The 144,179-nt window shown below is 34.1% G+C and overlaps 2 pseudogenes; both read left to right on the forward strand.

Annotated features, from left to right (window-relative positions):
- Positions 1–49,697: 49,697 nt before the first annotated feature.
- Positions 49,698–82,395, forward strand: LOC149531725 (zinc finger CCCH domain-containing protein 14-like; annotated as a pseudogene).
- A 10,364-nt stretch (positions 82,396–92,759) lies between these two features.
- On the forward strand, positions 92,760–93,731 carry LOC149531726 (zinc finger CCCH domain-containing protein 14-like; annotated as a pseudogene).
- Positions 93,732–144,179: the final 50,448 nt, after the last annotated feature.

The raw sequence follows: 144,179 nt of genomic DNA on the forward strand, positions 1-144,179 counted from the left end.
CATGACCCTTCTTCTTCTTCAGGCTTTGCAAAACCTAGGCAGATATACCTATAGATACTTTATATGGTACCAGTTGTCAAAGCATACACTGAATCTAATATGAAGCAAATAAAATCCTTATTTCTCCTGATAACTCATGAAATAACATCAATCTACAGTAGCTAAATGCAGATCTAGGAATCTCATAAGATGAGTGAGGGCATTCTATTATAGCTCTTCAACATGAAAGGGAAAAGCATTGATTATTGATGTTGATATCAACAAGACCCAAATATGAGCAACAAAATCTAGTGATCCTATTTCTGATCAGTGCCTTATCTATTGGGCAATTAAATGAATTATAACCATACATCTTTTGGAAATCTAAGACACATTACTACATCGAGATCCCTGATCTATCCTTCACCTTGTGAACAGACATCTACTTCATATTTGAATCTCATACTCAAAATATCCTACCATGAAATCTGCAAACCCTGTGATAAATACCAAGCAATTACATGGCTCTTTGATCCATATGCAAGACATTTTAACCACATACATTCAAAAATGAGATGCAACCTAATCTATGATCCTTGATCACAAACTAGAAAGATTACAGATCCATAAATAGGAGACAAGACTCAAATTGAATTTGGAAACCTTTGTTGTATTTTATTCATTCTCCTTGAAAATGAATACACGAAAGATGTACAGAAAATAACTCATAGATCACCTAACAGAAAAGAACTATCTGCATAAAACATACATGTTGCTCAATACAATAGAGAAATGCTGAAGAATGGAGGTGGAATCATAGTTCTGGATCCAAAAAAGTGGTCTCACAGAATGACTATAAATTTCCTATCGACAAAGGTTTCACAGTCACAAAAAATTGGAACCCCTACAATGGAAGAAAGAAAGAATAATATAGGATGAAGATGAATTCCCAGATTTAACCTAAAATTGACATGTGTCCCTTTAGAATTCCATCTCTTGCAACTGAAAAGACTCTCTCTAACCTCTTTCTTCCATCTGATTTGAATTTCTGTTTCATCATTACATTGCAACTGCTTTGAAATATCTCTGCTTAATGATGAAATCCTTTTCAATCTAAAATATTTGAAACCTTATGCAATTCTAGTGAAATTATGAATTTTTACTTATTTTAATGTAACCAATTCAACCCCAACTACATTTTTACCATCTTTTATGCATATTCAAGTCATTTCCATGCTAGCAATCAATTTTGAACTTTGTCATCTGAATTCAGTTGCAAAATAAGTACCTGACACAAATCCCCATGTAACTTTAACCAGTTGCTTCCTGTGTAAAAACTGACTCTAGAATCAGAAAGTTCATCTTCTCTTGATTCCGACAGTATATAATATCACCTATTTGGCCTTCAAGAAACCCATTGAAACTCAATTTGAAAACGGTTCCTCTACTAGAAAAGTCTAACTTGCAACTTTGATTTTTTAAATTTTTCAAAAATTTAAATTTTTTCTAAAGTTTCAACTTCACATTTAAACCCTTTTAAATTTAAAATGAGTCTGACCTTATTTGATTTGAAAAAATTGAACGTGCATTCCTTTTGAGAAAATAATAAAAAATTATTATTTTTCATCACTTTCAATTTTCTCCATTGCTTTTTGAATCCAAGGTCAAACCTAGTTTGACTAGTTGCCACATGGCACTATTTGATTAGCCCACCTCTACATTAGATGCCACATCAGTACCACGGGACCCGCGCCATGTGTCGCAATCTCGCTTTCCCCCATTATTTATCCCCCTTGCAACTTGATAATGCGAGAATGCAGGCATCGTCCGATCGGCACACTTGTCAAAATCTCATGCGATCTACATTTTTGATGCCACATCATCAGAGGTGTAGGGTTGTTTAAAAGTTTGCATTAATTGGCTGACGTCATTCTTTTTGGTCGGCTATAGGAGGGTGGGCCCGTCACGCAGGCGGTGCCTTTCAAAAGGCGCCTTTACTTAACTTGCAATGCTTTGTGATTTGAAACGTATTTAAAAACTACAAAATACTCCCACATAATCAATATGGGATTAAATCCTTTGCCTTGCGGCTTTATCAATCTAACTGGCTACATGAAACGTTCCTCTATTAATGCATTCGTGGGTTTCTTTTCCAATTGCATGCCTTCCCTGCTATATTGTTGCGAGTGGCTTCTCGTGTGGAACGATGGTCTCTTGGTTTTGCAAGGATCCTTGGTTCTATTTTTATGTCACCATCTTCTTCAAATATCTTGAGCTCCTCTTTATTTGTTTTGGTGTTGAAACTTCCTTATGATGGCATTGAATTCTATTTTGTTTGGCTACAGGTTCTTCATCTTTTTTATTTATTTATTGAAACAAAGAAAATTTACAAAGAATAATAGCTACGCAACATATAAAACTACAAAACATTACATTGAAAAAGCAATGGAATGAAGCAATGGAATGTTATCTTTAAATGGAAGGAAGCTCTCCTTGGTTTTGGCCTTCACAAGGATGTTATTATTTGGAAAACTGGATGCAGTGTTGTTTTTAGGCAGGAAAGAGGCATCTTAATGTTATACTCTGATGTAGTTTTTCAGGTTGCTTTTTTGTTGTCTCAAATATCAGATCTAAAAGGAATCCGTCGGCCATGGCTCAGCTACAGCAACTTAAGACCAAGTGAATCAGCTTCAAGCCATACCTAAGTTCTTCATCTTTGCAGGGACAACGTGATTCACTTTATGTTCAACGTTTTAAAACTTCTTTTCTTTCAAATATTTGCTAGAGGTTTTAAAACTTGGCATTTTCAACTAAATCATGTTGTCTATTTCCTAGCAGCTTCCTTACAATAGCATGGGTTTCAAGCTTTACTACAGCTTCATCCTTTTAATTGATGAGCAAGTTGCTTTGTTTCATATCTAAGAAAACACTTTCTTTTAATTGCTTGAATGTCCCCTATCCTGCCGAATCCAAACAGCTTCTTCTAAGCACAATCTTCCACTCTTTTATGCCTAAGATCTCTGTCTTTTGCATCATGTGCTTTGACATGTTATATCTACTAGCATGGGGCCTTTTAATATGGCTTTTCATTTTAATGCCTGAACAAATTGTTTGAATGGCATGATCTTTCCTATCATAGCCTGCTTCTTTATTGCTGCATTGGGTCTCCATTGGATCTCTTTGCAATGCGTGTGTGCTCCTTGTGCTTTTAAAATTGCGACCTCTGCTAGACATTTTCAAACAAGTGGATGACTTTTTACATTGTTGTGGAAACCTTTCAAAAAATGGCTTTCTTTTGAATTTGCGTTGGAGACTCCTTTCATTGAATTGAAGTTTCTTTGGTATGCCTACATGGGTATTATTATGCTTTGAACATTCCTTACTTGATGCCATTGACTAATCTATTTTCCTTTAGATTTATTCTCAATAGCAGCATGTTCTGTACAACACTTGGGACATTTTCCATTTGTGATTTATAAATATGTCTGCCCACTTGTGATTCTTTTGACTTTCTTCCAGGTTAGCTTGCCTTCCATTCATTAGACTTTCTTCCTATTTATGATACATATGAAATTTTTTGCTTGATTGCTCCTTTGTAACTTTGCATTCCTTTGTTACATTGTCGGCTCATTCTTTATGATTATTAATGCCAAAATGAATTAGCCAACACTTGATGACCTTTTGCATACCTTAAATCAATTGATTTAATGGCTTTTCAAACATAGTAAATCCTTTTTCTATTGCATTATAGATGAAGTCCCCTTTTTAACTTTGAGCACTGATAATTAAAACTCATATCACTTCTTACCTACAAACTGTGAATTTGTGTCTGGAGGCCCGCCAGCTAGGCTTAAAAACTGACTCAATCAAATAGTCAGGCCACCAAAATTGGCATGAGTGTTCAATCCTACACACTATCATATTGAAAATTTTCAGCCCATGAGGAACTCTCAGTCAGGAGATTTTAATTTCTGAACATCCATACTTCAATTAACCTACAGGCAAACAATGTTAAAAAACATAAACTGGGCTCGAGTTTGGCATTATAAAATTGGGTTATTGAACACTTGGGATTCTGGAAACTAGGATATAGGTTCTTTGCCATGAAGAGAATATAATCCCATGTTTTGGGCTCATAAAAAATCACAGGGCACATTTGGTGAATTTTCGAAAACAGGCACTTAGAAATTTTGACTAAGAAATGTGTCAAAAAATATTTTTTTGGCAAATGTATGGACATATGAAAATATGCAAATAGATTCATCATGACTTGAGAATTGGCATACTTGAAGGATTTTCAGGACACAACACAATGGTACAATCAGTTTAGGCTTACCAGTCATAGGATCAAGGTTATAACATGCCGAACAGGGGTATGGATCAATCTGAATACCTTAGCCATAACAAAACAATGTAAACTGGGTTTTAAATCATGTTAGCAAACTGACCAAATGGATTCGTCATGATCTCAAAACTGGAACATATGAAGTGTCTGACCCCTAAAACATGATACAAAAGGAATTTTCTTACTCGGGTCAACTGGTCAAAACTTATAATCTGTCAAATAGGGCTTCCCAGAATTGTGAACAACTACACAAATGTACAAAATAGTAAATGATCAACTTTGAGGGGTTCGAAACCTAGTCATACAGATTCAAAATGACTTGAAAACTGAAACATAGGTTCTTTGTTATGGAAACTAAACACTCCCAAAGTGGTGGGTCATGAAACATTCTTGGGTAAAAGATATTCAAAGACAAACTGGGCCTCCCGTCGCTATTTGACACTTGGCCAGAATTGCAAATTTTGACACTAGCTCAAAATGGGACTTCGCAGAATGATTCGGGATGGTAAAATAACATTTTGGATCACATGCATATTTAAAATGAAAGGTGTTAAGCCACTCAAAAACCATCTAGGCCTCAAACCGACAACCAACTACATATGCATAAAAAGGCACTTTAGGGCATGATTCTTCGAAATTCACAATATGTGACTCAAAATTGACCATGCAATTTTTAGTCCCAACAGTGGCTCTGTCTGGGGATGCATGCCCCTTGCGGGTATGGCAAGGATTCAAATCTCTAGGGGAAGTAGACCACACACCTGAACTTCAAAAACTCTCTCGAACAACTTTATTGAAAACAGGGAAACTACTCTACTATGTACAAACATGCCCCGAAACTTAGCAAAACTTTTACCTCTGTCATATACTTGATTTTCATTTACATCTTCCTAAGGCAAACTGAAACTCTCATCCTTATTTGTTTCACCCATCATATCAACACTTTCAATTACTTCGTTAGGCAAAACAAAACTGCTATCATCATCTTCATAGTGCATATAAAATTCAAACAAACTTTCTACACCTTGCCCACTATGAAAGCATGGATCAGCATGATCATGATAACTGATATCAAACTGAAACTGATCACTACTGACTAAATCATGGATTCTTCCAACTAGAAACACAAAGTGCTCATATTCAACTTCATTCAACGAGTTACATGGAGTAGATTGTAACTCACCTTGTGCCTCCATAAATGAAGAGTATGTGAAATCTAACCACAAGAGCCTACTGATGATATTGTGATAAGCTAGCAAAGACGTGAAGCAATCCTCCTTGTTCATGAGATATTGATGACCTTTAGAGAAGAACAAGCTTGGCAAATCAAATACCCATATTATAACCTTTGTAGTATTCCAATTCCTGTGAATTATAGTCAAGATGCCTCCTAAGAAAGCATTTTTTGGGAAAGTTTTGTGAAATTTGATAGGTATTTTGCCTCCAAATTGAGATGCCTCATATTGAGTGACAATCCTAGGATCCCCAAGGTGCTAATAAATCTCATTAGGCCTATTGATAACCCTCATAATTTGAAAGTTTCAAATAATTGGGGAGATATTATTCCTTACTCTATTTCTACTATTTTCACAATTTATGGTTTTAGGGGGAGCCCTCATGTATTTCCCTACCAAGTACCTTTAAAGGTAGGAATGGCTGAAGTTTTATGGCAACTAGGAGGAGTGGAGGAGATGTTTCTATCGAAAAGGTCACTGGGGTTAATTTTTCCTACTTACGCTATGGCATATTAGTTTGTGATTACCAAAGGGGGTTGGCTCTTTTTGCATAAAATTTTGGATCAGTATAAAATGGCTATCTCTCATCCCCATTTTTGTAATACTGAGGGATTTTTTAATCAAACCTTGAGACATAGGATTAAATTGGGCTAGGTCAAACATGATTCATATTATCTAGAGAACATTATAAGGAATGAATTATTATTGTAGGAACAGGCTACTAAAAAGGAAAAATGGAGAGTTTATTTCTGTGTTTTAGAATTCATTCATTGTTTTTATCAGAATTATGGTCTTCTAGATAATGCTAATACAAAGGCTGATAAAGTAAATAAACTCATGAATACCTTCCCTAAAATAATGGAAGCTATGAATGAGAAGAAACAATTTTTTATTGATTCATACCTAGATCAGACCAGAGAGGTCATGAGGAGGTTAGCTTTCACTCCTAATATAGGGGCTAGACAAATAGTTGTTCAAAAGAGACCTGGTTATACTATAATTCAGAATAAAAGGGCTCCTGTAGATAAGGCCAAGAAAATAATGGGATCCACTACTGTAGTCCAAGAAGAGAGACCCAATGAACCTTCTCCCAAGAGGTAGAAGGTACTGAAGGAAAAGAGTCCTCAACTTGAGGAATATTCACCCACCCAATCCCCTTTGAGGATTGGAGAAGAATAGCTCACTAGTTAGTAAATTGAGCAGATTGGATCACAGGGAGGTATTTTTATTACTCAAGCAGAGTTAGATGAAGGTAACCCTTAAGAACCTCCTCCACCATGTTTGGATCTAACAATAGTAGACTATCGAGGTAGGGAGTTGGACCCTATATTAGAATAGGTAAGTCATCAATTTTTGGTTGATGATAGTTTTGTAAAGTCTAGGGCTTTCTAGCAATTTTCTTGGAGGGCAAACATGAATAATTTGGAAGAAAGATGTAAAAGGTTGAAAATAGAGCATCCAAAAATGGATGAGGCCTCTTTTGAGAACCAAACAAAAGAAGAAATGATAAGATAATTTCATAATATAAGCCTTGAAGAGGGAAGACAAATGGTGAAGGCATCTAGCATTTTGTTGTTACCAAATTGGGACATTGTTGATGCCTTAGTTTTAAATTCTATTTCAAACAAATTGAATTTGCAAGATCAAAAGAAAAAGGACTTCCAAGGTACTACTTTTATTGAGGATCAAGCTGCATTGGTTAGTTGGTCATTAAGAAGAGGGTCTAGAGCCACATTATCACAACCAAGTATGGATTGATGGGAAACATAATTGTAAGGAGAGTTGCTAATACCTCTCATGTATAGGTAGCACATTGGAATGTGGATTCATCCCAATTTATTTTGGCCACTGCTAAGAAGGAAGAATAGGCCATGTTTAAATTATAGATCAAATATGAAACAATTCTAGAGGCCTACAATAAAGAAGTTAAAAAGAGGATTGAGCTTGAAAACAAGCTAATTGGGAGATTGAAAATACCAAGAATAGCATACCCTCACCCCCCAATTGAACCTTTCAAATCCACCCCCCTCATAGAAATACCAGATACACCCCAAAGGCAAAAATACTACACAATAGAAAATTCTGAAGAAGAAAAAAGCAAGCTGTGGGCATTACATGTGGAGTTGGAGGCAAAACATGAAGATAAATTAAGAAAGACTCTCACATATTTGGGGGAAAAAATTCAATTGCCACTAGTCTATGATTAGTTGGCTAGGGTGACAAATGTTTGGGAGGAATTGAAAGAAAGTGATGAAGTTTTAAAGCCTATTGTGAATAAGTGGGTAAGGAGGAGAAAAGAAATGTCATTTTTATGTTATTCTATCATAAAAACCTCTTATGATCAAATTGAGAAAACTTTTGATATTGTTTCTAACCTTTCTAATTTTGAGAATAAAAGTTTTCATTTGCAAAGAATAATAGTTTGCTACTTGAACAAGTACAAGAGCCAAAAGCTTAGTTTGTTTCCTCATGCCCTAGATAGGAGAAATAATTTGAAGAACAAAGATGAATGGGCCAAGGAGCTAGATGATTTATTTTGTTTAAGGATGAATAGGATTATCAATGAAAAAGGGCATGCATGGTGGGCTACCACAACTGAAGAAATAGTGAAAGCCCAAATATTCTTTGATTCTTTAAAACAAGAATTTGTTGATATTGACAAGGATGCAGAATATGTTATAAATAAGAAATGAGATATCCTACAGTTTGATTGGCCAAATGATATAGTGTTTGACACATGGATGGTGGATATTACTTCCAGTGAAAATTTGAGGTAGTTGGAATAGATGATGATGAGATACACGATGACAAGGTGCAGATTATTAACACATTAGCACCAAATATGAAAAATGAAGAAAGTGAGGGTCACCAGTTAGCTCTAGTTGCAGGTATAGAAGCCCAAGATGTGGACATGAAAGAGAAAAAATCAAGGATAAAAGTAATGTTGTTCATCCAAGGTGAAAATAGTAAAAATCCAAGGGTAAAAGTTGATTTAGAAACACCACGGGACTCATCATTGGCTAGCCTAGTGGCAACATATTCAAAAGATTCAGACTAGTGGTGGCAAATCAAAATAGCCAGTTATTTGTTATGATGTAATAGAAATGGGCCTACCAAAGTATATATTGATGTGTTAACTTTCAGTTACATTAAGTTTTGTTTTTCTGGACACTTGTCAAGTTTTCCAAGACTGAAGCTTGTTGCATCTCACATATCTAAGTGAGATCCTAGGGTTGGAACAAGGGTTCAAATTCTAATGTATTTTTTGGGATTCTCAAGAAATAGTACAGTTGATATAGGCATGTGTAGTTGTGTTTGAGTTTATTCCCAATTATGTAATTTTTTGATATCAAATAGAAATGATAGTATTAGCATGAATTCATGGGTTCTTCATTGAGTCTTTATTGGTTCTTGTATTAATTAGCAAAAGGATAATACAAAAGGGTATTTACACTAGATCTATATCACTATTTTCTGTCTCCATTTCATGAGTTTATTAATTTTGAGATCATTTGAATAAGGTTCACTTGGTTGAATGTAGTCTGGGTGGGTTGTATATTGGTTTATTGTTGCTTTTAATTCAAGGGATTATGTAAATGCTTTAGTAGATTGGTAGAATTCATGAGTTTATGAAAAGGATATTTCATAAGAATGGAAGTAGGTGATTATAGTTGATAAATTCAATTACAAGTTAATTGAACGAGATCTCCTACTAATAGTTAACTCTTTGCCCCTATGGATAAAGCACTGGTCATATAAATTAGAGGTGTTAGAGAGGAAATTATGTTGCTATATATCCACATTTTTCAATTCTAAAATCATTCTTATTCCATTTTTTTTAGAGTTATAATGTTGGTTAGCACTCATTTATATTTTACTCCTGGATATTAGATAGCAACTATTCCTAGAAGTAATTGTAAACTTAAGGAGAATTAGGACCAAATCTACTTAAGAGGGATATACATGAACCAAAGAATATCAAAAAATGGATGAATTGCATATGTGATAGGGATAGAGGATGAAAATTAGAATGGAACTAAATTAAGTCCCATGCAGCAGTATCATGGTGAATTATCTCCTAGGTATTGCAAATCCTAAAGAGTAGGAAACCATCCATGGTTTTGTTGAAGTTGGGTCCAAATGGTTTACTTATGTAATTTTTAATGGGAACTAGCTAATCCTTAGGTTATGTGAGTGTTATCTTTTGGTATTGAACATTTTTTTGATTTAGTAGTTTTAAACACCAAGAGTTACAACATACAAGATCTTGCGGTAATGCTATTACTGGTCTAGCATGTTCAAGGATGCTTATAAGTGGGTATCCAAGTGTGATAAGCATAGGATGTTCTCTAATAAGCCTCAATTAGTTTCTCAACCTTTAAAGCTAGTTGTAATTAAAGGCCCCTTTTAGCAATGGGGAATTGATTTCATTGGACCGATCAATCTGCCCTAATCTACTGGTTATTTATATATCATCACTATTGTGGACTACTACATGAACTGGGTGGAGGCCAAGCCAACTAAGAAGACTACATTTGAGCTCATCTATGAGTTTATCAAGGAGAATTTTTTGATAAGGTTTGGAGAGCCCATGAAGGTTGTCATGGATAATGCTTCTTAATTTTCTTTTACAAAAATTATAGAATTTTGCTATGAAAATAGTATACACTTAAGTCATTCATCAAAGTACTTCCCTCAGGGAAATGGTCAATAAGAATCAAGTTATAAAAACTTGATCAATATCATGAAAAAATTGGTCTCTAAGAACCAAAAGAACTGGCACAAAAAATTGTATGATGCACTCTAGGTAGACAAAGTTGCACCTTAGAAGGCAATCAATATTTCCTCATTTGAGCTAGTTTATGGGGTTGAAGCTATTCTTTCACTTCCCCTAGAGCTATCCATTTGTATACTATAGGAAATGATCAAGGATCAAAAATTCCAAGATGGTTTAAAGAAACACATTATGTATCTGACTAAGCTAGAAGAAGAATGTGAAAGGATGGTTGATCATATTGTAGAACATCAGAAGCGCATGAAGCCATTCTATGATAAGAAGGCTAGACCAATGAAGTTCATGGAAGGAAACCTACTCCTATTATGGGATAGAAGGCATGAGCCCAAAGGTGTACATCACAAGATTGAATCCCTCTGGAAGGGCCCTTTCAAGGTTTTGCAAGCGAACCAAAACAATTCTTTCATTTTGGCATATCCTTCTAGAGAGATTCTTCCATTCTCTTATAATGTCTAGGATATAGAGTTCTATCAAGTTCACATTTGAAAGCAAGTAAACCCTATAGTTAATGTTAGTCTAGGTAGATTTTCTTTGTGTCTTTCCTTACTTTGTTTTCCTTCTTTCCTTGTTTAGTTTTCCTTTTTGTTGCATGCTTAGTTGAGCTGCCCATTGTAGTTTGTCATTCTAGCTATGTGAAACTAGAGATTTTGGGTCGCTTCTTAGATATTTATAATCTTTATGTCCCTAGTCAGAGCTAGTTGTTGCTAGGTTTTAGTCTTGCCCTTTAAAATTTTTAATTCATTGGTAGAAGTAAATGTGTGTCCAAGAAAAATGTGTCTAACTATTTTTTAGGTCACTTCTCATCTTTTCTGAGTGCTCCACTCTCTTTATTTTTTGGGTCTCCCTTGCATTACCTTTATGTAATCTTTCTAAGTGGGTTTCCTATTTTTTATGGTACACATGGGGTTTAGGTGATCTAGGCATGGTTGGGGTGTGTTATGGTGTTCTCCTAATGAGAAGCAAGTTTTTTGCATGTCATTATCTATTATCCTTCCCTAACATTCCATGTCCCATAGATTCTGACCTTTGAGATGTCTTTCCCCTTGAGCGAACTACATCAAGTGTGAATCCAAAGTATGAAGATATGACAGTGACTAATAGGCTATAAATATGATTTTTCCTTTTCCCAAAAGCCTATGAAGATGTGGATAGAAGCATGAGTGATTTTTATTCAAATTTGTGGAGATAAGATCAAGTACTATGAGGGAACATGGACCTATGGTTTTTCTGTTGCATATTCAATTAGATAAAGTTGTTCAATTTTTTTTCTGAAGTTGTATGAACTTCAGACAAATCTAAAGTCCAATGGTCAAATAGTGTGAGCATGATGTTGAATGAATAATTTAGGGCTCATAACAAGTGAGCCATGCTCAAAGATCTAGCTTTGAGGCCATCAGATTGAAGCAAAAGGTTGAACGTTGTTTGTTGTGCTTCAGTCTGGGAAATATAGTTGAGGGATTTTTCCATCCCATGAAAATGAAAAGAACTACATCTACAAGGGATTTGAGGATAAAAAGTCAAGTTACCCTAAAATATGAATATCCTCCAAAGATGCTCAAAGGATACTTCCATTGAAATTAGTGTTGGAGATGTGAACCTGTTATAAAGGAAATAAAATATTAAAGCCTTAGGCAGAAAGTGGAAGAATGGAGTGTGCACGCTAGCAAAAGAACTACTCCCCTCGTTGTGATTTTGAATGAAAGGAAAATGGGTTTGTAGAAAAGCTAAGTGTCTTTCTCTCCCACATGTGTTAATATCATTAAGTATATTTTCATTCCAAATTTTGAAACAAAGTGAGGCACTTCTCATAAAGCTAAGCATTTGTGTTGTTTAGTGACTCTTATTTATATCACTTTAAGTAAATTTAGAGATCTTTCAGGAACTTAGTATTTTATATGAGAATAAACATAAGGTTTAAATAGTCATTACCCATGGAATTAAATACATATCCTACCATTTTAATCATTGGTCGAACTTAATTTTTGTGTGTGGTGCCAATGCTCTAATTCCTAAAGCTATTTCATTAGAATTGCATGTAATTACTTTCCTTAGGTGTATTTAAATGAATATTTATTGAGAACTACATCATGTGCAATAATAAAAAATGGAAATCAAAGTGGCTAGTTATGATAAGTTAATTGGATTGGAATTTGAGTTAAAAGAGCTTCAAGATACATCCTTCAAATTGTATGATATGGGTGACTTTCATAGTAGAATTAACACTCAACCCATTCACCTAATTACTCAGAAACTTAAAGAGAGTGGGCTGATTGAAGGAACTAGATTTCCAATGGTACTTCATGCACCAGAGTTAGTGAAGAAATGCATCAAGAGATACAACGTAGAAAAAAGGAAAATTTTATTTCTGGACCAGTCTATTCCAATATCAATCGACAAGGTATTGATGCAAATGATATTTGGCATCCCTGTGAAGGAGAAGTATTTTGATGTCAATTTTGGGTCCTACATGTCCATGTTCAATGAGAAGAAGACCCTCAGAGAGGAAGACATGTAGAGGACCTAGTTCCAATCTGTCTTCTCAAAGAAGAACAAAATGCCGAAGACTCTATTTGGCGCAAAAATAAAGTGATTAATTTTGAATATCCTCTCACTCCTCCTCAGACTAAAAGAAAATGAGGAATTTTTTCCAAAGGATAAAATAAATTCTGCATTTCCTCTTATTTTATCTATGCTTTGGAAACACACCACTTGTGGCCTAGCAGCCCTTGCATCCCAAATTATGATGAGTGCACCAAAGTTAATTAATTTTACCTATATTTGCAACTACAAAGAAGCTTTGAGGAGTACATAATTTTCAATGATGCCTTCACAATGTGGCTATGGAAGGAATTGTGAGGATACCCTGAAAGGAGATTCTTACTGGAGGCAATTTCAACCATAAGAAAAATTGGATTCTTGTATAGCCAGTTTCTGAGTTTTTCCTATTTGTGAATATGATCTTATTATGGATTTACCAAGAGGTTTGCTAGATATCCAGAAGAAAGGGTAGTCCTAGTCAAACTATGTCAACAAATCCTAGAAGGGAACAACCTATGTTCAAATGTGAAGAAGATTGTTAGGATTCCATTCCCTATAGTGGTAGGCTTGTATTCATGTGCCTCTGGATCAAATGCTCAAAATCATGTAAAGAGCTTTGAGAGAAAGATTAGGTTTTTAGACTATGAGGTTCTAAGGCCCCAATATGATCTAGTTTACTTTGTAAGGGATCATCTAAAGTTAGGATATGCCTACGGGCATGTCCTAGATGTTGAAGACTTCTGGTCTGGGTGTCTCAATGAGTACCAAACTCAGGAGATATTTTGGTCACAACTAGCTATTGATGAAAAAAATTATATAATGATTATGTAAATGTTTCTAACCTTGTAGATTATGGAGCCTATATGCACCTCACTTCTTACAAGAAAATAAAAGGCACACCAATTTTGTCTACCCCACCTACAAATCCAATCATTGACATTATGGAGGTTCTCATGCAGGGGATAATCAAGAGAATAGATAAATGGGTGAGGTGGACCAGAGAAAGGAAGAAAAGGACTAGAAGCACTAGTTCCATGGGTGGAGTATCATCTAGAGCCATCTAGTCAGCCACAAAAACAAACACTACAACCACTACATCAATAGTTGTAGGGCCATTAGAGTTTATTGGCCAAGGTGGAGACCAGCCTTTGAAAAAGAATGTGATACTCATCCCTACCTACAAAGTTGGCCCTCTTCTAAACATTAGGAAGACTAGGGAGAAGGATGATGGAAAGAATAAGGGGAAGGAACCAGAGAAATCAATGGATTCTAAGAGAAAGCCAACTCGATTAATCCTGAGGAAGTTGTTTGACTATACAACATTACAATCCACTATCAATGTGCTCTCTATAAAGTCTTGGCTTGAAGAGACTATTGATAGGTAGAAGAGGAGATATGAGGATGCAACTCTACCATGAAATAATCACACAAGTCACTTCTTCTCATCCATCCAAGAAGACAAATAGGTAGAAGCCAATTATTGCATTGGCTATAGATTTTACAACTAGCCACATATTAGTTGAGATTGTTGAGCCATAAAAGAGGGGAAATTTTCATGATCTCTCAAAGGATGATTTCTAGATCAGGACAGTTGATCTTGGCATCCCAATTCATCATTGCATGGTAAACATGTGGAAGTCAACTAATAATATATAAGGTTTGCACTTGGAAGTGAATATTTGATTAAATTTGACTTGAATACAAAGGAGAACAAGAAATTACTCCTAAAAGTGCAACAAGAAAGACAATTTGGGCAGGTAGGCCAAGCATGGATAGATCAAATGAAGGCTCAAAGTCCCCCACTAGTTGAAAAATTAGGAAGCCTAGTATTGGATGCTCACAATCTTAGGGAAGTGGCTTCAAATCATCAGCCAACCACACAGAAGGCAATAGACAACTTGACAGAGCAATTGACCCTTCTACAAGAAGTAATAGATATGAAGACAAATGTGGCAATCGCTCACGAGATCCTAAAGACTAGGGAGGAGTCACTATTTCACTTGAAGAAATCCCTGGAGTTCATCATAGAAAGCTCCATGAGATTTGCAAATAAGCTCAAGGATGTGAACAATCTTATGCAAAAGATCATTGAAAAGTTTTATTAGTATTTAAAGATCTTGCACATAGAGTCCTTTGTGTCTACTAATGGCAAGCTAGTGGACATTGAAAGAATGAAATCAAAGTTCTTGGCATTTGTCAAAAAGGTCATTGACCCACTCTACTTCCAAGTATCCAAGATATAAGAACTGTAAAAAATGGATGCAATCATAAAGAGGGAAGTGGAGAAATTCTAGTCATGGGTGACTAGAATTGATGAACTAATGGAAATGCATGACTACTAGATGGTCCTAGCTGATAATATCATTATTCTAGATGTCGAAGAGCTAGATAAGGTAATCAAAGCTATGAAATCATATAGAGCTAAATTAGTTACTTCTAAGAAGACATGACGTTCTAAAACTTTTCTAGACACCTCTCTTTCTTCCCCTCCTCTTTCTTTTGTCACCATTCATGGAATTTTATCAATCTCTATAATGGAAAATGATTCGTGCTTGTCCTATTTTTAGATTATTCCATTTAGAGATTCTATAGAAAGAAATCATCCAATGCAACTTGCCATTTCAAGAAGGCCTATAAATGTAATCTGTAGTGCCTGCCCCTAGTTTACATTTTTGAGCTACATTTTTGATATCATTGCCAAACTCTTTTAGGCCAATTTATGTTTGATGATTAGTATTATTATTTTAGAGATTATCAGATGATGTTTACACTCAGTTTATTATATGATGAGATTACTTGGTACTCTATATTTCATGCATGTATGATGATTATTCAATGGTTTCAGATATTGATGATGATTAGTTAGATGGTTTATTATTCCATGTGCTTCTTATGGATAGTTACCCCATACTGCATGTGTATGGTGTGCGTGTTGTTTTATTTATGTATGGTGTTTCTGATATGGTTAAAGAAGGGAGTCGTAGTCACCTGCTAGTCGGGATCTACACGATGCACCACTTCTTGCCATTGTTTGTTTAGCTTAGAATATTGTGTTTGTACATGCGTGGATTTTATGCAGGTTGCAGGTACCGGGTATCGACTTTCCTGAATTGTCAGGATGAGCGTACCCTATCGCACTGTCTCAATGGTAAGAGAGGGGAGATAAACTCTTAAGTCCAAATCCTAAACCCTTTAGCCAATTGTCCTAATTGATAATTAAGACAAGTATCTGAGTTAAGTACCCTCCAAATGCATCAAATGATGTAATTTCGTGATTATAACCCTTTTGTTTGATATGGTATGTATTTTTCTATGATGGGTTTTCTTATGTTGCTTTATGAGTCCTTGGTGTATTTTCTATTAATTAAGTCTAATTAAAAAGATTAATTAATGATTTAATTTAATAGAGAATTATTATGATATCTTTATATTTAATTAATTAATTAATTAATTAAAAGAATTAAATTTGGAGATTAAAATTCAAAGATAAATTTAGAACAGGATAATATTTATTTAATTTAATAATAATATATTTGGAGTTCATTTTTAAATAAATGCTAAATATTATTGTTATTTAAATTAATTAAATATGTTATCAATTAAGTTCTAAAATAAATTAAAAGTTGAAAGATATTAAATTATTAAGAATTCTAGATCGCATGATCTAAGCATGAGTTTAAATATGAGAATTAAATTAAAAGATTAAATTATAGAAATTAATAATATTATTTTAATTTCTTAAAAGTGCACATAAGATTAAAGTAATAAATTAATTTAAAATAGAAGTCAAGTGGAATTATTAAATAAAGTTATTTAATAATTCCACTTGACTTCTATTTTAAATTAATTTATTACTTTAATCTTATGTGCACTTTTAAGAAATTAAAATAATATTATTAATTTCTATAATTTAATCTTTTAATTTAATTCTCATATTTAAACTCATGCTTAGATCATGCGATCTAGAATTCTTAATAATTTAATATCTTTCAACTTTTAATTTATTTTAGAACTTAATTGATAACATATTTAATTAATTTAAATAACAATAATATTTAGCATTTATTTAAAAATGAACTCCAAATATATTATTATTAAATTAAATAAATATTATCCTGTTCTAAATTTATCTTTGAATTTTAATCTCCAAATTTAATTCTTTTAATTAATTAATTAATTAATTAAATATAAAGATATCATAATAATTCTCTATTAAATTAAATCATTAATTAATCTTTTTAATTAGACTTAATTAATAGAAAATACACCAAGGACTCATAAAGTAACATACGAAAACCCATCATAGAAAAATACATACCATATCAAACAAAAGGGTTATAATCACGAAATTACATCATTTGATGCATTCAGAGGGTACTTAACTCAGATACTTGTCCTAATTATCAATTAGGACAATTGGCTAAAGGGTTTAGGATTTGGACTTAAGAGTTTATCTCCCCTCTCTTACCATTGAGACAGTGCGATAGCAAGCTTAGTAAAACTTAAGGTTAATTCTTTTGGATCCCTTGGCGGGGCATTACATCTGGTATCAGAGCCTGAGTTTCTACATTGGGAGCTCTGGGCATATTGGAACGCCACTAGTGTTAACTAGTTGAATAAAAATGCAAACCTTAAACTAAAACTTGAAACTAGTTGAACTGAAACAATATGTAAACTATTAGTTACCTATTTTTTTCATACTTCAACATTGAAGACTTCAAACTAAAATTATACTTAAACTAAAATTATAGGTAAACTGAAAATTGAAAATATCTTGTTGCAAAACATGTGTCTTCTATCTATGTGTTTTAGTAGTATGTCTCATGGTTATTTTAGCATCTTGTGTCTTGGATATTATTGTAGGATGGTATCTGGGATGAGATCTTCCGTTAGAGGCCGTAGTCTTGGCCGTGGCAGAGGTCATGGACGAGGCAGAGATATTAGTGTTCATGAGTCTATCCACGAGAGCCCCATTCAGGAAGAGAATAGGGAAGAGCATGTCAGTGAACATCAGGAAGAGAACCACGAAGAGGGACATGCCGACTCTGAGGAGGTTGATCTAAGGCAAATGATGCGAACCCTTATTGATTGCTTACCTCCTATTCTTGAGCAAGATAGAGCACACCAGGTTGGACATGAGCATAGACGCAGATCTAGGAGTCCTCAGAGGGATCGACATAGATCCATAGTATCTTCTCAGATGAAGGATCTTCAGAGGTCCAAGATCAAGCCCTTTAATGGGCAAGGTTCTAGGTATGTAGCTGAGCAGTGGCTTATTGCCCTTGATAGGATTTTTGCTATGCAGGACTTTGACAGTAATGTCAAAGTGAGGTTTTCCATTACCAATCTAGAGTTATTTGGGGCCACCTGGTGGACTATTGAGGAGAAGAAGTTGGGCATTAACATGGGTAGTGTCACTTGGGAGATTTTCTTGGAGAGTTTTCATGAACGATTCCTACCAGAGGAATGGAAGCAGCATAGAGCAGATGAGTTCCATAACCTGAGATAGTTCACTATGACCGTTGTAGAGTATGAGCGCAAATTCTATGAGTTCATGCCTTTTTCGAGATTCAGTGACAACCCAGCGCAGTTGACACAACATTTCATTCGAGGCTTGAACAACCATTTTGTTGGGGGTGTTAAGGTATTTGAGCCTAAGACCCTCAAGGATGCGGTACATTGAGCTATCCTGGTAGAGCAGAGTGTCAACTTTGGGCAAGGAGGATTTGTGGGAGCGCCTACTATAGCAAGATCTAAGGGCAACCACAATTTCGGTGGAATCAGGAAGCCTCCCTTCCCTAGGAGGAATCAGCATTCTCAGTAGCATAAGGGATTTTACCCTCAGGCACAGAGTGGTGGCGGTGGATCTAACTCTAGGATCAATCGCAATGCTCAATGTAATAGACAGAATCAGCAATCTCGGCCTGCATAGAGCAACCAGTCTTTTGCTAGCAGGGGTAGCCACCAGCGGTTGAATGCACCACCTATAGGGAGAGGATCTAGTAGAGGCATGGAATGTTATTCGTGTGGACAGATTGGTCATATTGCAGCATACTGCCCACAACGAGCATCTCAGTATTTAGGACCCAGGCCAGCAGCATCTGAGCCTACAATCAGAAATGCAGGTAGATCTCATAGAGTATTTGCAGTGGTGGATCACCGTCAGGTAGACCATCAGGGGATAGTAGTTGAGACTACAGGAGCTATCCGAGGTACACCTCTCTCTGTATTATTTGATTCAGGTGCTACAGATTCTTTCATTTCTCCATCTCTAGTTGATAAGTGTAAGCTGGAGTCGGTTAAGCAAGATCATGGTTGGCAAGTGGAACTAGCCTTAGGTGCTAAAGTTTCCACAGATTCTGTAGTTCATAAGTGTGGACTTAGCATAGGAGGGTTTGAGACTTCAGTCAATTTTCGAGTTATTCCTCTTGGCTCCTACGATGTGGTCTTAGGTATGGATTGGCTTGGCTCTCATAGGGCTAGTATAGACTACAGAAAGAAGACCATTATGTGTCAGGATGACCAAGGGAAGGATGTTGAGATTGTGGGGATACCGAGGCCTATATCCCTACAGATGATCTCTGCTATGCAACTAAAGCGAAGCTTTCGTAAGGGATGTCAGGTATTTGCCATTACGGTAAATGAGCTAGATGAGGAAGACTCTACGAGGAAGACCCTAGATCACCCTATTTTACAGGAGTATGCTGATGTCTTTTTGAGTGAGATTCCAGGCATGCCTCTGAAGAGAGACATTGATTTTAGCATTGAGCTCACTCCAGGAGCAGAACCTATCTCTAGAGCTCCTTACCGTATGACCACTCAAGAGTTAAGTGAGTTGCGTTTGCAGTTAGAGGAACTTTTGGCCAAGGGTAGTATTCGACCTAGTGTATCACCATGGGGAGCTCCAGTGCTCTTTGTGAAGAAGAAGGATGGTTCTTTGCACCTTTGCATTGATTACAGACAGCTGAATAAGGTGACAATAAAGAACAGGTATCCTTTACCAAGGATTGATGATTTATTTGATCAGATCAAGGGGGCTACAGTGTTCTCTAAGATTGATCTTAAGTCAAGATACCATCAACTTCGCATCAAGAAGGCTGATATTCATAAGACCGCCTTTCGAACTCGCTACGGGCATTATGAGTTCATAGTGGTACCCTTTGGGCTGACGAACGCTCCATCAGTTTTCATGTGCTTAATCAATGGGGTGTTTCGTTCCTATCTTGATAGATTTGTTCTTGTGTTCCTCGATGATATTCTGATATATTCTAGGTCCCAAAAGGAACATGAGGAACATTTGAGTTTAGTTTTGCAGTGCTTGAGAGATAATCAACTTTATGCGAATGCGGCAAAGTGTGATTTCTTTCAATCAGAGATACAGTATTTGGGACACGTTATTTCAGGTGAAGGTATCTCTGTAGACCCTGCGAAGATCTAGGCAATAGTAGATTGGCCTGCACCCACTACTGTGTCAGAGATTCGTACTTTCATGGGTCTAGCTGGGTATTATCGCAGATTTGTTCAAAACTTCTCCAGAATAGCACACCCTATTACCTCCCTTCAGAGGAAAGGAAAGAAGTTTCTTTGGATAGAAAAGTGTGTAGAAGCATTTCAAAAACTCAAAGAGCTTCTGACCAGTGCATCGATCTTAGCAGTACCTGATCCAGAAGGTGATTTCATGGTGTGTATAGATGCTTCCCTTGAGGGTATTGGAGTAGTTCTAATGCAGAATGGTCGAGTGATTGCATATGAATCACGCAAACTCAAGGATCATGAGTTGAATTATCCTACACATGACCTTGAGTTAGCCGCAGTAGTTCATGCCTTAGTGAGATGGAGACATTTCTTGTTGGGACACAGATTTGAACTACATAGCGATCATCGTAGTCTTCAGTTCATATTCACGTAGCCTAATCTGAATGCTAGGCAAAGGCGTTGGATGGAGTTTTTGTGCGAGTATGAATTTGAGGTAAAGTATATCCAGGGGAAGGAGAATGTTGTAGCTGATGCTTTGAGTCGCAGGAAACATGTGATATCATCTATGACTTTTAGTGTCAATTTGAGGTGTCAGATACTTCAGGCACTCCCCACTGATTCATGGTATTTGGAGGTGTGCAGTGAGATCAACTCAGGGAGACCCTTGGAGGGTAAGTTTTCAGGCTATGTCCTAGAGTCGGATGGCCTTTTGAGACATTCAGGAAGGATCTATGTGCTGCTACTGGATGAGCTTCGCATATTGATCCTATCAGAGGCCCATCATGCACCTTACTCGGCATATCCAGGTGTCAAGAAGATGCATGCAGATTTGCGACATTTATTCTATTGGTCTGGGATGAAGCGCGACATTGCTGATTTTGTGGCTAGATGTCTTGAGTGTCAGAGAGTCAAGGCAGAACACCAACATCCAGCGGGACTTTTGCAACCGAATCTCATTCCTTCATGGAAGTGGGACATCATCTCTATGGATTTCATAGTAGGATTACCTATGACTCTTTGTCATCATGATGCTATCATGGTCACCATTGACCGGTTGACCAAGGTGGCACATTTTGCACCAATCAGGTCTTCCTACACTGTAGCTTCTGTAGCTAATGTCTTCATGTGTGACATTGTGAGACTACATGGTATTCCTCGAAAGATCATTTCAGATAGGGATCATGTTTTCACTTCCGCTTTTTGGACATCACTACAACATGATCTTGGAGCGCAGCTAAATTTTAGTTCAGCATATCACCCAGAGACAGATGGGCAGACAGAGAGAGTGAATCAGGTTCTTGAAGATATGTTGAGGATGTACGTGATGGATAGGTAGACTCATTGGGAGGACTATCTCTATCTAGTGGAGTTTGCTTACAACAATGGGTATCACAGTTCTATTGGCATGGAATCTTTCCAAGCCTTATATGGATGCCCTTGTTGTACACCTTTGAGTTGGGATAGCCTTGAGGATCGCATCCTGTTGGGCCCAGAGATGCTTCGTGACATGGAGCAACAGGTGGTGCATATTCGAGAGCACTTGACAACGGTACAAGATAGGCAGAAGAAGTATGCTGATGCACATAGGTCAGATAAGTAGTTTGCTGTGGGAGAGAAGTTTTTCTTGAGAGTGCATCTGCGGAAGAGTTCGATCCGTTATGGAAAGGGCTCAAAGCTAGCACCTCGCTTTGTGGGACCATTCGATATTCTTGAGAGGATTGGTCTAGTTGCCTATCGTCTTGCTTTATCGCCCAGCCTTGCTCGCATTCACGATGTTTTCCATGTTTCAGTACTTAGACAGTATATCCCTGATGTTGTACACATTCTTGATTGGAATGCATTGCAGGTAGAGGATGGGCAGCTGGCTTTGGAGCCAATTCCTATTCTGGAGCAGCGGGAGTTGACCCTCAGGGGTCGAACCATAGAGCAGGTAAGGGTCCAATGGGACCCTACTGATGACTCTTCAGCTACATGGGAGGATGCATCTAGATTATGGGATTTATATACCTATTTGTTTATAGGCTTCCAGGAGTAAGCCTAAGTCTAGGGGGGGTGGATGTAGTGCCTGCCCCTAGTTTACATTTTCGAGCTACATTTCTGATATCATTGCCAAACTTTTTTAGGCCAATTTATGTTTGATGATTAGTATTATTATTTTAGAGATTATCAGATGATGTTTACACTCAGTTTATTATATGATGAGATTACTTGGTACTCTATATTTCATGCATGTATGATGATTATTCAATGGTTTCAGATATCGATGATGATTAGTTAGATGGTTTATTATTCCATGTGCTTCTTATGGATACTTACCCCATACTGCATGTGTATGGTGTGCGTGTTGTTTTATTTATGTATGGTGTTTCTGATATGGTTAAGGAAGGGAGTTGTAGTCACCTGCTAGTCGGGATCTACACAATGCACCACTTTCTGCCATTGTTTGTTTAGCTTAGAATATTGTGTTTGTACATGCGTGGATTTTATGTAGGTTGCAGGTACCGGGTATCGACTTCCCTGAATTGTCAGGATGAGCGTACCCTATCACACTGTCTCAATGGTAAGAGAGGGGAGATAAACTCTTAAGTCCAAATCCTAAACCCTTTAGCCAATTGTCCTAATTGATAATTAAGACAAGTATCTGAGTTAATTACCCTCCGAATGCATCAAATGATGTAATTTCGTGATTATAACCCTTTTGTTTGATATGGTATGTATTTTTCTATGATGGGTTTTCGTATGTTGCTTTATGAGTCCTTGGTGTATTTTCTATTAAGTCTAATTAAAAAGATTAATTAATGATTTAATTTAATAGAGAATTATTATGATATCTTTATATTTAATTAATTAATTAATTAATTAAAAGAATTAAATTTGGAGATTAAAATTCAAAGATAAATTTAGAACAGGATAATATTTATTTAATTTAATAATAATATATTTGGAGTTCATTTTTAAATAAATGCTAAATATTATTGTTATTTAAATTAATTAAATATGTTATCAATTAAGTTCTAAAATAAATTAAAAGTTGAAAGATATTAAATTATTAAGAATTCTAGATCGCATGATCTAAGCATGAGTTTAAATATGAGAATTAAATTAAAAGATTAAATTATAGAAATTAATAATATTATTTTAATTTCTTAAAAGTGCACATAAGATTAAAGTAATAAATTAATTTAAAATAGAAGTCAAGTGGAATATTAAATAAAGTTATTTAATAATTCAACTTAATGTGCATGAAAGTTGAATGCAAAAGAATAAGAAAAGATAATAAAGGTTAATTTGGAGTTAACTGAGTTGTGCAAAGAGTCTTCTTGGGTAAATGCACAATTAGTGCCTCGATTTGAGGAGAAATTGCTTATCACAACTTTGGGGGTTCATTTTTGGGATAGACGAATTTGGACGGGAATTTTTGAGGAGACAATTTTTGGTAGCAAATTTCAGAAGGCTGATACCAAGAAAGTTTTCCAGGAGAAGGTTATTGAGAGGAGCGAATTCGCATACAGTTCCTGGAGATTGCATAATAACATCAGGATCAGGTAGGGTCTTGTGTTTTTGATTATCCATTAAATATGCAATTATCCCTTCCTGTCTTCTTCGTGTCTGGGGTTTGTAGATCTGAATTCTCTGTGATGAAAGTTTTAACTGTTCAATATTGTGAATTTATTAATTGCTCTTCAATAATTTTTTTATCCATGGAGACTGGATGAATTATTAGAACCCTTGTTTTCTTGATTTAGAAATTAAGATTTAATTTAGTAAGGGTTTTGTTTTTTTGAAATTGAAAGTTCTAGATATAAAAATTAATATATATAGACACACACACACACACACACACACACACACACACACATATATATATACATATATATATACATATACATATACATATACATATACATATACATATATATATATATATATATATATATATCCTTTAAAAAAAAAATTGTTTTATTGAAAATTAAACAAAACTAATTTTTAAAATAAAATTAGATTTATTTTATTTATATTAAAATAAAATAAAATATATAAAAAAAAAATATAATAATAGTTATAATGTACTTAGTGGGGAGGGAGGGAATCACCCCGTACCTGCCCCCCACTGTCGGCAGGCCGACAGTACCTGCATCGCAGGTACTGCGACGACAGGTACAGAGTACCTGCCGTCGCAGGCCTTGCGACCGCAGGCCTGCGGCCAAGCCGACAGGCTATAAACATTTATTAATTTAATAAAAACAACTTTTTTTATTTCATTTTTTTTTATATAATTTTAAATTTTTTTTAAAACAAATTTTATTATTTAAAATTTTTAATTAATAAAATTATAATATATTTTAAATTAATAATAGTTTTAACTTTATTAATAATTAATAAATAAATATTAAATGCATAAACATAGTTGTAAATATTAATTTATTAATTTTGGTATAAAATTAATAAATTAACAATTAGTGAATAGATTAAGATAAGTAAGTAGAACATGCAATTATTGGTTAATTTAATTAAAATTAGTTTAATTAAGCTAATTAATAATGAATATTATTTGACTAAATTATAGATTTGGATTATTGATTTAATGAAAGTTATTATAGAAATGGGTTAATCGTAAAGGATAGTTGTGAAAACCTAGTTACTTGAATTCGACATTAAACTGAAACATAAACCTTACCTTAACTCAAATAATATACTTTCAGATCCAATCTCTGAGACTTTGATGTTGTCTTTGTACTTTGAATGTTTTGGGGTTGGTTTAGCGTTGACCAGTTTAGGTTGTTACCAGAGGCTCGGGGGTTGTGAATGTGATGTCATGATGAATTGGTCTCGATCTTTCTTAACCCGACCATGGTAATGTGATGAAGTGCTCTATGACATGATTGTGTTTACTGTTTGTTATTGCTTTCTAGTTTCCTTGTGTGAAGCTGAGGTGTATGTATTTGAGATACCTAACTTAACCATTTTTGAGTCTCGATCAGTTATATTGATAACCATTTCTGAGTCTCGATCAGTTATACTTGTATTACTTTCTGGTTGCTCATTGGAGAACCATAGGATTTTGTGACTTATCATTGATGCCTTCAGTTGCTGATAGAGAACTGTCGTGATTACATGATTACTATTTGATATTATCTGTTGCTCATGAAGAACTGATGTAATTTTGTGGATTATCTTTTTATGATGTTTTTTCAGTTGCTTGTATAGGACTGAGGTGGTTTTATTATGATTCTTTGATTTATGAGTTCATGAGCTAGGGTAGGTTATCTATGTGTAGAGTCAGGAAGTGGCTTGCAATGGGGGTCGGAGCCCTAAGAGGCTGCCTTGAGAAACCCATTGTAAGTCATTTTTAATAAGTGAAAACATTTACACTAAATGAGAGAAAATGAACCTAACAAGATAATTTTATGTTCTCTCCCATGCCTTGAGTGCTAGTACAGGCTAGGATGGGGTAGAGAGGATGCTTGGTTACGACCTTGCATTCCATAGTAGGCCTCGTCAGTACGAGAGGATACTAGTGGCCGCAGGATCAGTAGGGACCCGAGATTCCTAAGGGATTGCTCGGGTAACTTCTACATGACTTTTGCGATGACACTTTCCCGCTTGCATATTAGGTTTCCTACGTGTCTTGTGGTACCTCTGGGATTTAGATGTTGATCTTTTTAGGAACCCTTGAGTTAGCATACTTATAGGATTTCCTGGACTTAGAGAGTACTTATGATTATAGGTTTTGTTATCCTATTTGGGACTTGAGACTATCTCCTCAGTGCGGTGGGAGTGGACCATTTAGGTTCCACGCGGTCGGGTGGTAGTGCTTTTACTCTTACCATTGAGATCTGTTCCGTGGTCACTGTGGTTGGAGTTTTCGTGATTGGCATTTACCTTCACTATGTTCTTGGATTATTATGATGAATGGTTAAATTTTATGATAGATTTTTTATCATTATGGATGTATGGATGTATCATGTATGGTGAATAGTTTCATATATTTTTACTGTACTTTGTATCATGGATTTGAGGATGTTGTATCTTGATCTTTACATATGTATTTTCTTTTAAGCCTTTCATACCCTGTGACTTATACAATGGATGATTGAGCATTCCGAATTAATTTGCCGAGAGGCATTCAGAACAAATGTATATTATGGACATGGGACTTCTGATTATTCTTTCATATGTATGTGATAGTTGTTAGACTTAGATTTAATTAAATTTAAAGGTGAGTCAACGTCTTGGGATCTTTAAGAAATGTAACTTGCAATGTATGTTTGTCGATGATTACATGATATTGCTTCTGCTACTATGTGTTTGATGTGTATGTTATACTTTCTTACTTTAAAAAAAAAAAAGTTTAGGAAACTTAGTAAAACTTTAGGTTAATTCTTTTGGATCCCTTGGCGGGGCGTTACATAATCTTTGGTGAAGTTAATAAGATTGGCAAAATTTACTTTGGGAAAACCCATGTAGCTAGGACTACTATGTGTGGCTCTAAGTTCATTTAAAATTTTGTTGTTTATTTAGTTTAAAGTTGAGTATATGAAATGAATGTGTTAATGTTGAAAGTTGAATGAATGTGAGTGAACTTGGTTTTGTTTCCTTCATTCAGTAGATTGTATGTCTTAATCTTTTTAGCATAAGCATGTCTTTTTTTCTCTCTGTTATTTTTCATAGTTCCTATGTTCTATTTAGTTCATTGCATAAAGAAGTTGGAAACTAGTGTATGGAGTAGCTAAGAGATAGACAATTTGGGTATTGTCAAAACATTAGCTAATTGTGTAATCTAAGAATTACTTACTTCACCATCTCTTCCATTCTTCCTGTTCTCATAACTAGTTATGCATGTTTCCATTCCATTGTACATTAGAATAGATTGCATTCTATGAGTTATTCCCCCTTCTTTTGCCTAGGTTATTTAAAGTGTTGAGAAACTTGATATTTGGCCTCTTCTTCTCTCTGATTAAGAGCATACCCCCAAAACATGAAAGAAAAATTTATCACATATTTTGCACTCATAAGGGAGTTGTACCTTTCAATTCAAGAATCTTTGATAGATTATTACACTTCCCATTATGTTGTTTATTTCTTTGTTTTCTATAAGCCATTTGGCAAGTCAAGAGTCAAGGTATAAACCAAAATATTAAGGAAGACAAACTATAAATTGATAGACATCAATGCAAAATATAGTCATGAATGAAACACACAATAATACTATCAATCTCTCCAATGCTCTAGCAAAAAATGATAAGATACTCCCCCATAGGAACATCATCAACATTCATGCTCATAAAATTTAGTGGAGAATATTCTCCAATTGGAAAAAATTTCTCATCAACCTACATTGATTTGGAAAAAAGAATCCACATATGGGCTACAATAGCTTACCCCAACTTTACCCAAAATGGGTTACACCCACAAGTCCATCATTGTAGGACTTATGCAATGAACTCTCCTTTTCATGCAATATAGCCAATCTAAATTATTTTTTGCATGCAAAAAGCTAAATACATTCACCTATGCTCTCTGAAGGGAACTTTTTGGACAACCTAAATTAACCCATGGTTTTAAAGTTTTCTTTTGGAGAGGGATGCCATTCACCACACACTATTTCAATTTTTCCAACTATATTATACATGGAAATATATTGGATGAACAATATTCACCTTAAAAATTTACATAAGTTTTTATTATGTAGGCTTCACCAAATATTTTTAATACACTATAATGATCTCATAGAATTTTCCAAAAAGAACTGGTATAAACACATTTATAGATCATTAGGTTCTCTCAATTTTGATCGATAGTGAAGTTTCAATTTCTAAAAATAAAAATTCTTTTATGATAGCCATGAAAGTGCCTCATTTCAAAATTTCTCAACACTTTGTAAAGCAACATAAAAAGTATGGGCCTATTATGATAGACTCTTTAGAGACTCAACCCTATGGCTCATCACACTCTTAAGGACAAATGTCCTTTTACCTCATCTTTATGTTGAGTTGGTGGAGTAACAATACTCACCCTTTCAGGCTCTATTGTATCCTATGTATCCTACTCCTTTGCCTCCTCTACATTCATGACTTCACTTTCAAGATCATGGGCTTGCAACTTCTCAACTAGTTCTAACTTTTTCTCATCTGATTCTCTTGGTTTCATTTTCAACAGTAACTCACTCTATTTTATCTTATAAAGAATTCATTTTTGAACTCTATTGATTTGATGAATTCATCATCCTATATGAATTTTTGGGCATGGATGATGCTATCATCCAGCCTTGCTATAGCTAGTTCTAGCCCTGTGAGTGTAATCTCAACTGCAATAACCCTATCTTATATTTAACTTTTCCTTAAGTTAGAAAAGTATTGACTCTTGCCTGGTAAAATTTGTAGTGTCCTTTTCTTAACCTCTACAGGGATATGGGAAACCTTTTGTCTCTTTTTTCCCCTAGTGGCCCATGATTCCTCAATAGGCTCATCTTCCTCTATTTCTTCTTCAGGAATTATATTCAGTTTAGGACAATTAGGACATACCCTCTCTTAGGGGTCCCTCTAGCATTTGGTACATAATTTAAGCATGGTCAGTGACCATCTTCCTATCCTATGAGGATAGGGGACATCCATATAGAATCCCTTGAAATTGGGATCTATTCTCTTAATTTCCCTTTCTACCTTCAAAACATCATCAAGCTTGGCCAACTTATCTATTGCCTCCCCTTCTGAAACAATATTAGGAATAACATCCTCATGGGGTAGCTCCTTAGTTTTTGACAACACATAGTTCCTTATTTCTTTATGGGTGTTCTTCATCCAATTATAATTATCATAAATCCTATAGGGACTGATTGATAGAATGAAATGGTGGAGGAAAGAATGAAATGGAATGGGCCTAAAAGTATCCATTTATTGAACCTATACACAATCCAAATGAAGGTGAGCCTCTAGTAGAATGTAGATGTATGATATGCACAAGGATAAATAAAAAGTGAAAGAGGTTGCAGCTAAAATTTGACACCATACAAAAACATTTGGTTGAAGCTTATGAGAAGACAATCATATACATAAGATGGAAAATGAAGGAGGAATGTCAACATGTTAAGAACGCAAAAATCTTAGAATTATAAGAGAAAATATAGACAAAGGATACTAAAATAAAATGCTTAATTGTATCTTATCTTTGGAAAGCAATAGAAGTAGAAGAAATGGGTAAAGCTCTTTAGTTCAGTATATTCTTTTATATTTTGAACAAAGGGTGTTCCTGTTAGAAGTGTTATTGGGAAACAAGATACTAGGAGGGGAGTGAATCAAGATCAATAAAAAAATTTACTATTAAAACAATATCTCAAGTTAAAATCCATGAAAACATAAACACATAAGAAAAAAGATTTCACTGTAACCCAGAAACCCTCCAAGGTGAAGGTAAAATTGGGGTGGGGATGAAACCCACAAATCTTTACTACTACAACAATAATTTTTTCTTGTTAGGGCTATAATTTGATCACTTCTAGTGATCTACCCCATGAGTGGTTTTCTCTTTTAAAGTATTTACAAAACTATTAGGTCTCACCTTGATTAAAATATTTTAGACTTACAATGAAGTAAGGACTATGTTAGGAGTTTAAATAAGGCCTATTAAAACAACTCTCTTAAGAAATTTTCCCTTACTCAATTTATAAAAAATGAATTCAGTACTTGATCCTTTAGTTTTCTCTACAAGTTGTTAATGAATCTCCTCTCTTCAATGTCTAAATCTAATCTCCTTATTTGATATGCTATGTTCTATACTTCACTACTAGGTTGCTCTTCTAATCTTCTCTTTGAATTACGATCTACATTTTATCCTTTTGTCATTTTAACCTTCTAATTTTATGATTGGTTAATCTTATTTTCTTGGGGATTAATGTCTTCTACCAAAACATGTAATCTACTCCTTAACTATCTCTATATTATTTAAATGTCACATAGAAGTTGTCTAAAATAATTTACATAAATGTTTGTGCCATTACAAACTCATATGTCAAAATTGGTTTACTTGGCAATCGAATATTTTGACACTTAGTCACAACTAACATTCATGTTGGCACTCAAATTTTATAGGCCTAACATATACCAATTTACTTGGCATAATTTAACATTTTCTTCACTTGGTCTCCACTATTTTACTCTACATGCATGTGGATTTAGTCTCTACTAGAGTGTTTGACAACCTTTGACTTTTTCAACATGTAGTGATATGATATAAGTCCTTTGTAGCTCAGCCTTATCTAGATGGCTCATTAGCTAACACTACATTGGAAATGACTAAGTGTTAGACTCTAATAGGAAACTTGAGCTTAGAGTGATGCAGAGCACACAACCCACTTTCACCACTTACTTCCTAGGTGTCTAGTAGCACCCAACCCACTGCAAGATACCAATTTGGTTTACCATCCTTTACCAAATGTTGACCTCTATCTCTCAAAGTGGACTCCACTTTCTTAAGGTCTTTCGCCTTCTCTAGGGATCTTGGAAAATTTGGGTCAATTCTAGGCTTTAGGGGTGCTAGCCCTCAACTAGGCCAAATAAGGAAAAATATGCAACCAAGTTTCAAAACTCCAAACTTAAGCTAGGATTAGCATAATTAGGCTTACAATACTAAGATTAATGCACTTTTAGGGATCTAACATCCCCACAAGACCAATTTCCAAAATCAGGCCTAGAAATCTTAGTAGGTCAAATTTCAGTTTTCCTTGGAAAACTTCCAAACTTTCCAAAGGAAGTGACAAAAAAATCACCTTTTAAAATACCCTTTTCCTTGTTCTTGAAGACTCCAAAGGGTCAAGTGTTTAATCTATTTTAGCATGTCCAAACTCCACCTTAGTCTACATACCTAATAGGCCTAATTAGGCTAGGTTTCCAAAGCAAGTTATTTAAAATGGGTGCATAGAATTAACTCAACCCCATTTATCTCTTCCTCTCCTTCCTAAAACACCATTTCATCTTTTACTTGGGTTCATAAAATCAGTTTGGAAGTTTGAATGCCACTTCTCCTTCACTTTCAGGCTGGACACATGAGGATGTTTAGCATAGGGCCTACTAGTAAAAATAGTGAACCAACTCCTCTAGGTCTAAAACTCTACCATATCAAAGTAAACTCCCCTAAATTGCATTCCCCCAAGTGGCATCAAATTCAAACTGTGGGATTGCAAGTTAGAGGCACATGTTTGCCAAAACCCTTGAATTTAGGCCCAAACAAGAAACTTGAACAAAAAATGAAATAACTTGAGCAAATGGAAAGATTAAACCTTCAAACCAAAAGAAAATGAAGCCTAGTTCATTAGGATATCCAACCATGTCAACTGATCACCTTTCCCAATCTCTACAGATTTGTACAACATAGAAAAATAGTGAAAATGACATAAAATCAGAATTTTATTCATGTAATTGTTCACCAGTGTGTATAACTCTGATGTTTTATTCCTGAACATCATTTTATAACATCCATTTTTTGCCTCCAATAGTCATAACCATCATCCAAATGGTTATACCAATGTTCAACAACTTTTTGATTAATTTCCATAAAATGTTATCATTAACTTGCATTTTTGCATGACAACATTAACATTTTTGTGTTATTGTACTCCTAGACACCTAGATTCTTTTCTAATGATCCTAATAACACCTAAATCCCTCTAAGGACTTACAAACTCCATATTCTACGTAAAACAACTCATTTTTCCATAGTGTGACCTTTTGGTTCAATGTGGTATCCTGGTTTATTTTCCTTGGTGCGTTGCACCATAGAGATCAATAGTTCCATGGTAGACTACCCATCATTGATTGCTTTATTACACTTTCTAAAATTTCATTAATATCTAAGGAGTCACTGGTTAATAAAAAACACATGAGAATGGAAAATTTGTCTTGTTGAGGTTGAAAATGAAAATGTCAGAGAAAAAAATTAAAGATTCAAATTTTATTGTATTTTCTTTGGATGAGGTGACAATAGTAAACAATATTTCCTGGGGATATATGCATGTCTATACAGTACACATTTTTTTTTTCCACCCTAACCTAGCAATTATTTTTAAAATAAAGGATAATTCAACAAGATAATATATATTTGAACTAGTAAAGGGTTCTCTAATTAAATATAGAGGTATAGATGACATGACAATTTCCTAAAATTTGGTGTGTGCTAGACCAGATGGAGCTTCAGTAATGCAAGACCACAATAATTGTTTTTCCATAAAGTTAAAATATTTTATTACACCTTACATTGTTGGCATTCACTACATGGCCCATAGAATGACTATCTTTTTGAATTGTCAATAACTATTTACAAATATGTAGAGTTGAAGATTGAATCAAAGAGATCTATAGACACTATTGACCTTATGGTAAAATCATTTGTCAAGTAGTGCCAAAATAGTTTATCATTTGGTGGGTTAGATTGCTAGAGAGATTTGGAGTGTTAACTAAGCTATTGTAGTGTTAACCGAGCCTCACAGTGTAAACTAAGTTGCTATAGTATCAACCAAGAAAAAACTAACTGTTAACCGAGCATAATAAAAAGATAATGTAAACTGAGCTAGCCATGTTAACCAAGTAGAGAAAATTTAGCATTGACTGAGCTTCAGTTTCAACCAAGCTCTATAGTGTCAATTGAGTTCATTATTTTTCCAACTATCAAAATATCACCTAAGTGATCTTCAAAACTTTAGTATTAATAGTGAACCAACTTGGTGAAGATTGTTGATTTTGGTATTGTAGCCAATTTCAGAAGGTAATAATTTGGATTCGTATATAAGAGAGATATCTTGTCATATCCAAATGAGAGTAAGTATAACAAGTATGAATGCAAATTGAAGAGTAAAGGCTACCAGAAGTATAAGGAAAAGAAGATTCTCATCTATCACAATAAGGTGATCATTTTACATCAAAGGAATCTCATTCAAAAAACTAAGTTGTAGAGAAAAGGTCAACTACTAGTTCATCCTAATAGGTGGACTTAACTATCTTATGCAGAATCTCCTAACAGAGTACATACATCATGGTATTGTATCAATGAACCCATTATCCAAATGATCTCGATATCATTCCTTGCAGAATAATAGAACTGAAATGTACTTCCTTCCCCTATCTTTTTCCTATCAACCAAACTTTTTCTCCTTTAGATCTTGTAACCAGATTTCATATTGCCTATCCAATAATCCCTTGGATCTCTTACTCGCATTTAATAAGCATTCTACTCCTTTTTGCACCTCACAATTTACTTTGCATCCCACTTGATACAAGTACAATCACACTCTACGAATAAGGAAAACAACTTTCCTTTATACCATATCTTCATAATAATTCCTTGAGTTGGCCTTGAGGCTTTCCCAATTAATTATAATAAGATAATTAATTAAATTCCCCTTTGGTCTTGATGACAACATAGATGAAAAAAATCTAAGTTCTAGGAATACCAAATCTCAAATCCTTTTCATCAATCTAAAATCTTTTGGCTGCTAGAATGAGCATCAATTGTTCACATGCTAAAAGATCTCAACACAACATATGTAAATCCTATCTCTTGATAGACATTTATTTTTTGCTTCACAGTAAAATCTCACAATACATTAGATATAGATCAGGTGCACACTCTTACTTCTTTTACATGAATATTTCTAAATCTCCCTAAAGAGATGTTTCTTTCTCATAGATACTTATGAGTTCTTCTCCCCCATTTCTTAGGACATGGTTTTCATGTAAATTATCTCCCCCATTGACATCAATGTCAAAGGCCTCAGAGAAAATACAAAATAACTACCAATTATTATTATTACTTCTTCAACTCTTCAATTAGCTCAAGTTTCTAAAGATATTGTTCAATACCAAATACCAAATACCAAGAGTCCTCAAAGACTCAGTACATACTAGATGCTCCCCCATACATCAAGCATCAACATTTAGTCTAGTCTAATCATAGTTCTTTTGTAGATTCAACCTCATGTGCTTCTGCAAACTCATCAAAATTCACATTTGCACTTTCCACAATTTTGTTAGTGTTAGTATTTAAACACTTGTAAGCTTTACTAATTGTGGATTAGCCAAGGAATATACCTTCTTCACTCTTTGCATCAAACTTTCCACTCCTAACATCTTTAAGAATATAGCATTTGCTTCCAAATACCTTAAAATATTTCACATTAGGTGGATGACCATACCATAGTTCAAAAGGTGTTGAGTGAGTACCTTTCTTCACTTGCACATGGTTCAAGGTGTATACAACATTACTTATAGCTTCTCTCTAGTATTTTAGAGCAACATTCATCTCCATCATGAGTGTTCTGGCATAGTCCATTATAGACCTATTTCTTCTTTTAGCAATTCCATTTTGTGAAGGGGTCCTAGATGCAGTTGTCTATCTCTTGATTCCTCTTTCATTCTAGAACATCTCAAACTCTTTTGAAGTGAATTATCCTCCTCTTTCTAATCTCAATCATTTTAAACTCTTACATATTTCCTTTTCAACTCTTGTCAAGTGCCATTTAAACATTTGAAAAGAATCTTATTTTTATTTTAGAAACATGATTGTCATCATCCTAGAGTAATCATCAACAAACATCATTATATACTTATCTCCTTTGTAGCTTTGCACTTCAATAGGTCCATACAATTTAGTATGAACAATTTCAAGTATTTCCTTAGAGGTATAAACTTTACTTTTAAAGCTTGACTTTGTCATCTTGCCTAGCTGACATTGTTTGCACATTATATTTTCTAGTTTCTTCAACTTAGGCAAACCTCTAACTCTTTTCATGTTACTGATACTAATCAAATTATCAAAGTTAACATGACATAATCTCTTGTGCCAAAGCCATACATCATCAAATTTTTCAATAACGCAAGTAGCATCTTCTATATCTAAATAGAAGAGATTACTTCTAGTTTGATCACCTTTTCCAAATCAAGTTTCCATTTGTATAATATTTCTTGTCTAATTTATTTTCAAACTCAACTTTGCACCCAAAATTATTCAAGTGTGACACACTTAACAAGTTATAATTCAATCCTTCAATATAATAAGCATTGTCACATGAAATCTTGTCTGTGAGTTTGATAGACCCTTTTCCTTTTATTAGACATGGTGCATCATTACCAAATCTTACACTATTTCCATCATAATAGGTCAAGGTAATGAACTTACTTTTGTCTCTAGTCATGTGATGTGACATCCACTATCAATGATCCATTTGTCATTCTTGTTCACACAAGTCATAAGTGTAGTTGCCTCATCCTCATTAGATTCATCCTTCATTACAACATATACCACTTTATCATCATTTTCATCAGAGTCATGTTCATCAACAATGTAGCATGACTTCTTGCCTTTATCTATGTAGTCTCTTCCATCATCTTCTCTTCTATTTTTGTTCTTGTTCCCTTCTCTTAATTTCTTCTTCTATGTACATCTTGCTGCAATATGACCAGCTTCATTGCAATTAAAACAAATGATAGGCAACTTACCTTTGAATTTACCTTTTCCTCTATGAAATCTTCTTGCCATAAATGCTTCCAATTGTTCAATGTCTTCCTCATCTATACTACTATCATTGGATTCATCTTTTATCTTTCTTTTCATCTTCTTCTACTTTACCTCCTTATAATCCTTCAGTAACAATTTTACTTCGAAATTTGATTCAATATTGTCTAGTCTATAGTTGTCCAAATTAGATAGCTCAAAATTAGTGAGTCTTCCTACTAGACCTTCAAGGGTTAGATCATTTCGTAGTATACATATTAGCTCTTGGATTGCAGCTACTCTAATGGCATATACAGGAAATAATGTTCTCAAGACTTTACTCAACATAGTATCATCATCTATTTAATCTATAGCACCTTTTATTGCACTAACAACTTCTTTTATTCTAGAAACATATTGAGAAATATTCTCACCTTCTTCCATTCTCATGTCATCAAACTTACCTCTAAGGCTTTCTGACTTGGCTCTTTGAACATTTTTGTCTCCTCCATAAATGGTGTCTAGGGAACCCGACATCTACTTTGCATTCATGAGGCCTTTGATATCATCAAATTCAGCATAGCTTAGGGTAGAGGCAATCTCCAACATCGCCTAATTGTTTTCTTTTTTCATATCTTTAGCAATTAGGGCTCCTACTAGATCAACATGTTCCATTGAAATGCAAGATTGTGCATAATATCCAAGTCCTCCAAGGTGTAGCTTCATCAAACTTTTCCATGCAGGAAAGTTATCTCTGTTGAGCTTGGGTACCTCTCTTTTTGACAACTTGATTTGTGTGCTTGTAGAACCTTAAAACTAATCCTCTTAAGCATATGGCTCTAATACCAATTGTTGGGATTCTTTTAGAATAATTAAGAGGGGGGTGAATTAGTTATTCAAGGTCCAAATGTACAAATAAAACATTTCACAATTCAGTGAACCCATAAAAATTTCTTAACCATGCATGCATTCATTGTGTGTTAGCGAAAACTAATATGTTACTATCAAATCAACATGTAGAAATGTAAAGTATAAAAGAGAACATATCCATCAGCACATTTGACACAATGATTTAACATGGAAACTAAATTTGGGAAAAACCACCAGTAACATGTTACTCCTTTTTCACTCTTCTAAAGTAATGCCCTATTAAAGGTCAACCCTATTAAAAGTTACAATACACACTATTAAATGTGACTCAATTAAGGGATTTCAATCACCCTATCAAAAGTGACCCTTGTTAAAGGACTTTAGGCCATTCACTTGGAATGCCACCCTATTAAAGGTTTTCCCAATAAATGTTATGTCAACCTTACTCCAAAGGATTTACCCTACGCTGATACAATTTTTAAAAAGTAATAGTAGAGCTTTGATCTGATACAACTTACAACCTTTCTTATAGATTATAGATCATTATTTAGTCCTCAACTCTGCTTGTCTTCCAATCTTTGTAGCTCTAATAGCTTGTTCACCCTTCAAGAATTCATCCTCTTTAAGCCTTCTTGCTTAGTACGTCATTATAGACTTCTTCTCTTGGGATACTTGATGAAGCAAACCCCTTTCCTTCTACTTGTCATATTTTTGCATTAAAACTCTCTAACCTTTTTGCTTCATGACCAGACATTCCTACATATAGGAAATTATAATACTTTTCCTTCTCATTATCCATCACCAAAATTAGGGTTTTCAATGGATTAGGTAGGATACAATGTATCTACCCCATATCTTGTCTTTTCCATAAACTTCTAGAATCTATTTGAATTCATCTCCAAAATGGTTTACATAAGATTCTGTGCCACCAGCTCATCAAACTTATCTTCCTCCTGATTCACAAGTTCCAAGAAATAAATTTTTTGGCTTTTATTTGCCAAATATTTGATCTTTTCATACTGCAACAACTTGCCATTATCAATTTACTGATGCTTGACACATATTGTGTTACTCGACATCTACTGCAAAATCATCGGTACCAACTAGATTTTACTAGTGCTTGACATCAACTAAAAATTACTCAACATCTATTAACTTACTCAGCATCCACTAGAATTTACTTTCACTCAGCTCCAACTAAATATTTGCTTGGCTTGCACTAACTTTGTTGGACACCTTCTATCAACTTGGTCAAGCTTGGCAAATGAACTTTGTTCAACCTTATTCTTCTAAACATTCTAAGTGTAGCCAATCATTTTGTAAGTTCAAGTAGATCATCAATACATTATGTTATCACTATCTTAACTGATTCTTGCACTTCAATACATATTCATAACTCAACCTTTCCTCTAGATACTTTTGTTACATCTTGTCGATCAAATCCTCCTCATCAATCAACTAAGTGATAGTGCTTGAAACATATAAGCAATTGTCTTACTAGCATATAGTAGGTTTGACATTAGTGAAAAAACAATGATTGAAACACACAGTCTTCTTCTATTTCCACTCAAATGATCTTTTCAATCATATATCAACATTATCAACTTTTCTCAAGTACAAATTACCATTTGATGTAACTTTAATAAATCCAAGCTTAGTCAAACACATGTCCAACCTTGCATACTAGGTTCTAGCTTCTTGGTTCAGACCATACAATAGTTTCTTCATATTGCATACCATCTCTTTTCTTTTGTCAGAGGGAATCCATCAGGCTTCTCAATGTAGAATTCTTCAAGTTCTCCATTATGAAAAGTTGACTTGACATCCATCTAATAAACCTTGAAGTCCTTACTTGTTGCATAGGCCAGGAACATCTTTATTTCTTCCATTCTAGCAACATGTGCATAAGTTTCCTTGTAATCTATGCCTTCTTTTTGTGAGTAACCTTTGTAATCAAGTCTAGCCTTGTTTCTGACAACTTCTCCTTATTCATTCATTTTATTCCTAAATACCTACTTTGTTCCTATCATATTCTTATCTTTAGGTCTAGGAACCAATTCCCATCTCTCATTCTTTTAAATGTAATCCAATTCTTCTTTCATTTATTAAATCTAATTATCATCCTTACAAGGTTTATCTATGCTTTTAGGTTCCACTTGCGAAATTAGACACAACTCGTCATTCACTCTACTCCTTGTCATCACACGTCTATCTTTTCTCCCAATTATCTTCTCTAGAGGTTGATTCTTTGTCATATTTCTATTGGAGGTAGGAGTTGACATCTCAACTCTTATCTCATCTCTAGGTTCAGAACTGTACTCTTATTTATGCTCAACACATAGCACATCATTCTACAAGTTAGTGTTAGTCTCAAAGAAAACTTAAACATTTTGTCTAACAATTCCAAAATTATCCTCTTCTTCATTAGAATTATAGTCTACCATCTTTTCTTTAGTGCCAAAATTTTCATTAATTCTTACATGTGTGCATTCAACTATTGTCTTAGTTCTATAGTTGAAACATTGGCTTGCCTTGCTCTTTAATGAATATCCAAGAAACATAACTTCATCGCTTCTAGGATTGAACTTAGAAATGTCATCATCTCTCTTAATGTAACATTTGCTTCCAAATATTCAGAAATATTTGACTGATGGTGAATGACGAAACCATATCTAATAACTTGTCTGATTTGCACTCTATTTGAAGTGTACACTATTGTATTACTTGCTTCTCTCTAGAATGTTCTTAAGACATCATTCTCAAATAACATTGCTCCAGCTGTTTATGCTACTAATTTATTTCTCCTCTTAGCAGTCCCATTTTTATCAGGTGTTCTAGGTGTAGATAATTGTCTTTTGATTCCATTCTCTACATAGAGGATGTTAAACTCTCTAGAGGTAAATTCTTCTCCTCTATTTGATCTTAAATATTTTATCTTAACTCCAGATTAATTCTCAACTCTATTCTTAAATATCTTAAAATTTTCAAAAGATTCAAATTTATCTTTAAGAAATGCTACCCACATCATTCTAGTGAAATCATCAACAAAAAATCATAAAGTACCTTCCACCATAGAATATTCTTATTCTTGAAGGACCACTCAGATTTCTATGAACGGTCTCCAACTTCTTTGTGGTAGTGAACTTTTTGCTAGGAAAAGACACTTTCTTCTACTTAGCCATAATACATTCTTTGCACACAAAATTGGTAGGCTTTGTTATCTTAGGCAAGTCTCTAACTAAAAATGTGCTACTAACCTTCACAATATTGTCAAATTTTATATAACAAAATATCCTATGTCATAACAAACTATTATCAACTTTTGCAACCAAACATGTCATTTCAATAGGATTTAATTTAAATATGTTACCTCTAGATCTAGTTCTAGTTCCAATCATCTTACCATACTTATCTTTTACAATTTAGGTCTTTTTTGTGAACTGCAATTGATATCCCTTGTCCACAAGCTATCCAACACTCAACAAATTATGTTTCAAACCATCAACAAAATAAACATTGATAGTGTTAGTCCTTCCATCTAAAGTGATGGATCTAATCCTTTTTATATGATAGGTTGCATTGTCACCAACCCTAAAAATACCTCCATCATAGTTTTTAAATTTAACAAATTTATTTATATCACCAGTCATGTGACGTGAACAACCAGTATCAATTATCCAATCTGACTACCTTTCAATCATCTTCATGTTGGCATTAAGTTATTATTGCCATTAGTGACAACACTTATCTATATCAGTATAGCTACTGAGCTCATCACTCAGTCTACAATGTATATCGAGCATTCAATGGTTACCTTGTACATTCATCACTTAAGCAGTTTACACCTAGCATTCTAGTTTTAATCGAGCTGAGTATAGCTACTAAGTGAATGTGCAATCCAGCAGTGTCTACTGAGTTTACAGTGTTCACCTAGCTTCACAGTGTTTACCAAGTGATGGAAGCACAGTGCCTACCGATTGATGAAAGCACAGTGTTTACCAAGTGATGGAAGCACAGTGTCTACCGAGTGATGCAAGCGCAGTGCTTACCAAGTAATGAAAGTATAATGTTTACTAAGTGAAAGCAAGTTAAATGAAGGATTCAATTTTTACTGAGTGATACTATATCCACCGAGTCTTCAATGGTTACTGAGTTTAGAACTACGTCAGGTGATTAGTATGGACCAAGCCTTCACTTCTACCGAGTGCATGATGATGTCGAGTAATGCAATGGATGTCGAGTATCAAAAGGTCATCGAGTCAGTTCAGTGAACTTGAGTTATTTACTATTGGGATGACTTAGTAATGTTTTGTTCACTTGTGTTTTAGCCAACCTTGCAATTATAGTTATTGGGATGGTATATATGTAATATATTATATCACACTAGTACAAAACCAACAATATATTACTAAATAAACTACTAAAAATTGTAGATATGTGACTAATTTTGACATGTGACCAATGGTAGTTTATTGTCAGACATTTATCTCCCAACCAAATTTATGACTAAACTATTTTAATCATTGATTTAGTCATTCATTGTTGTTGGCTAGTAGTTTATTTGGTAGTTTATGTGGTAATTTTGGTAGTATATCTAGTAGTTTATTTGGTAGTTGAGTTGATAGTTTATTTACCGGTTTATTTGGTAGTATATTTGGTACTTTATTTTGTAGTTTATGTGGTAATTTTGGTAGTATATCTTGTAGTTTATTTGGTAGTTGATTTTATAGTTTATTTAGCAGTTTATTTGGTAGTATATTTGGTAGTATATTTGATAGTATATTTGGTAGTTTATTTTGTAGTATATTTGGTATTTTATTTTTTAGTTTATTTAATCATTAATTTAATCATATTAGGGTATGGTGGAATCGAACCACCACCCTCGTACTTGTAAAGCAAGTGCTCTTCCATTGAGCTAGTACCCTTTAAAGAATAGTGATGTTATTAAATGCATAATATAAAGATCAAGAGAATTTTTTCATTGTCATATTCATTACATGTGACTTGTTCCCCTTATTATAATAAAATTGTGGAACAAAAAAAGAAAAACCTTAATAGTGGTAGTTAAGTGCAAAAATCCAACCAATTCATTTCATTATAACCAACAACACTACTTAGATTGTGAAATAGTTTATTTAGTAAATTATTAAGTGTTTATGAATATGATCTTCATGGAATCACCTTCTTTCCTAAACACTAGTCACCCATTTGTTAACCTAGCCTTATTTCTTGATCATTGTTATGGTGGTCGTATTCTTCCAAATGACATCTTAGAGGTACAAATACAAATACAATGCTTCTTATTTTATAGAGCCATGGCTTAAAAAGGAATTACAAATCCAATTTGAAATGCTTCCACACAATCTTCAACTAGTTCAATTCTTGGTGGAATAATAGACAAACACTTAAATACTCAATATAAACTTGCTCAATACCAATCATGAGATTATGTAAGGGGAATGATATGGAAAAAACAATCTTTATTGTTTTACAAACACAAAATGTGGGACAAGGTTCCAAGACCTCTTTAAGACAAATCCAAACAATTCCCTTTGACACAAATCATGTTTCAATCATTCAAGGAAAAAATCTTATAGTCCACTATTTCTCAAGATTAGAAGAAGTAGATTATGAATCCTTTCTATGCATTTGCACTCATATTATTATAGTTTAAATAAAATTATGTTTCATCCTCTTCTTAGTTCCATATATGGGATTTTTCTATAGAGATATTTTTCTATCAATATTTTGGATCCATAATTTCAATGGTAGTAGAAAGTTCTAGAGATCTTATAATAGCTTTGAAATGTTAGTGAAAGTTATCTAAATAACCTAATGGATGAACATTTATAATAAATACTCATATCCCTAATGTTTACACAAACTGTTGTTTGTAATTTACAACTATTTTACTTTATTACAACATATAACTTTGTTTCTTTACATCAAGATAATCTGTTATGTAGAACTCATAATGTGCTAAGTGATCTAAAAGATGCAATTTTTGAAATATAAATTTTGAAACCTTGTTTGATTAAAATTTTAACAACTTTTTCTCAATTTAAATTTTAAAATTGTATGCTTATTGGGTACTTGAGCAGGTGGTCATTGATATTAGGGATATTATTTGGTTTGGTCAAATAGATAATGGGATAAAGAATTATTGGAACACTTGTTTGAGCACAAAAAGAAATTCCAAACTGTTGGATTAGAAAAAATATGAATATAAGAAGTGCAAGAAATAAGAAAAAAACATTATTGCAATATTGTTTAAGGAAATGTAACACATATATAACTTTAAAAGCATCAAATAACATTGATTAAATAAGTGGCATAACTTTAAAAGCATTAGATTTTCACAATCTATAAAACTGATGTATGTAAATTTTTAGGAACAAAAATTGACCACAACTATTTAATATATTAATAAAAAAAGGTAGAAAAAGAAGTTATTAGATTTCCATAATTTAATGAATTTTCAAAAGCTCGTCTATTAAGTACCTTATTGAATTTTTTGATTGTGTTATGCTTAAGGATAATTACCAAGACTATTGTGCCATGTCGATGCAGCTCTTGATTGTACTTTCAATTCACCTACATAGCCAAACACCACTCTTGACTATGCTTCTCTATTGAGGGTTACCTATAATGAACAACTATAATATTGAAGACAAAAACAAATATAAATAAGGCAAGTCTTAGCAAATAAAAAAAGGTAACCCCTGTTTCCAAATTACATGAAGTGGTATTGGAAGAGGCTTTAATGATAAAGTGGATTTTGAATGTGGCTTTATTTAATTATGCCATCTCAAAATTATAACCTCCGACAAGAATTGATGTTTTCTAGTACTCTTTTGAAGCCATCAGATATTTAGCCAAGTGAACATGATGTGCTACGAAGTAAGAGAATATACTACCAAGCACAAGTGCAACAACAATTTTTTTAAAAAAATTAAGGTTGAACTAGATAAAATATTCTTCATAACAAAACATTTCTCTAGATCAAGTTATACATTTTGTGGCCATACCCAACTACCTAATGCAATTGAAGAATTCAAACTGAAACACAGATCACAAGCACCTAATTGAAAGATGAGCAATATAATTCAGAATAAAGGATTCCTGTTAATGAATTCAACAAATACTTTTCACATAATCTCAGGTTAATGTTACTGATTGACAAGATTGGCATGTATCAGCCTCCATCATCTCCTTAGTCCTTGATTGAACTTCTCTTCAAGATAGAATGTTGCAAGAACAACATTGCCTACATAAACGATGTGTATCTTGTATGGCCAAACTCAAATGACACAACACAATAGAATAATTTACACCTAAAACACTGATTGGAATAACTTATTATAAAATTAACTATACAACCCTTGAATGATTTAACATATAGGAATTTTGTTAATGAATTCAAATATAGACATAAAAACACTCAGCATTGTCCCAGGCTAATATTACCGATCAACACAATTGGTATCTTTCAACCTCCATAATCTACTTGTTCAAACTTCTATTCAGGATAGAATGTATCAAGAACAACATTTCCACTGAATTTGTGCCCATTAAGAGCTGAAATGGATTTTATTGTTGCTTGAGAATCAAAATACTCAACAAAAACCTTATTATAGTTTATGATGTTAGTAGGTATAGCATAACTGAAATCTGCATAAAACCCTTGAATCCAAAATCTGTAAATTTGTATGTGGATGCAATGCTGCATAGAAATTAGTTTATTGATATGGTTGCTCAATTAGCTACCCCAAAAAACCTCTTAAAATCATTGAAAACACATTCTAATTTCAGTTCTAAAAGAATTAGGACATTAGTACACCAGACAATTCCTACCCACACTGGTTAGAATCATACTCATCGTGTATTTTCTTATTTCCTGTTGTTGTCTGAATCATTAGCCTGATACTCAAGCTCACATGGTACTGGCCATCTTTCTAAGCCCTAAAATTTTGATAGATGTTTCTTGGATATTTCTATAAACAATTGAAATATCTCTATTAAATATTGAAAGTGAAACTTTGTATTCAACATGCAATACTGATTTTTTGTTGTATTCAAACAAGAATATTTGACATCCACTTTCTACTTCTTAAGAGAGATGGTGAGAATGTATTTTTCCAAAAGTGACCAGTAAAATGGTTGGAATGATGATGGAAATTCCACCAATTAGGAAAACTAGGAGATAATTGAGTATAATATGGTAACTATACTTGAATCGAGCGTATTTCAAATGAAACTGCTTGATTTTCAAATGAACACTTTCTATCCACCACCACACACAAAAGCAAAATAGTATTGGTTCATCATGCCTAGAATAGTGAAAATTGGCATATTGATAGTTGAACATTAATACATAGATCTAATTGTACTATTATAACTGGTAACACTTACTCTATAACAGGTTTTATATTTTATGTTTGCTTCAGACTTTAAACCACTAAACATGCATAGCTACAAGTAGATAAAACACCAATAAAGGTAATGCGATATGGCTTTAAACTAACCACTTAGTTTGATGGATTTTCCACCATGTCCATGATATCAATATCCTATACTCATTGTGTTCCATGAAACTACATCATGATAGGGTATTTCCTCAAAAACAATTAGTGCACCTTTTATACTCCTACATTTGGCATACATGTCAACAAATGCATTTTCCATACAAACATCCAATGAAAATATAGTTTTAAAGATATAAGAATGAAATTGTAAGCCATGTTGTAAAACTTCTACACTAGCATAGGGTTGAAGAATACTTATGAGAATAACTTGGCTTGGCTTCATTATGTTCTCCTAGATTTTACCAAACAACTTCAATGCCAATTTAGTATACCCAAGTTGCACAAACCTGATAATCAGTGTATTGCAAGAGACTTCATTTCAGTTTGACATTTCACAAAAAAAATTCAAAGAATCTTCTATACTTGTGTGCTTGGCATACAAGTCAATAAGGGAACTTCTAGAAAAAGAATCCAACTCCCATCCAATTTTGATTATGTTCCTAAGAATACATATCTTAACTAGAACATAAATGATATACCCAACCTTGTCCATTTTTATATGTTGTCCAAATGATTTCGTTGTGAACCCTGGGAGTTTTCCAACCACAAACAAGATAATGGATTGTGATATTGCTATCAAGATTTAACTGTGTAGTTTTTGAGTCAAACTCATTGACCCATGGTCGTGAAGCACCAAGACTTCCTGGGAGATCACCCATCCCAGTACTACTCGAGCTTGAGTGCACTTAACTATGGAGTTTCCTCCATGGTTAAACCCACTCTGCTTGTACCCCCATTTGAAAAACCTTCACCAAGTATTGTGCCTTATAGACCATTTATTAGAAAGCTCTTAAGCTCATCAATAGATTTCAACCACTGCCTATAACATTTCATTTTTGATTATGGTTGAAGCCTAGTTTTGTTACCTCTGCACAATAGAAAAAATCTTGATTTCAATTTTGTTCTATTCGATGTAAATGTTTTCCTAGTGATAGAATAAGATTTGATACTCGGATTGTATATGTTGTTAACAAGCCCATTTGCAAAAACTGTGATAGATACAGTTTACTTACTAGATGAAATTTTTGGATATGATATGTGAGATAACCAAGTCACAAGGAGTACAACCTGGTTTATTCCAAGAGGTGGGTATAAGAAGTTTCTCAAAAATTATGAGCTACAGGGAAAGGTTGGGTATTTTTCAAAGCCAATTTTTGGTCTAAATCATATGCAACAATATACTTTGAGAAGCATCTCACAACCATGAGGTAATGTTGCATTTTTTGTAAGTAGAAAAATACCTTACATTGTAATAAATGAGCTAAACCCAAGGGATGTACTTTGAGATTTCAAACCAACTTTGTAGCGAACATGTATTCTTCTTAGAGAAATAAAAATGGACTTAAAACACTATTGATGTATCGTCATGCAGGCAAAAAGGTGGGACTTTGGTGAAAAATCCTATTTTTAGTGATCTGTTGAATATAAGTAGCAAAATGGCAAAAATAGTTCAAGGGTTTGATTTTAAATATGATCTCAATATCTACCTTTCATAAATCCTCCAGTCTCCTGTTCACACATTGGATGACATCATATCCTTCAATTAAAACACATTGTTGAAAATAAGTCCAAATAAATGATTTTTACTAGATTTGTAATGCAGTCAAGGAGGACTATCAAGGATTCTGTTGAAAATTTTAACATTTTCTTACCCGAGTGGTAGGGTTAAAGTGGATAAATTTGACCTCTTTAAATTTTAAATTTTAATAAAATTTGGAATATGATTATAGCAGCATACAGAAGGTAGAGGTGTCCTCACAAGGAATTCACACTGTTTCAGCATATGCAAAAAGAAGGCCTCCAACTTGATCGATTTACATTTGTCAGTGTACTTATAGTCTATACACAAATTTGGAGCTCTACAATAGGCTATGGATATCCATGAAAGAAAAGACATTTTGTGAGATGTTTTACTGCAACTGTCCTGGTATGCAGAAGTGTAGATAAGGCATTTGAACTGTTTGATAGATTGCCTACCCAAAATGTGGTTTTATGAAATGATATGATTGCAAGCTATCCACAAAATGGGTTTAATGAGAAAGCTTTAAACAATAAAATGCAATAAGAAGGTGTAAAGATAGGCTTGGCGACCTTTGCCAGAATCCTTCATGCCTAAGCCAAATTCAGAGATTTGAAACTAGGTGTGGAGATCCATCAAAGCATGAAGAACACAATGATTTTGTCAAATATTGTAGTTATAACTGCTCATATAGACATATATGCAAAATGTGGAAGCATAGACAAGGGATATAAACTATTTGACAGAATGTCAGATGAATTCTTGTTGACTACAATCTTTGCAGATTATGAACAAAATCAATTTATTGAAAAGACTTTAGAAGCATTCAAGGAAATTCTGATTGTATGGATATATTTGCTTGTTTCTTGCAGATTTCAAATGAATGTAGGCTTAGGCATATTCATAGCGAATCTACTTTTTAACGCAATTCTTAAAACATATTGAAGCAGAGTGTAAGCTCTGCCCATGAAAGAAATTGACCAGGAAAATCTTTGACCCCGGATTATTAGTGAAGTGATTAATATAACATGGAAATATAATGAAATGTTGAAGACAATATATATCAGTAATATTCTAAGGCTATCAATGTTAGGCATTGTTGGATTAGGGATAGATATAGAGGTTATAAAATGTTTAGTTATTTGATGAGATATAGGCATATATGATATGATTCGGAGGGTATGAGAGGAGGAAAAAAAAATACCATGTTTGTCCTTTCCTTTGGAACTTCAAACTTTAGAGATCAAATAATTTGAAGCCTACTTGTAGCCCAGCCCAATCAGACGCCTCTAACTGGAATATAAACCATTTGTAGGCTCCTAAATCTTGGTTTTAGAGGCTGCGGCAACTCTCCCATTGGAATCCATAATATTGGCTCCATTCACCAATGCAAGCAAGGGAGTATGAACATCACTACCACCTGGACATGAATTTGGCATTGGCTAAGAGTCTGCCAGATTGACTGACGCTAAAAGTCCACGAATTGACCTAGGCTTGTAAGTAGCTCAGGGTTTGGTTTTGGCACCGACAACCCTAATCCCCTCTGCAATACATTCGAAATAGATATATTCAATATTATTTATTAATATAATTATAAAATTTTGAAGTATTAGAATGATAAAAGAATTGAATGTTTAAAAAGAGTAAATTAATTAATTAATTATGATTATATTATAATTAATTATAGATATAATTCTTTTGTACTAATATCAATTTCATTATTTGACATAAGTTAGTATTTTTAATAGTGAGTTATTATTTAAATAACAATTTGAAATATTTATTTATTTTATTTTATTTTAGTTAAGGTAGCAAAATTTTATTTTGTGTTATTAGATGAAGTAAAAGTGAAGTAAAGATAAATTTGTATTAACATTACATCAATGTGACAAAATATTATATTATAAGTAAACTTGAAGAATATAATTTATATTCTTGTGTTTATGATCTTGATTTTGCATTCCTAGTTTAGTGTTGTTGCATTAATAGCATAGAAAAATTGAGGATAATTTTAAAAAAAGATATTAAATATTTTTTTTAATAAAAAAATTAAGAGATGACTAAAATTGTGTATTGGTTGATATCTTTGGATTTATTACAATTTTCATTAAACGATTTGATTATAAGTATTATATATATATATATATATATATATATATATATATATATATATATATATATATATATATATATATATATATATATATATATATATATATATATATATATATATATAGATAATAGCATAGTTTTTAAATATTTACAAAAACGTGACATGTGAAATGTCAAAAATAAACAACTTAGACAATTTTCCACATATATAATACTTGTCCAACTCAAAAAGTATAGTAGTTTAGCTTTATTGTATTAATATACAAATATTGTCCAACTCCACTCCAAAACAAGGTATGTTTTACATTCTAGGAGATAACCCTAATAGATAAATACATTGTAGACCTAATTGGAATCTTACGAACTTGCACAACCCTAGAGTGATGAAATGCAAGTTAACACTAAAATAAAAACCTAATATATAACAAAATATAAAAAGCAATAGTTAAAATAGTATATATTAAGAAGTAGTTAATATAAATAATTGGCATATATAGAATATATTTTAAATTATATATTAAGTAAAATATTAATTAATTAATTGACTTTTTAATATGCTTTTATTTTATAAGAAATTGTCTAAACTTGTTGTCCAAGTGTAAAACAAATCCTAATGTAAATGAGATTTTTAAAAAATATGTATATTTAATTCATAATAAAATATTTTATGTTTATAAAAATAAATCTTACAACTCACGATTTTAGAAAAGGTGATGTGACTCCTAATGTTGTCAAACAAAAGAAAGGAAGTGATGGACAAACAATGGATGGTATGGAGAAGGGACTATACATGGTAATCAGGCTAGACAAATGTGTTGATTGTATAGTCAATATTTTTGGCCTTAAACTTTTTGAGCAACAGACTACTAGTGGTGAGGATGTGACAATTTTCAGGCCAAGTAATTGGCTCATCAACTAAATTTAATAATAGATATAATTTAGGGCGAAGGCCCTAGCTTGGTTGGCTAAATCTTCCCTGTTGCAGGGGGTTGGTCATGGGTTCTAGTCTCCTCCATCCTTGTGGTACCGGTGAGCGTGTCGTGCCAGCGCTACCAGTCACGTTAAAAAAGTTTACCAGGTGCACTGCAGTTTATAGGGGGGTCGTGTTGCACCGATTCCTGCGGTCTAAAATAATAATAATAATAATAGATATAATTTAAATCATAAATATTTATTATTGAATTATTATATTTCGAGGTTTAATGTTTAATAAATATTGGTTCTCTGTATTTACTAAATACAAAAATATCTTAAAAGCAATTATAGTAAAATGAAATGTTATATATTATTAAAATGGTCATTACATAATAGTAATGTGATTAATAAAAATTATATCTGAGATTACAAAATAATTAATTAATATTTATTTTTTCTGATGCGTAGAAATAGACTTGGAGTTTTCTTTTGAGTTCATGGAGGGTTTTTATTATCTTTAGGAGTTTATAGATAGAGTTGAAGGAGATTGTGTGCAGATTGAAGTGATTTTGAGTTCATTTTAAGTTCAATATCAATCACAATGATGATTTATAGAAGCTAACTGATAATGATATATTGATAGGACAAAAACTTTATCAATGTTTAATAGAAGTTATAAAAAAATTAAAGAATGTATTAATATGATTAAAAAATCATTAATCATTTTTTTGGTGTGTTTAATTATTAATGATCAATTATTTAGTTAGTTATTTGATCTTTTATTTAGTCACTTATCTTTGCTTAACTTTGTGATTTTACCCGATGACCAAATTAGTCATTTGTTTAGTGACTTATACTTATAAATTGCAAAATATTATTAGAATTTGATCTCTTTTAGTCATGTGACCAATATGTTTAGTCTTGTGACTAAAATTTTTAGTCACGTAGTCATTTATTTGCCAAAATTCTACTAGTTTCATTTACAATAAGTGAAGGAATAAACCAAGACATGTAAGGTTTTGAGAAGGGTAAATGCGAATCAGTGGAAGAGCAAAATATTTAGCAAGGTCTACAAGGAGCAGTAATGATTCATCAGTCACAAGAGGTGATATATACTTCAAGGATCCAATCAGCAAATCAAGTTTGTAAGTAGATCCACTATTTCATCCTAACAAGTGAATTAGTTTTGTAAATCCTTTAACAGGGTAGACTTAACATTCTTTGTATAAATCTCCTAACAGAGCGCATACTTTAGTGTATGTTTGTAAATCCTCTAACAAGGTGGACCTATCAGCCCTTTGTGCTCCTAATAGGGAAGATCACCAGAAGTGGTCAATGTAAGCCTTAATAGGCCAACTTCATACTGCAGTAATGAAGTTTTGTGGGTATCATCCCCACCCCAATTTTACTTTCTATTTGGAAGGTTTCTAGGTCACCAAATCTCTGTGTACATGTGTTATGGATGTTTGATTTCTCAAATAAGTAGTAGATTAGATGAATGAATGGTGAATAGTTAAAATACTAAATTTTTTAAAGTTTTGAAGTTATTGATTCACCCCTCCGCTCTCAGTAACCTATCATATCTTGAATATTTCCAACAATTGGTATCAAAGAATTTTGGTTCTCAAGACAAAGCTTGACAACTTGAGCAAAGATCAAGGACAATGGAGATATTCAGACTTGACAAAGGTATTGAAAATGAAAAGCTAGATCTAGAAATGGCTATGACTCAACTCAAAGAAGAAAAGGAGCATCTTTCTCTTGATCCATGAAAAGAAGGAAGGAACTTGCAAGAAAAATGAATGATCATCAGTATATTGAAGAGAAGATTGAAGACCTTTTACCATCAAGCAGTTCAGATGAAGCTAGTGAGGCTATCAAGGAACTCCTAGCAAAGAATGGTTCCCTGCAGGAAGAAGTAAGAAAGGTTAAAAGAGAACAAGCAATCCAATCAATCAGGCTATGTGAAGTCTTGGAATAGAGAGACAAGAAAAATGAAGACTTAGAGGCAAGAAATAATCAATCCCTTCAGAATGAAAATCTTGTAAATCAACTATCTAATGCAAGTGAAGAAATTATGAATCTGAGATCTGAAAATGAAAGCCTGAGAAATGATCTGATCACTGAAAGACAAATCAATGAAAGCTTAAAAAATGACTTGAGATCTGAAAGACAAATCAATGAAAGTTTGGAAAATGACCTAATCACTAAAAATAAAATCAATGAGAGAATGATTAAATCTCAAACAGACATGACTCAATTAAATCAACAAAGTGAGCAGAATCTTCATAGACAAAAAGGCAAAGCTGGAATTGGTTACAAGGAAGAAGGTGAAACCTCCAAACAAGGTGCCCAAAGGAATCAAAGACCTACTTGTGATCACTATGGTAAGCTAGGTCACACATCAAACAAGTTTTGGAGCAATGGAAAAGGTAAATTCAATGGTAAATGCTACAATTGCAGTAAGCATGGTCATAAAGCTAATGAATGCTAAGAAAAACCAAAATTTGAAGGCAATTGTCACAAGTGCAAGAAGTATGGTCACAAAGCATTCCAATGCAGATCCAAATCATTCAATCTAGTTGAACAACTTGTTAAAGAAATATTTTGATGGGATTACAATACCTAGTGTAGATATCATTATTGTGGAGAATATGGACACATTGGCAAAGACTACTCAAGGCATCACTTGAGGAAAAGAGACACAATAGTAAGATGTTATACATGTACAAAACTTGGTCATATATCTAAAAATTGCGTGAATATAGGACGAGTTGAAGATGAAAAGAAAGCTAAAGCTTAAAACATTCGGAAGTAAATGAGGCAACAGTGGATTCCAAAATCTACCAAGCAAGATAGTTCAAGTGATGGCAATGTCACTCAAGAAATGGGTGACTCCATCATTTCCAATTAGATTCATAAAGGATTTGGAACTGTATAAAAAAGCTATATCTAGAGCAATTCCAGATGCAAGAAAGAAAAATGATCAAATCAGTATTCCAAATACACAAAGATCAAAGAAAGCGTATCTTTTGCCGAGTTGCATCTACCAAGGAAAGTCGATTGAAGACCTTACCGAAATAGGTCAGGAGTGACTAAAAGTTTTTTTTCGACCACCGAGTTGCAAGCTTCTACCGGGCAAATGAATGACACCCTGTCAAACACTCTGTCATCTCATCTATCTTTGTACCAATAATTTATGACAAAATTTTCATCAAAAGGGAAGAATTTGATTTCATTCTTCACAACAATTTCAGAGCTAAGAAATTTCCAGTGATTCCAAAGAAAATTCCAAGCAACTCCAAGAAATTTTAAGCAATTTTTAAAGCTAAAAATCTGTTCAAAATTTTATTACACTTACCGAGTAGAAATGGCATCCAGGAGTAGCAGCAGGACAAAGGCAAAAAGAGGTTCAGAAATGCTACTCAAAGGTGTGGAGTGGAAGGTGCCAAATTTCAAGCTAGCTCCAACAATCATAGAATTACTCAACCTGAATGGAGCTCAATCAAAAATTCCACCTAAGGTACTTCTTATCAATGATATTCGTACTCATTTTAGATGTTCTGTTCAAGAAATTGGAAACCTAGAGATGGACAATGCCCTAGGAGAAATGAGTGTAGATGGCTCTCTAAAACTTGAATACAAGCATCTTGAAACCAAAGGCTTGACTCATATCTTGCATATGCCAAGGAATTTCCAAACCAAGTGGATTAGGTATATTTTGAGTCGAGTACACAATGGGAAACTATGGCTAGAACAACCTGTGTTGATTACAAAGAAGATGATTTGCAAAATCATGGGTCTCCCTATGCTTAGCAAAGCAAAAACCACAAAAACCCTAGGTCAGGATGAGTTACAGAAGAAAACCCTAGACAAGTGGGATGGTAGAGGTTTGAAGGTTAACACTGTATCAGATGTTGAACTAAGATTTGGCATTCATGTCATTGCCCACAAAATCTATAGCTCTAGTCGACTGAACAGTGTACCTTGTGAGGCTATGGATTTGGCCTTCAAAATTGTAAAGAAGAACCTTGAATTTGACCTATCTGAATTACTATTGAAAAAATTAAACAAGAATATGGAGAGTATAAGGACTTCAAAGAATAATCCTTGCAAATTTGGCTCTCTATTAATTTTTTTATTTTTCTATGTTCAAAAATTCTTTCCATCAAAAGGAACAGTTGTATGGAGAAAAGACATTCCAATTTTGTATCAGATAAATGAGTTTGTAGCAAAAATGGGTAAAAATTTTGATAGCATCATGGATAATTATTTTGAAGATTTCAAGGAAAGGATGAACAACAAGTCTTGGATTCCACCAAAATTGGTTGAAGATTACATAGATGATGTATGCTTTATGGTTGATTGTGATAAGGTATACATTCAGGCAGTCAGACCTCGAGCTGCATGGGTAAAACCTCTTCCTTATGAGATAAATATTAATGAGGCTAGGGATATTATTGAAGCACTGGTGAATGAGCTAGTAGACCCAAGGTAACCAATATTTGGAACATATGATGAGGCAAAGGCCAAAATTGAACTTGAAATCAAGCTACCCCAAGCCATAAGCAAAGGCAAGAGGAAGATATCCAAATTGAAAACTACAACAGGTCCTCTTATGCTTACCGAGGGAAAAGGTGAGGATGAAGAAGGTCATGAAAAAGAAGAAGGAGAAGAAGAAAAATAAGAACATGAACCTGAAGAGGAACAACCAAAGAAGAAAGGTAAGGTAATTATTACAAAACCTAAGAAAAAGCCTACTACAGTATTCTCCAAAAGAACCAGAAAAGGAAAATAGGAACCTATACTGGTCAGGCCTCCACCCACATTCAAGGAAAGACTTAAATAATTGCAAGAGGGAGCTGGCATCACAAATTTCAAAGCATTGAAATTTGAAACAAGAACTGATGCTAAGAAAATGCAGATTGAGGAACTGGTACTCAATAAGATGGGTAAATGGAAATACTCCCCAGACTAGCTCGCCTCTCAAATCTCAAAAGAACTATTGGAAAGATTGCAACCGAGATGGGAATCAACCACCCAAATGGAAAAAGACATATATGAGAAATCTTTGAGGAATTTTCTATTGAGTCTGACTGGAGCAGAAATAAAGGCTGTAATGAAGAAACATGAAGGTAAAATGATGATTAGATTTGACACATGTTTGATTTTAATCAAAGACATTGAGCATTTTGTAAATGATGCAACAAACATGTGGAAGAACATCTATCATCTACAAAAGCCTAGTAAAGATCTAGTTGAGATCAAGGATATCATCATTTTTGGGAAGTATTCCAGTTTTTTATCTGGTTAATACTTCTATTGGCATTCAATCCTCAAGTCCTATCCCAATTTTTACTGGTAGCCCTTCCATTTCCACTATTGTGTCTATTCCTAAGGTCAAACCAATCATCATAGAAGTAAAAAAAAAAGCATCCATTAAGACTTCTGATCACTGGAAAGGAAATTGTAGAAGATATTGACTTAGACACAGAGATAGTAATTCCAAAGATTAACTATGAAAATGCTACCATTGAAGAGATGAGGTTAGCTAGTCAACTAATAGAGATGAAATATATGCAGCAGTAGTTAAGGTCTGAAAGGGATAAGGAATATAGGATAATTGAGAATGCCAAGAACATAATTACAGATGCTATAGGTGTTGAAGTAGATTCTACTCAACACATTTTGATTCAATTAGAATAGGTTGTACAGAAATTCAATGAGGATTCTTTTGGACAAGAAAAACTTATTGAGAAAGCTAAAAAGAAATTTGATAATAAGGTGCTAGAGGATATTGCTCAAAAGATAGCAATAAAGTAAGTTGAATTATCAACATTTTTGGGAAATTTTGAAAATTCTTTTAATAATGCAGCATCACTTTTTGCTAAACTTTGTGATATTTTTGGCTTTACCAAAGAAATAAAGGATAAGTTAAATAAGATTAACATTGATATGCAATCAAGTGCCTCCAAGATAAAGGTGGACTCCTCCACAACCTCCCATCACACCAAGATCAAATATTTGGTAGATGTTCAAGCAGAATTATTGAGAGAGGAAGCTAGAATCTGGTCATAACTCATAGACATCTAGAACATGATCCTTCCTATCATGGATACAATGCAAAAACATCTTGTACATTGCAAAACATTGGTCCAAGATCAGAACTTCTCAGTGGCTGATCACTTGATCCAATTATTAGTAGAAGTTCAAATTCTCTCTCCACCTGTCAAATTTTGCAACAGACTTGGGATAGTACTTTTGTAACTATTCTTAAGGTACATCAAGAATTTCTATCTCACTTTGGTGTAACCATATAAATTGTATATATGTAGTCCTTTGGTATTATTGTCAAAAAGGGGAGAGATTCAAAGATTCAAAGATTCAGTATAATAAATAAGGAGAGGTATCACTATAAGTGATAGGGGGAGTTAGCACACAATAAAGTTTGCATGTGTATATAAGTAAATTTGTATATGCAGTAGTTCTACAAAGATCAATTTTGAAAAACCTAAATTCATTCAGTCAGGCTGTGTACATATGTTTTGGCTTATAAGTGTTTTTGTCACTAATGCCAAAGGGGGAGATTGTTGGCATTAAGTTATTATTTCCATTAGTGACAACACTTATTTGTATCAGTATAGCTACTGAGCTCATCACTTAGTCTACAATATATACCAAGCATTTAGTGGTTACCTTGTACATTCATCACTTAAGCAGTTTACACCAAGCCTCGCAGTTTACACCGAGCATTCTAGTGTTAACTGAGCTGAGTATAGCTACCAAGTGAATGTGCAATCCAGCAGTTTCTACCAAGTTTACAGTGTTCACCTAGCTTCATATTGTTTACCAAGTGATGGAAGCATAGTGCCTATTGAGTGATGAAAGTGAAATGTTTACCTAGTAATGGAAGCACAGTGTCTACCGAGTGATGCAAGTGCAATGCTTACCAAGTAATGAAAGTATAATTTTTACCGAGTGAAAGCAAGTTAAATGAAGGATTCATTTTTTATCGAGTGATACTATATCCACTGAGTCTTCAATGGTTATCGAGTTCAAAACTATGTCAGATGATTAGTATGGATTGAGCCTTCACTTCTATCAAGTGCATGACAATGTCGAGTAATGCAATGGACGCCGAGTATCAGAAGGTCACCGAGTCAGTTCAGTGAACTCGAGTTATTTACTATTGGGCTAACTTAGTAATGTTTTGTTAACTTGTTTTTTAGCCGACATTGCAATTATAGTTATTGGGATGGTATATATGTAACATATTATATCATTTACAATAAGTGAAGGAATAAACCAAGACATGTAAGGTTTTGAGAAGGGTAAATGTGAATCAGCAGAAGAGTAGAATATTTAGCAAGGTCTACAAGGAGCAGTAATGATTCATTAGTCATAAGAGGTGATATATACTTCAAGGATCTAATTAGAAAATCAAGTTTGTAAGTACATCCACTATTTCATCCTAACAGGTGAATCAGTTTTGTAAATCCTTTAATAGGGTAGACTTAACAATATTTATATAAATCTCCTAACAGAGTGCATACTTCAGTGTATGTTTGTAAATCCTCTAACAAGGTGGACCTAGCAGTCCTTTGTGCTCCTAACAGGGTAGATCACTAGAAGTGGTCAATGTAAGCCTTAATAGGCCAACTTCATACTGCAGTAATGAAGTTTCATGGGTATCATCCCCACCCCAGTTTTACTTTCTATTTGGAAGGTTTCTAGGTCACCAAATCTCTGTGTACATGTGTTATGGATGTTTGATTTCTTAAATAAGTAGTAGATTAGATGAATGAATGATGAATAGTTAAAATATTGAATTTTTTAAAGTTTTGAAGTTACTGATTCACCCCTCCCCTCTCAGTAACCTATCATATCTTGAATATTTCCAACACTTCATTGATAGCTACAAATCATAATTCATCATCACTTTCACTCTGACCTCTTTCATTAGATTCTTCATCCTCATTAGTATATAAACAATTTCTATCTTTATCTCTTCTAGGCTTAGACTTTTCCTTATACTTTTTCTCTCTTTTAGGACACTTAGATGCATAATGACCAAATTCATCACAAGTCCAACATTTAAAGATTTTGTTACCATCTTTATCTCTTCTTACTAGAAATGATATCCCTTCCTTAATCTCCTTTTCTTTATCATATATGCTACTACTAGAAAAATTACCTCTTGTTCTTACACTTCTTAATAGATTAGGTTGAATGTTCAGAGCACTAAAAGCTATCTCAAATCTGGATAGTTCTCCAAATTGTCTTAGTTCTACTTCTGCAAACTCTAATCTTCCAAGCAATGTTTCCTTTGTGAAATATTTGGTGCAAGGCACTACTAGCTAAATCATTTGAGTGTGTTTCTTGAATGATGGTGTCCAAATTTTTAAGATCTTCCATATAACCTCATCATTTTCTTTAGTTCCACTAAGAGACTAGATTCTTGCAATAATTTTTGATATTCTACCTATGCAACTTCTCACAAATTCATCTTCCAACATCGTAGCATCTTGAAATGCACAAACCCAATTTTACAATCTCATTCTTTTTGCATGATCATCACCTTCAAAAGTAACTTCTAATTCTTTCCAAATTCAATGAGAAGTTTGAAGTGATTTTACTTTATTGTATTCATTGTTTGGAAGAGTTGATATTAGGGCTTCTCTATCTCTCATGTTAGACATAAATAGATCTATTTATCCCTCACTACATTCCTCTAGCTTTCCTTCATCAAAAATTGTCTTATTAGCTTTTGTCAAAATCTAATATCCATGACCCATGCACAATAGATGAGTCTTCATTTTTTCCTTCCAACTATCATGGTTGGCCCCATAAAATCTTGGACTATCCTTCTTGGACATATTCACCATTGACCTCCCAAAGTTGTTAAGCTTATTATTGAAGGACTCGATCCCGTGACACCAATTGTTAGAATATATAATCCACTGATATAACTGAGAGGGCAAGAGCGAGTGAATCAATTATCCAACTATTATCATAAACATCAACCTTAAACAAACTTAACCATATAAATAATATAAATTGAAACCAAAACAAGATACTCATACAAAATTAACACCAGATACGCTAAGTAGGGAAACCCTTGATCAGAGGGAAAACCCTAGTGGGGATGGTACCCACAAGATGATGTACTAATATAAATATTCCTTGTTAGAGGATAGACCCTATTAGGAGTTTGTTACAACATTCAATACATATGAGTCCCTACTAGGAGACTTTGAACCCCTATTAGGAGATTCTAACCCTATTAGGAGTTGTGACAATCCTGTTAAGAGTTGTGGAAGATAACTAGATCCATTGCCCAAACAATTTCAAAGCTAAGAACAATGAACCCACTATCCAAAATGATCTCTGTATTATTCCTTGTAGAATAATAGAACTAAAATGTACTTCCTTCCTCTTTCTCTATCCTATCAAGTAGACTTCTTCTCCTTTAAATCTTGCAACCAAATCTCATCCTGCACATCCAAGAATCCCTTGGATTGCTTACTTGCATTCAGTAAGCATTTTGCTCCTTTTCACACTTGACAATTTACTTCACATCCCACTTGATACAAGTATATTCACACTCTAAAAATAAGGGAAATTTTTTCCTTTATACCATATCTTCATAGTAATTCCTTGAGTGGGCCTTGAGGCTTTTCCAATTAATTATAATAAGATAATTAATTAGCTTACAATTAAAATAGCACTATCAGCTCATAGTCTATACAAAAATTCACACATGTGATACCAGCTCTTACACACTCACTAACATCACCATACAACTATCCTATATCACTGTGACTATGAACTTCTTCATTACATCTCATATGAAAGATAGCAATCAAGCATCATAACACTATTTTCCAATACTCTATTTCTACACTACTCTTAGTAAATAAAGTACAAATATCATACGCCATCAACTTAGCCTTTGCACACTTAAACCACATCATTGGGACACAGTCTAGAATATGTCATTAATTATGCATCACTAGAGAATCAAACCATTGTCTATAACAATAAGATTTTTGATTGGTGTTCTTCCAATCTTCATAGAAACCATGTTATGTTGACATCAATGATAAACATAGTCATGAGAGAAACATATCAATAATCTCCAATTCTTAGGATACTCCCCTAATGTAGTATCATCAATATTCATGCTAACATTTACAAGGTGGAACTAACATTCCTTATTGCTCCTAACAGGGCAGATCATCAGAAGTCATCATTTGTAAGCCTTAACAAGCCAACTTTATACTATGTTAGTAAGGCCTATGGGTATCATCCCCAACCCATTTTTATTTTCTATTTGGAAGGTTTATGGATTACCAAGCATTGTGTCAAGTGTTGTGAATGTTTTATTGCTTTCAATTTTCATGCATGCAATTAGATCAGATTATCTTAAAGAGGATTAATTGGTGAAATGAAGTAAAAGTTTTATTGGTTCTTGATTCACCCCTCCCCTCTTAGTCACCTAGCCTATGCTAAATTTCCAACAATTGGTATAAGAGAATTAGTTCTGATGTTAAAAGTTTAAACAACTTGTGAAAAGATTAGAGGCAATAAAAGTGTATAGACTATAGAAATCTATTTAAAATGAAAAGTTAGATCTACAATTGGCCATGATATAATTCAAGAAAATGAAAGAGTAACTCTCCAAACCTTTTTAATGAAGGAAAGAACTAGCGCCATAGATGAATGAGAATATCTACATAGAAAAAATAATTGAAGACATTTGTCAAGACAGAAATTTAGTTGAAGCTGATGCAATAATTAAAGACCTACTTGAGAAGAATCTCACTCTTCATGAAGAAGTTAGAAAACTAAAAAGAGAACAAGCAATTTAGTTAGTTAGAATGTGTGAAGTTATAGAAAAAGAATATAAAATATTTCAAATTAAAAGGATAGAAGAGAAGAATAATGAAATTCAACGCCTATCTCTTTAGCAAGAAGATTTGAGAAATCAACTCAATTGTGCAAATCAAGAGCTTATCAGCTTGAGGATAGACAATGAAAGATTGCAAAATGATCTCAGAATAGAAAGGAAAACCAATGAAAGAATAATAAAATCTCAAGAAATAATGAATTAATTGAATGAGAAAACCCAGTTTAGATAGAAAGGAAAATAAAGATTAGGCTATACAGATGAAGGTGAATCATCTCAACACGGAACTCAAAAGAACAAAAGACCTACTTGTAATCATTGTAGAAAGATAGGGCATGCATCAAACAAGTGTTGGAGCAATGAAAAATCAAAATTTAGAGGAAAATTTTATAGTTGTAACAACCAAGGTCATAGAGAAAGTGAATGCACAAAGAAAACCAAGTTTGAAGGAAAATGTTTTAATTGCAACAAACAAGGGCACAAATCTACACAATGCAGGACCAAGAAATGGAACCCAACATAATAGATTATGAAAGCTATCTTTGGTTAGGATTATAACACATGGTGCAAATGTTACTTATGCGGTGAGCATGGACATATTGGAGAAAATTGCATAAGAAATCACTTGAGGAAGAGAGACCCTACAAAGAGATGTTTTGTATGCATAGAACTTGAAAATTTAGCTAGATATTGTATGAGGGTAAAAGCACAAACCTATGTCACCCTTTTGTCAAGGAAAAGGCTAACAAAAGTATAACTATTCAGCTTCAATAAGATAAAATTGGTATTATTATTATGAATTTGAAAATGAAGTAAACTAAATAAACATGTAGAAATGGATAAAGTTTATTATTATAATTCTTAATAATTATTTGGAACAAGAATTGATATATTTTATTAATTTTTATAGATAAATTTTTAGCTGTTGAAAAATGTTGAAAATTAGGGGTCCAGTTCCCACCTCAAAACTATATGGAAATAAACTTATTTTCAAAAAATAAAAATTTTCTTTAGACATATATTTTCTCTTTTATAATGATTCAAATTTCAACTCACCTTAAATTGATAGTTTTTGTCTCCCACCACATTTTTCAAAACAAATCTATTATAACCAAGAGAAAATGTATACATTCTAGAAGAGGATGCTTGCCTCTAGAAGGTCATATAATTTTATTTTATTTTTTGATATGATTTAATATTTTTTCTTTCTCAAAATCAACATCTTTTGTAGTGTTAAAATATGTACTTGTAGACTTTTAAATTATAATATACTATATCTAATTAAAACACTATAAACTCTATATGAGAATATTCTTGACTCTCAACTCTATAAAATGGTGTTTATATATTATTAAAAAAATCTTATAAAAATAATAAGAATGATTGAAATGCCACTTATCTAAAATAATTGTTTTTCTTTAGTAATTGGACACAAACTAGTATAAAACATGCATTTAATAGACATTTTCAATTGGAAAAGTGTGAGACCATAAATAACTTAGATTGAATGGATTTATCTAGATCATATGTTTTAAAAAAAATTATTTTTAGATAGAAGTACTCAAATTCAATCATTCTGATAGGTCATCCTAAAATTAGGTGACATAGCTTTGTACTTTTACCCATGAACCAAGATACAGTTAAACATGAAAAGAAAGGAAAGGATGACAATATCAGAACTCAAATGAGATAGCAATAGGTAAAAAAATATTCAAAGAATGCAAGTCAAAGTCATGAGAATGTTGACACCCAACACAATGAATTGGGTGACTCAATCATTTCAAACTAATGATCCATGAGGATTACTAGAACTATGATTCTAAAGGAACATCTTATATTAGTTTCAGACTACAAGAAAGAAGATCCAAATCAGCATTTTAGATGCATTGGGATCATTGAGTCGATGAGCTTACCAAGAAATCTCAAGTTGCAAGACCTTACCAAGAAAATTTGGGTTGTAAGACCTTACCGAGCAAAGTTGGGTTGCAAGACCTTACCAATAAAAGTCAAGTTTCTAACCTAACCTAGCTTTGAGATAGATGGTGTATACCAAGTTCATGACATAATCAAGCTTATTCTTATTGAGTCGAAGACCAAAGGTACATACTGAGTTGAAGACTTAGCCGAGTATTTCATGCCTGGCAAGTTTAATAGGTTGTCACTAAGATGACATTCATATGATACATTAATGGTGACTTAAAGAAAAAAAATAGTTAAAAGGAAGAAACAAAAGGTTTTATTTTACACTGTGAATTTGAGAGTGAAAAGAGCATAGCATTCTAGAGCCTGAAATGATTTAGTGTGAATTTGTTAGAGTTTATTCCTCTATCACTGATCAATATGGAATCCTTGTCAAGAAATAATATTAAGAAGGATTCCAAGATGTTAGACAAGAATGTTGCACCTACGGACCCAAATTTCAAACTTTATCTGAGAATCATAGAAGAATTGGACCTAGTCGATATGTACTCTAGATTCTACCAAAGGTACTATTTTTACATGATATTAGATCATTCTATCATTGTGCAATTCAAGAATTGGTAAAATTAGAGATTAATCAAGTGAATGAAACATTGTGTGTGGATGGAAACCTAAAACCTAAGCATAAACACTTGGAAACAAAGGATTTAACCCACATTCTCTATATTTTGAGGGATTTCCAAATCAAGTGGATTAGGTTCATCCTAAGATGTATTTACAACATGCAATTTTCACTTGTGTTGAAGAAAGAGACTATTGAGAACATATTGATTCAATTATGATCAATATGTTTCAATCATTCTTTGTCATTGATGTCAAACCTACTATTTGCTGGTAAGAAAATTGCTTATATGATTTAAGTACTACTAATTATTTGATTGATGAAGAGGATTTGATCAAAATATGTAATGATAGTAGCTAGAGGAAAGGTTGAGTTATGTTATGTAAAGGAGTACAAGAGTCAGCTAAGATAGTGATAACATGGTGTATTAATAATCTACTTAAGGTTACAAAGGTTGGTTATACTAAGCAGGTTTGGAAGAACAAGTTAAACAAAGTTTGTCTACCAAGCTTGACTGAGTGGATTGTAGGTGCTGAGCAAAGTCAGTGCAAGTCAAGTAGAAATCAGTTGGAGCTGAGTAAAAGTCTATTCTAGTATATGCAGAGAAAAATAGTGGATGTCGATTACATTTTAGTTTATTCTAAGCACTAGTAAAGTTTAGTTCATGTCAAGTGAATCTACAGAGGATGTCGAGCAATGTAGTATGTGTCGAGCATTAGAAGAAAGTTAATGCCAAGTGGATACATTACTTGAAAGATCATGAATTCAATGGATCCAAGCCTACAAGTTTGTTTTCTTAGACTGTGTGAACCAAGTGGAAGATAATATTCATGATTTGGTGGCACAGAATTCAAGGTAAACCATTTTGAGGTGAATTCAAAGAGGATTAAAGGAGAAGTTTCTAGAAGTAATATGGAATAAGAGCTAGATTCATTTTATCCTACCTAATCTCTCCTAACCCTAAATTGGATGCATTGGAAATCTAATTGAAAAGCTCATTGTTGTTGAAGATCAAAGAGGGAGATTGTTGCAAAAGAATGTTTTCAATCATTTTTTTTCCATTGATGTCAAACTTTCTATTTGTATGAATGATATTTTCTTATAAGGTTCAAGCACTATCACTTAGTTGATTGATGAATGGGATTTGATCAACAAGATGTAACAAGAGCACCTAAAGGAAAGGTTGAGTGATGATGTTTTAATGAAGTGCAAGGATCAGCTAAGACAATGGTTAAGTAGTATATTGATAACATACTCAAAGATATAGAGGATGGTCACACTTAGACATATTGGAGGAAGAAGTTGTAACAAAGTTCACTGCAAAGTTTTAATCTTGATCATCAATTGAAGCCGAGCTAATCAGTTGAAGCTAAGAAAATTCATAGTAGAAGCTAAGTACCAGACATTTTTAGTGTGTGCCAAGTGATCTTCAAGTGTCAAGTAAAAGATTAGGTGTCAAGCATCAGAAAAATTTTAGTTGGTGCCAAGTAATCTTTAGTTGTCAAGCATCAAGAAAAACATAGTTGATGCTAAGTAACATAGTATGTGTCGAGCACCAATATTTCAATAGTGTCGAGCTACTTCATTATTTCAAATAAAGAAGATTCACCAAATCCAAGCTGACTTGGTGGTTACATTAAATTTTTTGAACAAGTTGGAGGATAAGGATGATGAGTTGTTGGCACGGAATCCTATGTAAATCATTTTTGGGTGAATTCTAATGAATTATTCAAGAAGTTTCTAGAGGAAACAAAATATGGGTTAGATGCAATGAATCCTACCTAATCCATGTGAATTGAAATTGAAGAAAAGAAGAATCGAGTGGGAAAAATAACTCCAAGACTTCTATTTGAGAAGTCATAGACCAAGAAGAAAAGAGTTGCTAATATTGTTGCCTCAGAAGTGTCAAATCTGTGAAGAGATTGAAAGGGTGTCAAGAAGGAGACATCTAGGAGAAGGAAGAGCACAAAGGCTCTACTTCTATGAGTGATCATGAAGAGATTATTGCACTAGTACATTGAGTATGGAGACTCAAGGAGATAAAGCTTGAAAGATAAGGCAAGAAGTTAAGAGTTGCAGAGATAGAAGGCCACGCAAGAGTATGTGCAGAGAAGTGATCTAAGATCTGCAAGATAAGTTGTATGTTGTAGTCAGGTCAAGATTTTCTAATACTCTCTAGCAATTGTATTAGATCTAAAAATCCTATGGACTTAGGTGTGACTACCAAACATTTGTAAATCCTTTAACAAGGTGACATTCCAAGTGAGTGCTCTAAAGTCCTTTAACCATGCCCACTTCTAACAAGGTGGTCAAATCCTCTAACGAGGTCACATTTAACAGTACGTGTTGTAAGCCTTTAATAGGGCAGGCCTTTCATAGGGAATCACTTCAAAAGGGTGAGAATTGAGTAGCATGTTATTGGTGGTTTTCCCCAAATTGGGTTTCCACGTAAATCACTATGTCATGTGTTGATTTTTTGTGTGTTATACTTGCATGTTGATTTATAGTAACTTGCTAATTAAATAAGTTAAAGCTTGAATGAATGAATGAATGGATTCAACACATTTGGTGTAAAGTTTGAAAGGGACATCTGGACCTTGAATAACTGATTCACCCCCCTCCCCCTCCCCAAGTTATTCTAAAGCAATTCTAACAATTGGTATCAAAGCCTCTGCTGATTTAGTTTCAAGGTACTAGAAGCAGGAAGATCAAGAAGTCCAAGAGAGAAGTTCCCAAGCTTAACGAAGACAACTTTTCTACATGGTAGAGTTTGATTAAATTGCACCTTGAATCAATAGGTGACTATGCACAAACTTCAATTGGAATAGAACATGTAACTCCAATAGAACCTCTTACTGCAAATGATTTGAACAAAAAGAAGGAGCACAATCAAGCAATGTTGGAGATTGCCTTTGCACTTAGCTATGCTAAATATGATGATGTCAAAGACTATGACACTGCATTCAAGATGTGGAAAACCCTATTGAAAATCTATGGAGAAGATCAGAATGTCTAGAGAGCAAAGAGAGAAAGCCTAAGAGAGAAGTTTGATGACATGAAGATGGAGGAAGGTGAAAATGTTGCTTAGTATCCTACAAGAATAAAAGAAGTCGTGAGTGCAATAAGAAGTCTAAGTGGACAAGTGGAATATGAAACATCCATCAGCAAATACGTAAGAAATATGCTCCCTATCTATGCTCTAATAGTTTCATCCATCCAAGAGATAAGGTGTGTACAAGGGAACACACTAACTTTTGAAGGAATAGTTGGAAGACTTATTGCATTTGAGCTATCCAATTTTGACAATTACAGACCTGAGAACCTTGAATCTAATTTCAAGGCCAAGACAACAATAAAAGATACTAAGGAGGACACATCAAGAAAGAGAAGAAGAAAAGGAAAACATGTGTCTAGTGATAGCAACACAGATGAGGAAGATGTGGAACAGTTAGAAGCACTATGGGCTAGGAGATTCCATAGAGGTAAAGGCAAATTCAAAGGTAAGCTTCCTGTCATAAGTTTCAATTTTAATGAAGTAGGTCATGTAGCTATAAGATGCCCACATAAGAAACACTTTAAAGAAGGAAGCAAGTTCAGGAACAAAAGAGAATATGATAGCAAAGATTACAAAAAGAAAGGAAAGCGATGCTACATTGTTAAAGAAGACTCTGATGAAAATGATGATGAAATAGTCTATGTAGCCATGAAAGATGAATCAGACAAAGATGAAGATGAAGCAACAACATTAGTTACCTGTGTGAACAAGAATGACAAGTGGATCATAGACAATGGATGCTCACATCACATGATAGGAGATAAAAGTAAGTTCATTACCTTTACTAAGTATGATGGAAATAACATTAGATTTGGTAATGATGCCCCATATCAAATCAAAGGAAAAGGCTCTATCAAACTTATAGAGAAATTTTCATGTGATAATGTGTACTATGTTGAAGGATTGAACTACAACTTGTTGAGTGTATCTCAGTTAGGAAATGTAGGATGCAAAGTGAAATTTGGAAACAAAACTACCAAGATTTATGATATTGATAGAAATCTGATAGAAAAAGGTGAACAAACTAGGAGTAATGTATTTAACCTAGACATAGAAGAAGCAACATGTCTTATTGTTAGACTTGATGATGTGTGGTTGTGGCATAAAAGCTTGTGTCCTGTTAATTTTGATAATCTGATCAGCATTAGGAAGAACAAAGTCAAAAGATTGCCCAAGTTGAAGAAACTTGAAAACACAATGTGTAAACAATGTCAACTAGGGAAGATGACTAAATCTAGTTTCAAAAGCAAAGCATACACTTCCAATGAAGTTCTAGAATTAGTTCATATAAATTTATGTGGCCCAATAGAAGCACAAAGCTACCTAGGAGAGAGATACATAATACTATTTGTGGATGATTATTCCAAGATCATGACTACTATGTTCTTAAAGAAAAAATCTGATGCATTTCAAATGTTCAAGTGGTATTTGGCTAGAGTTGAGAAGGAAATAGGAAAGAACTTGAAATGCCTAAGGTTAGACATAGGAGGTGAATTCACATCAAGAGAATTAAAAGTATTTTGCAATGATAAAGGTATCAAAAGGAAAATATCAGCACCAAGAACTCCACCACAGAATGGCATTGCTAAAAAGAGAAATAGTTCAGTGATTGATTGTGCTAGAACCTTGATGATGGAGAAAAATGTTGCACTTAAGTATTGGAGAGAAGCTGTAAGTACTACAATCTACAGACTAAATAGAGTTCAACTCAAAAAAGGTACAAATGCAACACCCTTTGAATTATTGTATGGTCACTCACCTAATGTTAAACATTTCAAAGTGTTTGGTTGTAAATTCTATATTCTAAAAGACACTAGAAATGGAGAGTTTGATGCAAAAAGTGACGAAGGAATATTTCTTGGGTACTCCACTAAAAGCAAGGCATATAAGTTTTTGAATATTAACACTAACAGAATTGTGGAGAGTGCAAAATGTAAATTTTGATGAGCATGCAGAAGTTCAAGATGATGAGTCAAAGCAAATAGAGGATTATAGATTCTTTGTATACCTCTACAAAGGAATGATAACTAAAGACAATGCTGCAAATCAAGTTGGGAATCAGCAACAAACTTTGGTATCTATCAAGTCTTAGCCTATGAATGATGAGTTACATTCAGAAGCCAAGTTGCAAAATGTAGAAAATGAACAAACTGGTTCTAAAAATTGTATACATGAAAGGAATGATCAATTAGCAAATGGAGAAGAATGAAATGACTTTGACGCTAAAGGATCAAATATGGAAAGAAGGACTGAACCCAGATTAGCCAAGTATGTAAAAATACATCACCCTACAGACTAAATCATTGGTGATAAGGATACTAGACCAATGACAAGGAATAGACTCAGAAATGAATCATGTCTACTAAGCAAGGTTGAACCCAAAATAGTCAAAGATGCACTAGAAGATGATGACTAGTATAAGGCCATGAAAGAAGAAATAGATCAGATTGAGAAGAACAAAACTTGGTCTCTAGTTCCCAGACCAGCTGATAAGAATGTGATTGGTACCAAGTGGGTGTTCAAAAACAAACATGATGAGAATGGTGAAATGACAAGAAAAAAATCCAGATTAGTTTGCAAAGCCTATGCGCAAGAAGAAGGAATGGCTTATGGAGAGACATTTTCTCCTATTGCAAGAATGGAAGGAGTAAGAACATTACTTGCATATGCTACATATAAAGGTTTCAAAGTCTACTAGACAGACATGAAGTCAACTTTTCTAAATGGTATACTAGAAGAGGAAGTCTACATAGAACAACCAGAGGGGTTTGTTGATGAGAAGAACAAGGACATGGTCTGCAAAATACACAAAGCACTTTATGGACTAAAACACGTGCCAAGAGCATGGTATGAAAGGTTGCACAAATATCTTTTAAGGATAGGATTTGAAAGAATAGATGACAATAGCAATTTGTACATTGAATCTGAGAAAAATAAAGACATTTTGATTTGAGAAATCTTTGTTGATGACATAATATTTGGAGGAAAAGATGTTTCATGCAAAGATTTTGCAAATCAAATGAAGCATGAATTTGAGATGTCAATGTTTGGAGAAATTAAATTTTTTGTTGGATTACAAGTACATCAGTTGAAGAATGGCATATTTGTGACTCAATCCAAATACATCAAGGAAGTACTCAAAACATATGGGTTAGAAGACTCAAAACTAGTTAGTACACCAATGGCAACTAGAAATAAGCTATCCAAGAATGATGAGTCTACTGAAGTAAATCAGACATTGTATAGGTCAATGATTGGAAAGCTACAATATGTTATACATAGTAGACTAGACATTGCATTAGCTATTGGAATAGTGGCTAGATTTTTTTCCAATCCTAGAGAAAATTACTTAATAGTAGTAAACAAAATATCGAGATACCTTAAAGGAACTAATGACTTTGGTTTGTACTACAAAAGGAATGAGAAATTTGAACTGAGAGCTTACACTGATGCAGATTGGGGAGGTAACATTGATGATAGAAAAAGCACCAGTGGAGGAGCACTTTTCTTATGAAAGAGGTTGATTGGATGGACAAGCAAAAAATAAAGTTGCACCTCACAGTCTACTGCTGAAGATGAATATGTGGTAGCTACTATAAACTGCACTAATATTGTGTGGATCAAATATTTTCTGCAAGGTATGAAGGAAGAGGTAATTGAGCCTATGACACTTTATTGTGATAATACAAGTGCTATCAATACAGCAAAGAATCTAGTAGTGCATGCTAAAACCAAGCATATTGCAATTAAGTATCACTATGTAAGAGAGCTAGTGGAAGATAAACAAGTGAAGATGGAATATGTTAGCTCAAAGGAATAGATTGCTGATATCTTCATAAAAGCAGTACCTAAAGATGATTTTGAGTATCTTAGAGGTAAGTTAGGGTTGATACCCCTAGCTAAGGCTATTTAAAGAAAAATCAAGAATTCCCTACATTAAATAAGCTAAATGTTAAAGATTTTACACGTTGATATAGAGGATGTTTACTTTGGGATTCATGCCTAAAGTAATAGAAGTGCTGAAAACCTTAAATTAGTCACAAGAAAGGTGAGAGAGGGAGGAATTGACTAAATCTAAAAGAGCTACATCTGCATATTAAAGATGCTAATATGTCTTTGGCATTATTGTCAAAGAGGGAGAAGTGAACAACTGATCAAAAATTGTTAAAGATAAAGGATCAAAGAAGTAGAGGGAGAAGTGAACAACTGATCAACAACTATTGAAAATAAAAGATTCAGAAAAAGGTTGAATATAGACAACTGAAAAAATAAAGATAGATGGAGATTTTAGAGGTTGATCAAAATAGTAGAAGATGAACAATATAGAGGGAGAAAGACAAAGAACAAGGCTACAGTAGAAAAGAGGGAGAAGTTGAAATGAAGCAATCAGAATAGTAGAAGGAGATGTAATGTTACAATTTACTTTTGGCTTTTGACTTACTATTATAACCTAGTTAGTTTGTGGTTGAATAGTTTAGTCTGATGGTTGATCAGCTTGGTTTGCCATCAATGCCAAAGAGGGAGATTGTTGGAAATCTGATTGAAAAGCTCATTGTTGTTGAAGATCAAAGAGGGAGATTGTTGCAAAAGAATGTTTTCAATCATTGTTTTGCCATTGACATCAAACTTTCTATTTGTAGGAATGATATTTTCTTATAAGGTTCAAGCACTATCACTTAGTTGATTGATGAAGAGGATATGATCAACAAGATGTAAAAAGAGCACCTAAATGAAAGATTGTGTGATGATGTCATAATGAAGTGCAAGGATCAGCTAAGACAATGGTTAAGTAGCGTATTGATAACATGCTCAAAGATATAGAGGATGGTCACACTTAGACATATTGGAGGAAGAAGTTGCAACAAAGTTCATTGCAAAGTTTTAATTTTGATCATCAATTGAAGCCGAGCTAATTAGTTGAAGCTAAGAAAAATCTTAGTAGAAGTCGAGTAGAAGAAATTTTTAGTGTGTATTGAGTGATCTTCAAGTGTCAAGTAATCTTCAAGTGTCGAGCATCAGGAAAAACATAGTTGATGCCGAGTAACACAGTATGTGTCGAGCACTAGTATTTCAATAGTGCTGAGCTACTGCATCATTTCAAATAATGAAGATTCACCAAATCCAAGCCAACTTAGTGGTTACATTGAATTTTTTGAACAAGTTGGAGGATAAGGATGATGAGTTATTGGCACAAAATCTTATGTAAATCATTTTTGGGTGAATTCTAATGAATTATTCAAGAAGTTTCCAGAGGAAATAGAATATGGATTAGATGCAATGAATCCTACCTAATCCATGCAAATTGAAATTGAAGAAAAGAAGAATCAAGTAGGAAAAAGAACTCTAAGACTTCTATTTAAGAATTCATAGACATTAAAGAAGAAAAGGGTTGCTAATATTGTTGCCTCAGATCAAGTGTCAAATCTATGAAGATATTGAAAGGGTATCAAGAAGGAGACATTTAGGAGAAGGAAGAGTATAGAGGCTTTGCTTCTACAAGCGGTCATGAGGAGATGATTGCACTGGTACATTGAGTATGGAGACTCAAGGAGAAAAATCTTGAAAGATAAGGCAAGCATTTAAGAGTTGCAGAGATAGAAGGCCAAGTGAGGGTATGTGTAGAGAAGTGATCTGAGATCTGCAAGATAAGTTGTATGTTGTAGTCAGTTCAAGATTTTCTAATACTCTCTAGTAATTGTATTAGATCTAAAAATCCTATGGACTTAGGTTGGCCTAACATCCATTTTTAAATCCTTTAATAGGGTGACATTCCAAGTGAGTGTTCTAAAGTCCTTTAACTAGGCCCACTTCTAATAGGGTGGTTAAATCCTCTAACAAGGTCACATTTAACAGTGTGTGTTGTAAGCCTTTAACAGGGTAGGCCTTTCACAAGGCATCACTTCAGAAGGGTGAGAATTGAGTAGCATGTTACTGGTGGTCTTTTCCAAATTGGGTTTTCACGTAAATCACTAGGTCATGTGTTGATCTCTTGTGTGTTATGCTTGCATGTTCATTTATAGTAACTTTCTAATTAGATAAGTTAAAGATTGAATGAATGGATTCACCACATTTGGTAAAAAGTTTGAAAGGGAGATCTAGACCTTGAATAACTGATTCACCCCCCCCTCAGTTATTCTAAAGCAATTCTAACAGGATGATGTAGAATGAACAGGATGATGGAGAAGTAAGGGTTTTCATGTGTGAGAACCTAAGGAAGACAAGGAGCCAAGGGTTTTACTTCATCAAGTGACCTAAGAGAATATTTTGAATTGGCATTCAATGTAAATCATTGTGTCAAATGTGTTGTTGATTCTATTATGTTTCATGTTTAGATTTTTGCAAATGTATTTGGTAGTAACCTACAAAGTTTTAAATGATTGCATAATCTTATGGATGCATGCATGATGATAAATATTTTATGGGTTCACTAAACTATGAAAAGTTTTATTTGTACATCTAGACCTTGGATAACTAATTTACCCCCCCCCCCCCTTCTCTCTTAGTTATCCTAAAAAATTCCAACAATTGGTATTAGAGCCATCTTCTTAAGAGAACTAGTTTGAAGGTACTAGAAGCACAAAGATCAAGATGTGAAAAAGAGAAGTACCCAAGCTTAATAGAGATAACTTCTTTACATGGAAAATTTTGATGAAGCTACACCTTGGAGGACTTCGAGATCATGCACAATCTACCATTACTATTGAGCATGTTGATCCTATTAGAGCCCCAACTGCCGACAATATGAAATAGAAGAAATAACATAACCAAGCAATGTTGGAGATTGCCTCTGCCCTGAGCTATGCTGAATTTTATGATATCAATGGTCTTAACAGTGCAAAGAAAATGTGTGATGCTTTAACCACCATCTATGGAGGAGAAACTAATGTTCTAAGAGCCAAAGTTGAGAGTTTCAGAGGTATTTTGATGATATGAGAATGGAAGAAGGTGAAAATATTGCTCAATATGTCACAAGGATAAAAGAAGTTGTTAACGCAATAAGAGGAGCTACTTGCATAATAGATGATGATACTATACTAAGAAAAGTTTTAAGAACACTACTACCTATATATGCTATTAGAGTTTCTATAATTCAAGAACTAAGATGTATACCAAGGAATAATCTATCACTTGGAGGTTTGGTAGGTAGGCTCACTACTTTTGAGCTATCTAACTTTGGTAATTACAAACCTAAAAATATTGAATCTTCTTTCAAAGCTAAGCTAACAACTTGAAGCACTACTGGAAACAAGATTCCATAGAGGTAAAAGGCAAGTTTAAAAGGTAAATTACCTATCATTTGTTTCAATTTCAATGAGGTTGGTCATATTGCTACTAGATGTCTAGAGAAGAAGAACTATAGAGTGGTGACAGGTACAAAAGTAGAAGAGATGAAGACAACAAGGACTACAAAGATAAAGGCAAAAAGTCATGCTACATTGTTGAAGAAGAAATGAAAGATTAATTTGATGAACATGATGATGAAGTGGTGTATGTTGCAATGAAGGATGAATCTAATGAAGATGAGGCAACTACACTTGTGACTTGGGTGAACAAGAATGATAGATGGATCATTGACAATAGTTGTTTACATCACATGACTAGAGACAAAAGTAAGTTCATTACCTTGAATTGCTATGATGGAAATGGTGTAAGATTTGGTAATGATCCTTATTTGTTGAAATTTAAATAGGAAAGGTAAACTTCTGAGAGAGGGGGTCGGGGGGGGGGGGGGGGGGGGGGGGTGTCAATAATTTAAACTTGGACCCTTAAAAATTTCACCACACATCCATCTCATACATTCAATGTCAAAACTGAAATTACATGTAAAGCATGTATATCATAAACATATAAGCAAGTAAACATTCATACACATATAACATTAGATATGATTACCCAAAAATCCTCCAAGTGAGAAGGTAAAAATAGGGTGGGGATGACACTCACAAATTTTCACTACTACAGTAATAAAGTGTATCCAATGAAGGTTACAATGTTTTGATCATGAGACATGATCTACCCTATGAAAGGTCTTCCCTATTAAAGGCTTTCAAAGACTATTAGGTCTCACCTTGTTAAAGGATTTCAACACCCTATTAGAAGCATTCCTTGCTAAAGGACTTTAACTTAAAACTATGTAAGCACCATGTTAAAGGATTTCAATATAGCCTATTAGGACTACTCTATTAAGAGATTTTGATTGAAATCACCTGTTAAAATGTCTCAGTTTTGATCTAGTGGTTAGCACTTTATTGCCTGATAATAGATCACCTCTAACAATTGTCTTACTGATCCTTCTTGATCAGATGTCTCTTTTTTGTATACTCTTCTCTTTCCTCTATCTACTCTAATTGGTTCTTGCAATGCAATCTCACATCATTACTCAGCCACCATGAATGCTCTATTTTTGCATGCAAAATTCTCTATGCTTTACTTCAACACCTTACACACATGCTAGAGAGTTTAGGGTTTGTCCTCCTTAATAAGACTTTGGTGACTTAGGGTTAGGTACGAATCTATGACTGAGATTCATCCATTTTTCTACTTAATCCTTCCCATTTTTTGATTAGCTACATGTAATTGCATAGGGAATCCAACTTAAGATTTTTCCTTGTCTCCAAATTATCATAATTCATCCTTAAGTCAGCTCAAAAATGGTTTACATAGTTTTTTGTACCGTTACAAAAATATGTCAAAATAATCTTACTTAGCATCTGAAGTCTCTGATGCTCAGTATACACTAATCTTTCTACTATGACTTGACATCTATATCACTCAACATCGATTGTTTACTTGGCTCATGAATCACTCAACATACACTGTCTGCTCGGCACTTGAGTGACTTGACACATGAGTGGCATTGCACTCACTATGAACTCGACATGCTCTATAATACATACATGTTGTTCTTGGCATGTACTACTTGTTCGGTATGAACTGAGTAAATAAATTAAGTGTGTTGACACTCACTTGTCAAAACCAATATGAGATCAACAATCTCCCCCTTATAAATGAGTGTCAAAACCACTTGAGTATGAATTAATATCCTTAATCTCATGAACATAACATACCTATAACTCAAATTATATACAAAACTTCAAAATTTTCCAATAACTTGTATACCTCAAAAGTTGATAACTCCCCCTAAGTTGATATGTCTATTATGTATCCAAAATTATGTACTCCTATTGAGTAAATATGCCTCAATTGATACTCTTTGACTTCATGTTTTTTTGTGTTTTCTCCCCCTTAGCTTAATCTATCTTTTCTCTATTCCTTTTCCTTTTTTCTCTTATCTTATGTCTCCCCCTTTACTTACTCTCCTGCTATCTCCCCAAAATTCTTATTATCCCCTCAAATCATTTATCCCCCTTTTTGACACTTATGTCAATGGGCTATACACTTATAGTGTGTTTGTCCAAAAAAGATTTATGGACATCTAATATTATCTTGAGAACTACATCCTAGTTCTCACATGTTAGGTCTAATGACTTGATTTGGATAGCTAGCTCAGTAGCAAGATGGACTAGACCATCTAGGGTAGAAAGATTTAGGTCTTTCTTCATTAGGGTTTCAGCATAGCCTAGTTCCTTGTGCAAAATTCATAGGTAGTTTGGCACCTAATGAATTGATCTAACTTTGCAAGATCAAGATGTGACTTCTAGTTTCTTGGGTGAAGAGTGATGGATTGTACAATTTAGTGTACAATGAGAATATTTTATCAAGTACCTTCTTCACATCATCAACCTTAGTTGCCAATACAACTTGTGTCAGTACTTTATCACCTAATATCTTTTCATTTAAGTTGCTCTAAAATTTCTTGTATGACCATTCTAATAATTTTGGATTTTTATCTAGGTCGACATCACTAACCTATTCTACTATATTTTTTAGTTATTCCATCAGTGGCTTGGTCTCATTCAGAGTTGGCAGACTAAATGCATCTAAAAAGATGTCTTTTATATCCTACAATGCTTGCTTCTACCTATGCTCCCTTCTAAGAATTTCTCGATGCTTCTTCCTTGCTAGGGCTTGTTGGAGTATTCTTATTTGTTCTATGGTCATTATATAATTTTCATACTTGGGTAGAATGATTTCTTCATCAAGGATCACATTTCCATATTGAATTACTTCTTCAGCCTTTGATGAACTTGGGCTCTGCACTGAGATCTACAATGGAGCTGCATCTATGCCATGCTTTTGAAGAGCTTGAGTGGAAGGAGTGCTAGATGCTAGTAAGGTTACTTGGGCTTGGATGGTAACTTGCTCCTTCACCTTAGGTTTAAGTTCTACCTCTTTAGGCTTGCCCTATTCTACCACAATGACTTGACTTGCACCTTTTTCTTGTGTTATAGGTGTAGATGACTCTATTTGACCTATTTCTTGTTGTTCTATAGTAGTGGTTTGTACTTCCACTATATGCTTCTCAATAATATCAACCTTGTGTAATGTAGCTTTAGGTTCTTTTAATAAAGGTTGTACATGAGTGACTTAAGGGATGATAGAAGGTGGTTCTTATGGATTCACCTTTTTGCTTTCAGTTTCAGTTACTAATTTCTATAGTTTGTCCACACTGACCAGTACAAGATTATCGATCAAAATTTTTTTCCTATAGTGTGGACTAATCTAGGATCTTCTTGAGATCTTCCTCTATTAGGGGATTGATGTTCTAAGCTATGACATCAAAAACATCCTTAGCAGTTACTATTTTAGTATCCATACTTGTTACATGTTGAGGATTGACACTCAGCAATTGTGTGTCTTGCACACTCTATGCTTCATGCTGCTCTTCCTCGATTGTTTCCTTGTCATCTATCTACATTTTTGCTTCTCCCTCAACAATTTGATCATTTTTATCATCTTCTTCATCATCCTTGACCTCTATGGGTTCTTTCTCTCCTTCCTTGACTATAGTTAACCCATATGTTACTTTCCACATTTGAGTGGTCTTCTTAACTACATCTTCAATATTATTTTGTAAAATGCTAAAGGCTATGTATTTAGGTACAAACCTAACTACATATTTTTTTCTAGCCTTATCAATTTGTGCCTTAGTTCAGGAATTACTTGTGCTAGAGATGTTTATCTAATTTGTGTCTCCAAGTTCAAATAATAGTGCCATTCTGCTCAACTCTATCATATAAACTCTTTGGCATTGAGTTAGCAAGTTCTAGTGGGGTGGTTTTGAACTTTTCCATCATAGCATATATGGCTTCCTCCACTTGATTTTTCTCCACTTTACCTAAATTATCAAAATCAACATGTGTAAATCCTGACAAGTCTACACTATTCTTAACATTTTTACATAAATTTTAAAGATCTATTTTCTCCTATCAAATTTTTTTTGTGCAACATATTTCCTTCTTGGTCTCTTCTACTCTTGACCTCCTTGCTATGCTAGTTTGGTATTTTCCTTAGTCTTTTCAGCTATTGCAAATGTACTAGCTCTTTTAGTAGGTGCTATTGGCTTGGCTTGGCTTGGTATGATAGTCTTATTAGCATTTGCCATAAGTTGTGCCTTAGCCTTCATCTTCTTTGTATCAGTGGGTGTAGGTGCTTCCTTGGTTTCTTCTTCCTTGACACCTTCAGCTACTTCAGTCTTCTCCTATTCCTGTTGGTCTTCTCCCATACCTTTTATTAGTGCAAGAGGTGCTTGTGTTTGGGAATTTTCTTCCTCTTCACCTTCTTCTTTGTTTGCTTCCTCTTGTTCAAAACCCTCCCCAAATTTAGCTTTTAGCTTCTTTACTATCTTCTCCTTCTTCATTATAGAAGCTTTCTTCAATTCCATGATGATTTTGCACTTTGCCAACTCATAGTTTCCAAATGCCTTGGCATTTTTATCTACATCTTCTGCAAGTAAAGTTTTTATAGTTGTAGAGGCTTCATCCACATTTATTTCATATCCTAAGGGTCTCAACCATCTCACCCTTGGTGTAGTAGCTTGTACAAAAGTATAATTGACATCCAGTAGGAAAAAAATGTCTTCATAGTGTTTCTCTACTAGTGACACCAGTACAGTCTCTTCTTCATTGACTACTTGAATTCTTCAAATTAGCTAGTCATCATATATTCAAAGTTCTCTTCCAATTGCTCAATGTATTCACCTATTTGTACTACTAGTGATCTATTGGTTTTCCATGAAACTATTCCAAATGTAGGGAATGTGTTTGCAAATAAAAGAATATACATATAATTATAGAACCAAATTTACATTGTGCACTCTTTGTCTTTTTTATGGATCCTAGGTTCTCAACTAGTTGTTCCAATTATAGCTCTACTAGATCATATGTGTGATCTTTATTGACAATCTTGTATCCAATATCTATAGCTATATAGGGCACACTATTTAATCTACTAGTTTAGTAAGACTTGTGTGATATAACCCTCACAACAAACTCTATCAAAGGATCAATGATTGTGTCAATTGTTGTGTTTCTCTTATTCCATACAGCTCCAGTGTTCTTTTTAATCACCCCCTTAGAATCACTTCTCAATGTCTTAGGCTGATCTAGGGCTAGGTAACTAGTAACCCTATGGATTATCCTCTTAGTAATTTTCATAGGTCCATTATCCAGCCATAATGAACTATCATGAATTCGGCTAAGCACTATCCAAATCCATTCTATTTTAAACACATTTGGAAATTCTAGGTTTCATTTCAACCCTTTCCTCTCAATAATTTTGAATTATTATTTCAACTTGCCATTATCATAGAGTCTATTGTATTCTTCCCTAATCTCCATATCACCAATGCTACCTATCGTATAGTTATAACATTTTCTCACATCTTGCACCATTAAAACATTTGGTGGTATCATGGATAATGCACCAAAAGAGTCTTTCTTGTAAGCAATATCAGGAATAGCTTTGAAAATTGGTTACTTAACTTCATTACTTACTAATTAAACATTCAAAACTTCCTTTCCCTCTATATTTTTTGAACTAGATGTCATTTGTGTGAAACTAGGGTTTATGAACAATTAAATTGCATAGCTCGGCTCTTGATAAATACCTTATGAGATATGATGAAATGGTGTAGAATTGTTGCTTAGATCTTCTATAACTGCTTTGAATGGCTTTCCAAATCACCTTATGCTCTCCACGTTCTTTCTCAAAGTTGAAATGATGTGAAATGATTCAAAAATTGATCAAATACCCTTTGAAAACCATGCAATAAATGTTGAGTGCTTACACATCTGTAAGCTCAACATAAACCAATTTCAGGCTCACTCAACATCCATTATAAGCTTGACATCAACTAGCTAGTCTATTAGCTCAGCATCTTCTAGCATTTCACTCAGCACACATAGGAAATATTTCATGCTCGATAGTGGCATGAAAAACTTAAAGATTTATTTTGGATTTCTGATAACATCTTGCATCTTCATTCATGCTAATGTTATCTTTTTCAATACTAAATCCTTTGGAACTAATCTATGATATAACCTTATGAATATCAGTCCCACATACCTCTTCATTGCCTAGTTTGATGAGGTGTGATCACCTGACCCATTGGGTGAAATGATCCCTTCTCCATTTGATGTGCTACAATTATCTTTCTTCTTCCATGTCTTCTTCATTTAATTTCTAAAATTTTCAACATCTACCTTGCCTTTTCCTTTGTCAAACTCACAACTTGGTGCCTTTGACCATGTTGGGCAATACCTACTGATGTAACTAGTCTTCAAATAGCTAAAACATGTGGTTTGACTCAACCACATCTTGTAGTCACCTCTAAAGTGTGTCCCAATAAAATTATTAGGGACATGTCCATATTATTGACAATAATGGCATCCATATCTTGTATTATAATCCTAGTTATAATAGTTGTCATTGTTCCTTACCTTTCTTTTCATGTTTGATAACCACATGGGTTTGGATTTGCACTCAAAAGCTCTATGTCCATACTTCTAATAGTTGTAGCAATATTCGTCGAATCTTTTTGTGTACATGGACTTTGTTCTACATTCATATGCCTAATGACCTTTTTTTTTTGCACTTATGATAGTGAATCATGCTCTTATGATTGACATTCTAATTTGTAGCTTTGTTGCTACACACATTAGCAATATGTCCTTCCTTACCACAATTATGACAAGTAGGTTTTCAATTCTTACCTTTTTTGTTCCTTTCTATTAGTACCCATATGGACCCAAAATTTTGAACTTTTAGTTTTAGGTTTTGAATCTCTCTAAAGTACTTCAAACTTAGTTCAATGTGGTTTGAACTGGTTCAAGAGTTCAAAGTGGTTCAACATTTTGACATGTAGATTTAGAAACAAGATTTAGGTTCAATGTCTTCAAGTTTGATGACCCCGTGCAAGGGTATAGAGACCATTGAGTTTAGATTCAGACTTCATAGGAAGCTTCATCAAATTTAGCAAGTTCTTTCTAGGTATATCAATTCAAATTTTAGTATTCAAAGATACAGCCACATGGCTTGGGATTTCAATTATAGATAGTTTGGAATGTTCAAAAAATTGTCTCCTAGTAATATATGAAATAGATAAGAATTCTTTATGGTTGGTCAACCAAACAAGTCAAATAAAACTAGTGCTTCCTCATAGCTTTGAAAATACCCATTTCAAGCTTGTACAAAGACACATGGAGAATAATGATTCTTGAATATGACTGCATAGGAATGATGTGCTAATTGTTAGCAAGAATATCTATCAAACAAATGTGTGATGATAAATTGATTAAATTTTGTGTATTCCTTTCAACTCATTTAGAAGACAATGATAGCAATCTCTCACCATGCATATGGTTTGATAGTGAAGAGATACTTGGATCTCGAAATGCAAACAGATTTTCTCATATCTTCTCAGGAATCTATTAATTGAAGAATGTGAAAGGAACTGTCATTCAATCTTGATCCATTAATGCTTATGGATAATGCTTCAATAATAATAGAAAGCATGAAAATTGAACCTCTGATCTGGGCAAAATTGGAGGTAACATGAAGAGTGTTTGATAGAAACTTGACCCCCATTATTGGATGAATGACTATACATATATGTTTGACAGAGCGTCTGCAATGATGAATTGAAAATGTGCAGAAGTCCATCACTATATGAAAGCATTCGACTTGGGAAGTGAACATCGTGCTTCAAAACAAATGTATGTATCTCAGCCTCAAAACATAAATATAGTGAACTTTGCATTGAAATCTTAAGAAAGTGTTCATCAACGAGAATACCATAGAAGCCATGCAAAGATGACACCCGTGGGGTAAACTAAACTTCAATATTAAAATTCAAAACATTCAAATCAGACCTAGTAGCATAAATGTTGGAGGAGCTACAACATTGGATGTGATAGGATCCACATGTATTTGGAAAGGTTGCATAAAAAGAGTCAATATCGGTTGGTTTAGGAAGAAAATCAAAGCCTTGCACCAAGCTTTTTAGTACATCTAGATGCCCATATGGGGACAATTTCCATTACCTTCATTATGTTACTGGTGGACTCATTTCTGTATCTTAGTTGTCAAAGGTGACAAACACATTAGGAATCTCAAGAGAAGCAACAAGATTCACCCCCAATTTTTCACTATTAGAGAAGATAGGGTATAAGACATGCTTTTGTAATAGTTATAGCAGTTCTGAGGGATGTAAGTATGGAGATAAGTGCCATTTTGCCCATGGAGAAAAGGAGTTCAGAAAAGAAAGTGTGGTTCCAAATGGGGCAATTGCTGCAGCAAATTTTGGCACTTCATCAAAAGCAAACATAAGTATCACTACTGCTTATTATGGTGGTGTAATTGGCAAAGATGGTGTAAACTCTAAGCACATTTACCATGTAACTGGGGTGAAGTTGACAATAAAATACCATGACTCGGATCCTAATTTGAAGATGATTGAGTTTGAAGGTTCATTTGACAAGATCAATCAAGTCACAACCATGGTTCATAAGTTAATTTTAAAAATTGAATTAATCCAGAGAAAACAACCTAGAAATTCTCAACAAAGTCACAAAACCATGGCTTTCAAATTGAGAGATGTGAATAGTGCAAATGATCCAATCGGATTTGATATATGTTAAACACATGATTTCGGAACTTGAATAATTATGTTTACTTTGCTCCAATTCTTATGGAAGGTCTCATTGAAACTTTGGAAGGTGACAAGAGGAAAGTGAGGTTGAACATTTTCCCCATTATTGAGTAAATGAACATGACCTTCTGTGTTTTCAAATTCCCATTGGCATGTATCGATGGTCATAAATGGTTTTAATTGTCAAGCAAAAGAGATGAACAATGTGTGGGAGGCTTTACCAACTCTGAATGGGTAATATATAATATAAGTTAAAGCTTTATTCAACGACATTGGAGCAAAAAGGTAGCGTAATCATAGCTACAATCTTGTTCATGATAAGAAGTTTTATGGTCATCATTAATGAAGCCTAAGTATTCTGCTTCTGAGTGCTACAGTAATGCCACTGGAAATTAAGAAACTTCTGATGATACCAAAATAGAAGTATGGATAGTTTGGAGGTTTCATCTAGAGTTGATACCAAAGAAATCAAATAAAATTTAAAAGGCTAAACTATATGCCAAATGTCCAAAGAAGCACATATTTTATATAATGTCTGGACAAATTTAGGTTTACTCAGAAAAGAATAATCTCACCACTATGGCCCACTATTAAACTTTAAGGACACATTTTCCCATTATAAAGTTGCATTTATATTATGAAAGAAACATTATAAATATCACTCTTTGAATAAAGAAAGGGGTCCAGGAAAAGATAAAGTTGTAAAGACACAAGAATAAACATATTTTAAAAGGGGGCAAGTTATAAAATCTTTCAAGATTTAGTTAAGGAAAGGGAAGAGTTTTTATGGGAATGAAAAGATAAATGAGCCAGCAGCAACACGGCCAGGGGTTCCATTCTTTTTCTACTTCCAGACTATAGATTGACTACTCCAAGAAGGGAGGAGTTTTTCCAAAATCATTCCATTTTCTTGAGAGGTCATGAGAGATAGAGCATGGGTAGATTTTCCTTTTCTAAACTGTGTGTCTAAGATAGAGATAGGATTTTGGTGATTGATGTAATATTGTGAAAAGATTTTTTGTTTTTCTTTAAATAATGGTTTGGTTGTAACATGTGAAAGAATATTTATGGTCTTTTACAATCAAGGAAGGGAGGCTAGAGGTTAAACACATTAAACTTTGATTATAATGTATTTTTCCTTCCACTGATCATGATTTTTACATCATTTTCAGTTTTCTCTAAAATTACATTCTGGTATCATTGTTTCCTTGTTACACTATCATTTCAAAAGATCTTTCAAAGCTCTAATTTTAATTCTCTCAAGAGGATGGAGGACATGTTTTTTTTTTAATTATGTAATGTGGTGTTCAACAAATGAACCTTGTGTCATCTTTTGTTCTTTACTTTCTTATAAGGTTTATGCATCTATGTTGTATTTACAGATAGATACTTGATATCCTTTTGTGCTTTCTGGCTAAAAGAATCCACAATTTATTCATTATATATCTTATATGGGGAGCTATGCCTGATAAAATTCAAAGGAAGGTTATCAATCTAATGATAACCTATCCAACTATTAGTGTCGATTAGTCCTTTCACTTGGGCATTCAAGGTTAGATTTGCACACATTTTCTTGGAGGACAATCTGTTCACTAACAAATTTTTGGCAACTCTATTGGGGAAAGGAAACAAAGATCATTGCCTAACATTTGTTTCCTTAGTTTTATGGTTATCTTCATGTGTAGGAGATTGGTGACTCCATGTTTTGAACTAGTTGAATCTTTATTTTTGGAGTTCTAGTGTGTGTTATGGTTGTGGTTGCAACTCAGCCATGGGGGGCTTGAATTAGACCATTTGCCTTGGCCCAGTATTCAGCCTTACCAAAAAGATCATGGGAATACCTTCCCAAGTTTCATGAAGAAAAAACACAAGATCTAACTAATCACATCAAATAATTTACTGTTGCATGTGGGATTCTTGGTGTATAGGAAGTAGATGTGTTCATCAGACTATTTGTTCAAAGCCTTGTGGGAAAAGCTGTGAAATGATTTCAAAATTTACAAGATGGATGTATCACAACTTGGGATGATCTTGAGGGGAGATTCCTTGAGAGATTTCAACCCACAGTTGATTCCTATCAATTGTTGGTAAATATTATTCAAATTCAGATGACAAAAAATAAATCTGTAAGGGAGTTTATTGATAGATCTAACTGGGTGTTGGTAAGATTCCTCTAGCCCACCAACCTACTGAAAGTAATCAGGTATGCTTCTTTATTGCTGCTATGGATGTTGAAGTCAAGTTTTTGTTACAACACCTTGGAGTGCAAATTTTGGGGACACACAAAAGGAAGCAATTAGGTTGGATGATGCCTTGATTCTTAGTGGTATGAAACCTATAAAGACTCCACCAATAGAAGAATACCTTTGTGGACAACAATACTACATTGAGAAGGAAGCTACAAAGAAGAAGCATGTTCTGGAAGAAACTAAATCCACTCTCAATGTTCCCCTCTTTTTAAAATCTAATTTTTTTTAATGATGAAGATTTTTAAGAACCCTTGTTGGCTGAAGATAATGTTGTAAAGATAATAGGATTCTACTACTGACATATTAAAAATAATGAGGAGTGTGCTGCTCAATTAGACAAACTAGTGAACAGCTTGAATCTACCAAGTGCAAGTAAAGAACTTGTTGCAAATGAGTCAAATAAAGAGTTATCAATGGCTACTTTTTTCCCAAAATGTCAAGGTTGTTCTTCTGAAGTTGCTAATGCCCTCTCTATTATTGATTTAGATCAATGTGATATGGTGCATCAACAAGAGCAAAAACTGATGGATAGCAAAGAAGGGTATGACACTCCTCTCTCTAAATCTTTCTCATATGTACTACATCAAGAGGGATGTTTGCAATCTAAAGTAGTGATGAAGCAAGGAGATCTTCCAAAGAATATGGTGGATCAAACTATGTAACCTTTGGTTTTTTCAACAAGCACTAATGATAAAATGCCTTCACAAGTTAAAACATCCATGAATTTTGATGAAGCAAAATTGCATACTATGGTACAACATTTCATTCCTACCATATTGCAAAAAACACAAGTGGAATCTAACCCGATGAATGTGAAAGATCAATTAGAAGAGTTCTATGATGAGTTGTGGCTATTCAAAAAATAGAGTTGGATCAGCATATGCATGTGTCTTTTTAGTTTGAAGATTGGCAATGAAAGAGTCATCAACAAGCAATGGTATGGAGCCACTCTATTGGGACATGGTTTGCTGATGCGAAAAGGCTCCTATTTCTCCCAAGCTACAAATGGATTCACATAACATCTTCTTTCTTCTGGTTCTTATGGTAGGTTCTCTTCCTACCTTTGTAAATATTGTAAATAGGTTTTTGTGGTGCATAGTTTAGCTTTCCTTGTTTTAGTTTGTTGTTGTTTTGGGTTTGTTTCGATGTTTTAGCTTGCTTGTTTTTTCCTACTCCCCTCCACCCTCTCTACAAGTAGTTCCCAGTATTCTTTTCTTGTTGACTCTATTTCCCAATGCTTAAGGCACTCATCCTTGCCAGAGATAGTTGGATTTCTCTATTTTTGCATCAAAAATAGTCCCTTAGTTAGAGCCCCTATTAGTACCCATATTGACCCAAAATTTTGAACTTTTAGTTTTAGGTTCTGAATCTCTCTAAAATACTTTGAACTTAGTTCAATGTGGTTTGAAGTGGTTTAGGAGTTCAAAGTGGTTCAATATTTTGACATACAGATTCAGAAACAAGATTCAGGTTCAATGTCTTCAAGTTCGATGACCCAGTGCAGGGGTATAGAGACCATTGAGTTTAGATTCAGACTTCATGAGATGCTTCATCAAATTTAGCAAGTTCTTTCTGGGTATATCAATTCAAATTTCAGTATTCAAAGATAGTGACACATTTCTCAGGATTTCAGTTATAGATAGTTTTGAATGTTTGAAAAATCATGTGCCTATGTCTGCTAGCAATATATGATACATATAAGAATCCTTTCTACTTGGTCAACCAAACAAGTCAGATAAAATTGATGCTTCCTCATAGCTCTGAAAATATCCTTTTCAAGCCTGTACAAAGACATATGGAGAATCACGAGTCTTGAATATGACTACATAGGAATGATGTGTTAACTGCAAGCTAGAATATCTATCAAACAAATGTGTGATGATAAATTGATTAAATGTTGTGTATTCCTTTCAACTCATTCAGAAGATAATGATAGCAATCTCTCACCATGCATATGGTTTGATAGCAAAGAGATACTTGGATCTCAAAATGCAAATAGGTTTTCTCATATCTTCTCAAGAATCTATTAATTGAAGAACATGAAAGGAACTATCATTCAGTCTTGATCCATTAATGCTTATGGAAAATGCTTCAATAATAATAGAAAGCATCAAAACTAAACCTCTGATTTGGGCAGAATTAGAGGTAACATGAAGAGTATTTGATAGAAATGCGACCCCCATTATTGGATGTGTTGGTGTTTGAAAATGTTGGAGGGTTTTCAATTATCCCCATGAGAATATGACATATCTAGGGGTAGCTAACTCCCATTCTTAACATATCATTTCAGACATAGGGCCAACTATAAGGCTTGACCCTTCTTCTACTTCAGGCTCTACTAAACCTAGGCGGGTAGACCTCAGATTCAAATGATACCGTACTAGTGCAAAAACATATCCCTGAATCTATTAAGCAAATTTTACCCTTATTTCTCCTAATGACTCATGAAATGACACATATCTATAGTAGCTAAATGCAAAGCTGTGAATCTCATAAGCTAAGTGAGGGTTAAACATTTAGGTCCTTCAACATGAAAGGGAAAGAACGTTTGATTAATAATGTTGATTTCAACAAACCCCTAATATGCAACAATAAGACCTAATGATCCTGTAACCGATCAGTGCCTTATCTATTGGGCAAATCCATGAATCAAATGCATGCATATGGATATCTAATACTTATGTATATATTTAGATATATGATATATTTATTTACCTTGTAAATAAACATGTATCCTCAATTTGAACCTCATGCTTACATGATATCCTTCTCAATAAACATACAACCTTGTTGATTCATTGAAGCATTTACATAACCCCTTGAGTCACAAGCAACAATAAGACAACATATAGCCTTAAGGGAATACAACTACAATCTAGGCTCTTTGTTCAAAGATTGTAAAACATTGAAGCTCACTAAGATAGGAGACAAGATTCAAGATGAAACTCAACCTACTACTGCTCTTTGTATTATTTCCTTGAAATTATATAGTCACATGAATGAAATAAAAAACATGAAAAACCTAATAGATCTAAACTATCTATATATTCCTTCCTATTGTTTTTCTCATGAGAGAATTATGCTAAAAAATATGGTGTCTCAATATTGGGAATGCATCAAGACTGGAACCAAAACTCTGGTATCACACTAGTGTGCAAATTTTCTCCACAAAAAACTAGAACCTATACAATGAGAAAGAATGAGATTGATATAGGAAGAAGAAAATCCCAGATCTAATTAGGAGATGACAAGTGTCCCTTTAGAATTCCTTCCCAAGAACTTGAAAAAGCCACTCTCTACTCAACTGGTGAATCAAATCCTTTCATTTTGACTCTTAGAGGCATTAAATATCTCAAAATGTAATGATGAAAGGATGCAACTAGTTTTGATATCAAAGTGAATTCATGAGGTAAAAGTAACAAATCAGTTCAAATGTGACTTCCAGAATGCAAGAAAACTACTTAAAGATGATTTTCTTCACATTTGGATCCCAACAAGCCTTTAGAACTGCCCTCTAACCAATTCTGATGCTTCATGATCAAATTTGCCTGTTTCATTGAGAAGGCCTTGGAAATCACAAAATCGCTTATAGACTGAACCAGTGAAGACTTGTACAAAATCTGATCTCAAATCTGGAAAATTTAGCTTCTCTCAATCCTGGTGGTATATTGGAATGCCAATTTTTGACAAAAATTGCCCAAGTTATGGCCGTTTGAAAATTAGGCCTCCATTCATGGCTTCCATTTAAAATTTCAAAAATTTAATCCCTTCATATAGTTTGAACTATATTATAAATCAAATTTTATTTAAAATTTCTACTCCTGTACATGAAAGTCTAAGAAGAATAAAATAAGTTTTTATTTGAAATTTTTGAATTTCTCCTATCTTTTCAATTCAAGTCAAACCTAGTTTGACCAACCTTGCCACATGTTGTCTTTTGATTGGATGTCATATTTCTCTATCATCACCTAGTCAACACCTACCTCATCATTTCTATTGGGACCCACTACCACGTGTTGTCACCACATCAACCCTTGCTATGTCACCATGTTATCGTGTGAGCAACTTCTCCTTGGCAAGATAGCGAGGACCGCCGGATGTGCCACGTAGCATGATCTCCTTCCTCTGTCTGCGATCTCGCCACATCACCACCTACTCAAAATTTGTGCCACATGTCATTCACTAGTTTGCTGACTGCAACTACATGCGAGACCGATGGGCTTATTCAACTTTTGCCAAATTTCAAAGTTTTTCGACTCTCTATGTTGCTAGCCGAAAAACCCCATGTTTTTTGGCTAGCGAGGTAGCGAGGTACCAAATTTTTGACCTTTCCGATGACTTTATCTTTGGCAACTTGTCTTGCATTCTACGTCAAAATTTATTGTCTATCACTAGCTAGCCTGCCAAGCATGGGCCCCTCATCATCTTCTTTCAACACGCAAGGCTTATGAAAGCCTCTGTTTCTTTCACATTCAAGCTTATGTGTGATTTGGTATTTAAAAACTCAAAAAGGCCTTCCCATAGGAAATGTGGGAGAATGGCCTTTACAAGAGTCTCACTTTTCCTCTGGAATTTATAGCAGTGATTGCAATATGTATGTTCTCCTTTGTTTCACATAGGCTACCTTTGGAGAAAATGTGGGCTTCAAAAGATGTGGGTTTCATGCAAGGCATCTCCCTTTTTCTTTAAAATTGCTCCTTTATTGTTCTTTGTTATTTCTCTTGACACCTGCGTGAATGCTCTGCCTTTTACATTAGGTGGCCTTAATCTACCATCTGCTTTTCAATTAATATGGACATTCCTTATCAAACATGAGGCTCCCTGCAGATCTAATTGGTTGTGGATATTTTCTACTCTATTTGGTGTGCATGATTTGCGCAGTAGACTATCAAAAATCCTATGGCATCTCTATTATAAGCTGTGGCTTACCTTTATTCTTTCAAACTCTACACTTTTTATTGTGGATGCCCCTTATTTTAAGCCAACTTCTTCTTTATTTGTATTGTTGATTCCTTTGAATAACGTCCACTTTGGAGCCTTCCTTTTAACATGGGCGTAGTGGTTTCTACTTGCATTTGCAACCTCTAAATTTCTTCTTAATACCTATGGCTTCATTTGACTACCCCTTTGTTGTTCACACTTCTTTTTTTCTTTTAATGCAAGCTTTCTCTCTATCTTCTTACACATACGAAGCATCTCGCAAGAATGATTGAGTAAAATGATTACAGGGCTATGTAAGATGGCTGGTAGCAAATTACATCAATTGGGTACTCCTTTGAATTGTGCTTTGCATGTGGAGTTTCTTTTTGACATGCACTGACTTCCTCTACACTTTCTTTGCTATGTTCCTCTATCTCCACTCTAAGCATGGATGTTACATAGATGGAGATACAAATGCAGTTATCGTATCCTCTCACCTATCATTCTACCTTTTATCTTGCCACTCTCTTTAACAGAGTTTCTCCCTTGAATGCATGGACTTTATGTGCTTTATAACCTATTGTCAATACTTTCAACCCTCATTTCTTGTGCAATTTCTCATTATTTTTTGCATGCACTTGGAGCTAGATGTCCCCCATCTACTATGACCTACTCTTCATCAGTGGTTCCTTCTTTTATATTGGGTGGTCTTTAAACTTTGACTACATTTTTTGGATGCTTATTGCCTCTTCTAACATCGCCCTTGTTCTTCTTCCAGCATGAAATTCCCTTTACTCTACTCCATCCTATTCTCCTTGATGTCTTATTATATTGTGTTGTGTGTCAATATCCATAAACGCTGCAATAGAAAGGAAGGAGGAAGAAATTGAGGTCCTCATTATCCCATCAATGTTGAAGAGGATGTTGCATTGATTTCATGGACTTGTATTCAAAAGCTTCTCTTTTAATAATGGATATTGAAGATTTTGGAGCCCAAGCTCAATAAAGAATATGCAAATTTCACATGGGCACCCTTCCAATTTTATTCAACATGGTCACCACTATTAGTAATTAGCAGAAAGGGAGATCTGATTTATCTTATGAAGCTGCATATCTTTAGGAATAAAAAGCATCAGTCTACCATCCAACCATGACTGGCTTTCTTTCTCTTATGAGTGCCTCTTTTAGAAATCCATGCCTCCTTATCTGCTCATACTTCTTCATTTGGAGCATTTTTATATGCAAGAGTTATTTCATATGGCCTTCTTTTTTGTTATTCAATCACTTTCTCTGGTTTTGCCTCTATTATTAATATCCATTACATAGTGAATTAGCTTATTCCAAAGTTGTATTAAAAATTCTAGGTGAAGATGATAACATAGATTGCAAGTCATCCACCATGTCCCCATTGGTAATAGATCTTCCTTGTAATTTTGATGGCACTTTGTTTTCAGTTTCAAGTAATGGGAAGAAAAATGTAGAGAGAATCATATTTTTAGTTAATCTGAGGCTCAGTTGGATTCTCACCAATAAAGGAACAAAAGGTGATGTATATCTTTCAATTTGGAGGCCTTTGGAAGTATAAAAGCACAATTGGGACTCTAATGATAATTTTATAGTTAGGTTTGAATCCATTCTACGTAGTCATACTACTTTGCCTTAAATTAGGGGCATGTAGCATAAAAGTCCTCCTCATATTTCAATGACTAGTATGAGATCATTTTCACCATGTGGATGCTATAGTATTTAAAATCTGCACATTTTATCAATCTTATGCAATTAGTTGAGCCCCATTGTGAGCTCAGCTGAAATTTTTTTTGTTTTTAAATGACTGAACCATGGAACTGACTTATTGATCATCTCAAACTGATTTGAATCAAATTTAATCAGTGACTGACTGTTAAAGACTCATTTTATCACTTTCTTGCAACTTGTCACTTTTGCGTTAGGAGGTCCATTGATTGGCCTTAAAAACTGACCAAATCACCTGATTAGGCTCTAAAAACCACCACACTAACTCTTTGCTTCGTACTCTTGCACCATGTCAAATTTTGTCCCATGAAGAATTTGGGGTCCAAAGATATTTTCTGTCAAAGTTGACCTCTCAGAATCACTTGTAGATAAAATGTTAGAAAACACTAAATTGGGTTCGAATTCGGCTTTGAAAACTGGGTAAACTGACATTTGGGGGCACAAAAATTGGGGCATTGTTTCTCTGTCATGAGGACAATAGGGATCTGTAGTTATGGCGAGTGGTCAAAGTGGGCTACTCAGAATTTTGCAGACTGGAAACACTGACAGAACATTTTTTATGAATGGAATTGACCTAGAAAAGTGTGTAGATGGATTCGTCAAGATTTGAAAATTAGCACACTTGAATTATTTTTAGAGTAGAACATAGTGGTACAATCCATTTGATCTCACCTATCATAGATCTCAAGATATAACATCACAAACAAGGCTTCTGACAAAACTACATTTGCTGACACCAGTAAAAAGATAGAGATTACATTTGGAATTGCGTTTGAAAACTGATCAAACAGATTCATCATAAGCTGAAACTTGAAAGATAACAAGTTTATGACATCTGCAATGCAACACAAAAGGAATTTTAGCATAATGGTCAACTGGGTCAAAATTACAACTCGTCAAACAGGGCTTCCTAGAATTTAGAATTAATTGCAAAAGCATGAAAATAGTAACTGACCAATTTTGAGGGATTCAAAACCTAGACAAATGGACTCAAAATGACTCAAAACCTAAAACATAGGCTCTCTGGTATGGACACTAGACACTCCCAAAGTGGCAAGTCATGAAACATTTTTGGTTGCGAGATATTCAATCACAAACATGCCCTCCTATCACTATTTAACACTAGGGTGAAATGCAGATCTGTAAAATGCTCAAAACAAGACTTCATGAAATGACTCGAAATGGAAATTTAACTTCATGGAATAGGCAGACACAAAAAATGAAATGTGTTAGAAGCATTAAACACCTCTTAGGTCTCAAAGGCACAACTGGGTACATATGCACTTATGGGCATTTATAGGGCTCAAATTCTTCAACGATGCTCAAAGTTTGGGCTACAAATTTGAGCGCCAATAGGATGAATGACTGTACATAAATGTTTGACAAAGTGTCTGCAATGATGAATTGAAAATGTGCAAAAGTCCATCACTAAATGAAAGCATTTGACTTTGGAAGTAAACTTCATGATTTAAAACAAATGCATGTATCCAAGCCTCAAAACATAAATATAATGAGCTTTACATCAAAATCTTAAGCAAGCATTCATCAGTGAGAATAAAATAGAAGCCATGCAATGATGACACCCACAAGCTAAACTAAACTTCAATACTAAAAGTCAAAACATTCAAATCAGACCTAGTAGCATAAATGTTGGAGGAGCTACAATATTGGATGTGATAGGATCTGCATGTATTTGGAAAGGTCGCACAAACAGAGTCAATATCGATTGGTTTAGGAAGAAAATCAAAACCTTGAACCAAGTTTTTTAGTACATCTTGATTCCCATATGAGCAAGATTGCCATTACCTTCATTATGTTACTAGTGGACTCACTGTTGTATCTCAGCTATCAAAGGTGGAAAACACATTAGGAATCTCAAGAGATGTAATAGGATTTACCCCCAATTTTTTACTATCAGAGAAGACATGGTACAAGAAATGCCTTTGTAATAGTTATAGTAGTTCTGAAAGGATGTAAGTATGGAGATAAGTGCCATTTTGCCCATGGAGAAAAGAAGTTGAGAAAAGAAAGTGTGGTTCCAAACAGGGCAACTGCTACAGAAAATTTTGGTACTTCATCAAAAGCAAACATAAGTATTGTTGCTGCTTATTGTGGTGGTGTAATTGGGAAAGATGGTGTAAACTTTAAGCACATTTACCATGTAACTAGGGTGAAGTTGACAATAAAAGACCATGAGTTGGATCCTAATTTGAAGATGATTGAGTTTGAAGGTTCATTTGACAAGATCAATCAAGCCACAACCATGGTTCCTAAGTTGATTTTAAAATTTGAATTACTCCAGAGAAAATAGTCCAAAAATTCTCAACAAAGTCACAAAACCACAGCTTTCAGATTCAGAGATGTGAATAGTGCAAATGATCCAATCAGCTTTGATCTATGTTAAACACATGATTTGGGAACTTGAATAATTATGTTCACTTTGTTCCAATTCTTATCGAAGGTCTCATTGAAACTTTGGAAGGTGACAAGAGGAAAGTGAGGTTGAAAATTTTCCCCATTATGGAGTAAATGACCATGACCTTCTGTGTTTTCAAATTCCCATTGGCATGTATCGATGGTTATAAATGGTTTGAATTATCAAGAAAAAGAGATGAACAATGTGTGGGAGGTTTTTCCAACCTTGAATAGGTAATATATAATGATTTAAAGCTTTATTAAATGGCATTGGAGAAAAAAGGTAGCGTAATCATAGCTACAATCGTGTTCATGATAAGAAGTTTTATGGTCATCATTAATGAAGCCTAAGTATTCTACTTCTGGGTATTACTGTTATGCCATTGGCAACCAAAAAACTTTTGATGATACCAAAATAGAAGTATGGACAATTTGATGGTTTCATCTAGAGTTGATACCAAAGAAATCAAATAAAATTTAAAAGGCTAAACTATAAGCCAACTGTCCAAAGAAGCACATATTTTATATAATGTTTGGATAGATTCAGGTTTACTCAGAAAAGAATAATCTCACCACTATGGCCAACTATTAAACTTTAATGACACATTTTTCCATTATAAAGTTGCATTTATAATATGAAATAAACATTATAAATATCAATCTTGGAATAAAGAAAGGGGTGTGAGAAAAGAGAAAGTTGTAAAGACACAAGAATAAACATATTTTAAAAGGAGTCAAGTTATAAAATCTTTCAAGATTTAGTTAAGGAAAGGGAAGAGTTTTCATGGGATTGAAAAGATAAGTGAGCTAGCAGTAGCAAGGCCAGGGGTTCCATTCTTTTTCTACTTTCAGACTATAGAGTGGGTGCTCCAAGAAGGGAGGAGTTTTTCCAAAATCATTCTATTTTCTTGAGAGGTCATGAGAGACAGAGCATGGGTGGATTTTCTTTTTCTAAACTGTGTCTGAGATAAAAATATGATTTTGGTGATTGATTTAATATTGTTAAAAGAGTTTCTATTTTTATTTAAATAATGGTTTGATTGTAACATGTGAAAGAGTCTTTATGGTCTTTTACAGTAAGGGAAGGGAGGCCTTACCATGTAACTAGGGTGAAGTTGACAATAAAAGGCCATCAGTCAGATCCTAATTTGAAGATGACTAAGTTTGAAGGTTCATTTGACAAGATCAATCAAGCCACAACCATGGTTTGTGAGTTGATATTAAAAATTAAATTACTCTAGAGAAAACAATCCAAAAATTCTCAACAAAGTCACAAAATTGCGGCTTTCAGATTGAGAGATGTGAATAGTGCAAATGATCCAATTGGCTTTGATCTATGTTAAATGCATGATTTGGGAACTTGAATAATTATGTTCACTTTGCTCCAATTATTATGGAAGGTTTCATTGAAACTTTGGAAGGTGACAAGAGGAAAGTGATGTTGAACATTTTCCCCATTATTGAGTAAATGACCATGACCTTCTGTGTTTTCAAATTCCCATTGGCATGTATCAATGGTAATAAATAGTCTGAATTATCAAGAAAAAGAGATGAACAATGTGTAGGAGGTTTTTCCAACTCTGAATGGGTAATATATGATGAGTTAAAGCTTTATTCAGTGGCATTGGAGCAAAAAGACAGTGTAATCATAGCTACAATCTTGTTCATGATAAGAAGTTTTATGGTCATTATTAATGAAGCCTAAGTATTCTACTTTTGGGTGTTACTATTATGCCACCGGCAATCAAGAAACTTTTGATGATACCAAAATAGAAGTATGGACAGTTTGGTGGTTTCATCTAGAGTTGATACCAAAGAAATCAAATAAAATTTAAAAGGCTAAACTATAAGCCAGTTGTCCAAAGAAGAACATATTTTATATAATATCTAGACAGATTTAGGTTTACTTAAAATGGAATAATCTCACCACTATGGCCCACTATTAAACTTTAACAACATATTTTTCCATTATAAAGTTGCATTTATAATATGAAAGAAACATTATAAATATCAATCTTGGAATAAAGAAAGGGGTCTGAGAAAAGAGAAAGTTGTAAAGACATAAGAATAAACAGATTTTAAAAGGAGGCAAGTTATAAAATCTTTCAAGATTCAGTTAAGGAAAGGGAAGAATTTTTACGGGAGTGAAAAGATAAATGAGCCAGCAGTAGCAAGGCCAGGGGTTCCATTCTTTTTCTACTTTCAGACTGTAGATTGGGTGCTCCAAGAAGGGAGGAGTTTTTCCAAAATCATTCCATTTTCTTGAGAGGTCATGAGAGATAGAGCATGGGTGGATTTTCTTTTTCTAAATTGTGTTTTTGAGATAGAGATAGGATTTTGGTGATTGATTTAATATTGTGAAAAGAGTTTCTATTTTTCTTTAAATGATGTAATATTGTGAAAAGAGTCTTTATGGTCTTTTACAGTTAGGGAAGGGAGGCTGGAGGTTAAACACATTAAACTTTGATTATAGTGTATTTTTCCTTCCATTGATCATGATTTTTACATCATTTTTAGTTTTCTCTAAAATTACATTCTGATATCATTGTTTCCTTGTTACACTATCATTTCAAAACATCTTTCAAAGCTCTGATTTCAATTCTCTCAAGAGGACGGAAGACATGTTTTTTTTTTTCATTATGTAATGTGGCATTCAGCAAATGAACCTTGTGTCATCTGTTGTACTTTACTTTCTTATACAGTTTATGCATCTATGTTGTATCTACGGATAGATGCTTGATTTCTTTTTGTGCTTTTTGGTTAAGAGCATCCACAATTTATTCATTGTATATCTTATACGAGGAGCTATACCTGATAAAATTTAGAAGAAGGTTATCAATCTAATGATAACCTATCCAACTATTGGTGTTGATTATTCATTTCACTTAGGCATTCAGGGTTTGATTCGCATGCATTTTCTTGGAGGACAATCTGTTCACTAACACTTTCTTCAGCACTTTTGGATGTCTCTCCTTCTTCAGTGCTTATGTATCCCAGTCTAGATGTATCATTATTGGATCTATGAGGTCTCAATAGTTGCTCAAGGTATTTGATGGCTTCATTTGACTTATTGAAACTTTTAGAAAACTCCTTTTCCCTTTTTAGGTCATTTTGTAGTTGTTCATTTTGCAACTTCAATGTAGTTATCTCAATGTGTTTGACATTCAATTCAATTCATAGTTGGCATTCATCATTTGACTTAGAGTATCCAATTGCATGTTGGAGAACTTGGTTAGCTCTATTAACTTCTCTTCTAGTCTATTGACCAAAACTCTTTTATCATCTCCAATCATGGCTTTGTCTTCCATGGCTTTCTTCTTCTGCTTAGTCACCTCACATAATCATATGGCTTGTGATTCTTGCTCTAACTTGAGATTTATGATTTCCTCAGCTTGGGCTCTATTCTTTTCCATTGGATCTTCAACTACTACTTTAAATTTATTTGATTTTCTATCTACAAATAGCTTAGTAGCATCTATCTCTTTGTATTGTGTGTCATTCTCCATAATAGAAATTTCCTTCCTTCTATTCAAGGATTTCTTTAGTTCTTCTCTTGTTTTATTGAGTTGAAGTAGAATGAGATGTATTTCAATCTCCTAATTCTCAATAGTCTTTCTCAACTTGAAAACTTCTATTTCAAGATCTTTCCTCAAAGCTACAAAGCTTCTCTTTCAAAGAACAAGGCTTCGATACCAATTATTGGAATTACAATAGGAAAGGTAAACTTTTGAGGAGGGGGGATGAATCAACAATTTAAACTTGAACATTCAATGTACAAACTGAAATAACATGTAAAGCATGTATATCATAAACATGTAAGAAAGTAAACATTCATACACATATAACACCAAATATGATCACCCAAAAACCCTCCAACTAAGAAGGTAATACTAGGGTGGGGATAGCACCCACAAATCTTTACTACTATAGTAATAAAGTGTATGCAATGAAGGTTACAATGTTTTGATCATAAGACATGATCTACTCTATGAAAGGTCTACCCTATTAAAGGCTTTCAAAGACTATTAGGTCACACCTTATTAAAGGATTTCAACACCCTATTAGAAGTGTGCCTTTCTAAAGGAATTTAACTTACAACTAAGTAAGCACCATGTTAAAGAATTTCAATATAGCTTATTAGGACTACTCTATTAAGTGACTAAAATCATTTATTAAAATGTCTCAGCTTTGATCCAATAGTTAGCACTTGATTTCTTGATAACAAATCACCTCTAAACAATTGTCTTCTTGATCCTTCTTGATCAGATGTCTCTTTGTTGTATACTCTTCTCTTTCCTCTATTCTACTCTAACTAGTTCTTGCAATGCAGTCTCAAATCATGACTCCTTAGCCACTATGAATGCTCTATTTGTGCATGCAAACTTCTCTATGTTCTACTTCAACAACTTACACACATTCTAGAGAGTTTAGGGTTTATTCTCCTTAAGAAAACTTTGGTGACTTAGGGTTAGGTATGAATCTACAGCTAAGATTTATCAATTTTACCACTTAATCATTCCCATTTTCTAATTGGCTACAATTAATTACATAGGGAATCCAACTTAAGATTCATCCTTATCTCCAAAACATCATAATTCATCCTTAAGTCAACTGAAAAATGGCTTACATAGTTGTTTGTGCCATTATAAACAAATATGTGAAAACTATTCTACTCAGCATACACTAATTTTTTTGTTGTGACTTGGCATTTGTATCATATGGCATCCACTATTTACTCAACTCCTAAATTACTCAGCATACACTATCTACTTGACACTTAAGTGACTTGGCACATGAGTGGCTCAACACTCACTATGAACTCGACATTCTCTATAATATATACATGTTGTGCTTGACATGTACTACTTGTTTGGCATGAACTAAGTAAATAACTTAAGTGTGTTGACACTCACTTGTCAAAACCAATCTAAGATCAACATTACTATTTTAAAGGACATAACTATAATCTATCGAGTGTGTGACAACTAAATAATTTAGGATGTAAGGTTGAGTTTGCTAATAAGATTGCTAAAATATATGACACAAATGGAAAACTAATAGGAAAGGGTGATCAAACTAGGAGCAATTTATTCTACCTTGACATAGAGGATGCTACTTGTCTAGTTGTAAAATTTGATGATGTGTGGCTATGGCACAAAAGGTTATGTCATACTAATTTTGATAACTTGGTTAGTATTAGTAACATGAGAAATGTTAGAGGTTTTCCTAAGTTGAAGAAACCTAATAATATAATATGCAAACAATGTCAGTTAGGCAAAATGAAAAAGTCAAGTTTTTAGAGTAAAACTCATACCTCTAAAGAAATACTAGAGATTATTCATACTAACTCGTGTGGACCAATAGAAGTGCAAAGCTACAAAGGAGATAGGTACATTATGCTATTTGTGGATGATTATTATAGAATGATGATAATTATATATTTGAAATACAAATCTAATGCTTTCCAAATGTTTAAGTGGTACTTAGAAATAGTTGAGAAGGAAATAGGTAAAAGTCTTAAATTTTTGAGATCTTACAGAGGAGGAGAATTTACATCAAATGAATTTGAGATGTTTTGTAGTGATAGAGGAATCAAAAGATAGGCATCTAACCCTAGAACACCTCCACAAAATGGAATTGTTGAAAGGAGGAATAGGTCTATAATGGGCTATGCTTGGACACTCATGATAAAGAAAAAAATTTCTTTGAAATATTAGAGAGAAGTTGTAAGTACAGTTGTCTATACCTTGAACCGTGTATAAGTCAAGAAAGCTACTCATTCAACACCTTTTGAACTATGGTATGGATACTCATCCAATGTAAAATATTTTAAGGTATTTGGAAGATAATGTTATATTCTCAAAGACTTCAGGAATGGTAAACTAGATGAAAAAGTGAAGAAGCTTTATTCCTAGGATATTCCACAAGAAATAAAGCTTATAAGTGTTTAAATACTAATGCTAACAAATTTTTGAAAAGTGTAAATATAAATTTTGATGAATATACAGAAGTATATGAGGCTAAACCTATGAAAGAACCAAATGAATACAAATCATATGTATACTTTTATGAAGGAATGCCTACTAAAGAAGATGTTGCAAATCAAGCTACAAACCAACAACAAGTTTCAGTGACTATCGAGTCCCATACTATGAATGTTGAGTTGCATTCAAGAATCAAAGTACATTCAAATGTCAAGTTATAGAATGAAGTTGAAGTACATTCTAATTTCAAAATTAGTGTACATGATAGAGATGTCAAGCTACCTGAAAGAGATGTACATAGTGACTCTAAAGTTGAAAGGCCAAATGAAGAAACTAGAGTTGAACCAAGATTGTCCAAATATGTCAAGCAACATCATCTTTCCACACAGATTATCAAAGATAAAGATGCTAGACCAATGAAAAGAAATAGATTGAGAAATGATACATGTTTTTTGAGCATGAAAGAGCCTAAAATAGTGAAATATGCCTTAGAAGATGTGAACTAGAGTAAAGCCATGGAAGATGAGATTGAACAAACTGAGAAAAACAAAACATGGACTCTAGTTCCTAGACTAGAAGACAAAAATGTGATTGGAACCAAGTGGGTATTCAAAAACAAGCTAGATAAAAATGGTGAAGTCACAAGGAACAATACAAGATTAGTTTGCAAAGGATATGCACAAGAAGAAGGAATTGACTATGGAGAGACATTTTCTTCTATTGCTAGATTGGAAGGACTAAGAACTCTACTTGCTTATTCTACATACAAAGATTTCAAAGTTTATCAAATGGATATTAAATTTGCATTTCTGAATGGCATATTAGAGGAAGAAGTTTACATAGAACAACTACAAGGATTTTTTGATGTTAAAAATAAGAACATGGTATGTAGATTCACATAGCTCTATATGGTTTGAAACAAGCACCAAGAGCATAGTATGAGAGACTTCATAAGTATCTTGTGAAGATTGGATTTGAAAGGACTGATGATAACAATGAAGTGTACATGAAGACAAAGAAAGGAAAAGGTATTATGTTATCTAAAATTATTGTTGATGATATCATATTTGAAGGTCAAGATGCATAGATGTAAGGCTTTTGCAAATGAAAAGAAGCAAGAATTTGAGATGTCTATATTTGGAGAGATCAAGTTCTTTGAGAGTTTGCAAGTATATTAGATAAAATAAAGTATATAAATCAATCAGTCAAAGTATGTCAAGGAAATATTGAAAAAATTTAGATTAGAGAATTCCAAACCAGTAAGTACACCTATGGTGATAGGACTTAAATTATCAAAGCATGATGATTCAGTTGAGGTGAATCAAACATTATACAGGTCTATGATTGGAAAATTACAATATGTAGTACATAGGAGACCTGACATTGCATTATTTGTAGGGATAGTTGCAAGATTCTTTACTAATCCTAGGGAGAATCATTTGATGGTTGTAAAGAGAATAATAAGATATCTAAAAGGAATAGAGGAGTATGGTCTATACTATAAGAAAAATGAGAAATTTTAATTAAGAGCCTACATTGATGTTGATTGGGTTGGAAACATTAATGATAGAAAGAGCATCAATAGAGGATAATTTTTCTTAGGCAAGAGGCTGGTTACATGGACTAGAAAGAAATAAAACTACACTTCACAATCTACTACTGGAGTTGAATATGTTGTTGCTACTTTAAATTGTACAAACATTGTACGGATCAAATAGCTACTTAAAGGTATGAAGGAAGAGATCATAGAACTAGTGACACATTATTGTGATAATACAAGTTTTGTAAACATATCAAAGAATCTTGTGATGCACACAAAGACTAAGCACATTGCAATCAAGTACCATTACTTGAGAGAATTAGTTCAAGATAAAGAGGTAACGATGGAATATGTTAACAAAAAAGAAAAAAAAATTGATATCTTCACAAAATCATTACCTAAGGATGCTCATGAGTATCTAAGAGGTAAACTAGGGGTGATACCCCTATCAAAGGCTATCTAAGTAACATAATGAGTTCACTACATCAAACAAGCTAATTTTCATATGTTACAAATTAATGCAATGGATCTTACTTTAGGAGCTGCCTAAAGTAATCATAGAATTAGAACTAAATATTAGTCACAAAGAAAGCTAATAGAGGGAGAAACTGAAGAAGTTTTTATCTGCATATTAAGATGTCTATTCTATGGCATTTTTGTCATAGAGGGAGATAGTTACTGATCAAGGAAAATATAAGAAAGAAGGAGATAGTTATTGATCATGAGAAACACAAGAGTTAAACTAATCCTAGAGGAAGAGATATGGAGCTAAGAGGGAGATAGAAAATATACGAAAAGAGATATACCTAGCAAGAGGAAGATAATTAAGAAGGAGTCATAAGGATGAAACAACAAAGCTTTGTAACCTATTCAAAAGATGGAATTTTCTAATAGAGGGAGAGATTTCAAAAGGAATTATTTTCTTTTTTGGTATTTTGTTGGTCTTACTATTCTAACCTAGTTAGTTTGGTTGATCAGTTTGGTTTTCCATCAATGCCAAAGAGGTAGATTTTTGAAGAAGGAGACTCTTGAGAATAGATTGATACAAGTATGATCAATATGTTTCAATAATTGTTTTGTCACTGATGTCAAACCTACTATTTTCTAGTAAGACAATTACTTGTATGATTTAAGTACTATCACTTATTTGATTGATGAAAAGGATTTGATCAAAAGATCTAACAATAGCACCTAGAGGAAAGGTTCAATCATGTTATGTAAAGAAGTAAAAGAGTTAGCTAAGATAGTGATAACATGATGTATTGATAATCTACTTAAGGTTATAAAGGCTAGTTACACTAAGAAAGTCTAGAAGAACAAGTTAAACAAAGTTTTTTTTCCAAGCTTGACTGAGTGGATAGTAGGTGCTGAGAAAAGTCAGTGCAAGCTAAGGAGAAAATCAATTGGAGCCAAGTAAAAGTATATTCTAGTGTATGTTAAGAAAAATAGTGGATGCTGAGTAAAGTTTAGTTTATGTTGAGCATCAATAAACTTTAGTTTGTGGTGAGTGATTCTATAGAGGATGCCAAAAAATGCAGTATGTGTCAAGCATCAGAAGCAAGTTAATGTTGAGTGGCTACATTACTTGAAAGATTGTGAATTTGATGGATCTATACCAACAAGTTTATTTTATTGGATTATGTGAACCAGGTGGAAGATAAGATTGATGAGCTGGTGGCACAAAATTTAAGGTAAACTATTTTGAGGAAAATTCAAAGTGGATTTAAGGAGAAGTTTCTAGAAGTAATATGGAATAAGAGTTAGATTCATTGAATCCTAACTAATTTTTCCTAACCCTAAATTCGACAATGGAGAATGAATGACAAAAGATCTTAATTTTCTATTTATAGGGATGGCTAGTCAGAAGCAAGGGTTGTCATGTGCGAGAACCTAAGGAAGACAAGGAGTCAAGGGTTTTTTTTTCATCAAAAGACCTAAGAGAAGAGTTTACATTGGCATGTTCAGCAAGAAGGCTTAAGGGTATGAATGCTTGAAAGGTGAACAAGCTATCAAAGATGAAATGTGTGAAGGCCAAGTAGAATGGAGGACTAAAATAGAGATTTGTAATCTACAAATGGAGTTGTAATTTGTTATCAGATCAAGCCTTACTATTACTCTCTAATAATTGTATTAGTCTAGGGTAAATCCTTTGGATTAAGGTTTCCCTAACAGTCATTTGTAAATCCTTTAACCAGGTGACATTCCAAGTGAATGGTTTAAAGTCCTCTAACAAGGCTCACTCCTAATAGGGTGATTGAAATCCTTTAATAGGGTCACATTTAATGGTGTGTATTGTAACCTTTAATAGGTTTGGCCTTTCAAAAGGCATCACTTCAGAAGAGTGAAAAAGATTAGCATGTTACTGGTGGTTTTTCCCAAATTGGATTTCCATGTAAATCATTGTGTCAAATGTATTGTTGAATCTGTTGTGTTTCATGTTTACATTTCTACAAATTGATTTGATAGTAATCTACAATTTTTTAAGTGATTGCATAATCTTATGGATGCATGCATGATGGAAAATGTTTTATGGGTTTACTAAACTGTGAAAAGTTTTATTTGTACGTTTGGACCTTGGATAACTAATTCAGCCACCCCCCCATTATTCTAAAGAATTCCAACAACTTGAGCAACACATTTATATCAAAAAGAAAATGATTTAGAAGGTTACCGAGTTTCCCATGCTTGACAAACCTAAAACAACAAAAACCCTAGGTTGGGTTGAGCTGACAAAGAAGACTCTTACTAAGTAGGATGGCAAAGGAATGAAGCGAAATAGTGTTATAAACATGGAGACCAAGTAAGGAATCCATGTGATTTCTCACAAGACATATAGTTCCAACCAAATGTGATAGCCTTCTTTTTCACTATACAAAAGTTTTGAAAAATCTATGGTGAAAATGTCTTGGAAATTATTGTGCAATTAAGATTTTTTATGCATTTGTTATCAGTTCTCCAATAGAAATCCTAACCTAACAAAAATTTCCCTAGTATAAGGTATTCTAGTGTCCTAAAGGTTGTATCATTTATCCTATTCTTAAAGTATTTCCTAAAATTCAAGATTAATTTTTACCTTTACCCTAGGTTTTGTACCCAATTGAGAGATTGCATGTGATTTTAAAATCTTCCATCAATGGTTATGATCTTACAATCATGGTTTTAAGCATCTAGTCATATGACTAAGTTTTTCCCTCTCTTAATGTTATAAAATGAAGACTAGAAAATGATCATAAAGGAAAATGTTGGATCTAATGATGTTACAATATCCAATGTAATTGTAGCATCGTAGATGTGTGTTTTAAAGTTTATGATCTTAAGATTGTCCTTGTATCATATAATCATAAGTGTCTTATCATAAATAACAATTGATATGATAAGTTGAGGAGTGTATAAGTGTAAAGGCTCAAAAGGTAATCCTCAACCATACAAGAGAAAGAGATTGTAAGATTGTAAGACATAAAGAACTAAGGGTGTGAATGGTTACAATCTTATGAAGTGGAACCTAGCGCATAGCGTAAGAAAAATGAATAGATGTCAATTGAATCTCCCCAAGATACGAAGGGTAGTGGATCATAAGATCATAAGGGCATGCCATAAAGGATTTCAAAGCTATGAGGAAATGCTAAGTGTATGGTCATAAAGGTCAAGGAAAAGTAAATGTTAGGGTTTCCAAAGCTATGGTGAAGAAGAGCTACAGTTAGCATATGATCAGGAGGTAAAGTCAGCAATTAAGAGAAAGCTTCTGAAGCTACAATAAGGGTTAAATAAGTGTGATTGAGGGATCATAAGACAAGAAAAGATGAGGCCTGATGCTACACAAAGTTGTGCTTGCAAGTTCACAAAGGTCTATGCATATTGGAATGATGCTATGAAAGGGTTTGTAAATTTCGTAGCATAAGATCGTAGCTACAAAGAAGACATTACACTTGATGTCCCAATCTTATGACAAAATATTGATCATAATATCATAGAAGACTTGAAAGGAACCCTCAATCATGTGATGAGAAAGTGATTATAAGATCATAAAGGCGAAATTCATTTCTAAAGATGATATGAAGGGTTTTTAATTCAAAGTAAGTCATCAGGTTGTAGAGCCTAGAAAAGACATGAAAGCACTTTTTGCCCTTTTTTCTGAGCTGGAAAAGCGACAAAGGTTTTTGACCAATGAAGTTTGTGTAAATTACAAAGAATACAGAGCTAGATAATTATGTCAACACTCCACTAAGGTGACAAAAAAAGTTGAGTTTAAGGCTTGTACATGTGGAAATCAATGCATAAAGATGGTTAATGAAGTATACATAGCATAAAATGCTCTGTTCCAGTAGTAGATTATCGGTTATAGAAAGAAGAATATTTTGAGCATTTGTAGAGTTTTTAGCATGAAGATTATAGAGTTTGCAGTGCCAATTATAGAGTTTCTTGATTTTTAATTCATATTCAAGATGTGAGGTAAAGAAGTAAAAGATATTGAAATTGTAGATATGGAAGTTACTAAGACTTCTACTTCAAAAGGAGTAAAAACTAGGTAGAGGAAACCAAGTAAATTTGTAGATGAATAGATAAATTTCTTCTCGGATTCATCAAATGTTATCTCTACAAATGACCATGATTTTAGAGATTTGTATTTATTTTGCAGGGATGCTACTTGCCTTGGTGTTGACAATTATGAATTATTTATATATTTCTATAGTAATAGATTCAATAAGATTCCTGTGTAATCCATGGAAGAAGAATTTGGCTCAGCTCATTTTCCCAGAGGTATTTGTAGATATTGATCTTGTAAATGCTCTAAATGCTCTAATTAGATCTTAAAACCCATGATGCAGGAGCATCGTGCATTAGAAAATAAAGAGTAAAAAACTAGAGGAGAGAGAAAATGACCAAAATTAGAGGAAAAATAATTTAAAAAATAAAAAAAGAGAAAAAAGGAGAAAAGATAAATTTCTATTTTCAAGGTGCATAGGTGGCATAAAAAGAAAAATAAATCAAAATGGTTTTCATTACATTTATCAAGGTGTCTAGGTGAACTTCTAGAAGTTCATGGAAATATTGTTAAATCATGCATTTAATATTTGTTGAGCCACATGGTGGTGCTTGGTTGTATTTGGGTGGGAATCAAATATTTGTTGAAGGTAGTTGCATTTATCTTTTATCCCACATAGGTTGTGTTTGTAACATCTTGGGTGGTAAGTGCCTATTTAAGCAAGGAAAATGAACATTTGTAACCAAGCTTCAAGGTGTGATCTCTTCTTAGTAGAAGCTTGAACAGAAGTAGGAAGCAAGGAAGTGAGTTTTCCTGAGTCTATGGATAGAGCACCAAGTGTGAGGTAGTTTACAGTAGGATTGTGGTGGAGTTACAAGTTTGTGAGAAGGGCTACTGATTGCAGTTTAGAAACAAGGAGATTACTTAGTGGGCTTTCAAGCACAAGTTTAGATCTTCCTTGGAGGTTTTTACTAGAGTGAGGATCTAGACTAGCTAGTGTTTGGGTTAGATCTTGAGGGATCTTACATAACTGTTATTTTAATTGCTATTATATTTGGTCATAACCAAGAAGGCCTGACAGCCTAGCCCATTCCATGTAAACAATTATTATATGAATAAAGAGTTGCATTTGGTATCAGATTGTGTATTTTATGTTGTGTTTCCATTGTGTGGTTATTTGTTGGGGGCTAGGACATATCCTTTGGGGATTCTCCTACCTTGCACTACATCAACCTAGTCACTAAGTCCTTTCATTGGAATGATGGGATTATCATGTGCACATTGGATTGTGCTTCTTTCATTGAAGCTTTTGGGTTAGATGACATAATGGGTAAACCAATGGACTTAGAAGAACTTTAGAGGAAATTTGAGAGAAATACAAAAGCCTACAATGGAAAATATATAATGCAACACATCCTAATGGACCTCAAGAATTTTGGGGATTTGATGTAGGAGCATCCTAGGTGTAAGAGAAATCTTGCATCACCCAAAAATATTGTAGTTTTTGTCTTTTCTATTATAATAAGGACTAGTAGACAGGGTGGTTACTATTATGGGAACTTACTATTTTTAGTAAGTTTTTCATATAAGCTCAAAATGTTCTCATTTTCTACAAGAAGGTTCATTTTAGAGTTGTAAGCCTACCATAAAAATTTCATTGCTCAAGCATAAGTATCTGTGAAGTTATTGTGGAATTTTGGTGGAAAAAATTGAAGAAAAATCTTCAAGCTCATTGTTGGAGGTCTTAAAGTGCCTAGACGAGGTTTGAAAACTCGAGGGAAGGGTGCTAGCACCATTCCAAGCTTGTAGATTAGAAGCTAACATTTCCAAAAGGTGGTTATAATAGCCAATCAGAGCAATGGTTCAAAAGTTATGGCCTTCCAAACATAGGCTACCCGAAATATCTAAAAAAATTATCAAATATGTATTTGGTTGACTCTATATGTATTGTTAGGGTCTATCAGCCCTAGGTATTAAGTTTCAATGTCTAGAACCTTCATGGGCAGCATAAAATTTCCTATTTAAGAAAGGCCTAAATAATGTCTAGGACAGCTCATGGTGATAGTTCACAACTTATCTTGCAGATTATTGTAATGAAGGTGCCCATGTGGGTTAGCATATTATACTTCTAAATTTTGTAATTCCACATTTGTGGTGCAAATAAGAAGTCCATGTCTTGTTCTCACATTTGCTATTGTTGCTTTGTTATGAGTTCATGGTTTTAATGGGAGCACCCTACATCAAGTGGTATCAGAGCTAGAGTTCTTGAGTGTGTGGATAGATCTCTGATTGTTAGGTAATTTGCACCAGGACCATGGTTTGGGCTAAGTGTGTAGACAAATCACTGATTGTGAGGTAGTTTGCACTAGGGTTTTAGTGGAAGCATGAAAATGACTCCATGAAGAGAGCATAGCGAAAGAGATGTAGGTGTTACACCTAAACATTTCCAAGCCCTTCAAATGAAAATGCTAGAATTGGAAGAATGAATGCAAAGAGGAATAAATCTTCTTGTAAGAGATGGAAGAAAGGATGAGGATGAAGTAGAAGAAAATTCCAAAGCAGAGGTAGTTCTAAACATAGAGGAACTGAGGCTTTTTAGGGTCATCTGCAAGATTAGAAAAAGACCTAAGTTTGAAGTTCCCACATTTTCATGAAATCTTAATCCAAAGAAATTGATTGATTAGATCAATGAACTGGAGGAGTACTTTGAGTATGAAGATATTGAAGATCCTAATAGGGTCAAGTTTGCAAAGGCAAAACTGAAGAGGCATGCAAAGATCTGGTGGCAGGAGTTTCAATTAGAGTAAAATAGAAAGGGAAAGGATTGTTGGAATCATGATATATTTTTCATTAGTGAAAATAGTTTTTCAATTCTAAATGCTTATCTAGCTCATCACTTAGTCTACAGTGTATACCGAACATTCAGTGGTTACCTTATAAGTTTAGCAGGTAAACAGTTCTCACCAAGCATTCTAGAGGATACCAAGTGAATGAGAAGTTCAGCAGTGTTTACTGAGTGAAAAAGGTAAACAAAGGACTCAGTGTTTATCAAGTGAAAAAGGTAAACAAAGGAATCAGTGTTCACCAAGAAAAGCAAGGTAAATGAAGAACTCAGTGTTCACTGAGCAAAGCAAGGTAAACGAAGAAGTTAGTTTCTACCGAGTGACACTATATCTTCTGAGTCACCAATGGTTACCGAGTTCTAAGTAGTATTATGTGGCTAGTATGAACCAGGCCTCTACTTCTACCAAGTGCATGATGATGCCAAGTAATGTAGTGGATGCTAAGTATCAGAAGGTCACCAAGTTAGCTTGAGGAACCCAAGTTTTCTACTTTTTGGCCGAGTCAGTAATGTTTTGTTCACTTGTGTTTTGGTCGACCTTGAAATTGTAAATATTGAAATGGTATATATGTAATGTATGATATCATTTACAATATGGTGTGTGTGAAAAAGATATAAAAAGGAAGAGATTGATGTTCATATGTAAAGAGGATATTGAAAATTAGCAGCAAAGTAAAAGGGATATAGCAAGGTCAACATAGGAGTAGAAAAGTTATATCTATCACATCAGGTGATCAATGCAACAAGGATCTTATCAGCAAACAGTTGTAAGTAGATCCACTGCTTCATCCTAACAGGTGAATTAGTTTATAAATCCTTTAATAGGGTAGACTTAACAGTCTTTTTGTAAATCTCCTAATAGAGTGCATACTTCATTGTATGTTTTTAAATCCTCTAACAAGTTCAATCTAGCAGTCCTACTTGATCCTAATAGGGTAGATCACCAGAAGTGATCATTGTGAGCCTTAACAGGCCAACTTTATACTACAATATTGAAGTTTTTATGGGCATCATCCCCACCCCAGTTTTACTTTCTATTTGGAAGGTTTTTGGGTCACCAAATCTCTATTTTCATGTGCAATAAATGTTTGATCTTTCATTTATGCAATAGATTAGATGAATGAATGATGAATGGCTAAAATGTTGAAGTGTTTGAAAGTTTTACAAGTTACTAATTCACCCCTCCCCTCTCAGTAACCTATCTTATCCTAAATATTTCCAACAAGGATAAAATCACCAAATGGGAATGAATGGTAGCTAGACTAAAGTGATAATTCATTCTTTTGGATTATGAGCTTGATATGTTGAAGAAAATGCAAGGGTTGAAGCAAGTAGGAAAATCTATTCAAGAGTATAACAAGTAGTTGTACTGAGTTCTCATTAGAACTGGCCATGTAGAAGCTAATAAGGATAAAGTACTCACTCGTTATCTTAATGGGTTAAGGCTAAGCATTTAGGATGACCTAAGTCTAGTTTGAATGAACAATATTGAGGAGACATATTATTTTTCCCTAAGAGTTGAGGAGAAACTAACTAAGAAGTTTGACAATAAGAATAGTGGAAGAGGTCATAGTGGAAGATCCAATGGACAATCTTATGGTGGTAATAATGATGATCAAAAGAAAAAGGATGAGGTTGGAAGTAGTACTCAAAACTAGAGGGGAAACAATTCCAATCATTTTCCTGATTAGAACAATGGAGATTAGAGAAGAAGTGGCAGAGGACAAGGATCTGGAAGAGGAGGCTTCTATGGAAAATTTTTTCACTGCAGAGAAGAAGAGCATAGAGCATTTGAATGTACCCAAGCCAGAGTTGCACATGTTGATGAAGATGCCAGATCTTCACATTATAAATATGTTGAAAGAGTAGAAGTTTTTTTTGCACAAGGTGCAGATGTAAAGATAAATATTGTGATGTGATCATTGATGGTGGAAGTACTAACAATCTAGTGTGACAAATGATGGTCACCAAGTTGAAGCTAAAGAGGTAGAAACACTTGTGTCCATACTCTATTGCTTGGGTGCAAGATGACGACAAGATCATGGTCAATGAGCAGTGCATAGTGAAGTTCAAGATTGGGAGTTACCAGGATGAGGTACTATGTGATATCATACCTATGGACATATGTCATATGTTGCTAGGTAGGCTATGATAGTTTGACAAGCATGTTGTACACGATGGGCTAGCAAATACCTACACTCTGACCAAGGATGGAGTGAAACATAAGTTGAAGTTGTTGAAGGATAAAGAAGAAAAGGTATCTAGTGTTGCTAGAAAATGTTTTGTTGATGGAAAATAGTTTCTTAGAGGTATGAAGCATGAGCATATGTGTTTCACTATAATTCCAAAAGATAGTAAAGAAGAAGTAGAGGAGGTGCTTGCAAAAATTGTAGATATGTTGGGAGAAATTTCTGATATTGTATTAGATAATATACCTAATGGATTGCCCCACTCAGGAAGATCAGTCACCAAATGGATTTGGTTCTAGGAGCCAGTTTGCCAAACAAAGTAGTGCACAGAATGATGCCATGAAAAATTGAAGAGTTGAACAAACAAGTTCATAAGTTGTTGTAGAAGGGGTTGATTCAAGAGAGTCTAAGTCCATGTGTTGTCCCAGCAGTATTAGCACCAAAGAAGAATGGAGAATGGAGGATGTGCATAGATTCCTGCACTAGCAACAAGATCACAATCAAGTACAAATTTCCATTGCCAAGGATGGATGATATTATGGACTATTTGAGTGGAGTTGAATATTTCACAAAGATAGATCTAAAGAGTGGGTACCATTAAATTTTTATCAAAGAAGGTGATGAGTTGAAGACTACTTTCAAAACCAAGGAAGGACTATATGAGTGGTAAGTCATGCCTTTTGGGCTAACCAATTCATCGAGCACTTTCATGAGGCTCATGAGTGAGGTACTGAAGGAATTTCTAGGTAAGTTTGCCATTGTTTAGCTAGATGATGTTTTGATCTTTAGTAACACATTGGAAGAGCATTTGATTCATATTCACAAGGTGTTTGATAAGTTGAGGGAAGAAAAGTTGTTGATAAACCTGAAGAAGTGTAGTTTTGCAAAGGAGTTAGTGTACTTGGGATTTGTAGTCTCAGCAAAAGGTCTAAAAATTGACCTAGAGAAATTGAAGGCTATCCTTGAATGGCCTACTCCAAGGAGTGCAACAAAGGTAAGATCTCTTTGTGGACTAGCTACATTTTATAGAAAGTTCATAAGAAGTTTTAGCAGTATTTATGGACCCTTGAATGAAACAATGAGAGGGGAAAAGAAAGAATTTAAGTGGATTGTAGGAGTAGATAAGAGTTTTAATCTGTTGAAATAGAAAGTTACTAAGCAGCCTATTTTAGCACTTCCTAATTTTAACAAGGTGTTTCAAGTAGACTATGATGCTAGTGATACTATGATAGGAGCTATTTCAAGCCAAGAAGGTAGATCTGTTGCTTATTTTAGTGAGAAGTTGAATGACGCAAAAAGAAAATATTATATTTATGATCAAGAATTTTATGCTATAGTTCAACTATCAAAGAAGTGGAGACACTATCTTCTCCCAAAGGAATTTTTTTTGTATACTAATCACCAAGCTTTGAAATATTTGAATAGTCAAGGAAAATTGAACCAAAGGCATTTAAAGTGGGTTGAGTTTTTGCAAAGTTATACATTTGTTTCGAAACATTAGAGTGGGAAGTCTAACAAAGTTGCAGATGCTCTTAGTGGAAGACAAGTTTTGCTAATAGAAATGCAGATAGAGGTGGTTGGGTTCAAGGAACTCAGTACTTTGTATCCAAATGATCTTGATTTTGGTGAAGCATGGAAGGCTTGTACAGAACCTGTTACACTTGATAGGACAAAGTGGGTGGATTTCATGATCTATGTTGTTTAAAGGAAGCCAATTGTGCATTCATAGAAGTTCAATGAGATAGAATCTTATCAAGGAGAAGCATAGTGGAGGATTGGCTAGACATTTTGGCCATAGTTGTAGCAAGATGTGAAGAAGTTTGTACAAAGTTGCAGAGTATGTCAAATGGAAAAAGGAGTGAAGTAAAATATAGGGTTGTATCAATCATTACTTGTACCAAAGAAGTCATGGGAGGACATCAACATGGATTTTGTTCTTAGATTACCAAGGACACATTGTAGGCATGATTCTATTTTGTGGTGGTTGATAGGTTTTCAAAGATGACACATTTTATTCCTTGCAAGAAGAGTAGTGATGTTGTCCATGTAGCAGAGTTGTTTTTCAAAGAAGTGGTGAGACGACACAGTCTACCAAAGAGTATAGTTTCAGATCGAGATACCAAATTTTTTGGGTATTTCTGGTGTACATTGTGGAAGAAGTTGAAGATAGATTTGAAGTTTAGTTCATCACATCATCCACAGAATCATGGATAGATAGAAGTTGTGAATCATAGTTTGGGGAACTTGCTGAGATGATTGGTTGGAGATAAACCAAAAGGATGGGATATGATTTTACCATAGGTGGGATTTATATATAATAATTTTGTCAATAGGAGTATTGGTAAATCACCATTCAAGATTATATATGGGAGTATTCCTAGAAATTCTTCTGAATTGAGGCAATTGGATAAAGGAGAGACAAGTAGTACTAAAGTAGAAGATTTTGTTGAACATTTGAAGAACGTTCATGAGGAGGTGAGGAAGCACATCATTAAGATGAATACATAGTATAAGGCAAAGGAAGATGTGAAAAGAAGATATAAGGAATTTTAGATTGGAGATGAAATCATGGTTCATTTGAGAAAGGAGCATTTTCCAATGGGTACATGTAATAAGCTAAAGATGGAGAAGTTTGGACTGTGCAAAATAGTGAAAAGGCATGATTCTAGAAATGCATATGAGGTGGAATTGCCTACTGAATTGAATATTTCACCATTATTTAATATTTCAGATTTGATAGAGTATTATGAAGGAGATGATGGAGATGAAGTTGCAGAAGTGTAGTGGAGTATTCTAATAGCTAGTTCGACTACAAAGGAGATTGATGAGATACTGGATAGTTGTATTGGAAAAGGTACATGGAACATAACTTATGAGGAATATCTAGTCAAATGCAAAGGGAGTCTAGTTGAGGATTCATCATGGCTAGCAAAGGAGGAGGTTAACCATCTTGTTTTTGCTCTGAACACCTAAGATGTGATGGGGTCACTTCTCAAATTACCATAGGTGTCTAATGCAGAAGCATCTTGGGTGTAAGAGCACTCTTGCATCACCCAAAAATATTTCATTTTTAATCATTTCTATTTTAATAAGGACTAGTAGATAGGGTGATTACTATTTATGGGAACTTACTATTTTTAGTAAGTCTTTCATATAAGCTCAAAATGTTCTCATTTTCTATAGGAAGGTTCATTTTAGAGTTTTAAGCGTACCATAAAAATCTCATTGCTCAAGCATAAGTATCTGAGAAGTTATTGCAGATTTTTGGTGGAAAAAATTACAGAAAAATCTTCAAGCTCATTGTTGGAGGCCTTAGAGTGCTCAGATTAGGTCTAAAAACTTGATGGAATGGCACTAGCACCATTCTAAGCTTATAGATTAGAAGCTGGCATTTCCAAAAAGTGGTTTTAATAGCCAATCGGAGCAATGGTTTGAGAGTTATGGCATTTCAAAGTTAGACTACCTAAAATATTTAAAATAATTATCAAAGATGTATTTGGCCAACTCTATATGTATTGTTAGGGTCTGTCAACCCTAGGTATTAAAATTGCCTATTTAAGAAAGGCCCAAATATTGTCTAGGATGGCTCTGGGTGATAGTTCGCAACTTGTCTTGCAGATTATTATAATGAAGGTGCCCATGTGGGTTAGCATATTATACTTATGAATTCTCTAATTCCACATTTGTGGCACAAATAAGAATTCCATATCGTGTTCTTGTATTTTCTATTTTTTCTTTGTTATGAGTTTATGGTTTTAAGGCGAGCACCCTACATCAATATTATGCAAAGAAGGTAGATGAGATGATGCCCCTAGACAAATTCAAGAATTCATTCATGAAGATTGTATATGGTATCCACAAAGTAGTAGAAAAAGATAGTTCTAATATGGTAAATGGATCAATATACATTGTGGCTAGAGATCTATAGGATGCATGTCATGGTGGAGAATATGATTATGTAGATTTTATCGTAGAGAAAATCAAAGTTAATATTGAGTTGGCAAGGAAAGGAGAAATGGGGAATTTTAGATTCAACTATTATTCATTAGTTATACATTTGATTCTATCTAAGAATGTGGGGTATATCAGCCCAGATTTTATTGATCAAACATTAGATCCCAATGGAGAGCTACCACTTCAATTGTGGACATGGGTATGGGATAGATTCTATCACTACTTTGATTATGTTTCTTTTTGCAATAACTTCAGTTTGGTGATTATGAGAATGCTAGACCCTAGCTTCTTTAGGGCTCCTAAAGTGTTTAAAATTCTTTTGAGACCAACCCTCCTACCTAAAAATAATAGATTATATCATAATTAAGGAGACATTTTCTAGTTCCTAACTTTTTCACTCATGAGACTATATGGTTGTCCTTAGCCACACCACATATTCCCCAAATATATCGCTCCTAGACTAGCCATGATTAAATTCATGTCACAGTTGTTTATGATTAATAGAGAATACCTAGGGCCTAAAATGCATGAGGGTGCATTTTTGTGTAGGTGATTTAGATTAGGAGACTTTTCAATTGGAAAAGAATCCTTGGATCAAATGATCTCCTTCCTCCACTATTAAAATTTATTAACCACCCCCTATAGAATGTATGACCAAAAGGGTTACATGAGGAACACACTAAAAGAAATTAGGGGTTATGTATGGCCAAATACAAAGGAATCACCTCATGAAGACCTCATCCCAAATATTGTAGCTGAGGGTGAAGTTGTAGATAAGCTAGCCAAATTTGATGATGTTTTGAGGGTAGAGAATGAAATGAAGAGAGCATACCCAAATTTCAAGGGTTTTTATATGGATATCCCTTATCTATAAAGAATGAGGAAGATGGTGGATGATCATGCTAAGATCATGGCACAAATGCCTACAAGGACAATTAGAGAGGAGGAAAGGAAAAATCTTGATGGCTTGGAGCCAAATGTAACTATAGAAATTGAATAAGATGATCTTGTTGAAGAGTCATGGGTTACCAATGGTAACAAAAGGAAGAAAGTGATCCATATACCTGAAAAGGTTAAACAAAGGGCACTTCAAATCATGCCTAGAAGAAATTAGTATTTTGTTGACCTGAGGTAGAGTTACATAAAGGATAGGATGAATGCAACAAATAATCCTTTGACTAATCTAGAGCTGGCAAGAACAAGATTGGATGACATGATCATTCAAGATCAAAAATTTGTAGAAGATGATGAGTTCATCAAATCTACTAAGTTTAAAAGTTTCCTCTACAAAGTGAAGCAAAGTGAAATGGTCCTAGAGCTTAAACTAAGAGAATCTGATGAAAAGATACAACAATTGGTTGATAAGCTTCATACTTATGACCTAGAGATTGAGGTGATGACTCCTACAAAGGCTAGAGACCTAGTACAAAGAAGTGGTATGCTTGTAGTGCCTAGCTAGGATCTAGAACAAGCTTTCATGCTTGACCAGATATAAAGACAAGAAAATGATATATGTTATGAAGCATTTGGATCTAGCAAACTTTAGAGGAGATCACAGTTCAATATTGATTCCAAGTCTCTAGCAGTATGGAGTATGGATCCTGAAACAAATAAGCCTAAGTTAATAGATGTGTAGAGGACTAACCAAGGAAACATGATTTTTTGGACTATGCAGGCTACTTTAGGTACAAAAATTTCTAAGGAAATAAAAAACTTCTCATTCATGAATGAGGATAAAGTGGAAGAAATAGAGACAAAATCAGATAGAACATTCCCTAACTACATAGATGTTAGAAAACTCTATAAAGAAAAGTTTAGTAAGAGTCATGTCTGTAAATAGTGGGTAGGATAATTGGAGGCCAAAGCTTAGGGATTAGCAGTTGAAGTTGCCTCCTTGAGGGAGCAACTAGATACTAGAAAGAAAAATAGGGCACATGCCAGCACTGAACAACCTGTGAAGATTATAAAAGAAGCATCTATCCAAACCACAACACTGATTTAGGATGAAACAAAGCCAAGAAGGATGAGCATTGATGCTCAAATCCCATAGCAAGTTGATGAGGTAAGGACAACTTTCCTGAAAAGTATGATAGGCCATAAAGTAGAGACTCTAAAGAAGATTTCCCAATAGGCTCATAGTCTCTATATTTCTTTACAAGATGTTGAGCATGTTTGGAATGAAGAACTTGCATGGCTATTACCCACTTTTAATCTATGCTAACCATATATAAATTTTTTTGATAGGCTAATGATGTTAGTGGAAAAGAAGCGAGACCTTCCAGAAAAAGTCATTACAGTTAAAGAAGGCTTGGAAATAGTAAGAGAATTAATAGGTTTCTTTACTGGTAAATCACAAATCATACAAGGTAGGATGAAAGTCTTGTCACAATAGACTGAGCCCTATACCCTACCAATTTTGAATGCTGACAGTAAACCAAAAGACTGGCAAGAATGGTCATAGTCTTTTAGTTCAATATTACTATTACAAGCAAGAACACCATTAGTTTTTGAAGATGATAGTGTTGTTCCTTTTAACATTTTGATTGATTCATTTTTTAAATTTGAAATAGACTTAAACAAATTTTCAATCAAAACAAAAGACATCATAGATACCTAGTGGAATAAGGCCAAAAAATAATTAGGCAAAGTTAGATGCACTAAGTGGCCTAGAAAAAGGGAAATATATGTATGGCAAGAGGTTGGAGAAATTAAGGCTCTTCCAGTAGGGAGAAGTTAAAGAATTTCAACAAGATGGTAGAAGAGACAAAAGGGTAAAGAAAAGGGGCAAGGAAAGTTATACGCAGTTAAAGACAAAGAGAAATATGCTGAAGATGCCTACAGAAAGTGCCACCTACCAGTTTTGCAACTACATCCCAGTTTTGATTAAAGTATCGAGAATGTTTGTAAAATTAACATGTGAAATATCTTTGTATTTTCTTTCCAATAGATTTTTGACATCTGTCCTTCCATTTGAAGCTTGTTGCAATCTTTCCTATAAAAGGATTTCCAAGATGTGGTGTAAGGGTCTAAAGTCTATAGAACTTTAGTATTTTTCTATTGTAGTTAGTCTATTTTTTGCGTCAATGATATGTTGTATGCAATTTTGCAAATCCTAGAATATAGTGAATATTGAATGACTAAGATTGTCAAGTTTTGAGTTATGTTCTGAGTCTTATATTAGTAATGTATGATTTTCAAGGAAGATTAATACAAAAAGGGGAGTTTTGAGTCTCTTTGCCTCTAATTTATGTCTCTATTTTCATATGTTTGCTATTTTGAGATTGACTAAATAAAGTTCTTCTAATTTAATGCAACTAGGATAGGTTGTATATGTTGGAATAATGATACATTTGTCATTAGTTACAACAGTTATTTGATTCTGAATGCTTACCGAGTTCATCACTCAGTTTACAGTTCATACCGAGCATTCATTGGTTACCAAGTATGTTCAGCAGTGTTTACCAAGTCAGAAACGTAAACAAAGGTTTTAGTGTTTACCGAGTCAGAAAGGTAAACAAAGGTTTTAGTGTTTATCGAGTCAGAAAGGTAAATGAAGGTTTTAATGTTTACCAAGTCATAAAGGTAAACAAAGGATTTAATGTTTATCGAGTGAGAAAGGTAAACAAAGGATTTAGTATTTACCGAGTCAGGAAGGTAAATGAAGGTTTCAGTAGTTACCAAGACAGAAAGGTAAAAGAAGTATTTAGTGCTTACCAAGTGAATCGAAGGAGTTAATTTCTACCGAGTGACACAATGTTTACCAAGTCACCAGTGGTTACCAAGTTCCAAGCTACTCAGAGTGATTAGTATGGACCAAGCCCCTACCTCTACCGAGTGCATGACGATGTTGTGTAATATAGTGGATGTCGAGTGTCAGAAGGTCACCGAGTGAGTTTGAGGAACCTGAGTTTTCTACTATCTGGCCGACTCAGTAATGTTTTGTCCACTTGTGTTTGGCCAACCTTGTTGTTGTAAATATTGGAATGGTATATATGTAATGTATTGTGCCATTTGCAAAAAGGAAGAATGAATGAAGTGAAGTAACAGTGAAGTAAGAGCGAATTGAAAGAGAATCAGCAACAGAGTATTCAGCAAGGTTATCAAGGAGCAGCAAAGATATATCCATCACATCAAGTGATCAGTACATAAGATCTAATCAACAAACCAATTGCAAGCAAATCCACTGCTTCATCCTAACAGGTGAATCAGTTTTGTAAATCCTTTAATAGGGTAGACTTAACAGTCTTTTGTAAATCTCCTAACAGAGTGCATACTTCATTGTATGTGTGTAAATCCTCTAACAAGGTGGATCTAGCAGTCCTACTTGCTCCTAACAGGACAGATCACCAGAAGTGATCATTGTAAGCCTTAATCGGAAAACTTTATACCGTAGTATTGAAGCTTTGTGGGCATCATCCCCACCCCAGTTTTACTTTCAAATTGAAAGGTTTCTGGGTCACCAAATCAGTGTGTTAATCTTTTCATGCATACAGTAAAGTAGATGAATGAATGGTGAATTTTTTATTATGCTGAATTGGATTAAATTTTAAAGTTTACTGATTCACCCCTCCCCTCTCAGTAACCTTGTTAGTCCTAATATTTCCAACAATTGGTATTAGAGCTTTGTGGTTCTTAGGACAGAGCTTGACAGCTTGAGCAAAGATCAAGGACAATGGAGATATTCAAACTTGACAAAACTATTTAGAATGAGAAGCTAGATTTGGAGATGGCCATGGTTCAACTCAAAGAAGCAAAGGAACATCTTTCTCAATCCCTAAAAAGAATAAAGGAACTTGCAAGACAAATAAATGACCATTTTTATGTTGAAGAAAGGATTGAAGATTTGTTACCATCAAGTAATACAGAAGAAGTTGACAAAGTAATCAAAGAACTTCTAGAAAAGAATGGATCTCTGCAAGAAGAGGTAAGAAAGCTTAAAAGAGAGCAAGAAATACAATCAATCAAGCTATGTGAAGTTTTAGAACAAAGAAACAAAGCACAAGAAGAATTGGAAGATAGAAGTCATGAAACTCAAAATCAATCCCTTGAACATGAAGATCTAGCAGATCAACTATCCAATGCAAATGAAGAAATTAGGATTCTCAGAGCACAAAATGAAAGTCTACAGAATGAATTAAGAACTGAGAGACAAATCAATGAAAGCTTGGAAAATGATCTAAATATTGAAAAACAAGTCAATGAAAGGATGATGAAATCTCAAGCAGACATGAATCAATTGAATCAGCAAAATGAGCAGAATTTCTATAAACAAAAAGGTAAAGCTAGTCTTGGATACAAGGAAGAAGGTTAATCTTCTGAACAAGGTACCCAAAGGAATCAATGACCCACTTGTAATCATTGTGGCAAGATAGGTCATACATCTAACAAATGTTGGATTAATGGTAAAGGTAAATTCAATGGCAAATGTTTCAATTGCAATCAGCATGGTCACAAAGCCAATGAATGCAAGGAGAAACCAAAGTTTGAAGGCAAATGTCATAAATGCAAGAAACAAGGACATAAGGCATCTAAATGTAGATCAAAATCATTCAATCCAGCAGAACAAATTGTCAAAGCAATATTTGGTTGGGATTACAATACTTGGTGTAGATGTCACTATTGTGGAGAATATGGACACATAGGAACAAACTGTAGAAGGCATCACCTAAGGAAGAAAGATACAACCATAAGATGCTATACTTGTACTAAACTTGGTCATATAGCCAAAAATTTCATGAATATAGGAAAGGTTGAAGATGAAAAGAAAACTAGAGCTGATAATATTTGAAAACAAATGAAACAACAGTGGATTCCTAAGTCTACCGAGCAAGAAAATTCAAATGAAGAAAATTTCACTCTAAGAATGGGTGACTCCACCATTTCTAATTAAACTTATCAAGAAGGATAAGGGACTGCATCTTCAAGCCATATCCTAGGTAGTTCCAGAAAGAAGGAGTGGAAATTATAAATCAGTATTGCAGATACAAGTCATAATTTATAGTGTTGCATCTACCAAGGTTGGTTTTTAGACTTTACCGAGCTTGGTCGAGAAAATAAGAAAGGTTTTGTGTGTTCACCAAGTTGCAAGGTTTACCGAGTAAGTCGGTGACTATTTATAAAACCCTAATTCTCAGCTACCTTCGTACCCGAGCATTAATGACAGGATCTTGATCAAAAAGGCATAATTTGATCTCATTCTTCACCACGAATCCAAAATTCACAAAACAAATATATTTTCAAGTGCATCCAAGTGAGTTCAAGTGATTTGAGGCAATTTTTCAGCAAAGAATTTGTGTTACAAAATCATTCTCTCACCGAGCAGCAATGGCATCCACAAGCACCAGTGGCAGTAAGGCGAAAAGAGGTTCTGAAATGCTTGTGAAGGGAGTCAAATGGGAGGCGCCCAATTTCAAAATTGTTCCTAACATCGCTGAATCACTCGACCTGCATGGAGCTCAATCACAGATCCCTCCAAAGGTACTTCTTATCAATGATATTCATACTCATTTCAAGTGTACTTTGCAAGAAATAGGGACACTAGATATGGATAGTACCCTAGCCGAGTTATGTGTGGATGGAACCCTAAAACCTAAGTTTAAACATTTGGAAACCAAAGGTTTAACCCATATCCCGCATCTACCAAGAAGTTTCCAAGTGAAATGGGTGAGGTATATCTTAAGCCGTGTGCATAATGGTCAATTGTGGTTAGAGCAACCCATCCTCATAACAAAGAAGATGATCCACAAGATCACGAGTTTACCAATGTTGACCAAAGCCAAAACCACCAAAACCCTAGGTCGAGATGAACTTCAGAAATTAACCCAAGCCGAATGGGATGGCAGAGGTTTAAAGCTCAACAATGTTTCAGATATAGAACTGAAATTTGGTATTTGTGTTATTGCATACAAACTGTATAGTTCCAGCAGGCTGAATAGTGTACCCTGTGAGGCTATAGATTTGGCATATAATATTGTAAAGAAAAATATGGAGTTTGACCTAGCTGATGTGCTATTAAAACAATTGAATAAAAACATGGATAGCATAAGGACTGCAAAGACAAACCCTTGTAAATTTGGTTCTTTGCTAGTTTGTTTATTTTTCTATGTACAAAAATTATTTCCATCTAAGGGTGCAGTTGTATGGAGGAAAGATACTCCAATTTTGTATCAAATAAATGAATTCATAGTAGAAATGGGTATGAATTTTGATAAGGTAATGGATAATTATTTTGAATATTTCAAGGAAAGGATGAACAACAGGTTCAGGATACCTCCGAAACTTGTTGAAGAGTATAAGGATGATGTCTGTTTCATGGTTGACTGTGATAGAGTCTACATCCAGGAAGTCAAACCCTGAGTGGCATGGGTAAAACCATTGCCCTATGAGCTAAATATTGATGATGCCAGAGATATCATTGAGGTACTGGTAAATGAACTAGTGGATCCCAAGTTGCCTGCATTTGGAACCTATGAAGAGGCAAAGGTTAGAATAGAGCATGAAATCAAGCTTCCTCAAGCAATCTCTAAAGGCAGGAGGAAGATAGAAAAGCTAAAAACTGATACTGGACCTCTCATGATAACAGAAGGGAGAGGAGAAGATGAAGAAAAGGAAGAAGAAGAAGAAGAGCCCCAATGAAAGAAAGGTAAGGTGACTATCACCAAACCTACAAAGAAAACCACTGCAATATTCTCCAGGAGAACAAGATAGGGAAAGAAGGAACCTGTATTTATTAAGCCTCCACTCACCTTTGAAGCAAGACTAAAGCAATTAGATGAAGGAGGTAGCTTCACAAACTTCAAATCATTAAAGTTTGAAACCAGAACAGAACAGGAGAAAATGTAGATTGAGGATCTGGTACTGAACAAAATGGGTAAATGGAAATACTCCCTGGACCAGATAGCCTCTCAGATCTCCAAAGAGCTATTGGAAAGATTGCAACCAAGATGGGAAGCTGCTACCAAGACTTTCAAAGACATTTATGAGCAAACCCTGAGGAATCTCCTGCCAAGTCTCTCTAATGCTGAAGTGAAGAAATCACTAAAAGATCACGAAGGTAATATGATGATTAGATTCCACACTTGTTTGATACTTGTCAAAGACATTGAGCATGTAGTAAATGATGCAACAAACATGTGGAAAAATATCTATCATCTACACAAACCCAATGATGATACTATTGAAATCACGAACAATGAAAGCAGCGATAATAATAATGATGATGATGATGGTGATGACATTGAAGACATTCCAGAAGACCTGCAATCATTAATGTTAGAAATTGAGGAAGAAACTGAAAGAGAAAGGGAGGAAGAAGCAGCCTCTACTGGTGAGATTGTGAGCTCAATAGCCTCGTCAATTGAACAATCTCCACCTGTCTCCTCTGAGCTCCAGGTTTCTGTGATGCAAGTGCCAAGCACTTCATCTACCGAGCTAGTAGTCACTTCTTCAGTTATCGGGCTTCCAAGCACATCATCAACCATCGAGTCATCTACTGCAGTAGTCACTTCATCGAGTGTATCTCTTCCACCTGCAGCTTGTACAGTAAGTCTTCCAAGTTTCATATCAATTTTGTCTTCCTCAGCCACATTGGCCCCAATTTTTGCTCCAGTCAGTTCTCCAATTGTAAATATACTAGTATGTACATCATTTTTGACTAGTACATCATTTTTGGGAAGTATATCAAGTTTTGATATAGCCAACACTTCTCTTAGTTTACCTTTAGTTGGTCCCATTCCAGATTTGACTGCTAGTCCTGCAGCATCGACCATTGTATCTACTTCAAAAGGAAAGGAGGTAAGTACTGTAGATAAACTAAAGACACCCTTGAGACTGCTGCTTACATATAGTGATATAGATTTGGATGAAGAAATTGTCATTCCACAGATAAATCTAGAAACTGCTATAGTTAATGAACTGAGATTGGCTAGTCAGCGTCTAGAGAAAAAGGCACAGCAAATGCAGCTAAGGAATGAAAGGGACAGAGAATTCAACATCATTGAGAGTGCTAAGAACATAATAACTGAGGCTATAAGTGTTGATGTGGATTCATCTCAACACATTTTGTTACAGCTAGAAGAAGTGGTGAATAAATTTAATGAGGATATCTTAGGACAAGAAAAGTTAATAGAGAAAGCAGAAAGGAAATTTGAAAATAAAGTGCTTGAGCACATTGCACAGCACTTAGCAATAAAATAGGATGAATTAACCTCAATTTTGTCTAACATTTAAAATTATTTTAATAATGTAACCTCACTTTTTGCAAAACTTTGTGATATTACCGAGTATACAAAGGAAATAAAAGAAAATTTGAATAAAATTGATGAGGATATAAAGGTCAGTGCCCAAATGCTGCAATCTGACCACAGTGCAAGTTCATCCCATCATCTAAGAATCAAATTTTTGTTAGAGAAACAGGCAGAATTGTTGAGAGAGGAAGTAAGGATCAGGTCTACTCTGATTGACATCCAGAATATGATCCTTCTTGTCATGAACACAATGGAGAAGCACATTGCATATTCAAAAACATTGATCCATGACAAAAACTTCTCTGTTGCAGACCATGTGATTGAACTTTCTATAGAAGTTCAAGTAGCTCTCTCCACATGTAAAATCCTGCAAGACAATTGGGATAATACTCTGCAACTAATTCTTCAGGTACATTTTGAGTTTATCACACATTTTGGTGTCTCCATGTAAATACACTCTTTATTCTTTGGCATTATTGTCAAAAAGGGGGAGAAAGTAATATATAGAGGAAAATCAGACACAAAAGGGGAGAAGGTAATAAAGTAATAAAGAATAAAGTCATATAACTCATGTAAAAACCTTGTGTATATTGTATGGGGGAGTTATATGTAAGGTATCCCATGTATATTCAGCACAGCGGAATCAAATCAGTTTTGTCAGATCTTGTATATAAATTTTGGCTCATAAGTGTTTTTGTCACTAATGCCAAAGGGGGAGATTGTTGGAATAATGATACATTTGTCATTAGTTACAACACTTATTTGATTCTGAATGCTTATCAATTTCATCACTCAGTTTACAGTTCATACCGAGCATTCGTTGGTTACCAAGTATGTTCAGCAGTGTTTACCGAGTCAGAAAGGTAAACAAAGGTTTTAGTGTTTACCGAGTCAGAAAGGTAAACAAAGGTTTTAGTGTTTACCAAGTCAAAAAGGTAAACGAAGGTTTTAATGTTTACTGAGTCAGAAAGGTAAATGAAGAATTTAATGTTTACTGAGTCAGAAAGGTAAATGAAGGATTTAGTATTTACCGAGTTAGGAAGGTAAATGAAGGTTTCAGTAGTTACCAAGACAGAAAGGTAAAAGAAGTATTCAGTGCTTACCAAGTGAATCAAAGGAGTTAATTTCTACCGAGTGACACAATGTTTACTGAGTCACCAGTGGTTACCAAGTTCCAAGCTACTCAGAGTGATTAGTATGAACCGAGCCCCTACCTCTACTGAGTGCATGATGATGCCGTGTAATATAGTGGATGCCGAGTGTCAGAAGGTCACCGAGTGAGTTTGAGGAAGCTGATTTTTCTACTATTTGGCCGACTCAGTAATGTTTTGTCCACTTGTGTTTGGTCGACCTTGTTGCTGTAAATATTGGAATGGTATATATGTAATGTATTGTGCCATTTGCAAAAAAGAAGAATGAATGAAGTGAAGTAACAGTGAAGTAAGAGCAAATTGAAAGAGAATCAAGAGCAGAGTATTCAGCAAGGTTATCAAGGAGCAACAAAGATGTATCCATCACATCAAGTGATCAGTACATAAGATCTAATCAGCAAACCAGTTGCAAGCAGATCCACTGCTTCATCCTAATAGGTGAATTAGTTTTGTAAATCCTTTAATAGGGTAGACTTAACAGTCTTTTGTAAATCTCCTAACAGAGTGCATACTTCATTGTATGTTTGTAAATCCTCTAACAAGGTGGATCTAGCAGTCCTACTTGCTCCTCACAGGGCAGATCACCAGAAGTTATCATTGTAAGCCTTAACCAGCCAACTTTATACTGCAGTATTGAAGTTTCGTGGGCATCATTCCCACCCCAGTTTTACTTTCAAATTGAAAGGTTTCTATGTCACCAAATCAGTGTGTTAATCTTTTCATGCATACAGTAAAGTAGATGAATGAATGGTGAATTTGTTATTATGCTGAATTGGATTAAATTTTAAAGTTTGTTGATTCACCCCTCCCCTCTCAGTAACCTTGTTAGTCCTAATATTTCCAAAAATTGGTATCAGAGCTTTGTGGTTCTTAGGACAGAGCTTGACAGCTTGAGCAAAGATCAAGGACAATGGAGATATTCAGACTTGACAAAGCTATTGAGAATGAGAAGCTAGATTTGGAGATGGCCATGTTTCAACTCAAAGAAGAAAAGGAACATCTTTCTCAATCCCTAAAAAGAAGAAAGGAACTTGCAAGACAAATAAATGACCATTTTTATGTTGAAGAAAGGATTAAAGATTTGTTACCATCAAGTAATAGAGAAGAAGCTGACAAAGCAATCAAAGAACTTCTAGAAAAGAATGGATCTCTGCAAGAAGAGGTAAGAAAGCTTAAAAGAGAGAAAGAAATACAATCAATCAGGCTATGTGAAGTTTTAGAACAAAGAAAAAAAGCACAAGAAGAATTGGAAGATAGAAGTCATGAAACTCAAAATCAATCCCTTGAACATGAAGATCTAGCAGATCAACTATGCAATGCAAATGAAGAAATCAGGATTCTCAGAGCACAAAATGAAAGTCTACAGAATGACTTAAGAACATCATAAAAATTGGATTTAGGGTTAGTAGCTAGAAATTTCAATTCCAAGCTAATTAAGTAGGTCAAGAATTTAGGGTTAGTAGCCAGAAATTTCATAACAATTGGATTTAGGGTTAGTAGCTAGAAATTTCAATTCCAAGCTAATTAAATAGGTCAAGAATTTACTGCTTTGACTCTATATAACAAATGGACAAGGCACTCGTCATAAATTTGTGATGCAAATTGATGTATTCATATGGTTACACAATACATATTAAATTCAATTTTCTATTTCAGTAATGAAGAACTAGATTGTTGGTGATTACTTATTTGTAATAGTTTCCCTCTTAGTTATAGTTGGCTATTGTAATCAAGGAGTTGATTACAAGTCCAAGAAGATTAATGACCATTTTATTCTATAGGGGATAGATCTAGAAAAAAGAGTATGAGTGAACAAATTTTGAAGAAGAATCATAGAATAAATCATTTCAATCCCTAAAGTTTACTCGTCTTGGCCTTGTAGAGCCTAAAGTGTTGAGAGTCTTTGTGATCTATTGAAATTGGTCCAAATCTGAGATAAGTTTGTGTTGAAAACTAGAACTAGCTAGTCACTAGGATTTTCTTTATCTTTTGCATCTTGGTATCGGGTTTTGCAACCTAGTAGTTTTAAAACACCAATAGACTAAATAGTGTCCCACATGAAGTTGTGGACTTAGCATTCAAGGTGGTCAAGAACAATCTATCCTTTGACCTCGTTGAGTTATAGTTTATCTAGTTAAGCAAGAACATGGAGAGAATCTGAGCATCCATGAAAAATCTGTGTATGTTTGGATCACTCCTTGTATGTTTATTCTTTTATGTTTAGAATTTTTTCCCTTCAAAAGGCACTTTATTATGGAACAAAGAAAAACCTATTTTATTTCAAATCAATGAATTCATAATTGAAATGGGAGACAATTTTGAGGGCATCATCGATGCATATTTTGAGACTTTCAAGGAAAGGATGCAAAGTAGGTTTAGAATACCTAAGCAACTAGTGGATGATTATGAACAAGACATATGTTTCTTGTGGACTATGACAAGGTACATATCTAAGCAGTTAGACCTAGATTTGCATGGGTAAAACCTCTTGGTTATGAGGTAGACATTGATGTTACTAAGGACATCATTAAGGCTCTTGTTAATGAGCCTATAGACCCTAAAGCACCATATATTGGAGCATATGAATAGGAAAAAAACTAGGACTTCACTTAAAATCAAGATTCCTCAATTCTAAAGAGAGGAAGGAAGAAGGTAGAAAAGATTTAGAAGTAGAATTTGAGAATTGGTTCCCCTCTCCTACTAATAGAAGGTGAGGGAGATGATATTGAAGAGGAAGAAGAAGAAGAGAAGGAAATAGAAGAACCTCAAAAGAAAAAGGGAAAAGGAATTATAAAAAAATAGCTACTAGGTTCTCTCCTCCATTTTTCACCAAAAGACCAGCTAAGTCAAGGAAGAAGCTCATAATTCAAGATGAAGATGAAGATGAAGAGTAGCATATATCTTTCAAAAGGCTTTCCCTAACCTTTGAAGATGGACTACAGTGACTCAAAGAAGGAGTTGGTATGGCATATTTCAAATTTATTAAGTATGAAACTAGAAATAAATAGGAATAGAAGCAAATATAAGAAGCCTTAGTAGAGAAGATGGAAAAGTGGAAATACTCTCCAAGTGGACTAGGCAGTCAAGTTCCTGGCATTCTACTTAAGGTAGTATAACATCATTGGGACAATGTTGTAATAGTTTCCAAGGATATTTGTGATTGAACCTTGAGAAAGGTAATGCCATACATATCAGATAAAGAAGTCGAGGAGGCATTGAAAAGGCATGAACAAGCATTAAGCGCTAAGTTTAATGCACTCCTAATTTTGGCAAATGGCATTAAGTCTATTTTGCAATCCAAAACAAATGCATGGAATAACATTTATGGATTGAATGTTCCAAAGACCACTAAAGAAAATATCCAAGTTGTAATGTTGATGATGATGAAGAGGAACAAGATGATCAAACAGTTAGTGAAGATCTACCAAACATTTAGAATATCCAAGATTTAGATCCTGAAAAAGATTATAGGAGAGGTAATGGCCTCGGTCCCTAACTCTCTGAGCAAAACCTTAGTGATATCTATCTTAGAGAAGGTTGAAACCGAGTCACAAACAATTGATTTAAACATTGTTCAACCTAGCACTCAATTGATTATTGGAGTTATCTTATCAAGTATAGTGATGAGTATTGTCACCACTACTTCATCTATCAAGCAATAGGCTCCACTTCTCTTAGCATTAACTCAGACCAAGTCACATCAAGGTAGTGTAAGAACTTCTTCTATTGTTTCTATTTCTCCAATCAATAATGTTGTTTTAGTTACAAGTGATTCTAGAGTAAGTGTAATAACAATTGAAGCTAAGCCTCAATTAAGCATTGAGGATTTAAACAAAGATAAGGAAATAATTCATTCACTTCTTCCAATGTAAAAAGGTAAAGAGGTAGAAGTTTCTCATGAGTAAATCAATCTAGAAGAGAACATAGTAATTCCAGATTGGGATCTTTCCAATCTCACCCCTAATTTGATAGATACTCTTGGAGAACTTTGGAAGAAAAGGGCTAAACAATAGAAGCCAAGAGTAGAGAAGAAGAAAAGAAATAAAGTGTTGGAAGATATCAAAAGTATATTTATTGATGCACTGGGTATTGAAATTTATGATAAGAATCCTACTTTGGATCAACTTGTTGACATAGTGCACAAGTTTAATGAAGATTTGAATAGACAAGAGAAACTACTGCTAAGGGTAGAGAGAAAATTTGATAAAAAGTTTTTGGAAAAGGTGGCGTAGGAAATTTCTATAGATCAAGTTGAACTATCCACTATTCTTATTCATTTTGGGATTACTTGTAAATAGTTTGTTTCCTTGTTTGTTAAATTAGTTGATATTACAAACTTCACCAAGAAAATCAAGGGAAAGTTTTCAAAGATTAATACTGATATGAAGGAAAGTTCAAACCAATTATCACTTGACCCTAGCACCAAATAATCATATTTTGCAAAGATCAGGTATCTAACAAACTTGCAGGTAGAGTTACTAAGGGAAGAAGCAAGAATCAGGGCTACATTGGTAGAGATACGAAGTATGATAGTTCTAAACATGGATATAATGCAAAAACACATTGTTCATGCAAAAATATTAATCCATGAAAAAAAAATTCTAATCATATGATCAAATTATTACCTAAATTATAGAGATCTTTGCATACTTCAAAAGTTTTTCAAGAAAATTGGGACAAAACTACGTCTCTAGTTTTGACGGTACATAGTGATTCCCTCTCACATTTTGGTGTTACCTTGTATATTTGTATTTTTTGGCATTTGTGTCAAAAACAAGGGGGAATATAGAATATTGCATATATAAGGGGGATCAAAGCTGAAAAAATAATTTTGAAAAAAAATAGAGTTGGTATCAATATACTAGTCAAAACTAAGTAACAGACTCAAGTACATTGACAGAGGGAATTTTGACTTATCTTTTGGAGGATTTAGAATTTTTGGTATTATAAGTGTTTTGTCACTAATGCCAAAGGAGGAGATTGTTGACCTTATGGTCAAATAATTTTTCAATTAGTGCCAAAACACTTGATCATTTGATTGGTTACATTGCTACCAAGCTTCATAGTGCTAACCAAGCTATTGTAGTGTTAACTGAGCCTCACAATATAAATTGAGTTTTTGCAATATTAACCAAGTAGAAAGTAAGTGTTAACTAAGAAAAATAGAAAGACAATCTAAACTAAGTTGCTCATGTTAACCAAGTAGAGAAAATGTATTGTTGACCAAGCTTCAGTGTTAACCAAGCTCTACAGTGTCAATTGAGTTCACTATGTTATCGAGTGTCAAAATATCACTCGATAGGTCTTCAAAACCTGAGTATCATCAGTGAACTAACTTGGTGAATATTTTTCAATTTGGTATTGTAGCTGACTTCAAAAAGTAATTATTTGGATTTGTATATATGAGAGATATCTTGTTATATCCAAATGAGATTAAGTATAACAAGTATGAATACAAATTGAAGAGTAAAGAGTACAAGAAGTAAAAGGAAAAGAATTGTTTAATCCATCACAACAAGGTGATCATTTTACATCAAATGAATCTCATTTATCAAACCAAGTTGCAAAGTAGAGATGAGCTTCCAGTTCATTGTAATATGTGCATCAGTGAAATCCTCTAACAAGGTGGACTTAACAGTCTTATGTAGAATCTCCTAATTGAGTATATACTTCATTGTATTGTATAAATCCTTTTACAAGGTGGACCTAACAGTCCTTATTTCTTCTAATAAGGAAAATCACCAGAAGTGATCATTTGTAGGCCTTAATAGCCCAACTTTATACTGCAGTACTAAAGCTTATGGGTATCATCCCCACGCCATTTTTACTTTCTATTTGGAAGGTTTTTGGGTTACCAATTATTGTGCAAAGAGTTATGAAGATTTTATTTCTCTCAATCTTTCATGCATGCAGTTGGATCAAATTATCTTAAAGAAGATTAATTGGTGAAATGAAGTAAAAGTTTTATTAATTCCTAATTCACCCCTAACCTCTTAGTCACCTTGCCTATTCTACATTTCCAAAATTTTGTCAAAGTTCTAAATGATTCATGGAATTTCAATATTTTTTTGAGGTAATAATTGATGGGAGGAAGCTTCTTAAGGATAATCATACTAGATTGATCTCTTTGGATAGAACTGTTAGAGTAAGTTGTTATTTTCCATTTAACTCGTATATTTGTTTTACTTAGGTGAGCTCATAAATTAGAAGGAATTATATATTATTGGATATTATTATTAGGAGGATATTGTAAGTCATCCTTTTGACTTCAACTACTCATAAGATATTGTAAGAAAACTTGCAATAAATAATATAACCGTTTCCACATAACCCATAATAGATCTGAAATAAATATGCAATTAATATCCACATTCAAGAGAATAGACAACATACCCAAAAAAAATGTGACATAAGATATACCCTAGGAAACCTTCATTGAGGGAAAAACCTAGCCTCCAAAAGAATCCATCACTATGTATTATTTAGCAAAAACACCATTGCAATACAGCCATGGAAGCCTTCAAAGTCATAGCCACAATCAAGCAATCCATGCGAATAAACATAAATCCACACATCCCATGACATGCTTCCAACCTTCACAAATGTTCCCTTAGCTAACCTATCAAGCCTTGTCCCACTCGACTCTTGTCTTTTTTCCTTCTATCTTCTCACACAACAACTACCCTTGTGGCCACTTATATAGTAGCAAGTGCCACAAAACCACCAACTGGTATTACATAAAACATGTGCTAAAACTGTGTGCTACCTAACCTCTTGATGCCACATTTAATATTAGAATTTTAATTCTTTTTCCCTAATATTAAATAGTTACATGAAATATTATCACAATGTTACAATAAAACTCATCAAGAATATCCCATGGGAATCTTTACATGTTGCACATCCATCTAGGTGAAACATTACATTATAAAATAAAATAATACAATATAAAAATTAAATGTAATGTGTGCAACACCCATTATCTCAAAAATCTCCCACTTGGTTTATATATTGCATAGGGTCAATCTATAGCCACATAAATGAACAAGAAATCAATCCCTCCTAGCACATCCACCATCATGGATCAAGGTACACGAAGTGCTCCATATGGGTACCCACAACAAAATCAAAGTATCCAACATCTCAAACATTAATGAAGTCACCTTCTATTATGTCACTACCACTGGACATACATAGAAGTCATCTAAAGAGAAAGCCACCCAACCTATCACATTAGAAGACCATAAAATCTTGTACTAACTCAAATGCCAAGAAAAAAACCTGATCTGAAAGTAATCACATGTATTAGTAGTTGTCAAAATATCCATAGCTGAAATAGCACCCAAAACAAGTGCCAAACCCATCCAACTATCTATACCTCCAAAGTTATACCATGTGAATCTCACGTCATCAACATATCCAATCTGTAACATGCAATCACAAGCCTCAAGAGCAATACCAACCAAATATATACCAAGAATCTCTCGCTGCAAAAGATAATGTCAAATCTATAACCAATCCACTCACAACATCTCAAATAACTAAATCCATGTAGTCTGAAGGACATCCACAACATATAAACCAATAACTTGCAAGAACAACTCTCATTAAAAGTCTCCAACAATCTCCCAAGCTCTCCACAACCAACAAAGGAAATAGATAAAGGAATAACCATGTCATTTCTCACATGGCATACATGAGCACAAACTAGTGATCACAATCTTTAACCAATTTCAAATCCAATGTAAGCAAATCAAACATCTAGGAAGATAACCAAGACCAAAGAGAAACCATGCAAATAATAACCTATATCATGTCTTTCTACACACACCTCTATATGTAAATTGTGCAATTATGATCTTCTCCATAAAACCCCAACCTTCAAAAACACCCAAACCATACCATATAACTAATCATGGATGTAAGCCTCTCACAAGAAGATCAAACTCATAAAAAATTCCTAATCTAAGGAATATGCCCAATATAAAACCATCTCCCAAACTCAACAAGCATAACAACATATGAAAATAGAGATAACCAATGTTGAACCATCTCTCAAATTAACCCTCTAGAACTAACTCATGTGTCATAGCTCAAGATCCATATCCATGAAAGATAAGCATAAACATAATGCACCTGAGAGAAACAATAGGCTATAAGTCTCAAGTAGAAAACCTTTGATCAGACCAAGAGTGGGGAATGAGAATGCTCATCAAGATATCCAAGTCTCCAACCAAGACTCATCTAAGAACAATCTCCTCTCAAGTCCATATTCAGATGAATGCCACTCAGAATTCCTACCGAAACAGCCATCAGCTATCCCAACAAATACTTCTTTAATTTAAGAGAAATCAACATCACCATCATCTCTAAGTATCCATGAGCACCTATAACCAATCAATCCATGCCAACTGAAAATGCAACATAGTAATATCATGAAGTATCCAGCTTATAATCAATGTACTCAATACTAAGAAACTAAGCCAAGATCATTATCAAAGTTTCAACCATGGCCTCAAGAACATAAACATGACAACATGATCTAACCATCTCAACCAAAGAGATAACATGCTCCATATGAACATACTATAACATGTCAAAACTTTAAACATGTATCAAGAGTACACCATGATATAAAAATGAAACCATTCTAACACTAAAGATAACATGTCAGATGACCTTAACCAAGAACCCCATTAATCCTCAAGATGCAACCATCTCCACACACCATGAACAAAACCATCTCCACATACCATGAAGATCCATCTCCACACACCATGAAGATAACCAAGTCCACCATGCAAATGTCAAAGATGCTTCTGGAACAACATGATCTAAGACAAACCTCCAACATCTGAAAACACTCAATAAATATATCAATGGCAATAACTCCCACTCAATCATGGTACCAAGTCATTTTTGCATCATAAAATCCATCTCCTACATGAAGATCCTCCAGGTCTATAATCACACAACCAAAGTGTCAGCACCAAGTGAAACCAAGATCTCCAAACCCAAGATACAAACCAAACTAGGAACTAATCATGCACTGTCACCTCATCACTATCACAAACTCCCACTAACCCAACTTATCCATGAAATCATGATACAAAACCATGCTCTAACCATGAGAATCAACCAAGGCATGAAATCATCAAAGAACTTAAAGTGCTCCTTAAAAGAAACTAAATAATCATGATCTTCAACCAAGAAGATATACCACCATAACCAAATCAAGAATCCAAACCAATTAATGTCAAGCATGTACCTATATATCCTATAATGTCATGCCAAAATTCATGGCACCATGGTCACATCCATGAACCAAGCATTTGACTCTCAAAGTGTCCAACCTATTAGCATAAAATAGTCAACCACAATCCTCCACCATGACTATACTTGGTAACAACATCTTATCCCTTCTACATAAAGAAAAGTTAGAAAATCATGTAACTTAGGGCATAGACAACCCAAATTCAAGTCACCAATATGAATATGCATCAATAATGAAAGATCAATGAGACAAGACAACCCATAACCAAGCTATAAATGTGACCTATAATTATAAACCACTTACAACACTGCACAGCTTATAAAGCCAACAAGTCATCATACATATCCAAACCAAATATTGATAGCCATATCATCATGAGACCAATCTGAAATATGAACTGAGTATACAATGACATCAAATCTTAAATCTTCAAAATATACAATGTCATAAACTCATAATGTTACCATAGTCAATATATACCATAAACTATTTAGATCAATGTATCACCAAATAAATCATGTCAAACCTATAGCAAATTTGAACCAATGTGTAGAGCTCTTCAAGAGATTTTCATTGACTACTCAAAGCCTAAAATATGACTCTATATGCCCAAGTTATGCCCTAATCTGTGCTCAAATAAAAAGCATCTAACTTTTGGGCTCTTAAAAGTTACAAAATGTCAAAATCACATAATCAAACCTACAACAAGTTGTAGTGCTCTGAATTAGCTTTCCAACACCTATAAGAAGTCTAAAATTGGACATCTTGAGATAAAGTTATGGCCATTTCACTAAGACAAACCTTTTTACCATTTTCACCGCAATTTTTTTTTGATGAAAATTTCAGTGGGATTAAATTTGATAGCCATCATGGGCTGAAACTAAAAAACTCTTTCATTTCCTTCAAACATGGCTAAACTAGGGCATATTATATATCAAAATTTATGAAAACATTGAACCGGATCCAATGGTGAGGTCTTTTTTTACTGAGAAGGTCATTTCTGCAAGCTTCCCCCTAAAACCCTTATTTAAATGAAACATCTAAAAAACTCTTTTGTCCAACAATTTCACATACCAAAAATTTACCAATATCCCATCATAATAGCAAACCCAAAATCCTTAGATTGGCAATAAACAACTCATATATCTTGCCCTTTCTTTTATCCACTCATGGATTCAATCATGGGTTACAATAATGAAACCATGGCTCTGATACCACCTGTAAGGAAACTTACAATAAAGAATATAAACATTTCCACATAGCCCATAATAGATCTAAAATAAATATGCAATTAAAATCCACATGCAAGAGAATAGACAACATACCCACAAAAAATGTGACACAAGATATATAATGGGAAACCCTCATTGAGAGAAAAACTCAACCTCCAAAAGCATCCATCACCATGTATTATTAAGCAAAAGCATCATTGCAATACAACCATGGAAGCCTTCAAAGCCATAACCACAACCAAGCAATCCATGTGAACAAGCATGAATCCACACGTCCCATACCATGCTTTCAACCTTCACAAATGTTGCATTGGCTAACCTATCAAGCCTTGTGCCACTAGGCTCTTGCTTTTCTCTCTTCTATCTTCTCACACAATGATTACCATTGTGGCTTCTTATATAGTAGCAAGTCCCACAAAACCACCAAGTGGTATTACATAAATTATGTGCTACCTAATCCCTTAACCCCATATTTAATATTAGAATTTTAATTCTTTTTTCCCAATATTAAATAATTACATGAAATATTATCACAATGTTACAATACAACTCATCAAGAATATCCTATGGGAATATTTACATGTTACACATCTATCTAGGTGCAACATTACATAATAAAATAAAATAATACAATATAAAAATATTATACAATGTGTGCAACACCCATTATCTCAATAGATATCAGATGTAGTTAATTCCACTTTGGACATCACCCTTCTAGATTGTAAGTGGATGGTAGGTGGTTGATTCCCCAAGGACTCTACTTCTTCCAAGTTGAGACACTTGTCTCAATCTTGTCCAAGTATCCTTCCAGCTCTTGCCTATATAAACAGGCTAGCTCTTATGTACTACATATGAGAAAATATTGACTATATTATTCCTTTAAGAATTTACATCAGAGATTGTTCTTGTATTTTTATTCTGACAATTCTATTCCCTCTTTATTAATCTATGCCTTTTATTAGATTCTGATTATATTTATTGTATATAAATTCTAACATGGTATTAGAGAAAATTTGAAAGAGTAGATTTTTTTTATTAGAGGTCTTTTAATATCTCATATAATGTTCTCTTGTGCTCCTATATGAACTCGAGAATTTGAAAGGATTTATGAAGACTCAGTAATACCTCTTTTGCATATATGTGTTTTTTATTGATCTATTGATTGTAGGGCTCTAGTGGATTCATAGAGTTGTTTTGACAATTCCATTGTTGTTGTGATGTGGAGCCTAATCAGACTCAAAGGTTTAATTGATACAGTTTTCTCCCCATATTATTTCTACGAGAGTTTGTGGGCAGCACCCCTAGGATGGGATCAAGGGGCAATACCCTTGTGGGATCCTGGGGTAGCACACTAGGTGCACTCCCTGTCACAGTATAGGGTGGGATCAAGGGGCAACGCCCTTGTAGGGGTTTTCAGGGCTAGCACCCCTGAAGCTAAAAATGCCCTTATATTGTAAAAAGTGTCAACTACTATTTTTCCTATTGGATGACTTATTCTAGCCCTAATTTTGTATTGGAAAAATGATTGTATAGAAAAGGCTTAGGGTTAAGGATTTCATAATGTAATGGTAATATTGTAGCTTCTTGCGATGGTATTGCAGATTGTCATCACTAGATAATAATGATATTGGACTTGTTGTTGGTGGACATAGCCCAGGGATTGGGTGAACCATGTTAAATCTTGGTGTCTTTTGTTCTCTTTTATGCGATCTACTATTTTCTAGTTTTGGTGATATTTGAATGTAACTATTATTTCTATCTGAGGTTAATCCTAACAAGTGGTGTTAGAGATAGATGGTCATCATATTTTGTTTTTTGTTTTTTTAGCAATCCTCTACAGGAAGGTCTCATGGTTGAGTACGAGTCTCATGGTTGAGTGGGAGCAATGGAAAACGAGGGTAAGCTAAAGGTGGAGAAGTTTAATGGGCAAAAATTTCAGTTATGGAAGATGCAAATGGAGGACTATATTTATCAGAAGGATTTATGGATGTTGTTGGAAGGAAAATCCAAGAAACAAGGAACTATGATAGATGAGGACTGGGATATTTCAGACAGAAAGGCAATTGGAAGAATTTGATTATGTTTGGCACCATCAGTGACATTTAACATTACAAAAGTGAAGATGATGAAAGAGTTGATGCAAACCCTAGCAAAACTATATGAAAAGCCCTCTGCTTCAAGCAAGCCATTTCTCATGAAGCATTTATTTAATATGAAGATGATAAAAGGTGGATCTATTATGGATCAATTAAATGAGTTTAATATTATTACTAGTCAGTTATCTTTTGTGGGTATTGATTCTAATGAAGAAATTAGGGTTCTCTTGATTTTGTGTTCTTTTCCTAAAAGTTGGAATGGCTTGGTAACAACTGTAAGTAATTTTGTTTTTAGATCTAATACCCTAAAATTTGATGATGTGATTGGTTTTATTTTGAATGAGGAAACTCATAGGAAAACCTCAAGTGGATCTACATCAAGATGTTCTTTAAATGCACCAAGAAAAGGTAGAATGACTGAGAGAGGAAATAATTTTCGTAATCATGGGAAATCAAGAGGAAAGTCAAAGGGGAAGAGGTCTCAATCCAAAGTACCAAGAGATTTTTGGTAGTGTGGTAAACTAGGGCATAAGAAGAATGATTCAAGGGAATAAACTAGAAGGGAACAAGGCAGAAAATGTGGTAAGTAACAAATCCATAGAGGATACTTTGCCTCTTCCTTTAGAAAGTATTGATGATTCATGGGTTTTAGATTCTGGTGCTTCATTTCATGCTACACCTCATAGACGTTATTTTATTGATTATGTCTAAGGGGATTTTGGAGTTTTTTATTTGGGGGATAATGAACCCTATCAAATTGTTGGAAAAGGAAAAGTTGAGATTAAGCTATAGAATGGGAATCATTGACTACTACATGAGCTAAGACATGTTCCAAGGTTGAGTAGGAATTTAATTTCAGCAAAGCAACTCGGTGATTAGGGTTGTGTAGTTACTTTTAATGACAAAAATTGGAAGGTTTCAAAAGGTTCCCTTGTAGTAGAAAAAAGTTTGAAAATAGGAAGCTTATATCTTTGTATAGGTCATATTATTCCTTCTACTTTGATTGATTCAAATAAAAATGAATGTTTAAGAACAGTTGTTGTAGTTGAGCAGAGAGAACAAACAAATGTTGTAGATTTTGACATAGCACTATGACACAATAGACTTGGGCACATGAGTGAGAAAGGTATGAAATTACTTCATTCAAAGAAAGTTTTACCAGGTTTGAAAGGTGTTGATATGGATTTTTGTGAAAGTTGTGTATGGAAAACAAAAGAGAGTGAGTTGTGTGAAGACTGGGAATGAAAATAAAAGTGAGAGATTAGAGCTCATGCATACATATGTATCGGGACCAGTTCAGGTATCTTCCCTTGGTGGCTCTCATTATTATGTTACATTTATTGATGATACAACTAGAAAAGTATGGGCTTATTTTCTTAGACAAAAATCTTATGTATTTCAGACTTTTAAAAAATAGAAATGCTTGGTTGAAAATGAGATTGGTAAGAAATTAAAATGTCTCAGATCTAATAATGGTGGTGGGTATTGTAGTCATGAATTTAAAGATTATTTCTCCACTAATGGTATTCGTATATAAAAAATATTTCCAAGGACTCCATAGGAAAATGGAGTGGCTAAATGCATCAACAAGACTATAATGAAACGTACAAGAATCATGAGGTTGCATACAAGGTTTCCCTTAAACATGTGGGAGGAGGCTATCAATAATCCTATATATTTGATTAATAAAGGTCCCTTTACTCCTTTGGGATGTGGTATTCAAGAGGAAGCATGGACTAGTACGAAGGTGAGTTATTCTTTTCTCAAAACCTTCAGTTGTGAAGCATTTGCTCATATAAATTCTGAAAATAGAACCAAACTAGACACTAAGTCAAAGAAATGTGTATTTTTTGGATATGGAATTGATGAATTTGGTTATAGGCTTTGGGATTTTGAAAATTGTAAAATTGTAAGAAGCACAGATGTCATATTCAATGAGAAAGTGTTGTACAAAGATTTATTGCAGCAACATGAGAAGAAAGAAGATGATCATGTAGTGTTGGATGATACTCCAAAAGATGATGTTCCAATAGTTCCTCATCATCCACAACAATCGTAACAACAAATATGACACACACTAGTGACTGTTAGACAATCAACAAAGCTAAGTAGACCTCCAAAAATATTTCCTCCTTCTTTGTATTCTATTTTAATTATTGATGCTGGTGAAACTGAATTTTATGATGAAGCTATGCAAGTGGATCCTAATATTTAGTGGGAGTCTACAATGAAAGACAAAATAGACTTTATGCTAAAAAATAAGAATTGGAATTTATTCAAGTTTCTTGTAGGTAAAAGTTCTTTATAGAATAAGTGGGTTTATAGGTTGAAAGAAGAGGATGGAGGTAAGAAAAGATTTAAAGCCAAGTTATTGGTAAAAGGATTTGCACAAAAAATGGCATTGATTTTGATGAGATGTTTTCTCCTATTGTTAAGATGACTTCTATTCACACTATTTTAAGTATTGTGGCTACTGAAGATTTGCATTTGGAGTAGCTTGATCTTAAAACAACCTTTCTTAATGGTCAAAGGTAAGGAGAACTTAATGTGCAGATTGAAGAAAAGTTTATATGGCTTGAAACCTTAGCCATGGTATCTAAAATTTGATAGTTTTATGCATGAGCATGGATATAGTAAGTGTCATTTAGATCATTGTATTTATTTTAAGAGTTTGGATAATGATAACTACATTATTTTATTTTTATATGTTGATGATATGATTATAGTTGGGTCTAACATAAATCACATTAAGGGGTTAAAAGAATAGTTAGCACATTCATCTACTATGAAGGATTTGGGGGAAACAAAACAAATTCTTGGTATGAAGATTTACATTTTGTCAGCATACCTTTACCTAGTCATTTGAAGTTGACTAAGGAGATGTCTCCCAAGACACAAGAAGAGGAGGATAAGATGTCTAGGGTACCTTATGCTTTAGCCATAGGAAGCTTGATGTATGATATGGTGTGTACTAGGTCAGATATTGCACATGTAGTGGGAGTTGTTAGGAAGTATTTGAGTCATCCAAGAATTGAGCATTAGAATACAACTATATGGATTCTCAAAAATTTGAGAGAAACATCTTGTAAGTGTTTACGTTTTGGGGGCTCTACTACTAGTTTACTATAGGTTTTGTGTTTACTATTGTTAGGACAATAGTGAGTTGGGTTACTTGATTATAGAAGGTTAATGCTTTATCCACTATAGAGGTAGATTATGTTTCTACTATAGAGGTAGCCAAGGAGATGATATGGATTTAGTTCCTCATGGAAGAATTGGGACACTCATAGAAGGATAACTATTTATTTACCAACATCTAGAATGTCATTCATCTTGTAAAGAATTTAACTATGCATTCAAACACTAAACACATACAGTTGCAGTACCATTTCATTTGGTCAGTTTTGGATGATGGATAGTTAAAGATGGAGAAGATATATACAAATGATAATTCAATAGATATGTTTACAAAGGTAGTGACAAGGGAGAAGCTAAACACCTCTTCAACTTTGATTGGTCTTCTTGACTGAATAGAATAAAAGGACAATAGAGTCTAGGGTGGTTAGCTATATTTTAGTGGGAGGTACAAGTTTAGTAGTGCTATGTTCAGTCTCCAAGTGGGAGGTTATTGTTGTGGAGTTTGATTGGTCTCCAAGTGGGAGATTTTTGTGATGTGGAGCTTAATCAAATTTAAAGGTTTATTTGGCATTATTTTCTCCCCATATTATTTCTATAGGGATTTGGGGACAATACCCTAATCAGATTTAGAGGTTTATGTTGCTTTATTTTCTCCCCATATTATTTCTATAGGGATTTGGGAGCAATGCCCCAAAGATGGGTCAAGGGTCAATGCCCCTGTGGGGTCCTAGGGTAGCACCCAAAGTGCACTACCTATCATAGTATAGGGTGGAGTCAAGGGGCAATGCCCCTATGGGGGTTTTGGGGGCCAGTACCTCCAAAACCAAAAATGCCCTTATATTGTAAAAAGCATCGGCTATTATTTTTCCTATTAGATGACTTATTTTGGCCCAAATTTTGTAAGCGACAAAAGCTTGTATAATAAAGGCTTAGGGTTAAGAATTTCATAATTTAATGGTGATATTGTAGCTTCTTGTGATGGTATTAAGATATAAAGGATTAAAAATTATAATCACTAGATAATAATAATATTGGACTTGTTGTTGGTGGACATAGTCTAGGGATTGGGTGAACCACATTAAATCTTGGTGTCTTGTGTTCTCTTTTATGCGATTTACTATTTTTTGGTATTGGTTATATTTGCATGTAACTATAGTTTCTGTCTGAGGTTAATCCTAATAATTGCATCCACAAGGTTTGAAAAATTCAAAATCAACTTTTGTTTCATTCAAATCATAGTTTGTTTTCATTAGTTACAAACACATGCCTAGAGCTCAAACCTAGAGGAAGGCACACAAAATGAGGTAATTTTAGGCCAAACTGACCTTAATTCATATGGGCATGATCAAGCCATCTAATTCTTTTTCCTTGACTACAAATCAAGGCATAAGAGAACAAAAAGGGCCTCCCAAGAAAGAAAAGAAACAAAAGCACCAAGCACAAAAGAATCAAGAAAAGAAGTTTTCTACTTCAAGAGCAGTAAATGATGCATCTTATTCAAAAAGAAATAAGTTAAAGGAGAGAACAACATGTTCCTATTGTAAGAAACTTGGTCATGATGAACATAAATGTCTAAAGAAGCAAATTGATCACTTGTCCCATCTTCTTGAAAGGAACAATATCAAACTGTTTGATTTTGTCAAGTCAAATTCATCCCAAGAATCCTCCAAGGGTTCAAGTAAAGGAAAATGAAAGAGAAAGGCCCTAATAGTTTTTGCTTCACAAAAAAATTCATGGATTATTGATTTGGGTGCTTCATCAAAAGAAATTTTTTCCTCACCAAAGTCATGTTACATGTCATCCATTCTTTTAGGTGATGACATTCCTAATAAAGTTCATGGGAAAGGGTTTGTTTACATGAGTGAAGGGAAATGTCATGATGTTCTTTGCATTCCATCTTTGTCAACTAATCTCTTATCTATTTATCAGATGATCACTCACACGAGCTCAAGCAAGTGAGTTGAGTTTACTCCAAATACAATGGTTATTAGTGAGATGAGAAATGGGTCTACAATTATAGTGGGAAAGATAGAACATCAATCAAGATTGTATAACTTCTCTCACTTTATTCCTAATTCACCTTCACTTGAACTAATCACTCACTCTGATGAAGTAATTCATTTGTGGCATCAATGGTTTGGCCACTTAAACTACCACTACTTACTGTTACTTAGTCAACATGATATGGTTATAGGGTTGCCTTCTATTCAGTTTTCTAATGGAGATTTTTAAGGATACATTCTTGGCAAACATCCTAAAGAAAATTTTGATAAAGGGAAAGCATGGAGAGCCACACAACTTTTTGGGGTTGGTATATAGCGATTTGGAAGGACCATTTCTACATCCTTCTTTTAGCAAAACCAAATATGTTTTAACATTCATTGATGATCTTTCTCGATAAACATTTTTATATTTTCTCAAATAGAAGTTTGAAGTCTTTGAGTATTTCCAAGAGCTCAAAGAGTTTGTAGAGAAACAAATTGGTCAGTTCATAAAGGTCTTGTGCACAAATAATGGGGGGATATATCAACCAAAGGTTTGAGCAATTTTGTATTTCAGGAGGAATTGATCTTCAACACAATTCCCTATAGTCCACAAGAAGTTGGAGTTTTAGAAAGGGAGAATAGGTTCTTAAAGAAAATGACCAACAATATGATCCATTTCAAATCATTGGCACCTTAGTATTAGGCAGAGGCCATCAATTGTACATGTTACATTCAGAATTAGGTTACTCGTCAAGCTATAAAGAAGGTAACTCCTTTTTAAGCTTAGAATGATCAAAAACCTACAATAAAAAATTTTCAAGTGTTTGGGTCTCTTGCATGGGCCCATTTTCTAGCTGATAAATGCAAGGCACCTGATCCAAAAAGTAGGCCTTGTATATTTTTTGGGTATCTAGATGGTTTCAAAGGCTATATCCTTCTCCATCCCACCACACATGAGATTTTCAATGAGAGGAGTGTTCACTTTGAGGAAGATACATCAAGTTCTTCTTATTACACTTCTCCATCATTTATTCCTATGGAGACATTGTGACTGGATGATGATAGTTCTTCTAAAGTTATTGATCCTCCTAATCAAGATGAGGAATCTTCTTATACTTAAAAGAATGATGATAGGGATCCATCTTCCTCTAGTCATCATTCAGAGAGTGATTCTCCTATAGATTCTCCACATGCTCTAGATATTGGGCCTCATTGTGCTTGACAGACATTAGAATCAGCAAGAAATTGTGTTGGTGATTCTTCAAATGAGAGAAGAACACAGTCTCTGTCTGAGCAAGATCCACATTTCTTTATTGCTACA

This window comes from Cupressus sempervirens, chromosome 11 (assembly GCF_028749045.1).
Source record: "Cupressus sempervirens isolate cs-2001-9-10 chromosome 11, ASM2874904v1, whole genome shotgun sequence".
In the NCBI taxonomy this organism is placed as follows: domain Eukaryota; kingdom Viridiplantae; phylum Streptophyta; class Pinopsida; order Cupressales; family Cupressaceae; genus Cupressus; species Cupressus sempervirens.